Source organism: Nelumbo nucifera, chromosome 4, assembly GCF_055504915.1.
Source record: "Nelumbo nucifera cultivar China Antique chromosome 4, China Antique-T2T, whole genome shotgun sequence".
NCBI classification, from domain to species: domain Eukaryota; kingdom Viridiplantae; phylum Streptophyta; class Magnoliopsida; order Proteales; family Nelumbonaceae; genus Nelumbo; species Nelumbo nucifera.
The window spans coordinates 90,569,753-90,713,931 of record NC_142652.1 but is presented as its reverse complement, the minus strand read 5'-3'; the positions used below and the strand labels follow the sequence as shown (position 1 = coordinate 90,713,931).

General features: G+C 37.3%; 7 protein-coding genes, 1 long non-coding RNA gene and 2 other non-coding genes across 13 annotated transcripts; 4 read left to right on the top strand and 6 right to left on the bottom strand.

Moving 5' to 3' along the window:
* The first annotated feature begins 14,057 nt into the window (after positions 1-14,057).
* FDC1 (2Fe-2S ferredoxin-like superfamily protein) lies at positions 14,058-14,930 on the top strand. Its single transcript, XM_010278942.3, has one exon. The coding sequence runs from the start codon at positions 14,311-14,313 to the stop codon at positions 14,749-14,751; it is 441 nt and encodes a 146-aa protein (XP_010277244.1). The 5' UTR covers positions 14,058-14,310; the 3' UTR covers positions 14,752-14,930.
* Positions 14,931-17,561: 2,631 nt separating this feature from the next.
* On the bottom strand, positions 17,562-19,895 carry LOC104611746 (Ribosomal L18p/L5e family protein). The gene has a single exon (XM_010278948.3). The coding sequence runs from the start codon at positions 18,940-18,942 to the stop codon at positions 17,866-17,868; it is 1,077 nt and encodes a 358-aa protein (XP_010277250.1). The 5' UTR covers positions 18,943-19,895; the 3' UTR covers positions 17,562-17,865.
* LOC148800833 (U5 spliceosomal RNA) lies at positions 19,673-19,791 on the bottom strand. The gene has a single exon (XR_016070983.1). It is a non-coding gene; the product is annotated as a U5 spliceosomal RNA (small nuclear RNA).
* Positions 19,896-33,461: 13,566 nt separating the features above from the next.
* Positions 33,462-40,906, bottom strand: LOC104611756 (FRIGIDA-like protein 4a). Its single transcript, XM_010278958.3, has 3 exons — positions 39,906-40,906; positions 38,114-38,289; positions 33,462-34,305 (listed from the first exon to the last, which is right to left on the bottom strand). The coding sequence occupies exons 1-3, from the start codon at positions 40,786-40,788 to the stop codon at positions 33,760-33,762; spliced, it is 1,605 nt and encodes a 534-aa protein (XP_010277260.1). The 5' UTR covers positions 40,789-40,906; the 3' UTR covers positions 33,462-33,759.
* LOC148800832 (uncharacterized) lies at positions 36,413-38,107 on the bottom strand. The gene is made up of 2 exons (XR_016068720.1): positions 36,651-38,107; positions 36,413-36,608 (listed from the first exon to the last, which is right to left on the bottom strand). It is a non-coding gene; the product is annotated as an uncharacterized LOC148800832 (long non-coding RNA).
* Positions 40,907-48,454: 7,548 nt separating the features above from the next.
* LOC104611767 (RNA recognition motif XS domain protein) lies at positions 48,455-74,727 on the bottom strand. Of its 2 annotated transcripts, none has more exons than XM_010278968.3 (3): positions 73,435-74,727; positions 57,596-57,903; positions 48,455-49,559 (listed from the first exon to the last, which is right to left on the bottom strand). In XM_010278968.3, exons 1-3 carry the CDS (start codon positions 74,472-74,474, stop codon positions 49,207-49,209), a joined length of 1,701 nt encoding a protein of 566 aa, XP_010277270.1. In that variant the 5' UTR covers positions 74,475-74,727; the 3' UTR covers positions 48,455-49,206. The 2 variants fall into 2 exon arrangements, with proteins under 2 accessions (XP_010277270.1, XP_010277269.1); XM_010278967.3 differs by having other exon boundaries at positions 48,921-49,559; positions 73,420-74,706.
* LOC148800831 (small nucleolar RNA snoR60) lies at positions 66,153-66,224 on the top strand. Its single transcript, XR_016071123.1, has one exon. It is a non-coding gene; the product is annotated as a small nucleolar RNA snoR60 (small nucleolar RNA).
* A 19,016-nt stretch (positions 74,728-93,743) lies between the features above and the next one.
* On the bottom strand, positions 93,744-97,072 carry LOC104611775 (small ribosomal subunit protein uS13z/uS13y/uS13x). The gene is made up of 4 exons (XM_010278978.2): positions 96,933-97,072; positions 96,657-96,817; positions 95,219-95,407; positions 93,744-94,205 (listed from the first exon to the last, which is right to left on the bottom strand). Exons 1-4 carry the CDS (start codon positions 96,933-96,935, stop codon positions 94,100-94,102), a joined length of 459 nt encoding a protein of 152 aa, XP_010277280.1. The 5' UTR covers positions 96,936-97,072; the 3' UTR covers positions 93,744-94,099.
* A 294-nt stretch (positions 97,073-97,366) lies between these two features.
* On the top strand, positions 97,367-100,563 carry LPA19 (photosystem II 11 kDa protein-like protein). 3 transcript variants are annotated; one of them, XM_019195905.2, is made up of 4 exons: positions 97,367-97,428; positions 98,040-98,209; positions 98,847-99,262; positions 100,348-100,563. In XM_019195905.2, exons 2-4 carry the CDS (start codon positions 98,125-98,127, stop codon positions 100,483-100,485), a joined length of 639 nt encoding a protein of 212 aa, XP_019051450.1. In that variant the 5' UTR covers positions 97,367-97,428; positions 98,040-98,124; the 3' UTR covers positions 100,486-100,563. The 3 variants fall into 3 exon arrangements, with proteins under 3 accessions (XP_019051450.1, XP_010277295.1, XP_088759092.1); XM_010278993.3 differs by having other exon boundaries at positions 98,844-99,262; XM_088902966.1 differs by lacking the exon at positions 97,367-97,428 and having other exon boundaries at positions 98,059-98,209; positions 98,840-99,262.
* Positions 100,564-115,820: 15,257 nt separating this feature from the next.
* XRN4 (exoribonuclease 4) lies at positions 115,821-137,963 on the top strand. Its single transcript, XM_010279005.3, has 22 exons — positions 115,821-116,342; positions 117,552-117,654; positions 117,751-117,827; positions 118,097-118,288; positions 118,463-118,582; positions 118,704-118,766; positions 118,856-119,008; positions 119,160-119,324; positions 119,556-119,633; positions 125,171-125,257; positions 125,573-125,653; positions 126,545-126,640; positions 132,632-132,702; positions 133,718-133,846; positions 133,976-134,052; positions 134,133-134,173; positions 134,266-134,340; positions 136,002-136,156; positions 136,240-136,344; positions 136,428-136,503; positions 136,809-136,879; positions 137,036-137,963. The coding sequence occupies exons 1-22, from the start codon at positions 116,136-116,138 to the stop codon at positions 137,646-137,648; spliced, it is 2,835 nt and encodes a 944-aa protein (XP_010277307.1). The 5' UTR covers positions 115,821-116,135; the 3' UTR covers positions 137,649-137,963.
* Positions 137,964-144,179: the final 6,216 nt, after the last annotated feature.

The following is a 144,179-nucleotide window of genomic DNA, read 5'->3' as shown; positions in this document are numbered from 1 at the left end:
AAGGAATACAAATATAATTTGTAGAGTACAAAACTTTATATTTTATATTATTTTGTATATAGTAAAATTTTTAAAATTGACTTAGAAAATGAACCGAATAGGGGTCCAATCTCAACCGATTTCCAGTTTTTTTGGTCCGACCATCCAATCCGATTGAATTTTGAAAACCATCATTTGCACAGTACACATTTGTATTTATACTCCTACCAAACTGAGCCTCAGCTCCAAAGTATGTGAGTAGGATCCTAAACACATTTTGGATTGTTGAACTATTTAGTGACGTAAGTGCATGCGTGGTTATTGAACGATCGTAAGCTCATTGTTTTAATTATTTGAAACAATGGGCTTATGAATCTGTGTGTTACTGCTCCATAGTGCATGTGATTCAATCTTCTTTAACTCATTTTGGGAAGAGAATCGATACATATTTGTACAGTGTAATATAAAATTTAGAAACATAATGTATATAATTTATTTTACTTTGTATTTGCACTCTGAAAGAAATTTAAAAGCCCAATTAATAAACACTTAAAGTGATGTTTGGCATCGATGATGGTTTGGTGTTTTGGTGGTTTTCAGGAAATCAATAAACAATTAGAGGAATGAGTGCCAAAATTTCTATTTGGTTGGCGATTTTGGTTGTTTTCAGGAAATCGCTCAAAAATTGATTCTCTAAATCAGCTCTTTTTAGGTATCACTTTTTTGATGATTTCCTGATTTTTAGCTGGTTCCAATTTTTTGAGGATGACATGACATCTAATATGGTATTGAATAATAATTTTAATGAAATAGTAATTAGTCCTTGAGAATCAACGCCAAACAGACTCAAAACTGATTTTTAAAAACTTCGTTTATATGGCATAGATATGAAACCAAATAACAAAATTTACCGATTTTTGAAAAAACACTGATTTTAAATCACCAATTTTTAAAAAATCGATAAGAAAGGAAGGATCGAGATTGATATAAACATGGCCTTAAATGTCTCAAACCAAAACTTTCGAATCAAGGAACGGAGAACACGACAAGGCTCACAAAGTTTATTGAGTGTGACCGCCGACCGGGGCATTTCCTTTACAAGTGGTAATTATGACAGCTATTTGTGTGTGTGTCTGTCTGATGAAACGTTCAATCAACTTGGGCTGCGTTTGGATAGCAGGACGAGATTTTATTTTTGAGATTTAATTTTTTTGTTAGGGGTGCTCACGGTTCGGTTGGGCTTTTTTTTTGTAATCGAACCGGTATTATTGGTTTTTGGAAAATCAGTAATCAAAACTGAATTGAAGTCAATCGATTAACCAGTTGACTCGTTTGGTCTATCGATTTTTCGGTTTTTTAATTTTTATAATATATATAATAAAAAATTATAAATATATATATAATGCATATGTATTAATTTATAATATATAATATATACATAAATATATATACATAATATATAAAAATATATATACCGGTTGGTTCGGTTACCGTCAATTTTCTATATTGGTTAAAAAACACCAAATCGGCCAATTCAGTTAATTGATTTTTCAGTTCGGTTTCGATCGATTTTTCTAATCGATTTGATTTTTTGGTTTTTTTGCAAACCCCTACTTTTTGTTGTGAAAAATAAAATTGAGCCAATAGGTAATTTGAGAGTATGGTAAGCGTTGCTTTTCAAAAGTATCGGATCTAAAGCTAAAAGCCTGAAACCTTTTCAAGACCCAAAGCACAAAGCCTAATACTTATGCCTATTTGAGTAGGCTTTCATGCAGCGGCTTGTGGCATTATAAGAGGTGAGAAACCTAAAACGCCATGAAGCCATGTTTGGTAAATCTTAGGTAGTTTCTGTGAAGCGGCTCAGATATGCAAACACAATCAATGCATAGGCAAAGGGCCTAAAGACATATTTGGGTTGAAGCTTTGATCGAGATATTATTATTGCTTTGGAGAAATCACTAAGGCTATGTTTGGTTTGAAGGAAAAGGTAAGGAAAGGAAGAGAAAGATAAGAAAACTTGTACAAGATTTGTAAAGGTTTTCTTACATTTCCCTTCCTTTCCCTACTTTTTTCTTCAAACCAAACATAGCCTAAAAGAAGTTTGGGTAAAAATACATTATTTTTGGTTGTAAGACTCAGTTTGGAAGGAGTATAAATACAAATATGTAGAGTGTAAAACCTTATATTTTGTATGTATTTGCATGTACGTATTTGTATTTGTACAATTTTCCAAACTGAGCTTAAGGAGTTCAAAGTAGCACCTCACATGCACATCTTAGCATGCATTGGGGACATTTTTCATAGTTGCCATGGGGAGATGTTCCCAATACACGGCTGGGATGGGCTGGGGGGTACCCATGCAAATTCAACTATAAGAGAGCTATTTTGGGCTTTTCAAGGTTTTCACCGGTGTTTTCAACCCACCATTGATCTTGCTAGTTGAACCATTCAAATCATTTCCCAGCCATGATTACAGATTCAATTTTAGTAAAGCTCGCTATTTTGTCAAAAACCATTTGCAAGGTCAAAAATCACCTCAACCCAGCTGGCCGAACCATTGACTTGTTCGACCCAATGACCGGGTCAAGGGTTGTACACTAAACATATATTCAAATTTCCAAAGGTAACTTTATGCTCTAATGTTTGATTGAAGTGGTCTTCTGTTTTCTTTTTCTTTTTTTAATTTTGGATAACTTTTCGAGGTCTATGCATACCAAAGTGCCATAGGCACCTTGCCCCGCTATCTTCGCAAAAAATCCTTTATTGGCCTCAAATTACAATTTTTAATATTCTTTTTACAAATAAAAATTTAAAAACTGAATTAAAAATCTAAATTAAACATAAAATAATGCATATATTACATGTAGATTATAATTATATATTATTTATTGATAAAATATATGTTTACACACACACATATAAACATATACATACATACATAAATTTATAAAATGCTGATGTAGCACAGTCTGACCCATTTGACCCAAACGATTGAACGAATGACCCATGACCCAGAGGCAAAAACAGTTCTACCTCCAATTGGTTTTTAAAACATTGGCTTTCACTAACATTGCTTTTAGGCTATTTTAGGTAGAGCCCACCTTGTAAAGCTAGAATCCACTACATTAAAGCATGCCACATGGGCACTAAATTTGTCATTTTGATAAACTTTCCCATTTGTTTTGAGCTGTTTTATACTTTTTAAAAACACAATGTAAAAGTATAAAAAAACCAAAAGCATCAAGTGTAAAAAAATGGATTTTGTGCTTTTGGGCCTCTGAAATATTTTATAATGAACATAAACCACCCGTGTGAAATTAAATCCCTTATCATGTGATGCATATATAAATGCCACATGGCACTTGAATATAATAGTTCTTATAAATGTCTATATATAACATATAAATGCCACATGACACTTAATATAATAGTTCTTATTAATGTCTATATATAGCATATAAATGCCACATGACACTTAATATAATAGTTCTTGATGAGGGCAGATTTGGCCCTCTAGTGAAGTTGCGACACGTGGCACCTCGTGACAACTAGGCAAGCCCCCAGGCAACAACCTACCAAGTTGGTCCCCCCCCGGGCACCGGTCTGGCTGGCCTGGCGCGACCTGGCGCGACCTGCGCGACCTGGCCGGATCAGCCTGCCACATGCGCCGACCTGGCAATCTGGCCCGGACGCAGGCGCCAACCTGGCGATCTGGCCCGGACACAGGCGCCGACCTGACAACCTGACTCGGACATAGGCGCCGACCTGATGACATGACCCGGACACAGGCGCCGACCTGATGACCTGACCCTGACGCAAGCGTCGACCTGGCAACCTGGCCCAGACGCCGACTCGCCGACTGACACAGGCGCCGACCTGGCAACCTGGCCCGGACACCGACCCGCCGACAGACACAGGCGCCGGCCTGGCAACCTGGCCCGGACACCGACCCGTCGACTGACAGGCGCCGACCTGACAACCTCGAGGAGTTCATCACCGTACCCCGGTTCTGACGGGATATGACGCCTTACCATTTGAAGGCTTTTTACCCACCTAACCTGCGAGGGCACCACTATATAAGGACTCCGACCCCCAAAGCCAAGGGGGGAGAAAAAAGAGTATGGTAACCCCCTCTCTCTAGCTCTCTCATTTCTCTCCAAGCCCTCTGTAATCAGAATGCTAACTTAGGCATCGGAGAGTCCCCGCCGGGAAAATACCTCCGGGTCCTCTGATTCAGTTCCCGCAGGTCCCTCAGCTCCCGCCGTCTACAAAGGAGAGAAAATCACCTCACGCAAGGGGTAGTCGGGTAGCGCTGCACCAGGGAGCTCCACCATCCTCTGAGTTGCAGACCGCCTAGGAGCAAGTCAAGTGACGAGTTCGCCATCAGGGAGCACTACCAGGTAGTTCGCCACCAGGCAGTTCGCCACCAGGGAGCACTGCCGGGCAGTTAGCCACCAAGCAGTTCGCCATCAGGTAGTTCGTCACCAGGCAGTTCGCCATCAGGCAGTTCGTCACCAGGCAGTTCGCCATCAGGCAGTTCGTCACCAGGCAGTTCGCCATCAGGCAGCGCCACCAGGCAGTTCGCCATCAGGCAGTTCGCCACCAGGCAGTTCGCCATCAGGCAGTTCGTCACCAGGCAGTTCGCCATCAGGCAGCGCCACCAGGCAGTTTTCCATCAGGCAGTTCGCCACCAGGAAGCATCACCAGGCAGTTCGCCACCAGGCAGTTCTCCCCCGGGAAGTTCGCCACCAAGTAGCTCATCACCAAGGCACGTCACCACCAGGTCAAACACAAGGTACTTAGCCAAAAAATTTTACACATCCCAAAAAATGGTTCGTGACCAAAAACGGTTACATCAGTTCTCATTAATTATTTTCATTCTGAAAAACATGCTTTGAAAGTCTGTTTTGCCAAATTCATTTCACAACAAACAATAAACAAACAGTTTCGTATTTTTAAAAGCAAAAAAGTAAAAGTTCAAACAGTACTTAAGGCTTTGTGATTTTAAAACTTTAGAATCACAAATCCTGGAACATATCCAGTGGCAACCTTATTTTTTTGGACTATCTAGAGTGAGATTTCTTTGCAGAATTTTTCTGTAGCAAAGAGCCTTTACCAAACAAGTTCGTGTTTAGTTTGTTTATGGGTGAAAAAGGAGACATCTCGTGGAGAAGATGATTAAACCTAATAATTGAAGTATTGAATTAATAAGAAGTCTTCACTCTTGGTGATAAACACAAGCATTACCAATTTCTTTTATTCCTGATGTAACCTGTATCTACCATCCCACCCAACACCAAACCCTAACTGCAATAAGTGGATCAAGCTGTTGAGACTTGAGAATGACTTTGTGCAAGAACTCTTTACCAAATTGCTCTTTCTTTTCTCACAGTTGCCATTTAAAACAGTTCAGCGCCAATTAATTTCTCTTGGAGAGTGAGGGGTCAATCGGTTGGAGGTTGGCAGTTCATATATCTCAACCTATTTGAATTGTTTCAGAGAGAGAGATTATTATTATTTCTTCGCTGCATGAGTTGAGATAATTTTGGGTTGGACACGTTAGTCCATTCACGCCCATATCTATTTTTATGGTAAAAAAAATAGAGGCAATTACTATTTTACCCCACTTTCATGGTAACGTAGCATTCCCAAGAATGTTCTCAACAGACGTAGAAACAGTGGGAGTAAACCCACAGATTTTGTAATTCAATCCAAGAAAATAGCTTCAAACTATGGATGGGCCCTAACGGGCTTTACAAAATGAGAAAATAACTTTTCGTTTTTTTTTTCATTTGAGGCTTTTTAAACCATTTTTCAACAACCAAACAGATCCTAAAATTTTCAATTATGTCATAAGCGATTTCAAAATGACTGTCCCCACTAAAGATTTTCACTGATTTGAAATTTATGCCTTTAGAATCCACATGTTTTCAGATTCTTCACGAAATTAAGATTAATTCAGATTATACCAACGCCTCTTCAACAATCATTAGCTCATCAATAAAGTCAGATGGGCCATCCATCCATACCTGAGGAACACAAAAAAGCAAGCAAACTCGATACTCACAACAAGCCATTACAATCGCACATTGGGAACATCTTTCTTATCATCTATGGAGAGATGTTCTTGATGTGCATCTATAGTGTTTTGTTGGGAGAATTGTTGAAAGGCTTATTGGTAATAGACCTGGTTTCATAATTCATAGCGTCTAGAGATAGGGGTGTCAATTGGACTGGATTTGGTCTAATCCAATGTGAGTCCATTATAAGATCAAGTCCAATCCAATCCAATGAATGTTTTGGACCAATTTGAACCAGTCCAATTCAATATTTGAACTGTCTAATCTGTTCAAGTTCATTTTGATTTAGATTGGTTTCAACCCAAACCCAATCCATTGACACATATACTCTTATCTTATATCAATGGACTAGATATTGACTTAATCCAACCCAATCCAATATAAATTTGTTATGGATGGACCAGGTCCAATCCAATATAATAAATATTTTAGACTGGATTGATCTAATCCAAAATGTCTTATTGGTCCATCCAATCCATCCATTCGGACTGAACAGTGTGCAATTCAAAACTGGTATTTGTTCCAACCCTTTGCACAATTCTAAATTTGGCCTTGACGTTTTCAAGCATAACAGTGACATAATTGAAAGTTGTAGTTCATCAATAGCCTAATTTCGTAAAAAAAAAAAAAAAATATTGCTATTGTCTCAGAGGGACTGAGGGGAGCATAAGGGATAATAGGCATTATAATTGGATGAGATTTCGACATTTCCTGCCCACAAAAGAAAACAGTTTTTTAAACTTTGGATATTGGTAAGTTCAGTGCATTATTCTTCCTGTATATTTAGAATATACAATATACTATGTTTAATTATATTTATTTCCATGCCACCTAACTTGATTTTCTATTTCGTCACTATCCTTATTCAAAACTCTTTGAAAACTTTAAAATAAATTTCCCTACATGATATCCACTAATACTAACATGTTGAAAATTTTAATTTGAATGCATCAAAGTTCAAGGAATTTTAAAATTTGTCTACAATAGTGATTTTGATTTTCTTCACTTTAAATGAAATCAAAATTGGTGAGGTTTTGTGAAATTTTTCATTATTCAAGCCTTAATCCAATTATATGGGGTCAATTACATGAATCTTGTTTTATCATTCCATTCTGTCTAATGTTATGTCCATTTGTTATATTATGAACACTTAAATCATTTTTTACCATTTTAATCCATTCCCTTTCTGTTCTACACTCCGGCTCTTCCAGCCCCTTCAACTTGCAATGAATAACTTAGGTTGCATTTGGTATCATTACCACTTCTACTTGTACGGTTTTAGGTTCATCAATAAATATTTTAGGAGAATATATATTTTTTTCTATCACAAAATATTTGAATTATCAATAAAATATTTGGTACAATTGTTGTTTCTTCAAAATATCAAATTTGGTGTTTCTATTATAAATGCCTACCACCCAAAACAATGCCTATATTTTTTGAGTGGAAGTAGCTATTTGATGTGATGTGACGAGATTATTTCTCAAAAATTTATATTGACCAACCTCAAACATTACAAGTAGAAGTGGCAATGGTACCAAATACAACCTTATTCTTATGGGTGTTGTATTGATTGTCATCTATGCATGCGACCAAATCATTTTTTTCTATTTTCTCTCATTTTATTACCCACTGGATTTATTCATAAGTTCCTTTAGATGGTTTCAATTTTTATCTACCCTTTTTAACTTTTTCACTTATCCATCTCAACGTACGTATTTCTATCGCACTTGTTTCATGGGTATTTTGTCTCCATACAATATAATTGACATGCATATTTGAAAATTTTCCAATTATTTATAGTAAAATTCCACAATTATAATCTTCTAAAATCATGCATGACCCTTCTAGTGGTGTGTATTGATTTATAAAAATGGGATTCTTGACAAGTTACAAGGGCCCTACTTCTGTTTAAAAGCCCATATGCAGTATGCCTACACCCAATGTTTGGTTACTACTATATGTTTAAAACCCTAGTTCTGTTTAAAGGATGAACAATAAAGGCATATGCATATTATAAAACTAGTCATATTTTTGTTGTGTATTCACAAGTATTATCACGGTTAAAGAGTTTTAAAGAAATATTACTTACAAAACAAACCATAAGCTCTGAGTACCAATCAAAACCTTTGGGCTCAAGTGTACCACTAGGTTGTGCAAATGGATCTGATCATGATTCAATTCGATCCAAGCTCTAATTCTATTTGGTCGAATTTGGATCATCCTTGCTCAGACCTTTGGATTAAATCAGTTAATAGGATCTGATAAAAAATCGGATCGGATTGGGATCACCCCCTTATCCCATTCGAGAAGATTCGATCTGATATATATTATATACTTATAAATATAAATATATATATGCTATTTATTTATTTCTAAATATATTTTTATATTATATTTTTATATATTTGTTATATTATTTGTTTTTTATAAAAAACATGTATATATATAATGAAAATAATTAAAAATACTTGTATTTTTGTTTTTACTTTATTTAAATTAGTATATTTTATTTTTCTTTTAATAATTTATTAACAAGTCAGATCGAATCATATCCGAAGGTCTGACTTACCTATAGGATTCGAATTCAAATCGAGTCTTATCAGATCTGATCAGATCTTTGGATCAAATCGGATCCGACATGAACAATATCAGACCGGATTCGAATATACCCTGATTCAAATCCAATCCAATCCGTTTGCATCCCTAGGTATGACAAAGCTTTGGGCAGCAAGCCAATTCCACCTTTTTCTTAGTGTTAAAGAATTAGAATGTCAATTCAATGGTTCAATCATATAGATAAAATGGATAAACCTATGATGTCATAAACTAAATAGAGAAAAAATATATAAAATATAAACGAAATTATGAAAAAGACAAAATTAAAAAAAAATATTCATTTCTCATTCTAAGAATGGAAAAGGCACTAAATTAAAGAAATGGTGAAACAGGATTCATGTAATCAACCCCGGCCCATATGGTTTGGACAAGGCTTGGATGATTGACTGATTATTATCTAGCACGGGTTAACTTTTACCAGATGGTTTAACCATGTGTTGAAAATATTTGTTTCTCTTACTACAGGTCAATCTGCTTACTTAATTCATCATCATAACTTTGATCAAATTTCAAATTTTAGAAATGCATATACCAGAGAAGTTTTTAGGAAAACACAGGAAAAAAAACTATGAGAAAGTAAAATGTTATCCTATCATAAATACCAAAGGAAAATATGTTGAATAAGTTAAATTTTTAATTAAAATTAAATAAAATATCTAAGGCTTAAGATTTTGTTCACCCCTCCCACCAAATTAGAAACTTTCAATAACAAAATAGAGAAACAGAACTACAACAGAAAATAAAATTTATATAAGCAGGATATAGAGAAAATAAAAAGAAAGATTTTTGCTATATGATTTTATGGGTTGGACATCTATATATGATTTTTGGGTTTTTAATTATATATATGAAGTCTGTGTAAGTGAACAATAATAATGAAGCAGCAGGGAAACATAAAACAAGATTTAAACCACAATGCATACTTAGTTATAATATGATATTAACACATTTCTTTAGTTATTAATTTAGCCTAGAAAATAAAAGTTGATTCACATGAGGATGAATTATGGAGTAATATGACTCATATTCATGGGAGTAAAATGTTGTTAGACCACAAAATTCATGTGCTATCTATGCTTTAAACATAGAAAATATGATAAAAACTGAATAGGGATGAAGAGAAAGGAAAAGAGAAGCATCAATTATTTCAACATTCCCATGAGTCCTGCTCCACCGACACCCAAAGCCTTCACGGTGTTCAAGCCTTTTGGTTAATTTATGTTTGGTTTGAAGTAAAAAGTAGGGAAAGAAAGAGAAAGACAAGGAAATAAATATAAGGGTTGTAAAAGTTTCTTTACCTTTCCCTACATTTTCCTTCAAACCAAACATAACCTTAGGTAAAATCTATAATGAATTAACGAGTTTGAATAGAAATTTGGTTAAGTGTGGGCTGACAAAATTTGACGGGGCTCATATGCCTGGTCCAATTCTGAGTTGCCACGTATTCTAAATCGGGCTGAAAAACTTATTGATGATCCAAGCCAATCCAATCGTCGAACAAACCAATCGGCCTCACTCGGTCTTACATGGTGTGCCCAAATAAGGATAAGTCATCAAGAACCTCAAGCTTGATAGTCGTCTCCAAGCAAGACTAAGACTCCTCGGTGAGTACAAAACCACTCCTATATATAGATACGACACCCCTGAAAATAAGTATGTGCAATATAGCCCTCTCTTGCCTTCTTACTCTCTTGCTTTCCTCGCCAACCAGCTTCCCTTAACCCATTGCCTACCTACTAATTTGAGCATCGGAGAGCTCACTCTGGGGACATACCTCAAGACTCTCTTCTGTCTTACAGGCCTTTAGAAGCAACTTGATCCGTTCACTCACCTCAATTTTATCCCCTTCCTCCTCCTTTATCTGTTGCCCGAATTTGGACTGCAACAAAAACCTTCACCAAATTTGCTTCATTTGTATTATTTTCATCACTAGTCATGTGAATTTTAGATATTCACAGAGGATTCAATGACTAGCATCGGAACATATAGGATAGGATTGGAGCTGATCCATATTTGATGCAACCATAGTGCAGCATATAGCACGGTCCTGCCCAGCCCATGATCACCCCTATTTTATCTCTCTGTAAGAAATTGAACATTGGATTATGGAAAATAAAAACTAACCAAAAACTATTTTAAGCATTTGATAAGAATTAATTTTAAAAACATAGTAATTTGAAGTCAAAGACATCTTTTAAGGAAATCGGATTCAGTCAGTGCAAGGCCCGTTCGAACAGATTTTATAACCTTGCATTGAGAATATCTCCCCCTGAAATAAAACACACAAGTACGAAGATATTCCCAATGCAAGGCTGTTCGAACCGGTCTTGCACTAACTGAAGCCGATAAAACATGTTTGCTTAGGCAGCTTTCCTATGATGGCTTTTGGCTTATAAGGTGGATTCCACATGAACATCATGAAGCAATGTTTAGTGAAAAACTCCTGCACCCAAGAAAAAGAGCCTACCTGTTGCTTTTTTTTTTTTCCAAAAGACACACTCAGAAAGCTAGCATTCATCAAATAAGCGAGAGCAAATCAGTCCCCCACAACACATTCAAGCCGTGTATTGGGAACATCTCCTGATGATGATACCAGAAGTGATATGTCATCATCGGGAGATGTTCACAATACACAGCGGGGATGTGTTGTGGGACATTGTGGGGGGCAATCTGGTAGGGGGCTGATTTGAACTCCAAATAAGCTCATTACAAAAGACAAAGCAGTTCAATAAAAGCAGTTGAACCAACGCTTCAGCCCTCCCAAATGGGCCTGGGGCCTTGGGCTTTAACTCCCAAAGCCCATTCCCAATTATTACGTCTCAGACTAATCAAAATCATTTTCTTTAACTTAATTGTCTTTTAAGTATATGCTTGGCATCGATGCTGCAGATATAGTGGTGCTGCTGATGTGTGGGTTAGAAGTACCGTTTTCTCAGAAAACGGTGTCATTTTTTGTTTGGAAACGTTGCTGCCATATAGGACGTTTCCTGGAGCAACAACAACATTTTCTGTTTGGTACCAATGCTCCAAGAAATGTTTTCAGCACTGGCACATATTATCCAGTGCCATGCCATGTCCCTGTCACTGCCACCACATGTCCCTATTGGCAGCAATGAGCTGCAACTCCAGGAAATGCCAAATTCAGCGTTGCTCCAAACCACGCCTTCCCGATTTTCAAGGTGTGGCTTGGAGTACCATTTTTTATGAAATAATGGTTTCAAACATACAGGCATTTTCTGGAGCACCGTTTTTTCTGACGTGACACTGATATATCACTGTTTTCTGGAGCAACGACAATGATGCCAAACAGATGCAATAAATAATCGATTCTTAGTCATAAATTTTGCTGCATTTTGCCCGATCAAAGTAAATAACACAATTTCTCTTCCTTACCTACCAAAAAGTCTTAGTCTATTAGGTTTCCATTCAAAATCAGGATCGAAATCGCTTTTTCCCTTCCACCTATTTGGTTCATATGGGAATCAGAATTGGACTCCATAAGATAGGGGTACAAATGAATCATGATTTGATCCGAGATCCAATTCTATTTGGTTGAACTTGGATCAGATTCGGATCCCCCCTATCCGATCCGATATTATATATAATACATACATACATATATATATATATATATGTTATTTATAAATATATTTTTCATTATATTTTTATAAATTTGTTATATTATTAAAAAAACATGTATATATATAATAAAAATAATTAAAAAATATTTATATTTATATTTTATTTAAATTAGTATATTTTATTTTTCTGTTAATAATTTATTAATTTTTAAAGAAAACAAGTCGGATCGGATCAGATCCAACTTACCGATAGGATTCGAATTCAAATCGAATCCTATCTGATCTGATCGGATCTTCAGATTGGATCGACATAAACAGTGTCGGATCAGATTCGAATATACCCTTATTCGAATCCAATCGATCTATTTGCATCCCTACCATAAGATATGTTATAGGGCTGCAATTATGTCAGATCAGATCCAGATTTTGACATTTTCCCATTGAAAGATTGCTGCAGTTCGTGTGACCTAATATTTTCAAGTGCATAGTTATGCCAGCCACTAAGGTTACTGAATCCTAGAGTAGGACGCCTATATACCTATATGCATCTGACTTGAATATAGAGAAGGCGAAATTTTGCTTAATAACAGTGTCTTAGACACAACTTAACCAATAAATTCAAATTTCTCATTTTCTTTTAACTTCTCTAACCTTGTTTCCTATTACTCTATTCTACAATTAAATTATTATCTCCCAAATTTCATTTGATATCTTACAACTAAATTATTCTCTTTTTGAGTTTTACATTTTTATCCTCCATTTATTATTAATAGTATCGATAGACACTTCCTACACGATGTGGCCTAATTTTAGAAACTTAGTCCTTGGAAACGAGATTGAATGGCAGTAAGCTTCCATCCTCAAATGAACTATCAACCACCAATTGCAAACGTCAATAATATGCAAACAATAAGCCAAGGTTTTTAAAATTGAATCGGACAACGAATCAGTCAGGGATCTACTTCCTGGGTCAAACGGTCTGACTGTTTAAATCAAACGGATGGTCCGTTCTAATAAAAAATTAAAAAAAAAAAAAAAACCAGGCAAACCGTTGAACGGTTCAAACAATTTGACCACCTGAATCGACAATATGTTAACCAAATTAACAGTTTTTGGAGAAATAATAATTCTAGGGTAAAACGAAACCAATCACCTGACCGATTCCTGGTTTTTCTGATCTAACCATCTAATGTGATCCAGTTTTGAAAACCATGCAATAAACTGCAGGCGACGATTGGACTTCGTCCTTACTTCTCAAGAACTAGTGTCTAAAATTTCATAGAGCACATAATCTGGAGAAGACAAAATAAAAAGAGAATGGGAAGAGAAGAGATGGCGAAAGGGGTAAAAGGCATGTAAAATGACCCTAAACGCCTAAGGGTGCTCATGGTTCAGTTAACCTAATCGATATCATTGATTTTTAATTTCATTAATTTCGATTTTTCGGTTTTGTTGAACACCCCTACTAAACGTTTCCCCAACCATGAGTTTATGTGTAATGTGGGGTAAGATATATATCTAAGTAATTTTTGTAAACCATATGGTAATTTTAAATATTTTCGTCAATCCACAGAATATATTTAAGTAATTAACCCTTTCCAAAAACCCTGTGTAGAAAACCTTGGCCGATCCCAGAAAACCATCGAACTGAAATCTATCATCAAGATAAAACTCCTCGATCACCAGATTTAAAGGCCCAGTACAAAAACCGTCAGATTGAAATAATTTTATCCAAATTTTAGGCGCTTAAAATCCAGACCATTGAGGCTTTATCCATCCAGTACAAAAGAAGAGCAGCTCTGAATTCTGATTCCAAACTGACTACTACTTCTTTAGTCTCGAAGTCTCAACTCTCTACAACAGCTGTAGCATGTAAGGCAGTAAGGGGCAGTAGCAGAAACAAAAGCATGAATCGATCATTTTTTTAGTTTACGCCCTCAGCTCTAATACAGCTAAAAAAACCTTATCTTCTCCGGACCGCATATCCCCCTGGCCACCTAGAGAGAGAGAGAAAACCTCCGCTTACTAACCCTCCTCCCTTCTCAAAAAACATGGCGACGCTTCATCTCTGCATTTCTCCAGCACTGGCACACAAGTACCGACCCACCAACCGCTCTGCCTTCAGCTTCAAGCCACACCGTCTCGAACCAGTCAGCCACTCCTTGTCTACCGTAATTCGGTCTTACAAGGTGACAATCGAGCACGACAGTCGCGCCACAACCATCGATGTAGACCCAGATGAAACTATCCTCGCCAAGGCACTGGACTCCGGCTTGACCGTCCCACATGACTGTAAGCTTGGTGTGTGCATGACGTGTCCGGCTCGACTGGTGAGCGGCGAGGTTGATCAGAGCGAAGGCATGCTCAGTGACGATGTCGTTGAACGCGGGTACACACTGCTCTGTGCTTCTTACCCTCGATCTGATTGTCACATTCGGACCATCCCTGAAGAAGAATTGCTGTCGCTGCAATTGGCAACTGCAAATGATTAGGTGCAAAGCAGCGAATGTCTGTACCTATTACTTCCCCCCTCCCCCTTTTTTGTAATTTGGACACTTGGAGAGAATAATAGAATGAAGCTTGTTTTTTTTAGTTCCACAACCTCTACTGCAGTTGTTTATGAGTTTTGAGAGAGAAATAGATTGATTGAAGATTATTAGTTTTGTTATTACAGTTGGTTGTTTCTGAATGCGGGTTGAAGTAATGTTACCATTCAAGCAGTGATCATGTCTCTTTCATCGCACTGATTTTGAGTTTCAGGACTCAGGATCAATCACATGGTCTCCAATTATGACCACATTTGTTGCTTCCATCGTCGGAATGTAAGATGCAGAACAAAATCGAAAAATCTGTCCTCTAAAATACGTGTGTTTGAAGTGGATATTTACAACCTCCTACAAAACAGGAGCCTAGTTTTTTTTTTTTTTGTGTCTGTAATTCTGAGAATAGCGAGCATACCAGATATAGGAACTACTGTTGAATCATCTACAAGATCAAACAAATCACCCCTTTAGAGTACTTCATTTCCCCACAGAAGGGGGAAGCCACATTTGTAGGCTTGCCCTTACCCAGAAAGGAGTTAAGGAGGTAAGGGAAGGGTTAAGCCTTAGGTGGGTTTTCCTGTAGAATATATATTACTGAATTTCAACCCAATGTCTTAGCCCCGAGTATGAAAGGAAAAAATAATGCCGAAGAAAGAACCATTCATTTTGATAAGTTTAGTTACTTTATTTCATACCACGGGTGAAGCATCTAGCAAAAGATTCCTGACAACATTCCATTGCACAGACGAAAATTATGCCTCTATTTCCTGTTAAATAAACTTCCCAAGCTTTTCTCTTTTATAATTGTTCAAGCAGCTTCTCAGAAAGGTTCTTGATATACCTTATAACTTCATATGAGATCATCAACCTCATACATTTCTTATTCAACAGAGATGTGAGACAGGAAACTATATACTTCTTGGCTGTATTCTGAGGACTTAAGTAAAGCAACTGGACCAAATATGAAACTCTGTTCTCATACCTTTCCAGTAATCTTGAAGTTGGATATTGATTCTGCAGCAATCCCTTATGCATTATTTATCTTTAGTATTGAGCCATTTCACAACCAGAAGATAAACCCAGTTTCACCTCACTAATCTCTTCATTCCTGTCAAGCTGCAAACCTTACAAACTGCAGAGGGAGCTGCTTGATGTGTAACCAAGAATCTAGCTTTAAGTACATGAACCAAATGTGGAAGAACTGGAACTTCAATTGATACCAAAACCAATAGATTCTGCAGACCCCCTACTGTAGAATGCTAACAGGCTCCTTGCTCCACAAACCAAGTATCAATTGCTTGTAGTAAGATTTCCTAAGCACTAAGCTGTATTACGTTTTAGAATCCAACGATATCCCACAATCAAAGAGATCAATCATGCTCTTTATAATCCCTTCTTTGGCAAAATTCTGCCTCACCTCTGGCACAGCCGACAAATTCTTCCAAGTGCCTACATGCAGCCTGTGAAAACAGATTCTCCTAACTGACAAATTTCAATCACCTCTAAAAATTGAACAGGCAGCCTGACAACATTTACAGTTCTTTGTAACTTATAAGTGTGGGGAGATTGTAGCCTTTTCCTTTACTCTTAGCCACATCAACCGGCCTAATCAAAGAGGTAACCAAGCCTTCAGAAACAAGCATCAGTTGCTCGCAGTAAGATTTTCCAAGTACTAAGCCATATTATTTTTTAGAATCCAACAATATTCCCCAATCAAGGAGATTAATCATTCTCGTTATGATCCAACCCGCCCAATCAAAGAGGTAAGCAAGCCTTCAGAAACAAGCATCAGTTGCTCGCAGTAAAATCCAACAATATTCCCCAATCAAGGAGATTAATCATTCTCTTTATGATCCCTTCTTTGGCAAGATTCTTCCTCTACAAATGCAGCCTGTGAAAACAGATTCTCCTAACCAACAAATTTCAATCACCTCTAGCAATTGAACAGGCAGCCACCCAGCACTTACAGTTCTTTGAAAGTGTGGGGAGATTGTAGCCTCCTCTTCCCCTTTACTCTCAGCACATCAACCTGCCTCATCAAAAAGGCATGCAAACCTTTAGAAGCAAGCAAATTCTACCAATGCCCTGGATCAGCAAGTAAGCAGATAACTGTCTTCTGAATTCTGGGTGAAGTTGAAATGAGCAACTAAAAGTCTAAAACAAAACTGAGATAATAGCTCCAACCCAATGCAACCTTAACAATTTTATTATTATTTCATGACTCTAAAAATGCTATTCAGCGTACTGTGTCTGGCCTCCAAGTGCCAATTTAAATATGGGCCAGCAAATCCTATATAATCCATCAAGTGGCAGCCTCTGGTTCTGCCTACAAAAAATGATGTGGTCCTTCCCCCCTCCCCCACCTTTCCCCGGTGGCTTGCAGACCTCTGCCAATTCAGTTTTCTTAACCCAGTGGCTTCACCAATATCTTCTCCTTCATCTTGCACCAGAATCTCAATGTGGATATTGATCTATGAATGGATTATAAAAACTAGAAAAAATTGCTTTTCTTCTTTAAATGCCCAGTAACTCATTCCATTATATGGGAAACGTCCCAGTAGATCTTCAACCCCCACCTTCCCTCCCTCAGTAAAACAGAGGAACCTCAAAGTGAAAAAAGTTCTGAAATGGAGGAAAGAACGTCTGAGTATACACAAGAAACACCGTATTATCTCATTTACAAAGAAGTTAAATTTGTTCCAGAGATACAAGTATAGTGGTCATTCTGCAAAAGAACCATGCAAACTGGGAATTAAAATGGAGAATCGCATGACCAAATCATGCTATTAAGTAAAATTTCATTAAAGAAAAAGATTATAATGCATAGACAGAGATTTCACCCCACAAAAAACGAACATACATTCAAACAATGAAAGCAACATAACAAATCAATTGCTCCCAGAAACTAATCCTACAGTAGACCAAGTCTGTCCCCAAGATCTTCTCTATTGCCATCTTTAAATTCTGGATAAGGAAGAGATCACTCCACGATCATCGAACAGATAATAGCAATGCCATATAACACAGTTGAAATAGAGAGAAATCCAGAGCAATTGGATCACATCAAAATCGAATGGAACCATTTGAGGATTGGCCTACTTTCTTAGCTCCTTTCTGCTTAATCTTCACCTTCACATTGATGCCATGATCAATAATAGACTTAAGAACAATGTGAAGCTTCCCCTCCAATTTCTCCCCTTTTCTTGGTGTGTAAACAACATCATGGATATCATCAGCTAACGCCCTTTGAGCAAGAATTTTTCCTACAGTAGAACAAGCCGTAGAATCTTTGGTTGACACCAAGTCAAATTTCATGTCCTTGGAAATTGAGTGTGCCACTGCAACAACCTTGCTAGTCACCCGGTGCACAATACAGGCACGAACAGAGCTCTTTGATATGTAAACGTCCAAGCAAAATGGCTCATGGTAAGGGCCAGTGAGTTGATTAAATGTCGGAGTCCTTACCTTCTTAGCAGTACAAGAACCTTCTATTGCCTCGAGAGGAGGAGCACTTGGTTTGTTCTTCACAAGCTCTGGAAGTTTTTCAACACCAGAGGCCGACCTACAATTTGGGTTCTCCTTGTTTTTGCTTGGCTTCTCTTTTCTATTCTTCTCCCCACTCTTCTTTGAGGACTTCTTCCGCCAGCTGATATTGTACTCTTCAAACTCCTTAGAATCCCTATCCAGTTTATAAAAGAGGTTGCCCCTAATTCTCATGTCCTCAATCTCATCAAAATCGGCCTCATGGCCCTCATCCTCAACTACATGGGAGACATGCAGCAGCCCATCTAGATTTTCTGTCGAGGACGATTGTGTTGCTGTTGTTTCATACGTTCCTCTCCATGCTTGAGATAATCCAGAAGAAACCTGCCAACTTTCAATGTCTACAAGGTCGATTTTAACATCCTCCAGTTGAACTCTATCAGAGGAAAGCAAGGAAGAGAGATGATGAACCTGGCTCAAATAAGTTGGAGAACCAACGGCGAGACTATTTCCACGGTTGTCATTTGACATTGATTGCTTATCACCACACTCATTATCTAGAACCCTGGACGCCCACGAGCAGAACGTACACCCCCTCGAAAGAGCAGTAAAATTCCCTGATAATGTACAGCTTCTTCTTAAGAACATTACCGCCATTCAACTGTATTTTCTACGTTGTTGGATTGAATCACAATTCTAGCTGCTGAATTTGGAAAACCAATGAATGGTGCATCAGATATTGAACAAATTGAAATACCCAAGTTCTCAAATGTAAGGCTAAGAAACGAATCATCGAACACTTGGCAGTCAAAAATTCGTAGCTCTAATGATCTTTTTTTCCGTACATCTGCTTCGCCCTTTTAAATTGGAAAGCGAACGAGTAGCCTTTTACCTTCCCAACGCTGGAAGCCTAGAACACAAACAAGACGAAGCTCTTGACCAGACCACCATTTACAAGGCACTAAATTCTCACAGTAGTTAGGTCCTAAAAAGAAGACGATGTACTAACCATCCAAACAGTTCTTACAGTGCCAACTAATTTCCCACGGTTGGTTAGATTTAAGAATTAAGAAGGCAGCGAGTAGAAGAACAAGTGAAAACACAAAAACAGGAATCCGTAGGCCTGTAATTCGTTGATAGTTCTTAGGACTCAGAACAGAAAAGATGTCTTGACAAATACATCGCATGAATTCTTCAGGAATTAAAATTGGTTGGGCATCTCCTGATGACGGAAAAAGCCCTCTAAAAATTGTAGAAGAACAAGTGAAAACACAAAAACAGGAATCCGTAGGCCTGTAATTCGTTGATAGTTCTTAGGACTCAGAACAGAAAAGATGTCTTGACAAATACATCGCATGAATTCTTTAGGAATTAAAATTGGTTGGACATCTCCTGATGACGGAAAAAGCCCTCTAAAAATTGGCGTATGCCGCTTTCAGCGGCGAGCACACGGTATTCTTTAGTAAAAGGCGAAAGAATAGTTAGCTCTGTGCTCACCGCGCGGCTGCGTAACGCACCCACTTGTGCCGGGTCACTTATATAGGCAGTCGTTAGCTGGACTGTCTTGCTTCTCTTCTATGTGGGACGTTATGCGAATTAGATTTCAATTCGAATTCGACGATCTGCACATTCGTTAGAATTGAATCCGATGGGCGATGGATCTGGTATATTTTTATATTTGAATTCAATTCAATCAGATATCCATTTATAATCCGATTCGATTGGATCATTGGATTTGGTTGCGATGAAATAAGCTATATATAATATAGCTTGTATAAGCATATTACAAACTACAGAATAAATTTTGCACAGAAGAATAGAAAATGGAAAGATTACACACTAAAACCAATTCATTGGCAGATATAAATAAATACAAGAGGAATGGATTTGCCACAAGTAAAATTTGTAACTAAAACATATCGGTAGGAATCTTTTAGATAATCCTAACTGACTTGAATAATCACATGGTGTAATATGCCCCCTCGCCTCAAGTTGGTGCATGTGTGGGAGAAAAGCCAAACATGCCCAACTTGGGTAATAGAAGATTGAAGTGATCATGAACCAAAGCTTTCGTGAATACATCAGCCAGTTGTTGAGAAGAAAAGAGATGAAATGTAACAATATGCTTGGCTTGGATGTGCTATCTAATGAAGTGACAGTCCACGTCGACTTGTTTTGTATGCTCATGAAACACCGGATTTATTGCAATGTGTAAAGCCGCTTTGTTATCACAAAAAAGTTGTATGGGTTGTGAATGACGAAGGCCAAGGTCAAAAAACAATTATTGGAGCCATATTAACTCACATGTAACTACAGCCATAACTCAATATTCCGCTTCAATGAATGATCTAGATACTATAGGCTACCTTTTTGGTTTCCATGATAATGGGGCAATACCCAACATGTAGAGCAGCCCAATTGTAGAGCGGAGCGTAAGTGGGCAACTGGCCCAATCTAAGTCACAAAAGCCTCTGATGATCAAATCACTTGATGATGAAAAAAATATGACTTGGTCTAGGGTGCCTCTTAAGTAACAAAAAAGATATAAAGTAGCATCCCATTGAACTTGTTTGGGTGAGCTCATGAACTAACTAAGAAGATGAATTGAATAAGTGATGTTGGGCCTGGTAGTTGTCAAGTAGATGAGGCGTTCAATAAGACAACAATAACGATCTGGAAATTTAAATGAAGGCCCATCATTAACTGCAAGATGTTGTTGTTGAGTCATGGGGAAAGGACTAGGCGTACAACCCAACATGCTTGTTTCTTGTAGTATGTCAAGAGTATATTTTTGTTGACAAACGGTAAATAACTGATGGTGACCGTTCAATTTCAAGCCCCAAGAAGTAGTGTAGTGGGCCCAAGTCTTTGATGTGAAAACATTTGTTTAAGTAGAGTTTGAGGCCACCAATACGAGATGGATTGAGTAAAACCATGCCACAGAAGAGAAGAAGTGAGTTTCTCAAACCAACTCTGAGAAGCTTGGTTGAGCCCATACAGAGATCAAGTAAGACGACAGACCCGAGTATCACCATCTTTGAGAAAACCATGTGGTGGTACCATGTAAATTTCTTCGTGAAGATCACCATGGAGAAACGCATTATGAACATCCATTTGGTGAAGCTCCCAACCACAAACAGAGGCAAGATCTAATAAGCAACGTACAGTCACTAATTTTGCCACGGGAGAGAAAGTTTCATTATAATCAATCCCTTCCGTTTGTATGTAGCCCTATGCAACCAAATGGGCTTTATATCGATCAATGGACCTATCCGGTTTCAGCTTCAATTTATAGACCCACTTGCACCCAATGGGTGTCTTTCCACTTGGTAAAGAAACCAATTCCCATGTATTATTGCGTGCATGTGCAACAAGTTCTTCTAACATATCTTTCCTCCAATTTGGGTCAAGAATGGCTTGTTTGTATGTGGTTGGTTCAAGTGGGTGTAAGACATTTGAACTAGAAAGTTAAATGAGATGGTTGGAAATTGGGTGTGCAGTGGAATGAGAATGTATGGTAGAACAAATGAAGTCCCTTAAGAAAGTGGTGGCCGAGTGTGTCTATGTGAGCAAGGATGTTGTGGACTCGGTTCAGTGGGTGGAGGATCATTGATGGGAGTGGGTTCATCATGAACAGGTTCAATATATGATGGAGGTGTACGATCAAGAATGGTTTCAGCATATGTGGTTTCATTATCATCCATGGTAGGTAGAGGAATGATCCGACATGGTGCCCCCTCACTATCAACTTGACCCCAAAATGGAAAGTTGTATAAAATCGAACATTTCTGGATACAAATATAGAGCCAGTGTCCACACTATAAACCCGATAGCCTTTTTGGCCATGTGGATACCCAAGAAACACACAACATTGGGCACGGGGAGAAAATTTATCAAGTTTCCCAAGATTGTGTGCATACCACAAGCATCCGAATACCCGAAGATGAGTATATGAGGGTTGTTTGTCATACAACATTTTATAAGGAGTCTTGTTGTCCAACAAGGGGGTCAGCAGTCTATTAATGGGATATGTGGTTGTAAAAATACATTCACCCCAAAAACGAATAGGGAGGCCAACTTAAAAACAAAGAGCACGAGCCATCTTAAATAGATGCATATGTTTTTTCTTTCAACAACACCATTTTGTTGTGGTGTATCAACACACGATCTTTGGTGTTCAATGCCATTTTGAAGAAAGAATTCTGTCATGGGTCCTGACAAAAATTCCAACCCATTATCGGATCAAACGATCTTAATGCAAGTATTGAACTGAGTTTTTACCATAGCATGGAAAAGTGAAAGGAATTTAAGTCTTAGACTTAAATCTCATTAAAAACACCCAAGTTGCACGAGAAAAATCATCTACAATACTAAGAAAATAGTGAGCATCGAATAGAGATGGGGTTTTGTATGGGTCCCATATATCAAAACGAATCAGTACTAGGAAAGGAATTCGAGTTAGTTTGGCTCGATTACGGACATCACAGCATGTAGAACATTGACTAGGCAAACACAAATCTAGGACTAGTGACAGTCTATCATAAGAAGTGTGGGCCATTTTGTGATGTCACATTATTGATGAATTGGAAGAACAAACAGAAGAAAAAACTTAGGAGTCAGATTCAGATAATGATGGTGTGGACAGTCCAACAAGATGGTAAAGGTCGTTCTTCATCTTACTCAGTTCAATCATATTCTCTGTGGTCAGGTCCGATACCACACAAAAGGTGGAAAAGAAAATGATAGCACATTGCAACTAGTTGGTTAGTTGACTTATAGAGAGGAGTTTGCAATTGAAATCATGAACAAGGAGAGTGTTTTGAATATATTCATTCGGGAATGGTGAAGTAGTGTCATGACCATGAACCATTAAAGAATTGCCAGCAAGCAATAACATAGGTTTAGAATCCGACTTAACAATTGATTCAAGAGGGCATGGTGGCATGTGGTGTGATGCACCACTAACAATTATCCATAAAGAATCATGTAAGGCAGTAGACTTGGGGATTTTACCTACAAGATTTGCAGAGATTGATCATTGTTCAATGCTGAGAAGGTCTATCAGTTGCTTATATTGCTTTGCAGTTAGGCCTGCAACAGGAGAACTAGAACTTGCCACATCTATAGAACCTTTTCTCTTAGATTTTTGTTGTAGGACTCCATTCTTCGATTGAGGTTGTTTATTCTTGATATTCTGGCTTGGAGGATATCCAACTAATTGGTAGCAACGATCTCTAGTATGCCCAGTCTTATAACAATGGTCACATTTCAGCTTTGGGCAATTAGATTTCTACCTTGGCTTTCTTTGATCAGTTACATGGAGAGCAGCAATATCAATTGAGGGAGTACGAGTTCCAGCCAATAGTTGGTTCTTCTCCTCTTATACTGTCAAAGCATAAATTTTGCTAACATTTGGGAAGGGATCCATAATGAGGATATTTGATCTCAGAATGCTAAAATTCTCTCCTAATCCCATAAGAAACTGATAAATCCGTTCTCGTTCTCTCTCATCCACGACTTCTTTCATTATGTTACATAAGCAATTACCACAAGAACAAATAGGAATTGTTGTATATGTTGCGATCTCATCCCATAGAGCCTTTAGTTTGCTGAAGTAAGTTGAAACAAACAAGTTGTCCTTTCTAAGAAGCACCAATTCTCACTTCAAATGGAAGATCTAGGAAACGAATTAAATATCCAAGAAATGGCCATGGAGTTGTCATAATGATCCTTACCAATTCTCACTGGCAGAATCTACATATTCTATGTTGTCATAAAGATCCTTAGCCAACGAATTGAAAATCCAAGAAATGGCCATGGAGTTGCATTTTCTCCATACTAACTCTTCAAACAAAGAACTCCCTGATTTCTTGATTGAATTGTCTACAAATCCATATTTGTTCTCTTCCCGTAGGGAATTACGCATGGCGCATCTCTAGGTGGGGTAGTTCTCTTCATTGAACATGACACAAGTATCACACCTAGATTATTTGATGGGTGAAGATAGATTGGGGAGGTTGGATTATTTGAGAGATATGTATTTCCAGCTCTGATGACTAAAACATTCATTGGCGCCATTGATGAATCTTGAAGCTTCGGAAATGAATCTTGACGGTTCTTGAAATTTTAGAGAAGATGAATCAAAGCCTAGAGTGCTCTGATACCATATAAACTTTGCACAGCAGAAAAGGAAATGGAAAGATTACACACTAAAATCAATTCACCGAAGATATAAATACAAGAGGAATGGGTTTGCCATGCAACCAAGATTTGTAACTAACACATGTCGGTAGGAATCTTCTAGATAATCCTAACCAACTTGAATAACCACATGGTATAATATATAGAGAATATGGAACAAAATAGTAGTACGTCTGAGGAACAAGATAGAGTCAAAGAAATGAATTATTGAAATAGTAAAAAGAAGATAAATGAATAAACTCCAACTCTAAAGTATATGTAATAATAAAAAGAAAAAATGAGTATACAAATTTAAAACTAAAAACTCGTTGAATCCAATGTTGTTGATTTCAAAAAAATCAGTGCAACAACATAGCCACTTGAACAATTTTAAAATTCTTGATTATTTTGCAGTTTGGTTGACCTATTTCTAACATGAATAAGGGAAATAGTTTTTTAGTTAAAATAGATTTGGATTCCATAAAAAGGCTTGAGATTACAAGGAAATAACTACCGACCCAACCGACAGATGGTGGGCTGCGGCCTGGGCTACTTGGTGAGCCAAAACATTTCTTTGTCTACAAGTGTGAACAAACTCAAAACTCTGAAGACTCTTAGATAGTCCTTTAATATCTTGCCATACCATCTTCCACAGGTACCAAGCTGGAGGGTTGACGAGTCGGTAGAAATTTATCACATCCAAAGCATTTGACTCAAAGATCACCTCATTGAAACCCCATTGAATAATATCTAAGCACCCTTGATGCAATGCCAACAACTCTGCCAAACCTGCAGAATCACACAAAATTTTGGAGCACCTACATTCAACTACACGATTGAGATGGTCCCGGGCTACACAAGCCAAGGAGGCTTCACCTAAAGATCTTTGGAGCATCGCATCACATTTGATTTTAATCCAGTTTTCTGGTATAGGAGCGGAGTGGTATTCCTGATCCAATCTAGGGGGCCTAAGAGCATGTTGCCCCTCGAAACATATGCCAACTCCCTTATCCAATTTGAAATATTATGTACAACTCGGGAAGGGGGAAGAGTCATCATTTTGGAAGACCGTCTTATTTTGAGCTTTCCAGATTTCCCAGCAAACCACGACCAGGTTCTGACACCAGCTTTCTCTTCCTTCTGTTAGACTGGATGATGGGTTGAACCAGCTTTCAAACCATTCTACAATTGAGGAGTAGGGACCATTATTTGGGGTTAAAGCTAGAGGAGAAACCAACCAAACTACTTTAGCAAAGGGGCATTCTATTAAGACATGGTAGATACTCTCCACCATCTCCGAACATCTTGGGCAAGTCTCACACAACGAAATGCCCCTTCTCTTTAGCTCTTCATTGACAACCAAGGCTCCAAACCCTGCCCTCCACAAAAAATAAGAAAATAAAAAAAAATCATATTTTAAGGAATTTTATAGCCCAGATCTTCCTCTATAGTCCAGGGTCGGTATGGAAATTATCTAGCTCCCCATGTAGACACTGCCAAGCCACATGATAACCTGATTTCACTAAGAATTCTCCGTCTCTTGTGTATCTCCAAATCATCCTATCTTCCTTATAGACTTCAAAGCTCAGTGGGATTTTTTGAATTGCAGTATCCTCCTCTGGTGAGAATAAACGCCTCAGCACAACTAGATTCCAACGTCGAGGGTTAGGTAAAATCAGCCAATTTACTATATTGTATTGACAATCTTGAGGTCTGATTGATTGTATCTTCCCCTCCACCAGCATTGGCACCCAATTATCCTCTCTCAGATGTTTATTTTTTGTCCACTCCCGATTCGTCAAATTAAGCATTTTTTAAGTAACTACAAACCATGCATGAGACTCCTCCACCCCCACTCATTTAGTCTTGAGTTCTTGTAATAGATCTGCTTTAGCATCTTACCCCAAGTGGAATTTTCATCATTCAATAACCTCCATGCTCCTTTAGCTAGTAAAGCCCAATTGAAACACTTTAGATATCTAAAACCCAAATATCTTCTATCTTTTGTTGCACACATTTTTTTCCATTTTATCCACTTAATCCTATTCTCCTATGCTTTTTGCCCCCAGGAAAAAAATTGCCAATTTCGCATTCATGTTCCTACATAATTTATCTAGCACTTTGAAAACATTCATCATATGCATCAGAGTGGGAGTTGCAGGCACTTTCAGAAGAATCTCTCTACATGTTTTGTTCAAGGATGTTCTCTTCTAGCCTTTTAATTTAGAAGATATTTTTTCTGAGATGTCATTGAGAGCTTGTCTCTTGTTTCGACCTACTTGGGATAGCAAGCCCAAATACTTTGAGTTTCCTCCGCAACCTTTGATTCCTAATCTTGGGGGGGGGGGGGGTGTTGTTGCTGAAAGTGATTTCAAATTTGTTGTAGTTGATTGGTTGTCCAAAGACGTTTCCATAATCCGTAAGGATTTTTTTTATGTTGTGTGCATTCTTCAAATCTGCCTTGAGGAAGAGTAAACAGTCATCCACGTATAACAAATGCGAGATGGGGTCTATGTACCCTCCTCTAAGGCCTTGGAAAGGGCTGATGATAGAGCTTGGGTGGCTAGTATAAATAGGTATGGAGACAAGGGGTCACCCTGTCTCATGCCCCTCTAAGGAATAAACCAGCCTCTTGAGGTACCATTCATTGATGTCAAAAGTGAGCTATGTTGTACTGACATTGCTGAGAACAGGAATGGGTACCTCTTGTTTTCTTCTTCAGGAAATGGAAAACCTTGTGAGCTATTCGGATATTATCAACAATCAATCGATTTTTGACAAAAAGCACATTGGATTGTTCGACCAGTTGAGGTATCATTTCTTTAAGTCTAAACACCAGGCACTTTGAGAAGATCTTGTATGTTAAGTTTGTAAGGTTGATAGACCGGAATTGGGTCATCTCTTGAGCTCTTGAGCATTTCAGGATCAAAGTAACGCTTGTGAAGTTTGAGATTCTTGGCACCTCCCCGCGACGAAACCACTCTTGCAGCACTTTGGTGACTTCAAGACCGATAACCAGGGAAATAGTTCCCATAAATACAAAAATCACGACTAATAATTACTACCAAACAAACTCATAACCGATTTTTGAGAAACCAAATAACTTGGCAACAATGGTACAAAACAAGCATTTTTTTTTGTTTTTGATAAATCAATAATCTCATAAATCAGTGATTTCTGAAAAATCTCATCAGAGGAATCAGCATGATCCAAACACAAACCACCAAAACATCTCCAAAAAAAATAGCTAAGATGGTGTTTGAAACTAATGTCGTTTCCCGAGAGGCATTTTCTCAGAAAATGGTGCCACATAAGCATATTGTTTTTTTAGAAAACATTTTCTCAAGTTTTCTATTTGGTATCATTGTTGTTGCTACCACATATGCATTTTTCAATGACATGCCAGCATACCATTACTGACAACAGTAGAAAAAAACGAGAAAACACCAAAAAGGATGTTTTCTCATACCACACGTTTCCTGATTTCCAAGGCGTGGTCCGAGAAAATGTTTTTTTCGGAAAAAATGACTAAGCAAATAGTAGACAATTTCCCAAAAATGGATTTCTGATGTGGCGTCATTTTCTGAGTAAAACGACATTGATGCTAAACTAGGGGTGGCCATGAGTTGAGCTCTTCACGAGCTCGACTTATAATGAGATATCCTCTCTACCCTTTGTTCATTTATTTTGCCCTTATTCTTAAAGGGTCCCAAGATCAGAAGAAAATACATGTGAATTACACAGCAAAATATAGTGAGTGAGACATTTGTCAGATATTTAGCAAAATCTTAACTAAATGTTAACCTTTTGGATTTGCTCATGTAGAAAGTAGAGGCAGTTCATGAGCTTTGGCTACTTGTGTCTTTATTGGGGGTCTTTCTTGATATGGCTGGCTGCACTACTTGTTGTACCCTGTGGAATTCACTGGATTTGTTTCATCTCCTTGCTGTGTTTTGTGATTGTGAAGGCCAGTAGTTCTATACAAATAGAAATCCATTTAATTAAATCATGGCTCAGAGTGGAGATTCATCGGGCACTTGGTGCCTAAGACATCGGTTCTTTTTTAACGAATCCTTTGCTTTTGCTTTTGGCTTTTAGATCTTGGCTTTGGAGGTGGAAAATCAAAGTCATTGTATGGTAAAGATGGTCATCTGGGCATTACATTGGTAAAATTTGATGTTGACCAGTCAAGTCTTAAGGAAGTTGTGCGCCTTGCAGAATACTTTGAGAAGGAAGGCCATGGCCATGGCCATAAGGGATGGACCCGTGTTCAAAGCTCGATTCAACTTGTCAAAGCTAGATTTCAATCAAGCTCGAGCCCAATTTATAGGCTCATTTATTAATCGAGCCAAGCTCAACCCTAATAAAGCTCGACTCGTGAGGCTTGCGAGCTGAGTTTAAATAGCTACATACATACATATAATAATAATAATAATATATTATAGAAAATAATATATATAATAAAAATATTATATATAATATTTTTATTTTTATATATAATAATAACTAATTATTATAATTCTTAAAATATTTTTATATATAATTTTTTATTTTTATAAAATATTTTTCTCAAGTCAAGCTCGAGCTTATGAGCTTTTGATTCGAGTTGAGCTTGAACTCAAGGTTCTAGCTCGAACGGAGCTCGATCTTGAGCCTCGTACTACCTTGGCAAGCTGAACCGAATAACTCTCGGCTCAAATCCATCCCCTATGCTAAATACCTACTAAAAAAACTAGAACCTTACATATATTCAGGTGAAACTACCATCATATTAAAAGAGTAAATTAAAAACTAAAAATACATAGACGATAATATTGAAAAAGAATTAAAATGATAAATGAATAAATAGAAAAGAAAAGGAAGCCCTTAAATACCCTATTTATAGCTAACATAAAAGGATTAGATCTTGGATGCCTTGTCATTTGGTGGATGATCCTACAGTATTTAATGTTTTGTCTCTCCTACAACTAGTTAAATGCCGCCATATGATCACATAGATTCATAAAAGAAAACACAACAAATCAAGGCTCCGTTTAGAGGAAAGGAACTCCTCTTACTCTTGCCAACTCATTAAAAGAGAAGCAGCAGCAATGCAAAGTGAGCAACTCGGTAACAATGCAGCAGCTACCATTAGAAGGCTTTTGGATTTTCAAGGTTAGTCTCATATACCCTATAAGCTATGTTTGGTAAAAAATACAAAGAGCCCAAATCGACTATCAATCAGTTATTTTTAGGTTGTTCACTTAGATGGTGTTTGGAAGCGTGGGCATTTATTGGGACCGATTTTCAAGAAAAAATGCCCATACTTGCAAGACCCGTTTTTCACAAAAAAAAACGCTTTAATTTTGTTTGGGAGTGTTTCTGCCACGTAGATAGTGAGCATCACTATGTTGTTTGGTAATATGATTTTCATCACTGTTTTTCATGTATGTGCTGACAGGTAAGCACCACATAGGATACACGTAATTGCCAACCAGTCAACCATTGGGGGAAACGGTTCACCGATGCATGAAACACCAAATTTGACATTTCATGCATCGGTGGTGTCCCAATTTACGAGGCATGCCCGATTTTTCAATAAACGCCTAAACCAAACAATGAAATATATGGGTGTTTGTTGAAACGCCTATGTGGAACCAACGTGGCACCGTTTTTTTTGAAAAAACAACCATGGTTCCAAACATCCCCTTAAGTGCCCATTCAGAAGGGCTTTCATACAACTTCTGGCATTACATGAGCTGTAAATCCCCGAAAGCCATGAAGTTTGGTAAAAAGGCTAGAAAGCTGAAAATAGATCTATATGAGCTAAAAAATCAACTTTATAGTGAAGCTACCCTAAGTAGCTTTTCCAAAAGTAGCTCAACCAACAAAGAAGCCCTCCCAAATGGGCCCTAAGCCCCTTTAATAGCTTATCTAGAGCACTTAAAAACAGTTGAACCAATTTAGTTGAATTCAGCTCAGCCCTCCCAAACTGGCTCTTCATTGCTTAACTCATTAGGGATTTTAGGGTGTTATAATGTTTCGCTTTATTCATGGTAAAAACTATTTAATTTAGCATAGCTTTTTCAAAATTCATTCCAAAGATGCACACTTGTTAAGATTTTTTTTGAAGGGTATGTTTTCCAATATGTCTACATGTATAATTATAGATGCTACTATTTACTAGTTGGGACCCATTCGATACACACACAAGCTTTGTTAAGTAAAATCAAAGCAAAAGGAGCCTTATGACATTCACAATTTTTTTGGTAATATATGACACTCACAATTTTTTTGGTAATATATGACACTCACAATTGGGTCAAGTCAATTTGAGTCCAATAAAATTAATTGATTTTAACATTAACTTTATTTTAAATTAATTAGTTTTCAATATTTTATTAACTAATTTTAAAATGCTATTAATGTAATTATTTTTATATGGATTTTAACTTAAATTAATATTTTTATTACATTTTTACATTTTTAAACGAATCTTAAATGGATTTTAAAAATTAATTTTAAAATTCATTATTATTTATTTATTTACTTATTTTTAGAGTCCTACTAGCTTGTAAAATGAGCAATGATTCATACAACAAGTGATAAACGTCAACCTCTAACTTCATGGGACCCAGTGTCATGGGGAACGCATGCCAATACAAATCATATCAAAGGAATGGTGCTAAATAAATTTGCATTAATTCTTATTAGTTTTATTATTTTAAATATATCTAAAATTTAAAAATAGCTTTAAAATTAATAAATGCACTCGATTTTTAGTAAATAAGTTAAGTTGATTAAGTTAAATTTATTAAGTAAAATTTCAAATTAAGTTTGGCTAAGTTTTTAATTTTAATTAAGTGAATCAAATTAAGTTAATTTAATTAAGGTAAATTTAATTAAGTATTGAATCGCACCTAGATTGGCTATCAAGTTTGTCTTTGCCTCCAGAGATTTTCTCATTTCCTTCTCTAGCCAGAGTCACAAGCAGGAATAGTGTTGCAAATAAGTCAGACCAGATTCAATTCGGATCCAAATTTAATCCAGTAAGAGTCGGATTTGGATACCTCCCTTGATCCTAACAAATCAAATTGAATCAAAAAAGTTGATCCGTTCAGTTAATAAATTGAATTCGAATATATACAGATCTGACCTTTCATTTGAAGAGGCGCTGACATAGGAGATACTCATCCTTCATTTTTAAAACCATAAGAAGGGGTGGGGGAGGATGGAGAGGCACGCTGATGTGGGCATTGTTGTTTTAGTTATATTTCTTAATGCTACTTATTTTCTTAATTATTATTTTTAAATGAAATATAAATTGATTATACCTTTTATAAGGTTTTATTTGCATTCATTAAATGGGTTCTTTTTTTTTATAGAAATTAATTAAATGGGTTCGACTATAATACTAGAAAGACAATATATCAGAAAAACTTATGGCCAATCAACCAATATCATAAAAGAGGTGACCAATCCCATGGTATTCATGGTTCACAGGATGCTTTGATTGGTCAAATCTCTTTCTGGTATCAGAAATTTTTCTAATTAAATTGAAAGCAATGAGAAAGTGGGTTATAATTTTATGGAAGTATATTAAGTTGATTTTAAATTACAAATTTTATGTTTACTAATTAGTATTTATTTTGAAACAAAATTGAAGTGGGTAATAATTATAACTAAATAGAATTTTACATTTCAAATATTAATAATTTTATTGTTTAGTGAAGTAAATTATATTTATTTTTGAAGTTCATAGGCAAAATCAACAATCATGAAGTCTTTCAACAGTAAGGAAATAAGAAAGAGGGTGCAATCGACCAAGTAGCTGGTCGAGATCTCCTACAATTGGCTATGATATATGACGTAAATACCAACGAATCAACAGGATATTTACTATCTGATGCATGTCTCCTTTGAAGCCAAAAGATGTTACTCCCAGTTGTTTTGCAAATAAATGCTAGAGCTTCGCTCTTGCCATAAAGAATCGGCCCAAGTAGTTTCTCATAATGGTGCCAATGCCACAGCCATGAAAGTTGGATGCTCCGAGTTCAGATTGGTGTCCCACTCACAGCATGCATTGGAAATAACTTCTGTAACTGTTATTGAAAAATATTTTCAATACACAGTCGGGATGTGCTGTGAATGTGATGCCCCCCTACTACGTAAATTCGGATGCTCGATCAAGATTAATTTTTAGCATTGACTGCAGTGTATATGGTGCGAACACATAACTTTGATATTTAATAAGATGTGAACCAAAGGTATCATTGGTCCATGTCTTCCTGTATGGTGCGAACGCATGGTATGTCAAATCTTTTACTATGACATATTGCATTTGAATTGTAGAAGATCTTGTTTTTTAATCAAGCAAAGCAAAGGATGTGTAGCATGGGTCCGGATCTGCTCCTCACAGAATGCGCCCCACAGCATATTCTGGCCTTACATCGGGAACATCTCCCCCACTTAATTATATTTATTATTCATTTGGAGATGTGACTGTGAGGTTGGTGTGAGGAGCAGTCCATGCCAGATCCGACAAGCGTGGGGAGATGGAGGGAGATGTTCACACTTTACAATGAATGCACGGCTGGGAGTGGTGTGAGGTTAGTCTGGGGACCACCCAATTTTGTGAGGAGTAAATCGGAACTCAATTACATTTTGAATGTAATTGATTGAAATCTGGATTAGGTTAGGATTAGGATTGCAAATGTCAGTTGGACTCAACATCCAAAGACAAAAGGCACGGTCCCCAGCGGGCAAGGATTTCACCGTCCTGGTCCTGAAGGCTGAAGCCGAGTTCATTTCCGGCTTTTAAAATTTTTATGCCCAGCAGCAGTCTACATTTCAAGATTCAGAAAAAGGTTGAATCATCTTCGGATCATCCATATTTTTCTCGTTTCAAATTTCAACAAAGCAGGGAGCCAGGGACTAGAATGCTGTAACCTTCGAAAGGAGCCCCGTTACTACAAAATTTACATCACCACATCCACAATGTCGTTCTCCCAGTAATGTGAGCTAAAGTGCCTTGTCCTTGTGGAAAATACTTTTTCAACAACCATCTACAGCTACCACTACAACTACAAGTTTTGATCAAAGCCTAGCTAGAAATACAACATCACCTTGAACAATAAGCATAATCAGTCAATTAAACACACAGACTTGGCTACTAATACTATACGCGGTTAGTGAATTACACAAGCCACTGAAAGCAAAAGAGGTTGTTGGATGTTGGGGTCATTGATAATCAGTGTTTACCATCTACTGATTTCTTGCATCGTCAAAGCATGCATGACCTTTTTGTGTTTTGTTTTATCGGTAGTAAGCCTGTTGATACCCCGGAGCCAAACCATTGGCATAGCCACAGCCACCATAAGGAGAGTAATTCACAGGAGCTCCTGGATAAGATCCAGCAAGAGGAGGGGCGGCTTCTACTTCTGGAGGGGGGTAGGCATAGTGATCCCCCCTAACACTAACAGCTGGTGGGCTCCTGCTGCCATAGATGGCAGGTGGTGCAGGCCGGTCATAAGCGTATGGTGGGACACCAGCTCCAGCTGGGTATGGGCCATGGGAGGGAGATCTGACAAATGTGGGAGCTGCTGCTGCTGCTGGAAAAGAAGATACATATGCATTTGCCAGGCGACCAGCTTTTGCAGGAGGCATGGGACCCCCATTGCTAGCTCGTGTTCTCTTGTTGGCAGGGATTACAGCTGGTTTTTTCTTTTCAGCCTTGGCCTTTTCCAGTTGTTCAAGGCGCTTCCGAAGAGGCTCTGGAGGGAACTCCGCTTCCAGTTTGTATTCCTCAATGCACTTGATCACAGCCCGAAGTGCTGACTGCTCCTTGCGTCCAGCTAGGTACTGCAACAGAAATCAATGTGAAAATCTCTTTACCTATTCTGATTCCCTTCCTTGCTGCAACACATATCATTGTGATTGTGAGTATCCCTTCCCTTACCCACACTGGTTGCCTACCCAAGGCAGAATACTGTTCTTAATTTGATTTGGTTTGCCTTTCAAACTAAACACAATGCAGAACTTTTGCCACCCCCACCCCCTCCCCCCCAAAGCCAGCTGCATAAGAGACTAAGGTCCAATATCTGCAAAAAGTCAATTATGTTTACTCTGTCATGACGACATGAACAACTTTACCAGAACCCCAATATTTGGCCTAAAATTCAACTGAACTTAACAGGTACGGGTGCCCAAGTTTGATCTCAATTTTCTAGATCAACATGCACTCATCTCCTACACCCAAATATAAACAAGAATTGGATTTGCCCAGTAAACCCCTTGCCCTCACTCAGTTGTAAAATCCATTAGCCATTTTACATATAGCATAAGCAGTCTCCAATTTAGAAATAGTAGCAATCAGTTCAACAAACTAAGAACTTTGACGTGTTTATGACTGAATTAGCATATGTGGATACATAGGAAATCCTTACTGAACATCAAATAGAATTGAACTGATTTTTTTGCCTACAAATAGCAATAAGTTGTAGTGACAAGTGGAATTTTCCATGGTTCAGAAAATCAAAATAGTTGGTTAAGTTCATCACCGCAAAGCCAAACCTCAGCCTCTCAATTCATGGGGGCAGATGTCACAAGTGGGCAACTTAACGAAATTCACAAGGGATGTGTGGCTCATAGAGGTTGGCTTTACGGTTGAAGCCTAAAACTTAGACTTCACCATAGCATTTGCCTGGTCAGTATTACATGGTGGTGATCATTTGTAGCCTGGCCCACAAATATTTATATATCACATATATACATATTATATATAATATTTTATATTATATAAAGTACAACACAAATTTTATACATTTGTCATATGTCATATAATATAAAATAATAAAATATTTTAATTTAAAGCCATGGGCCTGGAAACCCAACCCAGCTCGGCCCATGATCACCTTAATACTATTATTACATATCAGACCAGCATGACAAAATGCTTCTAATCAAATTGAGACTTGAAAGTGACAAATTATGTGCCAAGGTGAACCTATACTGCCACTTTTTTCAGGTCGTTCACTGCTTATCTGATCAATATTTTCCCTTTAAAGTGCCAGGGCCCAACCATTCTTCTTTTCTCAAGGTGGTTAGGACTTCACTCTTAAGAAATAAGCAAATAAAATGTAGAGCCAATATAAAACACAGTCAGTTCCCAATGGCATGAAACTTAATCACTGCAATCATGTCAAGCCAAAGATTTTTTTTTTTTTTTTTGAAACTTCAAATACTTGGATGATATTCTTTTTCAGATGAATATTTCCTTGTTATTTTAATGTGTTAATTCATTCTTTATTTATTCAACATAATTCAGTATCAAATATTTGGTTGTATTTCTTCCAAATGCATCCTATTACAACTCAAATTCCTTCTTTATTTCATACCTTTCTTCTAAAGGCCTTTAAAACCATAAAACATAAACAAGTACTGCATGGATGGGCCTAGATTTTGTCTTCCATTTGAAAGGCAATAAGGTCTCTCAATCCATGAAGCTATTGAATGATGGCATCAAATGGTTGACATGTCAGTCTGTTTAAGAGATTGTGCATTGCTATAAACAAAATTACCTACCATACATCTTATTTGGGACGAGAAAAATCTTGTTCTCTACCAGTAGGGTAAGGTGGACTTGACAAAAGTGATAAATGCGCTAAATTAGTGACTTACGAGTTATGACAAAGACAGGAACAGAGAGTTGAACCAGTGAACAAGTGATCTTGTGACCTTTCCAGATTTCAGTCAAATGACAGTTTTCACAGTTTGAACGGGCTAGCAACTCAGCAAACCGGTAAATCCATGACCCAGTGAGCACTCTGGTTTTATGTCCAGTCCAAGTCTTAGAAAATTGGTGTTTATGGTTACTCATAAAGCAGTTAGAGAAACTCAAATACCAAATTGTACAAGTGACCTCAGTTAATTGGAAGGAGGGATGGTATGGAAATAATAACACTCCCAATTTAAGTAACTCATGTAATTTTTATAAATGAGGACCATACCTAGAATACTAACAATGCAGCTAAGAACTGGTAATTGTCACCAAAAGTGGATTTTCAATTGCAAGTGAAGAATTTAGCTGCACAACCAACATATTGCACTAGGATGCACAGGTGCTGAATGCACACAGGCATTGAATCCACACAAATGGTTCTTCCCTGAAAATCACTTGCAGCTAAACTGGTGATTGTCCCTAAAACCTGTACAGCCAACAAGAAGTCAAAAACTGGAATTTCAGGGCATTCTGGGGGCACTCAGGGCGACAGACCACTTGAACCGAATTCTATCTTAATGCTCTTATGAACACTGGTGTAGGCTCACATTTTGGAAAATGGAGACCAGTTGGATGGAGTTGCACATAGGAGGCCATTATTTTATTTCACACATATGTTCATATATGTAGATGTTAAAATATATATACCCAGGTTAAAACAAGGATAGCTCATTCTGTAACACATAGAGCAAATTCCTATAAGGCATCTTTATTGATTGCAGTACTCCATTACCATGCACATAGTTTATCTTGAGTGATGAACTTATCTCACAAAAAATACATTCCTATATGATGCCAAACAGCCTTGCAGTTGATCAAATCTCTTATAAATAGAAGAAATATAAAGACTCAAGATAGATAGATAGCTCTTCTCAAAACTCAAGTACAGTGTTGTATCAAACTCAACATGAAGCCTTCAATGGAGTCATGCCAAAGACGAAAAAGCTTTTTGAGCAGCACATACAAAGAAAAGAATCCAAAAGCTTTTTTTTTCAGTTTCAACATTCTACAGCAAATTATGGAACTTATTTCCCTAACCTAAGGACTCCTAAACACTTTCCTATCGTACAAAAAGATGGAAAGATTTCAAAACTAAATAGGAATCCTTAAAAACTTTATAAAATTGTACTTTTTGTCCCATTGCAAGTTTGTCACAAGTTTCTCAAGGAAAAAAAATCCAAAGCTTATACCAACCCAAATGGAAATTAGAAATAATAATAATAATTATTCTAATTCAAAAGCTCGAATAACCCAAAATAGAAAAATCCCATCACAAACTAGTGAGCCGTCTATAAGCTGACCTTAACTAGTGTTGCATAGACCCCCCTAAATGAACGAAGTTCCCTGTAGGAAAGCATTAGAATTTAGACTCTGACATTACATGGATTCTTGGAGGATTCTTATCCCTAACATTTTCCTTTTTCTCCTTGCTTGTTTCACATAAATGAACATCTAACACACATGAATGAATGTCACTTATCCCTCTAGAACGTTACAGGCTGTGTTTTTCTTTCCATGTAAAAAAGGTGGAAAACAAAGTTTTTCACATAAAAATAGCAGAAATATATGACTGAAACTTCTAAGCTTTTTCACCTCTTTCCATTAGCAACAAAAAATAACTAAGAAATAATTTTGAATGCTATCCCCTTTCCGTCCATTGTATTGCCTTTCTATATATAGATTTTTAATTTTTAATTTATTTTCTAATAATTTTTTCATACATGATTGACCAAAATGAGGGAAAATTTGAGCAAATTTTTTAAGCCCAGAAACATTTCAGCCTGAAATATGTGATTTTCATCTTGTTCACTAGTGAAGCCTTAATGCAAAATGTTACTAAAATAAAAGCCATGTGCATGGCAGCTCAGCTTAAGTAGGACAAAGACATACCGTCGCTTTGCCGGGGTTGTTGCGATCCTCCAAAATAGAAGTTGCAGCCTTCTTTGAATCTCTCAAGTAAGCTTTTAACAGTGGAACAGGTGGAAATTTATCAACAAGACCAACCTCATAAGTAAAATGCACTGCATCAACCTGCTGTCCCTTGCTGATTAACTCTTCAATCATATCTGCAAGTAAAACATGGCAAGCATTGACTACTTGATGCAACATCTTCCCTTCTATTCTATTATGGAAAAATTACATCCAATAACTCAAGTACAAGAACAATTGCTTCAAAAAAAGGCACAAATCATACAAATATAGTATTTGGTAATTAATACACCTCATTAATGAGAAACAAAGCATTTAAGGAAAGTATTGACCTTGTATCTACACTTGAAATATGACAAGATGTACCTGATTAAATATATGACAAGATGTATAGTGCAATGCCAGAATATGAATCGGTTATTTTGCATGATTGTATCAGCCTCTGGATAACAAGTCAGCAATATTGCTGGTACAACTAAGGTTCTGCTTACAAAAAGTACCTACCTACAACTAAACCTAATTGTTCATAGCCATATGCTTATTCATCATGCTCAAAACCGAACTCCTAAATGTCAAAGGGAGTTAAATACCCAATTTCCAGGATGATGCTGTTTTTAAGCCCATCTTATACAATCAAATGAAGCAGCTATAGGAAAACTAGAGAGCACTGCCTGTCTTTACTACCAAAGCTGAAATGACCTACTTGGATCATATACTTGCATGATCAACCTAAGGCTATTAATATTTTATCTATTACTGTGCAAGCGTGCAGACCTAAGTGACTCTTTGAGAAGAAAAGAAGCATATGTGTGAGATAGAGATCAGGCCAGGCTGGGCTTATCCCTCGTGTCCGGGCTTCCGGGCCGGGCTCATTCAAATTATAACAAAATCCCATACCCAAGCCCGCCCAAGTTGCACCCCCTAGATGGTGACAGCAAAAGGAACTTCATTTCATATCCAGTTTGTTTTTGGAGTTGAATTGAACTAGAGGATAATATGTTGAACATTAGTTTTTAATATATGGCGTACTCTTGATTTGAGTAGAAGAATAAAGCTAGTTGAATTGTCATTCCATATTTATGTTCCCGAGTAGGAACTCAGTAAAAAATATGGAATGCAAAACCTAAAACTTTGGACTTTGTTGAGAAGGTTATCCTTTGCTTCTGCATGTTTGTTAAGGAGGTCCAAATTCAAATTTCCACTAGATAGACCGTGTTGTTCCCATTAACATGGTTGAATTGGCAGTGTGATGGTTATCTGAATCACAGGTAACAAAGGTTGAAGCTCTATTTAAGTTTCTTTGCCTTGTACTAGATACCAACGTATCTGAAGAGGGATAAGCACCAGTTCAAGGCATTTCTCTCCTTTAAACTCCGATGGTTGCCTTTTATATATCTCTGGCCAATTTGGTCAAACAAGAATAGGCAGGCCTCTATAAAACCCTAAACCCCCCCCCCCCGGCTAAATTATCTGCTTCTGCTTTATACATACAGCCCAGACAGTGATTTTGATAGTTCAATGACTTGGTTAGTTTAATCCTTAATTGGAGAACGAGGAACAACATGAAATTAACACTTTCAAACAAACCCAAAGATGAAGTTGAGGAAAGAAGAAAGCAGTTTCTGGAGTATAAACACAACCAAAGCATTTACGAGACGACAAAAGAAAATTTCCTAAAGGTCTAACAATTCAATTCCTATCTAGAAAAAAAAAAAAAAAGAAAAAAACGAAAGAATGTTGACCAATAACGTACCAGCCATTTTCTCCCCCAGCCCAAGTGAAATCGCAAGCTTAGGCATCTGCTTCCGCCATGCATTAGCAATCACGATCTTCCGGTACAAATCGGCATCCTCCTTGGAGACAATCCCAAAGGTCACCAAGTGCTGTATAAACGTGTGCACATCCGGCGTCTTCACGTTTTCAATCCCTCCACGCTGATCCAAGCTCTCCTTCCAAGTCGCAGCAATCTCCTTTGCCCTTTCCTTCACTTTCGGAGTCACCAAAGGGCGTGAACTCCCAAGAACAGGATCAGCCATGACAGATATGAGCGACTCCAGTATCAATACACAAGCCCAACCCAAATCATTCGTCCGCTCAGTCTTCTCAAACCTCTTGTCGATGGGGAAAACCTCCGAAATCGCCTCCATAACGAACCTCGGTGGATCAATACAACCAGATAAAGCCAATGGGATCTTAACTCGAAGCATGCCTATTTCTTTCTTCTTCGCAGTTACGAACTTCCAAAACCCCGCAGAATCCATCTTAGTACAGAAAGACCTCAGTTTTAACAAGACACCCTCATCACTATCATCAAATTCCTCCTTTCCACCTTTCTGCAAGGCGATCAACGCCGCCTCCTTCCTTTCCTCAACCTTAACAAGCGCTTGCTCCACACTTCCCTCGATCGAAACCTCTCGCTTCTCAAGACCATCCAGGGTCTCCTTGGTCCTGTCATCTAAGGTTTGAAACTTCTCCCTCAAAGCTTCAGACTTCTTCTGGAGATCTTGCTCTAACGAGGAGAAGTGATCTGAGAGCTCCTTCCATAACAGGGTACAGCTCGTCATTAACGTCGCCTGCCTCTGGAAGTCCTCGAAGCTCGTCTGCAGCATCTCGCCCGGTAAGGGGATCGACCCCATTGTTGGTTTCTCCCTTGCAACTCTGCAAGATAGGAAGAGAGTGAATAGAATTTGAAACCCTAGAAAGAGGAAGTATTAAGCTTCTGATGAGTTCTGATAAAGAAGGCTGGAAAAAGGAGCTGTCGTCGTAGTGGTGGGTGATAATAAAGCAAGATGGAGGGAAATGTACGAAATTGATGACGTGGGACCCCGCGGGTACGACACGTGGAGATTGTCTTCAAAAGCGAGTAATATGTTTGAAAAAAGTTGATGGAAGGGCAAACTACTCACGGGCGAAACCGATAAGGAAGTTAACAAGAGGCACATGCGGCCTGCTGTGACTAGAATAAGCAGGGTGTGAAGGGGTGCGTACTGCACTGTGATTGGATGATGACCTTACCTGACTCATCGACTTGGAGCATTTTCGGACCAGAATCCTTTGCTCACTGTTTTCCAAACAAGGTTGATTATCATGAGAGCGACGCTAATAAAATCAAAAAAAGACATACTACTACACGACAAAATTGAATATGCCTCCGTCCTACGAAGTCTAGGCCTGTTCTCACATCCTTACCCACGGAACATAACAGCTAATACGTATATTTCCCTTGGAGAGGTTCTCAATCAATACACAGCGGAGTTCGGTGGGTATAGACGTGGGAACAAGTAGTGGGCACAAGTCTAGGAATCGATAAATCAAAATTAAAATTATCTTCCTCATCCTACATTATCCCAATATACTTTATCGTATCATATCGTATTTTTTGAAAAAGATATGGTCTAAAACATTAATAAAAAATATTTTATAAGCTTTCTAAAAAATTAAACTTTAAAAAAAAAAGTATGTATCAATCGTTTCTAAGTACCGATATAATACGACTGAAACTCGTATCGTATTGATACTTTAAACCTTATTTCTAACCCCTTACCTAACAACATATTATTTCTTTTACTTCGTGTTGTTGATGGTCTTATATGTAACCCAATTGTCTTAACCTACTTTCTCTCATTTTATCATCTGATGAATATATTTTTAGGTTTTAATGGATGATTCCATTTCTATTGTTTCTAGTTATTCTATGCATTCATCTTAATATTTGCATTTCTATCATACTCACTTTCTAGATGTATTTCTTGATTTCCTAACGCTCTGTTTCATACAACATAGTAGGCCTTACAATTATTTTATAGATTTTTTTTTCTTTTAATCTAAGCGGTACTCACTTATCACATAAAAGTCTAAATGCATTCATCCATTTTACTCATCCTATTCTAATTCTTTAGGTGACATCTTTCCCAATCCCTCTCTTAATATGAATTATTGAACAAGATACCAGAAAATGGTCAGATTGAGTTATCACTTGGTCTCCAATCTTAAAAGTATCATGATTTACCCTCCAATTAGTATTAAAAAGTTGAATTAAAATATTATGTTTGAATTTCTACCATGTATGATTGTAGTTGTGTTCTGAATCATGAATAACGACAACCATCATTTTTTCTGTATTTGGTGATATGCACCGCTAATAACCCCTTTCCCCAAAGTTGGTGGTTGCAGGAATCAAATCTACATCTATGCTAGAACGAACAGCTAATAATATTTGTAAATCATTTTTTTTTCGGAATCACCACATTGTCATCAACTTTTCTATGTGGCTCACATGTATAGGTGCAATTATTTTATCATCATTCTACTTTAAATGTAAATATAATATGCTAACAAGTATATATAATAATAAATAATATACTAAAATACAATATACCATGTAAAAATGCATATAATATATTAACAAATATATAATTATATTTTTTACATGTATAAAATATATATTACATTTTATACAACGAGAATATGGGCTTAGAGATGCATAATCACTTGGCAACTTCATCCATTTTTGAACCATGCAGTTGTATTCTTTTTTTTGATAGAAAAATGGAAAATCACCAAAAATGGTGTTTTCTCATATCACACTTTTCCTGATTTCTAAGGCATCATCTAAGAAAACATTCTTCTAAAAACGGCCAACCAAATAGCATGTGTTTTCGCAGAAAACAGATTTCAGACGTGGCGCCGATGTGGTGCCATTTTATGAGGAAACAACATTGATCCCAAACATCTACTATGTTGAGTATGGACAAATCCAGATCTGCTACTTAGAGAGCACTCATCACATCAACATCAAGGTATATTTCAGCTATACATAAGAACATCTCCTATACTTATATGTTGTTATTGGTGGAAAAATATTTTCAATACATGGTCAGATGTGATGTGAGAGCAAATCCCAATTCAGTGTGAATTCATCTAATCCACACCATTCCAGATGAAACCGGATCTGCTCTCACACCTGGCGCCTCACATACACATCTTATCATGCATTGAAAACATCTCCCGTACTTATTAATTATTATTCATGGTAGATGTTCTCAATGCACGGTGGATGTGCATTTGAGGCGCCCATTCGTGAGGAGCAGACCACGTCACATTCCAGATCAACCCCGTGCATCAGTTAGGCGTCAAATGTCAGCTATGATTCTATAAGCATTCACCCATAAGTTATCATTTGCCACGTGGAGAGAATTATCCACAACTAGGAATTTGGAAATTTGGAAATTTGGAAATAGAGATGAGAGAGATGATTTTGATGGACTAGTTTACACGTTAGACTTGGAGTTGGAGGGTTCCCATCCAATTATCCATTTTGTTCCCAAATCAACAAAACTTCCCAATTCTCAATTAATGATTTGATAGAATACTTGTGTTAAATGTTTTTATTTGTTTTGAAAACGCTACCAAGTGTTAAATCATCACTAGCGCTTATCCATCGCCAACTCTATATCTTCTTTAACTAATCGATGATTCGTACCTACAATAATTATTACTTGTTTGAAATAAAAAACAAACAAATCCAAGAAAAATTTTGTCGTTTTTTGAATTAATATAATAATTACTACAACTTCTAAAGTCTGTTGTCGGTGGGAGCACTGTCGAATAGTCATAGAGCTGTCTATGGCTCTGGTCTACCTTATCGTTCAGTTCGGAAGGAGTACAAATATAAATAAATAGAATGAAAAACCTTCTATTTTGTACAAATTTATATGCATTTATATTATATATATTTATGTTTATATTATCTTTATACTGTATTTATAAATCAGGTTGAAAGGAGTATAAATATAAACATAAATAAATAGAGCTTAAAACCTTGTATTTTGTATGTATTTATTTGTATTGTATTAATACTTTTTTTCAAATTGAGTAGGAATACAAATTACAAATGTATAGGGTGCAAATTCTCGTATTTTGTATCTATTTAGTTTGGAAAGAGTATAAATAAAAATATGTACAATATAAATTGACACAAAATAATATAAAATATAAGGTTTTGCACTCTACATATTTATAATTGTACCCTTTTCAAATTAAGTTTATTGCTCAATTTGGAAAGAGTACTAGGGCTGTTCATAAGAATGCCCAACCCGACCAAACCGACCAACCCGGACCGACCCAACCCGAGTCGACCGGGTTTTCATTCGTACTGGTCGGTTTCGGGTTGGGCACATACAAAAACCGATATCTCGAGTCGGTTTCCGTTTTCACATAAGAAAATCGAAACCGACCCGACTCGAACTGAATTAGTCTTTCTTCTACTAGTTTGGTAGTTCCTACTTCCTAGTTTGAGTAGTTTCCTAATTCCTACTAGTCTTCTAGACTTCTACTAGAAATAGAAGGCCCATTAGGCAATTACAATTAGAATTCAATTAATTAGGTGTCATTTTTTTGTTTTTTACCTAGATTAGGCAATTACAATTAGAATTCCTACTAGAACTTGAAGAAGGCCCATTAGGCAATTACAATTAGAATTCCTAGTTTCCTACTAGTCTTCTAATTCCACTTTTGTCTTCTCTTAAAATCTTCTATTCTCTAATTTAACTTGGTTGGTCCGCCCCCCTCAACTCAAGTCCTCAACTAATTCAGAGTTTATTCGGCTTTGTACAGGAGCAAAACCGAAACCGACCCAACCCGACTCAAACCGACTAGGTCGGTTTGGCCTATCAGTGGGTCGGTTTCGGTTCCCACCTCTGGTAACCCGACTAGGTCGGGTCGGTTGGGAAAATCCCATGAAACCAACCCAACCCGACCCGTGAACACTCCTAAAGAGTACAAATGCAAAATAACAAGGTTTTAAAAATCAACCCGAAAATGGAACTGTTCTAGATATCAGTTTTCTAGGTTAGCGGTTCAATCGTCTAGATTGAACGGTTCGGACAATTTGCATTAGGGCAAAATAGCAAATAGTTATATACTTATATATGAGAAAGGAGAACTAGAGAAGAGAGTCAAGAAACTGTTGTTGGTTGAGAAAGAAGAACAGAAGGAAAGAAAGAAAGAAGAAAAGAAAAAAAAGGAAAAGGAAAGAAAGGAAAGGAAGGAAAGAAAGAGGGAATGAGGGAAGAAGAAGGAAGAGGAGGAGAAAGATTCAACGCTCACTGGCGACGAGGACGGCGAGATGGTGGCAACAATAACAACGCAAATGACAGATCCGAGATATGAGAGAAGAGTTCTCGGATCTAAGATCGATTTTTCATTTTTTTTCTCAGATTTCAGATCTGAGATCGATTTTTCTGCAACTTCTTCTCTCTGGATATCAGATCTGAGTTCATATCTCAGACTCAGACTCTCAATTTCTCCCCTCTCTACAATTTCTTAAACCGCAAACCGTTGTCTGGGTCAAACGAATCAACGGTTCGACTGCCTAGGTCAGCGATTTTTTACCCAAGAACGGGTTAGGGGTGAAACAAAACTGGTTGCTTGGATAGTTTTTGGACCGAACAGTCCAGTCGTCCAAGTCAACGATGGTTCAAAAACATTGCAAAATAATACAAAATATAAGGTTTTGCACTTTACATATTTGCATTTGTACTCCTCCCAAACTGAGCCTATAGAACTAAATGACAGATTAATTTTTGTGTCTCAATTAATAATTGCTTTGAACAAATTCATGTTATTTCAAACCAATTAAGGTTTCACTTGGCATTCCTTATTTTAAGGACTTATCTCCTTTTTGCTGTTAAAAATTCAGTATTCATAGGGGCATTTTAACAACAAAAAGGAGATAAATCCATGGTTTTCAAAACTAGACCGAACTGGACAGTTGGACCAAAAAAACTGGGAACCGAATAGGTGACTAGTTCTGTTTTACCCCAGAACCGTTATTTCCCCCAAAACCGTTGATTTGGTCAACAAACTGCTGACCCAGGTGGTCGAACCATTCAATCCGTTCAACGGTTTGGCCTTTTTTATTTTTAAAATTTTTTTATTTGTTTTGCTAGCATGGGCCATCCATTCGGTTCGAACAGTCGAACCGTTCGACTCAGGAACCAGACCCCTGACCGGTTCATTGTCCGAATTGGTTTTAAAAACCTTGAATAAATCCTTAAAATAAGGAATGTCAAATGCAGACTAAGGCCCAAACGGATTATATAGTTAATAATTATTGTTATGTCTTAAGTCTAGAAATGTATATAATACCATTTTGATTAAGGTTGTATTATAAAAAACGAGAAGTTCTATGTTATCGTTACAAGGACATCAGATGTTCCTAAGTTATCCTCTGAGGAATTTAAGATAATAGAAGGTGAGTGTAGCCAAAGAGCATCTAGAGAATTGATACAAGAATAGTGTGAAAGAATGAGCCACAGAATTTGTTGTCATGTGAACATGGAGAATCTCACAACCAGAAAAGCAAGGAAGAAGAGCTTTGCAACTAACTGTTAAAGGTTCCTTAAATCCCCCAGGGAAAACAGGGCCAGTCCACGACAGAGTTCAAATCAGCCCCCCACAAGACTGCACCCCACAACGTCTCACAGTACATCTCTGCCGTGTATTAGAAATATCTCCAAATGATGGCATCACCATTTCTGATACTATCATCAGAAGATGTTTCCAATACACACGGTGGGGATGTGTTGTGTGACGTTGTGGGGCACAGTCTTGTGGGGGGTTGATTTGATCTCACCACAAGGCTTGAATAACCATTCTCGAGTCTCCTTCCATGATGCAGGTTGAGAGATATATTGTGCTAGCTTCACTCCTTCAAAGAAAAGCGTTGGCTTCTGCTTCAACTACCGAGAAAGAGGAGAGTTTTTTTGCCATACTAGCTATAATAGCACCCTTTATTATCTCGTATCACCACCCCAACAGTACTAAGGCTGCATTTGGCATTTCTTATTTTAAGGATTTGTCTCATGCCCCTATAATCATTAAATTTTTAACACAAAAAGGAAATAAATCTTTAAAATAAGAAATGCCAAATGCAACCTAAGAACACCCTCAAAAGCTCCATCTACATTGACTTTGAAGGCATCTGTCCTAGGATTGGTCCAATTAGCATTATTGTGATCATGAGAAACAGTTTAAGATGGAAAACCATGGTGTTCCATGTGATGTTGGGAAAGTGGGTGTGTGATTTCAAAAAATAAACAATGAACGAACAATATGGAGAAAGGAATAAGCAAAACAAGAACCAGAAACATATACATACGATTTTTTAACATGGAAAACTCTTGTGGTCTGTTAATGTGAGATTACAACTTCGGTGGTATAGCCATAGCGTAACAAAAAGATAAACTCTTGTTCTCTGTTACCTAGGATAACCTTAGTTTTCAAGAGGCTAAAACAAATTCACTCAGTGCTCTCTAAACGATCAGGGATACATAAGTAAATAGATAAGCGCAACGGGTAAACCTTTCAAGGCTTCAATCATAAAAGATATTCAGCATGTCAGACAGTAATAAAACACCCCAAGGCCAAATCATGATTTCCAAAACTAGACCGGAAAATTCAGAAACTAACTGGTTCTGTTTCACAGTTGAACTGTCAAACTGTTGATTCAGATAATGATTTTTGGTCATTTATTATTTTTTAAGTTAAAATAGGCCATCCATTCAAACCGAACAGTCAGACCATTCAATCCGGGAACCAATCCCCAGAATGGTTCCCAGTCTGATCCGATTTTAAAAACCTTGGGCCAAACAACTAGCGAGGTCCAAGGAACAAGAAGGCAGAGTTAGTAAGACTGAAAACTGGGGCTAGGCTGAAAAGGTCGTAAATCCTGTGACCCAAGGCAGAGAAGAACCAGGGTTGATTTTACAACACAAGTGGCGAAACCGGAGATTGGTCATTCAAGTTCCTGTAAATTAGTTAATTCCCAAGCGAATATTCGGGCGAGGTGGATCCCTCCAAATGAAAGGTACTTTAGCTCAACCTGGGTCCAGGAAGGCAGTGGCATCATAAAGGACAGAAATGGTGATGCTTTCATGGCTAGATTTTCAAAATTCGCACATCTACATGCTACAATCAAGGCTCCTCTTAGTGATAATTTAAATCTCTGTTTTGAATTCTTTCTAAATAACGTTATCCCTGAAAGTGACAACAAGGTGATGGTGGATATTTTTAATGGTGTTTGACTACAGAAGCCAACCGCCAGGCTGATGCTTTAGCAAGCATGGGAATTGACAGGGGCTACAAGACCCCTTATTCTTCTATTCTGGAGAAGGCCAATAATATGAAATTTTCTAATATTCCATGATTAACACTGGCCTTACAAAAAAACAAGGCAAACGCCCTATAAAGACTAAAAAACTAGAGTACAAAACAGTGGGTTGTGAAGCACTCAACAGTCGATACAAAACCCAATACATAAGATTTCAATACATTGTTTATTGTTCAAGTCCTAAAGCATACAAAAACCCGTCTCCTAATTCCTAAATCAAATTGGAAGCTCAACCCAAATTCATCATAATGATAGTGCTTTCCAAAAAAAAAAGTTGAGGACCCACGTTAAGAGATTATTACTCAGGGTAGGTGCAGCACAATTTACCTCGTTCAATTGTAGGAGCAGCAAACAACCTATTTCACTTACGTTCGTTAACAGGTCTCAAGATAATTTACCTTGGAAGAATAATCTGTTGATATGTAAATGAGAATAACTCATAAGTCGGCAGGAAGCACTGCTGCTGAATATTTAAAAATGCCCAATAGTTGTTTTTTCTTTTTTTTTCTTGGACAGCTGATTGGCCACCATCTATGATTGACCACTTAGGATCATCTGATCTTCAAGCAGCACCACCACATCAGGATGTTCAACAAATTAACTCAACTTAGACAAATGCAACTCGCAGAGTTGCACTAATGCAAATGAGATTTGACTAACCCAAACATGCACATCAAATGGACTTCAATCCTCTAATCTAGCCAGTAAATGTTTTTTTTTTTTTGTAATAATTATCCAGTAAATGGTTTACCTCATAACTTAGCTGCAACGTATTAGCCCAAGGGAAAGAAAATACAATGACAGAAAGTCTACGGTTTACATGACAATACTTAAGTACTACAAAAGTACCCTGCATTGTCGCCAAGAGGCCCAAGATTAAATATTAGAATGGCTTAAATTCCCTTCTGCTCTCTATAACAGCCCTCTTTCTTGTATCGAAGTCAACCTTGTCCAGATCTGACGCAGTTCCTAAATACCCATAAAAGATCCTTTTCTTCTCTCCACTCTTCTCATCCACCTTCACCAGGTTTGGATTGTTCTCATCATCCTTGCCCATCTGTGAGGATTGAACACGGGTCCATCCCTTACGGCCATGGCCTTCCTTCTCAAAGTATTCTGCAAGGCGCACAGCTTCCTTAAGACCTGACTGGTCAGCAGCAAATTTTACCAATGTAATGCCCAGGTGACCATCTTTACCATACAATGACTTTGATTTGCCACCTCCAAAGCCAAGATCTAAAAGCCATAAGAACAAAGCAAAGCAAAGGATTCGTTAAAAAAGAGACGATGTCTCAGGCACCAAGTGCCCCATGAATCTCCACTCCGAGCCATGATTTAATTAGATGAATTTCTATCTGTACAGAACTACCGGCCTTCATAATCATAAAACACAGCAAGGAGATGAAACAAATCCAGGGAATTCCACAGGGTACAGCAAGCAGTGCAGCCAGCCATATCAAGAAAGACTCCCAATAAAGACACAAGTAGCCAAAGCTCATGAACTGTCTCTACTTTCTACATGAGCAAATCCAAAAGGTTAAAATTTAGTTAAGATTTCGCTAAATATCTGACAAATGTCTCACTCACTGTATTCTGCTGTGTAATTCACATGTATTTCCTCTGATCTCGGAACCCTTTAAGAATAAGGGCAAAATAAATGAACAGAGGGTAGAAAGGATATCTCATTACAAGTCTACAGTGCACGCAAGCATCAAACAAGGACATCATTGAACACATATTTGCACTACAATCAGGGAAAGCAAAACCAAGTAAATCAAACAGGGCTAAGAAACTGGACTACCTCTACCAGAATACCACTGAACATCAGGATTCAGAAATGCAATTTCTTTTTCGCTTCTTGGGAAGAGAAGAAAGAGGAGGGGCAAGGGGTGGACAGTGACTACTAAGACTAAAAGGATGTAGAAAAAAGTACATACTTTGCATTTATATACAGCAAATAAAAGACCACCTATTTAATTTTGAGCAGCACAGATAAGAAATACCACATGTCTATTTCCAACTTCCCAGTCTACTACCTTGTGGTGTTTAAATCCCTCGTGTCTATTTTGAAGAGACTTGAACGTGTTATAAGGAACTTAGGAAACCTGGAGAAACATAGAGGGGCAATCTGATCAATTTACCAATGTGGTGCAAAACTAAGGATGTTTCAATGTTGGGACCAAAGGTCAAAAAAGAGCCCATCCCTGGACCCTGCTGAGTAACTTGTTAAGGTGATTTCTGGTGGATCCTAATAACGTTTGCAAGCATCCAACATTCCATTGGATTATTCTTGCTTTCTCCAGTCAACCTTATCAGGTACCCAATTATGGTGTGAAAGGATAAAAGTCTTGGGAAGAATTTTGTTGGAGGAATATACCCATTTTTATGTTGAAACATCTAGCACTTTATACTATTCTAACTTTAGGAAATTGTCATTGCTCATCATATGATATGGTTGTATATCGAAATTTGCATGAAAACATGCCAAATCAAATTGCATGTCACACGGATATTTCCATGCAACCAGGACAGTTGTGAACCACATGAAGAACTTAAAATTTTGTGGGTTGGGGTTAGTAATGTGAGTAGTAGTGGTTGAAATAGTCTTGTTAGTTATTTCCCGAGAATAATGGTTGTTTCCTCATTTTACTTGATCTTGTCTCTTCATTGTGGCTATTTTTAATCAAGATCAACGTTTTCAAGGCACCGAGGCAAGGTTAGGCAACAGGTACGTTCCTTCTTGCCTAGGTGATAGATTTTTTTAGTAGAAAAACATGAAGCCTGCAGTAATTCCCTGGGTTTAAAAGCAACAGCAAACATCTTTTACTAGTAATTTATCTACAATCTTGTAAGAGAGTATAAACTTCATATTAAAAGATAGAAAAACAACATATTCATGAGTAGGAAAAAAGAAAAAATCAGAAAATATTAGGGGATGAGCCACCGTTTTGAACCAAAAAAAAAAAGAAAATAATGGATGGAAGAAGAACAAGTAGATGTTGATTGGATAAAATTTTAAGTTCTTCCTTGTCAAGCAGTGAAGGATTTGAGGTCTTCAAGGATTCAATACAGCATACACCAACATGTGTATAGATTGAACCCTAACAAATAAGAATAAGAAAATAATAAATGAAACTAGTGTATAAAGCCACAAAATGAATAATTTAGTTTAATAATGTCTATTTTATTATTATAATCTCAAAAAATAAATGTAAAAATATTTCGTAGTGCCATGTACAAAATAGCTAGGTGCTTAAGTGTGACAACCTTCCATGGCACTTCGTCGCCTAGATGTTGTCTTGACAATTATGGTCAAGATAGGTATGTTTAAGAAGGCCAAGAAGAAGCATCAGATCCAGTACAATGGCCAGGCATGTAGCTAACTGCACTCTCAAGATGTACCTCACATGTATCACTAGTACAGAGCCAAGGGATTGAGCCAGGTGCTTTAATGGACTAAGTTTTTCCATAAAACCAGCTCACATTCATCAAATAAAACAACTTTTGAAGCAGTGTATGAGAGGCCAAACAAACACTACTCTCTAGTGTGCCAGAAAACAGCAAGGTGGAAGCTCCAGATAAGGAACTCAAATCTCAAGCTGTAATTCCCAAGCAAATATAGGGAAAAAATAGTCAAGGCACAAGAATGTATGGAAAGACTGCAGAAAAAAAAGAATGTATGAAGAAGTTTGCAGATCAACAAGGACTGCTTGGATAAGGCTAAAGATTCTACCTAAGGCTTCAACCCTATTGAAGCAGGATCTCAAGCTCTCTCCACTACTATGGACCATTCAAGATCATTTCTTCAAGATGCTCCCACATCCACCCAGTCTCCCATGTCTTCATAGGATATAACTGACACTATCTCCTGCACACATGGAAGCATCTTGAAGAATGATATAATTGTAAGCTGTGTGGAGATTGCCATGCAACCAGGTTGGTTATAACTTGAGTCATATTGAGACATCTGGAAATAGTAATTCAAGTAGAGGGTTGAGGCTAATAGAAGGTTTGAGCACACATACCAGTAAGTAGTATTAATTCAAGTAAGACTAGTTGGTCTAGGTTAATTGCCTAATCTTTCGGATTACATTGTTAGTGGGTCAATGCCTTGGCAAGTTTCTTATTTTATAGCTTCCAACTGTTATAAGGTGAGATGTAATTGAAGGGTGTAAATGATGATGATAACAATGTTTTCCACATTAAAAACTTACTGGCACCTATTGGAAGATTGGTTAGGCTTCAAGTACATTGACAAATAGCTTTTCATTCATTAGGCTTCAAGTACAAAAGGAGGGAGATAAACTATCTTAACTCCGCCAAGGAAAACTGAAAGCCACCCCAAAAAGAAAGGAAAAATACATTGACAAATTGGCCCAGAATAAAGATTCCCTATTCAGCACTTGTTTAGCTATGACCCATCAGCAAAAGAATCTGTACTTCTCTTTACCCAAATACATTTTACACCAATTTCCTTTGTCAGTCATTTGAACTTCTTTTCATAGCCGTACTTCTGAAGCCCATTCTTGTCTTCCTTTAACCAGCCCACTACCACCTCAAAATCTTCTTCTACGCCAACATACTAATATTCAGCTCTTTAGCTCTTTGTACCCCTTTTAAATAATGGTTATATCTTCACTACATCTCTTCTTTTCTTTGTGGCTATTTTAGTCAAGACAGGAAAGTTTAAGAAGGCTAAGTAGCTTCCAACAGTTGTGAATAACCACAGCATTTCATTAAAGATAAAAACATTTAGAAGTCAATGAGAGAAAGCCCTCTTATCCCTCCCCTCAAGGCAATATCATAATGTGACAACTGTGCCCAAAAGATTTGATCCCCCCCCCCTTGTTTGGCTAGAACATCAGCCATGGAATTTGCAATTCTCTGTTTTTCTTTTCTTGCAAACTAATATCATAATATGTATATTTTATTTTTTCATGCAAGAAGGATTTATTAATAATTAAAAGAAGGAAAGGAGGGGGGCATGAGACCTTACCCTCGAAATAAAACTAAGAACCAAAGCTCGATATAAAGAAAAAGCTAAAAACAAAAGAATAAAAGTAACTTAAGAATAACGGGCGTTGTAGCCTTTGTTTACTCTTAGAGGATCTACGAACATTTCCTGAGTGAGACGTCTCCTAGGTCTTCTTGGGTTTAGAATTCTGTTTCTTGCTTTTGACTATGACCCAATCTTGATTTCAGCCATTTGTCTCCTTGGGCATAGTAGTTTTAGTTACACCCCCCTGTTGGCTTGAAAATCATTTTCATCTTGTTGGGTGGATTGGGTTTTACTTTTTGGAGAGCTGGATTAGAAGGAGCACCAGTATCTACTTCCTTTCTCGCATCCTCCTTGTCATCCTGCTTCTCATCATGCTTTTTCTTCAAGCTACAGGTTTTCTGTGTCACCGATCTTGCTACAAAAGTTACAAACTTACAGTAATCTGGGAGATTTTCATTAATAATCAGTTGCCAAAATCTATCCCGTCCAGTGCCTATCCAAAGCCTTTTAGGGTTCTCCTTCAAAAGGTCAAGTTCTACACAAACCCCTTGCTTCAATTGTTTGGGTAAGATTCAAAGTAGCAAAATGAATATTGAGCACTTGGCCAGCAACTTGTGTTATGGCACGCATTAAGCATTCATTATAAAGATTGACAGGAAGCTTGGGGAATGAAATACAAATTAGCACTATAGAGTAGGGACGCAAACGGATCGGATTCGAATCAAGGTGTATCCAAATCCGATCCAATACTATGAACATCAGATCCAACCCAATCTGAAGATCCGATCGGATCTCACAAACATTGATTTGAATTTGAATCCGACGAGGAAGTCGGATATTCAGATCTAATCCGATCCGGATTAATTTATTAAAAGAATTAATGAATTATTAAAAGAAAAATAAAATATTACAATTTAAATAAAGAAAAACAAAGTACAAGTACCTTTTCGACTATTTGCATCATATATATACATGTTTTATAAAAAAATAATATAACATTATTTACAAAAATGCAATATAAATAACATATATAATCCGAATCCGATCCGTTTTCTGATTGGGTCCAATAATCCGATCCATAGATCCAAAATGGGGATATCTGAATCCAACAAAATCGGATCGGATCAGACCATGATCCAATCCATTTGCACCCCTACTATAGAGGGTTCGATCCCAAGATCGAAAGCTAGAGTCCAATTAAATAGCCGAAAGTGATAACCCTTAATATGAAAGAACTCACTTAACCAGGCTCTTAAAAACTCTTCTTCATTAACAAATCTAATGAGAATTTTGCATGAACCCAAAGTAGTAATAACCAAATTCTTCTTTAGGTGAAAAGTTTAGTAGGAACTCTTTAATCTCAAGGAAGGGTGACCTCCCGTGAACACATTTACCAATAAGGGCAAACTTGAATGGATCCAATGATTTCTGGATCTCTTCTTATGTAAATACGAAAGCAGGTTCACCCCAATGTAGAGTTGGTAGGGCTGTTCACGGGTCGGGTTGGGTCGGTTTACTAGCGTTTTTCCAACCGACCCGACCTGGTCGATCTACCTAGAAATGAAACCGAAACTGACCCAGTACTAAGTAAAACCGACCTGGTCGGTTTGAATCGGTTTGGGTCGGTTTTGTGAATGATTCTCTCAATGTGAACGGTAAAGGATTCAAGTCTAAGAAAGCAAAGGCTGGATGCCGGGAAATTAAAAATGATTTGATGGATTAAAACTGATATTTTATATATCAGAAATATATATTAAAACTGAAATATATATATAGTAAAACTGAAATATATCAGATATATATATATATAAAATCTGAAACATATTAGATATATAATATATATCTAAGTTGGTTCGGCTCAGTTCGGTTTTGGTTTTCACACATGAAAACCGAAACCGACCGGTGCTGAAGAAAAACCAGCCAACTCAGGTTGGACCGGACCAGGTTGGTCGGTTTGGGTCTTGTTATGAACAGTCCTAAGAGTTGGGGCTTTCTCAGCAATCACAATCTTTTCAGGGACAACCAGAATCTAAAGTTTAGTAGATTTGGGCAAGGATGCATAGGTTGGTGGTGACTGTGAATCCCTAGGGGGATCAATGGCGTTCACTAGGGTTCCCATCTACGTGGTCATTGCAGAATCATCTAAACGTTGGTCGAGTTTGGAATTCTCTTCACCCATTGTATCCTCACTTCCATAACCCTTGTAATCCATCTAAACGTTGGTCGAGTTTGAAGCCATGCCACTACCAATCTTGAGTCCCTTCTATAAGAACCTTCCTTATACCCATACTTCCAACCCTTTGAACCCCTTCCAGCCGAACCTGAAAATAAAGCAATTACCTTACCCTTCTCATCCCTAAACACCATGTATTTAAAGGACTGTTAATGATGATAATAACTGTTTTTCACATTTAAAACCTACTGGTACCTATTGGGAGTTGGTTATTCCTTCAAAATAACTGCTTTTTCTTCACTTGATCTCCCAAATTAGGGTGTTTGTCACTTGAAATTTCAGTACTTAGAACATGCTACAAGGAACATCATTGTCACCTTTCTCAAACCAATGTTATCAATGAAGTGAAGCAATGACTAGTTCTTTTGGCCCCTCAAGCAAATAGACACTGACTAATTGACTAGAGGAGAAAATATATGTTGTAAATTTAAGATATTGATGTTATACCATATAATGATACAAATCATCTAACTCAGTCAAATGTTTTGTGTAAATAAAAAAGGTAGGTTGGAAATGTTAGCATATGAATTCCTTGGCCTGTTTCAATAAAACAAATAAAAAGGCAACTTTCGACCAGTAAACCACTGATTGGAGGAATACTTCAAATAACCTAAACTCCACTTTCATCTTTATGCCTTGTTTCTATTTAACAAACCACCAGCCAACCATGTCCTATCACAGAAAGAACCTAAAGTCCACTTTCATCTTTATGCCTTGCTTCTATTTAACAAACCATCAGCCAACTGTGTCCTATCAAAGAAAGGCCATTAACCTATTACCCAATGTTGGTTGCATCTGTTTGGGATCTTGGGAGGGGGGTAGACTGGATAATGGTCCTAACCTCTGGCATTTTTATTGAACAAGGTGGCCATTCTAAGGCTCAAACCCACACTCATGTTTGCCAGCCAGAGATTTTACTATAACAAGTACTGGCCCTTAAATAATAAAAACATATATTATATTATTTTAAATAGTCAGAAATAAACACAAGTGAAAGTTGTGAAATAACATTGCGGTTGACATAATTCAATTGACTAGTCAACTTAAATGGTGCTTAGGCATCCTAGATGATCACATCATGAGTAGCAACTGACTAGTTAGTGATGAAGCCAGTCGGCCCTCAGTTGAGGTGTTCTGATAACACTGTCTCAAACATGTGCATGCTTTGTAACCAAGTTAAGATTCTATTCATCACCCACTGAATACCTATCCTTCTTTCTTTACCCCTGACAAGAAACAAAAACAAAAACATGGGGGAGGGGGGAATAAGACCATGTAAAGATGTGTTATACAGTCAGATTTCTGTCTATTTGGGAAGAAAGGAATACTAGGGTATCCCAGTTAAGAACCAAAAAGTTGATACATTGGTAGATGTAATCACTATAAAGGTTGCAAACAAAGTTTGCACTATGGATGAGTTCACAATTTTCAGTACCAACCTAGTGTGAAAGGTTGCACCATTTAGCTATGTCCCTTGCTAGGAGTGCAACAATCTTCCAGACTTGGCCGGAAGAGTGAACAATTAGGAAAAGGAGTTTTACGTACTAATTTCCTTCTCACTTTTGTGGCACCAAATTACTGATCCTAAAGCACCTAGTTGGACAATTAGCTGCTATCTTAAATGTCATGTCAATTAACTAATCAACAGGGTGCTAACCATCTAGAAGACCCACTATCTGACACTCAAGAACACTTCAATTTAAGATGCAAAAGTAGACAAATAATTTGTTTCACATACTAGAAAAAAGTTTAGTATCAAGTAGGCAACATGCAAGGGGCAAAGATATAATTGAACAATACCCCAAGACAACTGTAATACCAGGGATAAATTATCCTAATATACATGTGAACAGAAAGGTGAAACAGGATTCATGATGCTGACCCCATATAGTTGGAATAAGGCTTGGACGATAATGACGATAATGATGATGATGATATACATGTGGAAATTTAAATGACCACTCCCCACCCATCTTTCAAGGGGACACTGTAATAGCAAGTAGTGACATATAAAACAAAGGATGTAAAAAAACATTATACCTCTAAGTTTATTGTCCATCGATTTGTTTCCCATACCCTCCATGCGACCTTCTTTTCCCTTCCCTGTATTTGTATTGTGAATGATAACCACAGGTGGCCACATAATCAGATCATCCTTATTTGCTGCTGCTTCATCAGCAGATAATGACTGATAAACCTTTGAGTTTTCGGGTGGTTTCTTGTAGTTCCACCCCATCAGAACACACAATGCCTTGTGTAGGCCAAGGTGATCCACACGCAAGTCAGCACTCTGTGAGTTGTACGTGTGCATGATAAGAGCATGCATATCTGGAAAATCTTTAGATATCCTGTAATTTTACACACGAAGAGCATCCAGTAACAAAGAATTCAGCTTTTGCTTTCGAACATCACTACTATAATAATCCAACAGCTAGAATGTACATTATCATGATTCATGCAGATCTGGATATTCTATGGATACCCTGTAATTTTGCAAACCAAATGCATCAAGTAACAGAAAATTTAACTTTCGCACTCCAACACGACTATCATAATCATCCAACAGCTAGAAGCCTAGAATGCAGATATGCAGTATATAAAACTAAATGTTACAATTAAAGGCTAAACCACTCATTTGATTCCACAAGCAATATGTAGGCACACATTAATCACTCAAGACTGCATTCTTATTGTGCTCAGCATGCAAATTGGACTGTTATATCATCCAGAAAATTTGAATCTAGTTCAAGCAACATTACCCAGATGTGGCAAAGACCCAGATAGAATAGATCACAGAAACAAAATCTACACTAAAAAATTGAAGTATTCAACATGATGCAACAGTTATTTATAGATATCCAGGTATCATAGATCTTAGGTGATAGCACGAAGCTCATGATAAAGACACATTAACGGAGTGTTGCCAATCAAAATAAAGGACATATTATGGATATGCGGTCCAAAAGAACCTTTGCGTGCCAACCCCATAAATCTGCGAAAACCTAAAAGGAAAGGGAAGCCTACAAGGTTATCTAACAAAAAACATCAAATTGTAGTTAATAGATAACAAACAGATATATCCATATAATTTGTTGACAAGTACCTGTGCTGGTCTAAGACAACAAACTCACAACTACCTTAACAAATATAAAAATAGCAACTGACTATAGAAACCACTTAGATCCATAGAATCTTAATCAAAATTCGATTATTACAATAAAATTACCATTCCTGCAGTATATACAGCACTAGCAGAACTTTTGTTTAAACCAAAAACACCATAGGTAAGCACTAAAAGCTAGTATAAGTATACCTCAAAGACATTATTTTCAAAGATAAAGAAGACTGTCACTGTATAATTTGGTACCTGCTTTTTCATCACCAACATGGAAATGTATTGATGTGAAAAATAATAAAGCTTCTCAACATCGAAAAGGACAGAGGGAAGGCAGTATAGATTACAGACAGCTCAGCTGCCAAAAGCATTCAATATTTTCAAATACAACTATGTTGAATATACATCAATCCCCAGCCCCGGTGTTTCCAAAAGAAGTTGGTTCCTGGTTACTCCTTTTCTTGCAAGAATATTGACTAAGGTATTAGCTGAGTTGGGCTGGGAAAATGAAAAACAAGCAAGAAAAATCAATCAATTTCACTATAAACTCAAGAGCTAATCCACACATTCAATAAAGGATATTAAATCAGAAAACTTATAATACAATATGTCACATTAATGCTTTAAATGTAAGTCAACTGCTCTGCTCCCTTTATCTACTGCTTCTGAACACTCAAATCTGGATTTGCTAGGCACCAGGAAGTAGAGATCAAACTGTTATCTTTTAGGTTACACAAACTTTACTATTTATGCCCTCTACATATCAAATATATAGAGAACTAGATGTTCTAAGGGAGGTGTAAGATCCAATTGGGGCTTACACTCCTTAATGATTAGGTTTTCCCTAAGAGATACCTTATCACAGAGAAGACCATATTACCAACAAATATCAAAAGCAAAAGCGATTATCACAGGACTGGAGTATCAGGTTAACCAGCATAAGAAGCCAGATTCAAGTATGAGAGTGGTCACTTTGTGGCGAGGAAAAAAAATGCCAAAGTTTAGGACTGAATCCACTTTAACCCTCCCAGATTGCTAGGACCAACAGTGGGTACTGGCCTTTTATTGCCTTGCCATGGCATCAAGTAGTTAGATGATAGTAACTAAGATTTTCATACAGGAGCCCACTTTTAACTTTATCACTGTTTTTCATCACGGACATGCTATGGCTCTACAGTCAGAGCTTCAGTAGCAAGTGGACCAAGACAATTAAAACATACAAAGAAATGCATAAGCTGATATAAGTAATTGTATATGCATATATGTGCATATTAACTGCTACCCAGCCTTACTACGAATGAACGCCATAGAGTCAACATGCATCCACTCTTAGCCATCCAATAAATGTTAGAAACAGTATTTATAAAATATAAGTTTGGAGATGCTGATATTTTACAATATGAAAGATGTTTCTAATCTGCATCTGTTCAATAACTTTTTTTTTATGAATTTCAATAACTATTAATATAATGCCTGCGTCCTAAAGTATATATTCTGTAACATCCGATATTTAAACAGCAAATGCCAAGTTTACAGGATATGAAAATCACAGCAGCCTGGCCAAAAACGTTTTACACAAATATCTGAAACCAGCAGGTGGACTTGCCTAACTGTTCCTGATACCACAAAAAACACAATCTTCAATACTACCCACAGTTGCCAATCGAAAAAAAATAAAAAAAAAAATACTATCAGTGTCCATACAATGGGTAGAGATAATTACCAATGCACCTAAAATCACCCCCCAGTAGGCCAAGCCATCAAAGGAATTGACCCTTAAAATTAGTATAACTATGAAGAACAATCATCCATGTGTCATCATCCCAACTTCACTTGGGGATTAGATTAATAAAGAAATTGCCACACAATGATAATATGTTGCACAAACAGCAACATTTCCCATACATAAAGCAAAAGGTATGAAAGATAAGTACTTCTTTTAATTGGCAACAGAGAGAGAGAGAGAGAGATGAGTATGTCATCCTCACACAAGCAAATAAAAGTGGATACAAAGACTAATTGGATCACTTTACCCATTCTTGACACTTTTTTTGTAGCCACAATCATTCTTAGTGCACTAAGGTTTTTGCACCCACTAGGCGGGGTACACAACTACATTTGGTCAAGAGCCATCAAGTAGTAACCAAAAATGTCCCTTCTCTAGTCAATGCAATACCAGAATGTCATGCGCAAACACGTTCAATAGACTATTTGCATTTGCAAAGGTTGCCTTTCTTCTTAAAGAAGCACAAGCATAACATAGATTCTACAAAAAATAAACTAATTCAGATGTTAGCCACAAAAATAAATCGCTTGAGAAAGGTTCGTCACAATTAAAATCTGAAACAAGGAAACTCAAATGAGAGCAGAGAAGATTAAGAAGAGGTACAATTCCCAAAGACGGTCATAAACGGACCACAGAACTTCATATAAAGTTGTAATAATTTCTAGCATTGAGGCAACCCAATGCAAGTTAAGAAGACAATTGATGTCCCAACAACATGTATAAACTTCAGGACTGTCGATTGATTGTTTACTTAGATGGAAGACAATTGATGAACCGAATGATGTATTGATTTATCTATTAGTGAAAAAGTTACTAAAGAGGTTGTGAACTCATTAATAGCTGAAGCTGTAATTGGGCTGAAGTTATCCACTAAAAGACAAAACACTGTCACTCAATTCAACCACTTCAAGATCCCACACCTGAGTCCCCACTAATGTATCTATTGTAATACCAAAAAATTCCACCATTTCAACCATTATCAAATGGTCCCTTAGTTCTTCTAGAAGAATCAAATACAGATACAAGAGAAAGAGTACTTCATCCTCAAACTAAAATACTAGTAAACAACCAACAAAACCAATATTCAACAAAAGAAACAAAAGCAACTCACTGCACCATCACATGTAGAAATTAAAACCACCTAACTAAAACAATTAACAAAGTAGATATGAATGCTTTTGTTAAACACTTAATTGTAAATTAAGAGACTCGGAACTTGCAGTTAAGAAATATATTATAGAAAACATTTCTACTTATCAACAGAGTCCTAATGCAAAGTATTTCATACAACACCAAATAGCCCATGAGCAACAGGGGCTTGGGCAACTGTGAAGACACACCTGAGTCCCCCCAAGGTGTATTAAAAGGTTTAGCTCATCATGCAACATGCAATTTTGGCATTAGCTCATCAAACAAAATTTTCTATTGTGTCACCTATCAAAAAGAAAATGCCATATTGTACAGTACACCAATTAGAAAAACAAGGTTCTCAAACCTCCCCAAATTTTATTCCAGTATGAAAATTACATGGCCTATGGTAGATTTAAAGCAAAAAAATTAGCATTCAGAATCCTGTTTATGTGTAAACAGGAAGAAGAATGGAGCCTACTGTAAATGGTATTCCAACAAGCCAAAAAAATATGGCTGCTAACCAGTAGAGAAATAATTATAATGAAAACTTCGGGGAAGAATTACTTGTACTCCTATCCATCAATTACCTAAATTAAGTGAAGATGTGAGTCACCAAACATAACTAAAAGTTAACTTTCCTAATTACCTTGACAATCTAGCTGAAGCAAGAAACCTAAAAACAAGGGGACGTAAAACCACAAACTATTAAAGTCTAGCAAGCTGCTGTTCCAGTTCTAATAAAGAGTGTCTACCAGAGACTCCCCACTTAATGAACAAGAACTCCTTAAAATAGTAACAAGAACTTAAGAGTACAGAAACAAAAAGGTTTCAAGAAAAACAGGGCAGGCAATGCAACAGCATAAAAGTTAAGCTTACTGCTCATTTTCCCTTCTACCTCTAGAAGACGGATTCTAACCTCAGCTGATCACCAAGGATGGCATGCATCACTAACATAAATCATTTTCAACCTTTGTCCATAAAATGCACCCAAGGAAATCAGCAAACTAAAGATCATAATTAAATGTGATGCCTTCGGGAACACAATCAGTTATGACCACACTATGATAAACCAATATGTGTCATGCAAGAAATGAAGTATGCTACCATAAACGTCTTAATACATCTAAGATACTTCTTTCACCAACTTAGCATGGAAGATTTAAAATACAAGTACAATATTGACATTCTCTGAACAGGCCCCATGTAATGCACTTGACCATTCATTATGCAGCTAAATATGCCAGCCAATGTTGAGAAAAACATTTCAAAGTCAGTGCCTTTTCATGACAAAAATGACAGTCTAACACTATAACATGTATGACACTTGAAGAATTGGATTAATCACCTTGTTGCCACCCATTAACATTCCCATACTGACCCAAATACAAGCAAGAATAAAGGTCCTTAAAACTGCCAACTGTCAAAACCTTTATTTAGACCATTTTGTGTACTTAATAAAGCAGCTTTCCATTTAAGTGCATCAGGGCCACTACTATGGGTTTCTGCATAAAGCTTCAACATATAACTAGCCTACCATAAGTAGACCACCCATTTGGCACATTATCAGTTGACATAAAAAAGTTAATTTAGGTGCTGGATGCATCATAGAAAGAGTAGAATTCAAGATGGGTTCCTACTGTACTGGAAGTGTTGCCAATATCAAAAATGCTTTAACAACCATGCCTGTGCAAATTCTTAAACCAACAGAAAACACCACATAATGTGATAAAGGCATTCCCCATACCCAATTTAGCATCAAAATAGGCAGCTTGCTAGCTGGCCCAACTTGAGAAACCAAGAAGTGGAGTCAACTCACCTATAGATCAACTTGTGGAGATGCCTACCATGGATTGACATGGCTAAAAAGAGGTAGTCACTCAGATTCTAATGAGCCAAGAGAATTGAGCACAGCAAAAGGAGTTATTGCGGTAATCTCTTTATCAATGTTTAATAAAATTATTTTACCCTTTCTCAAAAAGAAAAAGGAGTTATTGGGGTAAATGACTTTAATTGCAGTTAGAGGATTCAGGAACTTGACTCATCCAATTAATCCATTACCATTAGAAAGTTCCCCAAATGTTAGAGCAGAATCAGTACATATAACTTAAGTAGACATCAAACTATGGTTAGCACAAGTAATCCACAAAAATAACAGCAGGAATCTCATTGAGATTGGTGATACACACAGTCTAAATGCCTGACTATCTATCCACTAGGATATTGTCAAAGAATGCAACCAAACACCTCCCAACAATGGCTTAAGCACTGGATCCCATGATTAACAAGAATTTACTTTCAGCAATAAATAAGCTAAATACCATGATCAGCAATATGTAAACTCTTTTTTTGTCCTGAAGACAGATTTCCATCCATTCTTAGATGTTAATCTTTTAAAACACTATCAGCTACAATACGTCCAAATGATGAAAGGAATGAGAGATGACTATCATTCAATGCAATGCCCAGCTACCTCTTTTTTTACAATTCTTATTTTTTTTATTTGTAACAAGTAATACATTCGTTTAAAATGACAACCATGCAGTTCATGAAGAATCAGCTGTCCAAATTACAAACAGCTAAGAGCTAACTGCTAACCATTGTTATGTTATAAGTGAAGATGATTTTGGCACAAATCCCCCCCCCAGGACCTGAGAGACCCCAATCCAAATCATTTTTGTGCATCCCTTCACTAGCTAGAAAATCACCAAGACTGTTTGCAGACCTAGACATCCACATGAATAAGTCATGTTGGATGGAAGTGAATTAATTTCCCTCGGGATATTTCAAAGATTCTGAGGGCCTTCATTGTCTATAGTGAGCAATCCAATCACTGTTTTGCAGTCACCTTCAATGCTGATATCAGTCCATCCAAGAGTTTCATCTCTCAAGGAGTTACCCATCCCAGTTGGGCCATTGTAGCTTAGTTCAAGCTCCCCCTTCATGGTTTCTTACAGTGCCCCTATTGATGATGGACCTGGATTGCCTGGGCACATACCATCAAAATTGATCTTTAGCTTGCCATGAGCTGGTCTCCCCCCAGTTTGCTAGTGTTGGTTGCCTTTAGGAACATAACTTGCTATTGCTCCAGCTTCCAAGGATGTAGTCCAACTGAATCCCCTAGAATTATTCCCTAGCCATTAGCCAATGCTTTACTGTTATGTGTTCTATGAGCATGTGTACCTATGTCTCCTTTTCATTGAAGATTCTATTGTTGCGCTCATTACAAATGCTCCACGAGATAGCAGCCGCAGCCCTGATTTTCTATTAATTTTAATATAGTTAAAAAATTAGCCAGTCAGGTTAAAAAGAATATTCTATAAAACGGTTGTCATACCAGCAATGCTGCATGGAGAAGAGTGTTGGGCAGTCAAGAAACAACATGTCCAGAAAATGAGTGGCAGAAATGAGTATGCTGAGATGGATGAGTGGAAAAAGCAGAAAGGATAGGGTAAAAAATGAAGTCATACAAAGGAACCTAGGAGTAGCACCAATAGGTGATACAATGAGAAAAAGTAGACTAAGATGGTTTGTTCACATGCACAGAAAACCATCTGCAGCACTTGTAAGAATAATTGATTTGTTGCAAGTTGAAGGGGCTAGAAGGGCTAGGAGCAGATCAAAAAGGACAGGGGTTTTAGTGGTAAGAAATGATTAAGCACTAATAATTTAATAACAGATATGGCATTAAACAGAATGTAATGGTAAAACAGGATTCATGTAGCCAACCCCATATAGCTGGTGGTTGTGGTTAAAAAAACAAAGAGCTTTATTAAAATTTTTATATGGTTAAAAAAATAAGAAAAGAGGCCTTCTAATCTTCCTTTGAGGATGTATTAAGTGAGGGAAAACGCACAAAACAGCATGAACCCAACACAAATCATGAAACAGAAAAAGTATAACATACCAAGCCTCTAGGATGAACCTGAGGACCTGGAATTCCCCATTCAAGAGATGTTTATCCTACCCCTTCCCTTGCAAGAAAACCAGCAAGACCATTGACCAATCTAAGGGCCACATTGAATGAGCTGCTCAATCTAGAAGACAAAGACTTAGCTTCACTGATTTAATGAGAGGTACCCATGGACCAGAAGCCAACATATCGACATACATAAAAATTGATTCCTAAACCACTAAAGAAAGGTAAACATCAACTTGAACAAGGTCCATCCTCCATCATTTAAACTTTCTAGATTGTGTAAATCCAACTTTCATTGTAAACCAACTGAGCATTTTGACTTTACCACATCACCAATCAAGCATGGAGCCTTTTCTGGTAAAAAGTAAATTCCAGAGGTAAATAACAACCTTTATATCAATCCACACCCAAATAAATCAACAATTGAATGTGTATTTCCTGAATTAACAAATCGAACTTGAGATGAAGGCCAGACTCATACAAGTTGGGCATGAAACCTTCTAATTCCAATGCCAAAACTTTATCAAATTTTTTTTGCACAAGATTGACAAGTGTCAATTGTTCGAAAATGATCTACTAAATAAAAATGTAATGACAAGTTCAAAGTTTTCACTCCTGAATGTTCATAACTGAAATGTAAGTAAAAGTATAGCCAATGATGAATTACTTGGGTTCTCCTTCAAGAAATTATGACTGATGCACAACTAACGTTTCTGATGCAAAAGTGTTTAAATCAAAGGTCATCTATCTATCAAGCAAATCTATGTAAAAGTTACATACCATGCATAAAAGGCTAACTATAGAAAGACAATGCACAATAACCACTAAAGTCCATTCTTTGTTGGCCGTGATGGTGAATAGAATAATGCCAAATATTTTTATTTTTCCTTGAAGCTAGAAGAAGAGAATGCATATCAATGGACCTTGAATAGCTTATATTACAATAACAGCCCAAACCACTAACAGAAACACATAAGCATTGAGCTTTCACCATACAAAAAATACCCCATCCACTTCACAATTAATTTGCAATGAGAAAAATGAGAAACAATATTCTCCACAGAAATGAGTTTCCATACCATCTGGAACCCATCTAACTTGTAATGAGAAAAATGTAAGACTTACCCTAGGAAATAAACTATATTCTCCACAGCCCCCGTCCCAATCTTTTCACACAATCTAATAGCACTGGTGGAATTCTCTTCTACAACCAAAGTGGTAAGGGAAAGAAAGCTTGGAAATCCATGCAAGTGAAACAGAAGATAGCACCCATGGTTTGGTTGAGCCTGAATCATGTTTCAGAAGTGCAACAATCACTTTTAGGAAAGTATTTGAGTGTCACAATGTCCAATCTAGGAGGGTGCATGGAACCACTCAAATTGACAGAGAAGGATACAGAGGTGTCGCTTCGATCTAGGAGTGGTTTAAACAGTCCCAACCACCAGAAGGAGTCTTCTAGTAATCAAGAAGAAAAGCAACCAGTCTTAGTAAAGCTGCAAATAAAGGTTGTCCGGATGATGGATCTGCATGAGAACCACTGAACTTCATTAGCAAATTCAGTTGGAGGAACAAATCCAGTCCTGGAACAACCTGGAGCAAACCTGCTGCATCCCCAATTTTTTTATCAGCCTGCTGCATTCCCAATTTGATAGGGCGACTCTACTAGAGTGGGGAACCCTGCGTTGGAAAGGGAAACAAAGGAGCCAAAGTCATTTCCCCTGTCGTGCGAGTCTCTTCACACCCTTCGGGTAACCTCTGTAACTCTGGTGGCTTAGTTTTGAGTACTAATTGTTTTTCCTTTCTCACTGCAGACTTACCAGCTCTCGTCCCTGTTTCTGGCATGCCCACAGCAGTGCCTGAAAGGGAGAGGAGGGTGTAGGGAATAAATCTGTAGGGGGTGAGATCCATGAATCAAAGCTTTTAAAGGAAAAGCAAGGAACTAGTGCGGAAAATAAAGGATGTCCTGAAAACTTTAGGAAAGGGTAGGGAAGAATCAAACCCATTCAAATCACAGCTTCAGGGGGGTGTTGACGTGGAGATGGAATCAAATGGCTCAGATAAAGGAAAAGAACATTGTCCTGAATCAAATAAGACGAGGGAATTTTAGGCTGGAGAGGACCCTGTGATTGATCTGGCAGTTACCAGTTAGAATGGGGCTTAAGGTGGATAATGCCAAGGAACTAGAACCCATACCTAAGAAAGGTAAAGGGAAGGGGGGTTAAGAGAAGGAGCAAGCTGAATGAAGTAGAAATACTCATAAATGAAGTAGAAGGGGATAAGAAATTCAGTGCTAGGGGGGAGAAGGAAGGGAGGCATGTAGGTAGCCAGAGGTTAGGGATAAACATCAATTGAGACCAAGAAGGTTATTAGTTGGAATTTTGGAGACTAGGGAGTACCACAAAGAGGAGCAATCAAGGAAGTGTTGAGGAAAGAACAAACTGACTTAGTGCTTATTCAGGAATCCAAAACCCAGGAGGTTGATAGCAAATGGGTTAGAGGTTTTTGGGGAGAAAGGAACATTAGGTGGGAGTTTTATCCCATCTTGGGGAGCTTCGGGGAGCATTATAACACCTGGAGCGAAGGAACAGTGCAGTGCATTGAAGAGTTGGTGGGTAAATTTTCAATTTCTATACAATTGAGGAATGTATAGGATGGGTTTGAATGGATTCTCACGAATGTGTGCCAAACTCATATATAGAGAGAAACTTATTTTGGGAAGACTTGGCAGACATTAGAGGACTATGCAAAGGACCATGGTGTTTAGGGGGAGATTTCAATATAACCAGGTTTGTGGATGAATCAAATGGGGGTAGGAGAAGGGTCACTACAAGCATGAGAAAATTTAATGAGTTCATAGAGGCTTTCAATTGAAAGATTTCCCTCTAGGGCAATCAGCAATGGAGTTTTACCAGGTTTAATCTTCAGGATAACCTGATTTGTTCTAAGCTTGATAGATTTTTTAGTGTCACTAGATTGGGAAGAGCATTGGACAGGCTTGCTAGGAAGAACTTTGCCTAGAATTACCTCAGATCATTGGTTGATTTTCTTGTTTCAGAGAACTGATGGGGGCCCGACACCTTTCAGATTTGAAAACATGTGGCTTACCCATTTGGAGTTCAAGATAAGGTCAAGGAGTGGTGGGATACTCAGATTCAGCTACAACTTTGGGAGGCCAAAAGTTTTTACAAAAGTTGTGGTTGCTTATAGAGAATAAAAGAGTGGAATAAAGTGAAATTTGGGAGGCTAGAGGAAAAGAAGGCTGAGTTGATTTCTCAAATTGAGGAGATTGAAAGGAAGGAGGTGGATGGTTCCTTATGGACCTTATCACATAGTGATACAGATTTAAGGTGGTCTTTGAAGAAGGATTTAGAGGTTACCACTTATCAAAAAAAAAAGATTTAGAGGTTACCCTTTTAAGAGAGGAAAATTGCTATAAACAGAAATCTAGAGAGAAATGGACCAACGAAGGAGATGGTAATACAAGATTTTTTTGAGGAAGAGTCTAATTATTTCATTATGTTTGAGGGAGACTGAGATCAGATATTAAAATGAGATAGCCATGACCTTTGAAGGCCACTTAATGAAAGATGGTCAATTAAAGGTCTTGGTTGGGAGGTGTTGAGAGATGATCAAGTGAAGCTCCTGGTCTTTTTTTTAACAATAACTTCAGATTTCAGAAAAAGAAAGGTTTGAGGGGGAAATTAAGGAAGGAATTTTCTCAATGGACAGATCTAAGCTCTGGGCCCTGACAGTTTTACAATGGTTTTTTACCAGGACTGTTGGGAGATAATCAAGGTTGATTTCATCAAGTTTTCAGGTAATTGCATAGAAGGGGTATAATTAGCTTAGGAATGAACTCAAATTTCATAGCTTTGGTCCCTAAGAAAATTAGAGCTGCTCATCCTAGGGATTCCCAACCTATCGGTCAAGTAACTAGCATTTACAAGATAATTGCCTAGGTTTTATCCCTTAGGGTGAAGAAGGTACTCCCCTCACTTATTTCTCATTTTCAAGGGGCTTTCATTCAGGATAGGCAAATTTTGGATCAGATTTTAATTGCTAATGAGTGTGTCAAGGCCCAGAAAAGATTAAGGAAGAAAGGAATTGTGGTTAAGTTGGATTTGGAGAAAGCCTATGATCTAGTGGATTGAGAATTTTTAATTAATATCATGAGAAGTTGTGGCTTTAACGAGTTGTGGTGTAAATGGATCAAAGGTTGTTTGCAAAGTCGTTATTCAATAGATATCCAAAAAAAAAATCTAGTCAGTACTCAACACTTGTCAATGGTTCAGTTGTTGACTTTTTTTTAAGGGATTTGAGGTCTTAGACTAGGTGATACATTGTCACCGTTCCTTTTTACCTTAGTAGTTGAGGTTCTTAGCAAGTTGATCTCAAGAGCCAATAGCTTGCAGTTGATTAAAGGCTGGTCAGTTGGGAGGGATAGAATTCTGGTAACTCACCTGTAATTTACATCTTAGTTTTCTGTGATGGGAACTTTAGAGATGGAGTGGGAAACTTGAAGTTGGTAGTGAATCTTTTTGAGAGGGTCTCCAATTTTAATACCAGTTGGCATCAATGTTCAGGAAGATAAGTTGGGGATAATGGCAGGTTCTTTGGGTTGTGAGAAAGGGGATTGGCCACATAAATATTTAGGGTTACCTCTAGAATGACAACCCTAGATCACTTAGCTTTTGGAACCCAGTGGTGGAAAAGGTTTGAGAAGAGGTTAGTTGGGTGGAAGTGAAATTAAATTTCTCTGGAGGGAGAATAACTTTGATCAAATCCACCTTAGCTAACCTTCTTGTCTATTATATGTCGGTTTTCAAGATACCCCAAGTTGTGGTGAGAAAAATTGAAAAGATTATGAGAGACTTTTTATGGGAACCTGGGAAGGGAGGAAAGATCATTTGCTTAGATGGGATAAGGTGATGAAACTGAAGGCAAAAGGGGGGTTGGGGATTGGAAATGTTAGAATGAATATTCTGGCCTTATTGAGTAAATGGTTGTGGAGATTCCCAAAGGAAAGTGAAAGACTTCCGCACAAAGTGGTAACAAGTGTTCATGGGTTGTCAAACAATGGTTGGGATGCTGGCCCTCTTCACAGAGCTGCTTTAGCTACTCCTTGGAAAGCCTTCCACGATCTTCTTCCTGTTTTCCTAAGCCACATCAGGTATGACTTGGTCTCGAGCCAAAAAAAATTAGGTTTTGGGAAGATATTTGGATTGGGGAGTCCCCTTTGATGGAGATTTCCCTCCTTTTATGCTCTATCCAATCTTAAAGGTAGACCAATGTCTAAGTTTATCTATCCCCCTCTTTCCCCTTCTGGGTTGAACTAGAACTTGGGCTTCTCTAGGAATCTTAGAGAATCTGAAATCCCCATTGTGTTTGCTTTGCTTATCTTGTTGAATTCTGTGGTTTTAGGAGATTAGGGTGTGGACCCTTAATCCTATTGGGATATTCACTTGTAAGTCTTCGTTTAACTCCTTGTAGCCTCCTTACCTTCCCTTTCTCCTTCTTTCCTTGTTAAAGAAATCTGGTGTCCCCCATTCCTCCTAGAGTCAGTGCTTTCTGTTGGGAAGTGTTTCAGGGTTGCATTAGCAGTGAAACTGCATTTCATCTCTTAATCTCCTGTCCCTTTGTTGGCTTCATTTAGGATTGATTTGCTTCACCTTTTGGTTATAGTTGGCTCCTTCCAGTTAGCTTGGAGGGGTTGTTTAGCCCTTATAATTGCAGTTGTACGAATAGGAGGGGCAGATTGATGTACCAGGGCAGCAGTGGTTTGGACAGTTTTGGAGTAAAGAAATTCAAGAATATTTGGTGAAAAAGAGAGGAATAAGGAAGCCTTGATAGAGGTTATAACCCTAAGAGTGGCACATTGGGTCGAGACCTTGGATCTTTTCTCAGATTTTAAGGTTGATGATTTTTTCAGATCTTGGGGGGCTATAGTTAACTCAGTCTCTAGAAGACAAATAGCAATAGTGGACTGGTCAACTCCATCTAGTGGCTGGTTGAAACTGAATTTCAATAGGAGTTGTGTGGGCAATCCAGAGCCCTCTAGATTTGGAGGGATAATCAAGGATGAGGATGGAAATATGTGTGCTTTCTTCTCAGGTCCATTTGAGCAAGGTGATGTGGCAACAACAGAATTCTTGACAGCTGTTTTTGAAGTTGAGAGAGCCAAAGAGTTGGGTTTTTAAAAAGATTAATTATAGAAGGTGACTTCAAAATAGTTGTGGACTAGCTAAAGAAGGGGGAAGGAGTATCTCAGCACCTAAGGAATGTTCTCAGGCGATTCAAATAGCTCTCTAGGGACATGTCTATTCAAGTTAATTGGGTATAATATCCACCAAGGCACATGGTCTAGCTAAGCAAGGGGTATAGAGACAGACTGAGTTTTGGTCTCAGTTGCAATACTTTGGGGGCTTTAGACACCTGGCATCTACTTGTATCTATCACAACTTCTTGTTGTTCTGCTTTCTTATAATTTTAGTAAAAAAATTCTGAGTTACTGGTCAAAAAAAATGCCCAATATAAACACTTTACCAATTTATGAGAGTCCATGCAACACTGATACACAGAAGGCCACATGCCACCTACTGCAGTTGTCAAGGTGCTAAGGTGACGCTACATGACAGGAAAGCACTTTTTCACCTACAATATGATTTTTTATATAAAATAGCCTTGCTAACTTAGCTTGCTTCTCTAGTTTTTTATGGGTAGTTCGTCTTCCTTGATGATGTAGCAAATACCAAACACTAAAAGTAGAATACAATACAAGCAACATGAGGAACAAGGCAACTCTCAAAAAAGGAAAATGCCTTATAACCAAGGTGCTGTCATCTAGGGCAGCACCTTTACAACTAACTGCACCAATAATAAAGATTCATATGTTTCAAGTTTACAGTAATGTTGTCTAATTCTGACTGAACTAGACAGTTGGAACAGCACAACAGAAGTGGGAACGACCAGCCAAAACAGTTTTTCAGTTGCTTGGTTCTTAGAAATGTTGACTTGGTCAAACTTCTACCATTTACATGGGATAATAATTGTTACACCCTCTAATGTTTATTATCTTAAGCTTATTTTGATGTAAACCACCTTTTGTCTTCAACATATCAGAGATTTGAAGTGGACAATGGAACCATTCAACCCATGGCCCAGCCACCAAAATGATTCTGACTGGTCTATGCCTGACAACATTGGTTTAGGGTAATAAAAGATGTAGAAAGGGGAAAAAGAAGCATCAATTGATGTATTAATACAAAAAACAAGGGCCCATAACTTATAGAAACAAATCTCTATTTCCAACAATATACTGCCATTTTACTGTTCAGAACTTAATTTTCACCAAGAACTGCGATCCATTGTCACTTAATAACCAGACAACACAAACAAAGTTCTGACTATGTCAAAAACGTTGGACAATTTCAATTAATCAATAACTTGAGCTAGCTTAATTAGCATCTAAGATATAACTCCTAGTGAACAATAGCAGCTAGTTTGACTTCCTTACAATCCTGTCCAGTGCACTCTTTGTAAAACTCAAAATGATGTCTACAATATTTGTGGTGTCTACAGAAGATGAGCATTATGGCCGAAATCCCAAAGAGGTCTCAGGGGCTATTTTGGTAATAGCTGAAATGGCTGAATTGAATTGTTTATCACTATTCCTTCTATCAAACTGTTCCTTAGATCAACCCGGAAATCTAAAACTGGATGACTATCTGTTCTACCAATATCAAAGCCAGGATAACCTAAAAGGCTTTCTGCACTGATCTAAAAATAATCAGAACACCTAAACCTAAAACCCTGAAGTTTGGTCTCTTTAATTAATACAACTAAATGAACTAGAAATTCCCTACCAAAATCATCAAACATATGCCAAAGAAAGAGAGAAACAGATAAACATATCGAACCCTATTTTACCAAACCTGCCACAGGCAAGGCACTGAAGAGGCCCTTGCTTCCCGTCCTCCAAATAATTTTTTCTCTGAGAAGCATTCTCATTTAGAGATTTTGCAAACCGAAGAAATGCCTTCTTCAGAGCATTTTCGTCCACGTCAGGATGATTCAGACCCCCATCGTCAGCCGCAGCACCACGTCGTGAATGTATATCCTCAAAATCTCCTCCAGCTCTCATATGTTTTGATGACCTTAAATCATCCATTCCCCTGCCAGAGTCCAATGGAACCCGACGGAAAGGACTACTTGTTCCAGCCAAGAAGTCGGAATTAGAATTGGGGTTCCCGTACAGGGATAGATGCTGTCGTTGCCGTGCAAAATCACCCCTTTCATCCTCATCTGTGTACTTTCTCTTCAACGAACCTTCCAGTGGTGACGGCCCCCGGTCATCCAATCCTAGGTGATTCCAGTAATCCTGCTGCCCACCACGCCCGTACAACTCATTGCGATCACGACGGAGTCCCTCTGGACTCATCGGCCCGACTGGAGGGAAATGCTTATCAAATCCTAACCCTAAACCGCCAGGCTCAGGGCCATGGCCACCAGGTCCTAACGGTAAAAACCTATCAGGTATATCCAATGGCCGAATAGGAGTAGGAAAGTCTTGATAATCCGGTGGCAAGGCAAAGTAAGACCGAACGCTCCCATCAGCCAAAACTATTGTTCGCCGCTCGAGCATGTGAAACCCATAAGCTGGCGGCGGAGGACCGATGGCAGCGGGGTCCGAAAACGATAATGGAGCTCCGGTGGCAGGCCCCGCCGACGGAAAGGGACCCAGTCCGGACGGAGGGATAGGATCGAGAGTGGACTTAGACGGGCCTGGTATGGCGTCCTCCTTAGTAACTGATGAGGGTTTTGCTGATTTGGTATTGCCGGCGGCACCAGGATTGTGATCAGAGTTAGTAGTATTGCCAGATTCCCACCTGGATTTCCGGTTAGACGAGGATGAAGATGACTTGTGGGAGGAACCCTTGGGGTTATTTCCCGCCATCTTCTGGTTGTCTTTCATGCCGTGAGAACTATGGTACACAGGTACAGGATTATGGAGTACTGAGGGATCAGGAGAAAAAGAAAACAAAAGAAAATCGAAGATGAGTTGAAGCAGCGAGATACGTTCGGCGTGGCTTTGAAGCGGAAGGTTGGTTACATTAGGGCAAGAGTGAAGAAGAACGTTGGAAAAGGCATATCGGGATTTCTCCTCACAGTGTGCGTCTCACACCAACCTTACTTAATGTCATTCCGAGAAGACTCTCCAAATGCACGGCTGTTAGGTTAGTAGGATGTACATTTTGTGAGGACTGACTGACTGAGGAGCAAATTGGATTGTGACGGGATCTGCTCCTCACAAATGGGCACCATGCATTGGGAACATCTCCAGTGAATAATAACGCATAAGTACGGAAGATGTTTCCAATGCATGATAGGATGTGCGTATGAGGAGCAGATCTGGTCTCAATTCGATTGTAATGCAAATGGATCGTGCTGGGCTGATAGTCCGCACAAATGACCGGCCCTCGGGCCGTGCGCTCTCCCCTGGGATAACTTAGGGGGTCGGCCCCTCAGGCCATGAAATGGGGCCAAAGCTATTTATTTAAAAAATTAAAAAAAAAACTTTAAAATTTTAATTTTATATGAATTTTGATGTATACAATAATTAAATAAATTAGTATAATAAAATTGAAAATAATTGTTTATTTTATTAATATATAAGTATATTATATATATAAATAATATATATGGGGCATACTACAGGCCAGGCCGCGAGTTGGACTATGCTGGCATGCAGGCTATGGGTGGCACGGCCTGCTCGGTCGTGCCATGTCGGCCTGGCCCATTGACCTAAAACCCCAGGCTTAGCATGGCCCACATGATCGTGTCGGGCTTGGCATAGCCCACAGACCATTATGTCAGGCCATGCCAGGCCGATCCAAATTTGTGTTGGGTCGCAGGCGGTACAACCCGATTTACACCTCTAGGGGCACTTGAGTTGTGGGGCCGGAAACAACACGACCCTATCACCATATACAGTTCCAGCCCCATGCTCGTATTTAGTATATAGTGTAATTGGGGCCATTTATGCTCAATTTCAAGAATAAAAAAGGGAAAATTCTACTTAGTACCCTAAACTTTGGGGTATTGTCTTTCAAACATGTCACTGCAGCGCTCAAACTTTCAAAGAGTGTAAATTTAATTTCTATAGTAAATGGTATGTCATTTATCTTATCAAATGATCACATGTACAACTTCAAATTTTTCAAAATGACAAAACTATGTACAACTTCAAATTTATCACATGATATTATCAAGACCATATTGAAGGATATTCTTCATTTCAGATAGCAACGGGAAACTACTACTACTACGAGGAAGAAAGATAAGAATACTTTGAATCAAAAAGGGTTTTTGTACAGGGCATTCAGGAGATCAAATCAGCCCCCCCACAAAATTGCCCCCTACAGCGTCCCATAGTACATCCCTGTCATGTATTGGGAACATCTCCCGATGATAATACCAAAAATGATGATATCATCACTGAGAGATATTCTTAATACACGACAAGAATATGTTGTGGGACGTTGTGGAGGGTACTCTTGTGGGGGCTGATTTGAACTTGGCATTCAGTGGGTTTAACCCACTGAAAAGGGTCTTTGAATAAAAAAGGGTCTAATGCTTTTGGTGACGATGATGACCAAGTGATATTGGTGGATGCAGTGCACGGGGAGGGTTCGGATGAGAGCTACAAGACCTCATGGCGTTGGACGATGAGGGTGAATTCGAGCTCATCTTCTTCAGGAGACTTGATGAGCTGTTCAACGAGGTGATTAAGTTTTACAAGGCTAAAGTGGAGGAGGTGATGAAGGAGGTTGAGGAGTTGAATGGACAAATTAATACTTTGATTGTCCTCCGGATCATGGTGGAGAATCCAAGTCCAAGTCTTTCCTATGAATCTATTGATTCAATATTGAACTGGGATATGTCTTTGGAAAATACATGACTCTATCCAGAGGTCCTCCATCTGATGAACGTTTGTTGGCGCTCCATGTGCAGTGGTAGAAACCTAGCTAGAAATAGCTAGGTGGGGCCATCGGGCAAGGTGTAGTGATTGGTACACCGTACATGTTAGATGAATAGGGGAACGCAGCCTGGTGTAGCAAATAATCAAAAGCAAGTTAGATACCATAGGTGAAGGGCATTTTTGTCCTTTTATATAATATTTAACTCAGTTTTGGACCGACTTGACACCTTTTGAAATTTGAGTATTACAATGACGCATTTGAAAGTTCAGGTATTAACTTGACACTACCCCGAAGTTCAAGGTACTAAAGTATAATTTTCCCAATAAAAATGGGTTCCCACTCCTCAATCCCCACAAAGGTTGTGTTTGGTTTCACTATTGTTTCTACCTGAAACGTCTTGAGCCGTTCAATATAAGTTGACATATAATTGTTACTTGAGGCTATTTATGGTTAGGGTTCTAATCTGATCCGAATTTTGATCCAATTATTGAAAAATTGTACCTGAATCCGATTTAAAAGCCAGGGACTCAAATAACGGATGGCTTTGACAAACCTCTAATCCATTACCACCATGTTTTCAACTATAAAAGAAGGTTATGCACATTAACCAACCACCAAAAGAACAATAGTGTATTAGAGCCAAAGGGACACATTACATAGTCGAAGTAACTACTAACATTCAAAGTAACAAGATTCCTCTTTGGCTATGAATTAGGAAGAGAGAAAGCAAAAGCTCATGCTTCAAAATGGTATTAAGACAATTCAGAACAATTTGAAGTAAATGGGCATCACTTAATCAAAAAGGTAAAAGTTTGAAAACTATAAAGCTTGAAGCAATAGATCAAATGTTGAGAAATTAGCTTTTATTCTCTTCAAAAGGTAAAAGAGGTCCATAAAAGGGAAAATAAATGAGGGTATGTTTAAGTACGGGGTCAGCTCATAACGTATATTTAAGTCTATTTGAAAAATTGAGGGTATGTTTAAGTCAATTAATAAAAACTTGGGGTATGTTTAAATCTTTAACTTTATAATAAATTAATATAAGTATAACATGTCGAACTTATTATATATAAATGTATATAATATATTTTTATAACTTTAAATATAATTTTAGAAAATTTGTATATTAGAATCAATAAAATATTGTAATATAATTGGATTTGGATTTTAATTGGATTGAATGGAGTCAAATCCAAATTTGATATGATTATGAATCAAATACAAATTGCAAAATCCAAATATGATCCATTTACATAAACACATAATTTGAATCTAAAATAATCAAATCAAATGTTCGATCGGGCCTTACGGGCATCATTAGCATACCTAGTTATGGTTGAAATGGTCATATCTTAAAAATGCACTGTGTGAGGATGTTCGGAGAAATACAAAATTGAAGTTTCTTACTCCAAGGGCAAAGCCTAATTATTCTAACTAAAGTAACTCTCAAATGTGGTATGATAACACATATCTCACACCAATTTGTATTGATTAACCCAAAACATTTCAGGTAAAAACAGCAATGGTACCAAACGCATCATAAAATTAATGGTGAAACCCAAGTCAATTTAATCCATGGCTTTTAACCAGCTTATCCTCTTCATTGAGTTCAACTATGGTGCATTAATTAATATTGGTTGCATGTTAAATTATATATCTCAACTAATCACGTTAAAGTTTGTTTATTTTTCATTGGTTCAATTTTTATTAAGGTGTACATTCTCATTTAATGAACTGTATTTGCCATTATATTCAATCAACCACATCTTTTATTGCACAATGCGCCCTATGTATCATATATTTTTCCATGAACATATGATCATTATTTAGCTTCATTATGCATGATAGATTTTTTCATGAACATATGATCATTATTAAGCCTTGTTCGTTGTCAAATAAGATATCCATTTAAGTGCATTTACTTGTATTATTTTTTACTCGGTTAAGTTTTCTCTAATATACCCTTTTATATCATTGTACCTTTTGTTTTAAAACATGTTTAATGGGCATTTTGTCTCATTGATTTTAACATTTTCAAACCACCGACTTTGGTGGGGGACATTCCAAATTAGTATCCTATGCTTTAGGGGTTATCTCAGTTTAGTACCCGAACTTCAATGCCACTATAGTACCTAAACTCTCAAAAACTATCAATTTAGTCCCTGTCGTTAGCAATGGATCAATTATATGTATCATGTGATGATATGTGCAACTTAATACTTTTAAAGATGTCAAAACTATCATTTAAAAGAAGACACTATACATTGGCTTCTACCTTATGACTAAACCATAATAGACACTGATTCATTGGCTACCTCCTCTTCCACAATCTTTGCCCTTGTCTCTACCCTTGTCTCTGCCACATGATCCCCAACTCACTAAACATGAGTCTAGAAAAGCCAAACGAACTCATAAACATTTAAAAAAAAAACTGAATCTAGTGCTATGAAGCCACCACTTATGTATCCGTCTTGATAGGAATTCTTGTGTGAACAATTCTTCTTGCAAAGCAAGCTAACTACACACATCCTTCAACTTTGTAGGCAATGAAACAAAGTTCCTTATGAAACTCTTTTTCTTCTTGTTGAGATCCCTCAATAGAGGATCCAAGTCTCAGGTAGACACTAAGGGCTTCTTGGAAATCTTCATCATCACATCATCCACAAGAACTGAAATAAGATGCTTCGGATCAACTGGTCCAGAGTTTCTTCTAGCGCAACTCTATTATCAACTTCCAGGACCAACCAAATACACGAGGTATGTTAATGCTCTAAGCATAAGCCCACTTTGTTTCAAACTTAAGAATCAGTCACCTTAGTGCATTGAAGGCTTTCCTTATCTGTACGTTGAAATGATCAATTTTGTTTAAGTTGGGTTATGGGGGAGTGGTAAATAAATAAAATTAGATGAGACATTGAGGGTATTTTTGTCATTTCACATGCCACTTAATGTCGGTTGACGATTTGGTATGTGTTTGGTTTTGTTTACGTTTATTGAGTAAACGCTACCACATAGGCGCCCCATCAGCAAAGCCCTCATTATGTGCATCTATATGTTTCTGTGCGCCTCTCTTGTTTCAGGAAGCTTCAATTTGGAGCTTCATGAAACGGGTAGGTGTTTATTGACACTTTGCTGATGTGGTGCCTAATGGCGCCTATGTGTCATAAGCACCCCGATTAATTGCTTTTCTCGATTTTGCAACCACACAAGTATAAAACGTTTACTCAATAAACGTAAACGGAACCAAACACCCTCTTGGACTAAACTGACAGTTTTTAGGAGGTCAAGTACTGTAGTGGCATGTTTTGAAGTTCATGTACTAAAATGAAAACACCACTAAGGTACAAGGTACTAATTTGGAATTCCCCCCCCCCCCCCCCCAAAAAAAAAAAAAAAAAAAAAGAAACAAAAAAAAAACCTCAATCATTTGGATTGGCTACACTAACATTAAGAGATATAATTTTTCAAAGCAAATCATAAGTTGTAATTGAGTCATATTTACTAACAAATTCTAAGAGGATGTTTGATAACCACTAAAGTTTCTAAGCTGAAAAACTCATTGCTTTGTCGTGTAGACTACATTTGTTTAGATGCAAATACAAAAGTGCATGGTGGTACAAATGCAAAATTCACCAGTTCAAGCAAACAAAAATTTTAACAGTTTTGTAGGTTGAATGTATTCATCTTGTTCAGTTATGGTCGATGCAAACGCAAATATACAATCGGTGACTATGAGAAGAGGCGGATTTGGTTTAAATCTTTTGCAAGACCAACATCATCAATCAGAGTTGTAGAATACAACATACATCATTGAGGCAAACTTACATGAGCAAATCACTGAAAAATGTACTTCAAGACAACCAAAAGAAGATGGAAGATTAACATGAGCAAATCGCCAAAAGAAGACAATCATGGTTATTTTGGTTTGTAGAATACCAAAGAAAACCAAACGACTATCACAGTTGCCTTAATTTGGAGACAACCATTGAGTGACCATTTGGGAGAGCTTTCAGGACACGGTTGTTCACATTCCAAGCTCAATCCTACATAGATTTGATATAAGTTGTGTTTGGCGAAAACGCACAAAGCTAGTATTGGAGTTCCAAACACAATAAACACAACTATAAAGTGAAGTTACTACTAATAGCTTGCACAAAACACAAGTTATTCGTGACCATAGCTCAATCACCGTAACTCAACTCAACAAACAAGCCTAGGGATGGCAATTTCATAGGAATTTTCAGGTATCTGACCCGTCCCGACCCTAATAGGACCTGTTTATCAAAACCCTAAAGAGTTGGGGATGGGTTTGAGATTTTAGATTAAAACCCTATAGGGTTTGGGACGGGTTTAGGTTTTGACTTTAGGGTATCCGATACCCGATACCTAGGATGCATAAATATGAACCTATTATATTATATATCATGCACAAATTTATAAATTTTAAGTACTAAGATAATTATTCTATTATTAATATTTTATTTGTATAAATTTATTGAGATTAAAAATATCATTTTATGTAAATTTGGACTTGATAGATTGTTTATTTCATTTAGTTATAAAATGCTAGTTTTAAAAATAATTTCTTTTAATTTTTAGTTGGAATTGGTAATCATATACATGTATTGATTGTTTTGATGAACACGAAAGTTAATAAAATCTATTTTATTTCATTAAATAACATAAAAGGCGAGATGGTTTAGTGGCTTAATGTAGTGTTAAGAGATTTGGTGCTATCATTAATTAATTTGGGTTCAAGTCACACTATAAGCATTAAGAAACTATTTTTAGTAGAAAACATTTAGTCAAGGGGTTTAACGGATGGGATGGGTCGGGATGGGTTTGGGAAATTGAGAGGAAAAGTTAGACGGGTTTAGAATCAGGGATACATAGGCGAGTTTGGGAGTGGATAGGGCAATTTGCACGGGCACCTACCCATTGCCATTCCTACAAAGCCCTCCCAAACGGGCTCTAAAGCGTAGAGTGGACATTTAAGATAGTGAAATACCAAAAAACGATAACTATGTATATCTTGATGGTCAATGAGAGCAAAGTTTACTTCGAATTTTTTCAAGTAAACTTTGTACTTGTTATCAGTTCAAACATCAATTTGAAATATAGTTTTACATTGATTCTTGATGTATTTTCTTCCTTATTAAACAAACGATAGCAACCCAAGATACATATTTATGTTGATTCAATGTTTGCATCATATCTAAACACAGTCTTAAGGGATGTTCACCAATATGTTTGGTGAGGTTTGATGTGGCCAATGTTTTCAAAAACAAATCCCCACAGGAATTTGTCATAAAATTGATACTACTGCACGAGATATCTAGTTGGGATTCTCTTCTAGAAGCAAACATATCTATCTAAAATCTTGGTCTTCAATGCAAAAGCCGAAGAGTGTAGGGGGCTCGGTTTTAAGGCTATGGAATTCAAAAATAAATCTTTGGTAATGAAATTAGCATGGTCCTTCATTTTGAATCCTTCAAATCTATGGTGTGCACTTTTGAGCAAGCTAGATTTCCTGCTCACCTCTTCCTCCTCTCCTCTCTACTAACCCTTTTAAATCAGGCCACTTGTTCCTGTCCATCTCTTAATACATTTAACTTGTCCAACCTCCCAATAAAGGTCCAATAGAGGTTAACCCTCCGTTAATTATTAGTTTTTAAAATTAAATTATTTATATGCTTTAATCTTTTGGGAAAATAGATCCCTACTTTTTTAGTTACCCATGACACAAGACATTCTTCTTCCCTATTGGAAACCGGTATACCAAATCTGACAAATAAGGCTTAACAGGGGCCCCATTACACGACGAGTAACCTTTCGTTAATTACACGATGAAGCCACCTAGTGGGATGGACCACACGTTTAATTCCATAAATAAATTCTCTCTCATCTCTGCTGATTACATGACAGAGCATCCAACAAAAAAAATAACAACAAAGTTTCTGATTCTCACATTTGATTTCTTCTATCAATAATCGATACTATTATATATGAAAAAGAGTGAAACCGTTGATTCTTCCCGCATTGTAGTTTGCCAGTTTCCACTGAAAAAGGATTAATAAGAATAATTCATAGAAGAAAACTTTGATTTACTCATTTACAAGACATTGCATTTTGCATGAGAGAACTAGAGTTTGCATTGCTTCCTCATGGCTGCTAGCTTCAAAAGAAAAGACTTTTCTTTTTCTCTGCTTTCCATGATACTCATGGCTGGCTATTATGATCTACAATTAATTAACCCCAAGTCAGTTCCGTAGATATAAGATGTAGAAATGACATTCATTCCATTGTGAAAACAATAACCGTGTATAGAGCTGTTGACTCTGTTATTGTGAATACAGTTGTTGTGTATAGAGTTGTTGGCTCTGTTGCTGTGAAAGTTGTTGTTGTGGATCTGCAACTCTGCATACAGTGATTGTTTTAACAGTGGCCATTTTCACGTCAATAGAGCTCTATACACAGAGGCTATTTTCACAATGGGGCAGAGCCCCTATTATCATGATGGATGCTTTCAAGGCCATATAGTCAATAACTCTGTACATGGTGATTGTTTTCAAGATGGGGCATAGACTTTGTTTTCACGACAACAGAGTCAACATCTATGGATACATCGACTATTTTCATGATGGGGTGGAGTCCTGTTTCCACAATGACAATTTTCACGGCAACAGAGTCAACAACTCTATACATAGCAACTATATTCACGACAACAAAATCAACAGCTCTATACATGGTGATTGTTTTCACAATGGGGCCCCTGTTAAGCTTTATTTGCCGGATTTGGTATACCGATTTCCAACAGGGAAGAAGAATGTCTTGTGTCGTGGGTAACTAAAAAGTAGAGATCTATTTTCCCAAAAGATTAAAGCATAAAAAATAATTTAATTTTAAAAAACTAAGAATTAACGAAGGATTAACCTCTGTTGGACCTTTATTGGGAGGTTGGATAGGTTAAATGTATTGAGAGATGGATAGGGACAAGTGGCCTGATTTAAATGGGTTAGTAGTGAAGAGAGGAGGAAGAGGTGAGCATGAATTCTGACTTGCTTTTGAGAGGGAAGTATCTTAAGAGAAATATTAATTATTGGAATTCGCATGCCTTTTTTTCGTCAAAAAGATGAAACCTTCTTCATTTAATCATTGAAAATATTACATGAGAAGATCATCTAGATTTATTGTGTATACATAGCTGCCCCATGCAAGACATATAAGAAAAAAGGTGGGCAGTTTGGTTATGTTGTCTATTAATATGTACAAAACGTATAGACGAAAAGACGAAAAGACTGTAATGAGGTGCCTTAGCCTGCCGCGATGTAGTTGTTCAACCCATTGCTTAGCTTGTCGATCTGCACTTACAAGATCCACCAAGTTGGAGCTATCAGAAAATACAAAAAGTTGCCTGATGCCACTGGATACTGCTGCTTGGAGGCCCATTAAGAGCGCTGATATTTCGACATCGTAACTTTTGATGGCCCAGCATGGACCTCCCTTTGCAATATGTAACTTGGCATTGAGGTGTTTGCTGATGATTCCTTGTCCTGCATTCCCTGTAACTGGATTAAATGATCCATCAATATGCAAAGTGGGAGTAAGTGAGTGCAATGGGATTGGGGGATGAAGTTGAGATCTTGTGAAGGGCATTGATTCTTGAAAGCAGTGTTGGGAAGCTATATGCATGACTGGTAATGGATCTGAGATGATATTTTCAAAAAGTATCTTGTTGCATGCTTTCCATATGAAATAACTGAGTAAGCAGAATTTGCTTTGGGCTTGATCTTTGCCAAAATGGGTTTGCACTGTCTTGTACCAATTTGATAGGATGATATGTATTGGTTGGGGTGTAAATGATGCTGGATTTAAACCAATTTGCGAACCACACCAAACAGCTCTTGTGAATGGGCATTGAAAGAATAAATGAAAAGTTGTTTCTTTTTACTCCTTGTAGAAGCTACATAGCTGATATGAAAGGTTAAGCCATTTGTGGCATTTATCTTTCGTGAGTAACCCATCCCATATTAGTTTCAAAAGAAATAGTTGAAACCAATAGGGCACTCTAAGTTTCCATAGCAGACTCCAATTGAAGTGTGTACTTGAACTTGAGCATTCTGCACGACTAAAGAAGTGATAAGCTGACTTTACTAAATAAATTTCACAAGTGTTATGTTTCGAAATGAGTAGATTTTCTGGTTAGTTGGGCTGAGGTGTGATGGATTGGATATGAGCAATGATAAATTCATCAAAAATTTCATGGAGCTTTGTAAGGTTCTAACTACAGTCAAAATTTAATAATTCTTCTACTTTGATGTCCAAGTTGTTGTTTCTACTCGGTGGGGTAGCTGTATGTGGGATATAACCAGGTATGGATGGGATCCAAGGATCAACCAACTATTGCTGAAATATTTGAGCCATCCTTTATTGGCCATAGCCGATTAGACTTCAAGATTTTAGACAGACGGTGAGCTTGCTGCCACCAACATGAACTCTTGTGTCCTTTCTTCATTGTAAATAGTGATGTAGTAGGGAAGTATCTCTCCTTTATCAATTTGCTCCATAATCCTTATTGAGTAGACGCCCTATTTGTTTACCAAACATGGCTCTGTTCATATTGTCACTTGTTCTAAATTCCAACCCTCCCAGAGTTTTTGGACGACAGAGCTTCTTCCAGGAAATGGTATGTTGAGTGGGGTGACTTGGGTTGGTCCACCCGAATGTTCGAGCTGCTTTGTCCAATTTTGAGCTAACTGAACTTGGGAAGATAGTGGTTGACATTGCATATGTTGGGATTAACTGCAAAACCGATTTGATAAGGGTTGTTTTACCCGCTTGTGATAGAAGTTTAGAGCTCCATGTATTCACCTTAGAAGATACCCAGTTAATGACATCTTTATGGGAAGCCTGAAGGCAAGTGTCCACTTCTACTAGAGAGCCCAAATATTTTGTTCCTGTGAGAGGCTTGTTAACTTTGAGAAAATGAGAGAGAAATTTCCTATGTTGGCAAGGGACATTTTTACTAAAGAATTTGCTTGATTTCGCATAATTGACTTGCTGGCCAGACAAGGATTCAAACAATTGACTTGCTGGCCAGACAAGGATTTCGCATAATTGACTTGTGACATGTCGGCTTGGCAGAAGAGAATGCAATTATTAGCAAATAGTAGATGAGTGATGGGAGCTCCATTTGTATAGAGTTTGACACCTTCAATTTGACCTGATTCAGAAGCTTGAAGCAGGAGTTGTGAGAATAATTCCACACCAATGATAAAAAGGTATGGGGAGATCGGCTCACCTTGTTGTAACTCGCAGTTTAAGTGAAAATGATCATAGGTTTCACCTCAAATTTTGATTGAGAACATGGTTGTGGAGATGCATTGATGAATCATGTTGTACCACTTCGATGGAAAGTCCATTTTACTTAGCACATGTTATAGGTAGAACCATCCCATCCTATCAAATGCCTTTGACATATCCAGTTTAAGAGCGATATAGCCTTTTCCTCTTTTTTGGGTTCTTAGTTTGTGAAGGATCTCTTTGACTATAAGGAAACCCAATTGGAAAGGGGATATCAACTATTGCAGAATGGGTTGGAGTTGGTGCACCACCCATTTTGATATGATCTTGTAGAGAACATTGCACAAGATGATTGGACGATAGTTGGAGGTGTCCACTGGTTTATTATTTTTGGGGATAAAAACTAGATTTGTGTTGTTAATTTCTTTGGGTAGGTGTTCGGAGTTGAAGAAATTTTGAAGCATGGAGAGGATATCATGACTGAACACTTCACAGAAATGTTGATAAAAAAAGGTTGTGAAACCATCCAGACCCGATGCTTTGTGAGGGTCCATCCCCTTTAATACCATGGGCAGATCGTCTAAAGTTGGGAGAAGGAGCAATGCTTCTTTTTGTGAGGCGGATAACATGAGTAATGGGGCATCACTTAACATGTTGAGCTTAAAGGTTTCTGGCTGTCCCTCTGTGTTTAATACTGCATTCTTGAAGTTGAGAGTTATGGTTTCCCGGCTAGATATCCAAGATCCATCAGAGGTTTTAAGCCACTCAATATTGTTCTTTGTGTTCTTGAAATTTGCCATGTGGTGGAAAAATTTAGTGTTTTTATCACCTTCATGGAGCCATAGCTCGCAGAATTTGAGCCTCCATAGTTGTTCTTCTTTTAGCAGCCAATAATGGTACTGTTGTTTTAGAGACTTGAGTAAGTGATGTTGTTCCTCATCCATATGGGACATTTACAAACTGGAAAGTTAGCTTGATAGTGTTTGAATGTGGTATTGGATTTGACCAAATTGGGATTTGTTCCAAGCCTGAAGAAATGCTTTGCATTGTTTCAGTTTTTTTATTATTTGATAGGCTGATGAACTGTAATATTTTGGTCCCAGATTTGAGTGATGATTTCTTTACATCGTCAGAAATCAGCCCAAAAGGGTAGGAAGTGAAAGTAGGGTCTTCGTGATGGAGGGGATGGCTTAGTATCTAAAGAGATGGGACAATGATCCGAGGTGGTGATGGGAAGGTTACATAGTAAAGTGTGGGGGAAAAGTTGACACCATGAAGGGGTTGCTAGAGCTCTATCAAGTTTTTCCAGAACTTTAGCATTACCGTGTTGACCACTAGTCCATGTAAATGGTGAACCAATAAAATCCAAGTCAATCAAATTGTAGGTATTGATGAAGCTTTGTAGGGCCTTAGAAAGTGTGGGACTGGTGTTCCTAAAAGCTTTATGGTCCTCCAACCGGTAGATGTCATTTAAATCTCCTAGAAGTACCCAAAGCAAATTGGTGTTTGCTTGTAGTTGAGTTAGGTAACTCCACAATGGTTTACGCATGTGCCGAACAGGGTGGCCATAGAAGAGGAATAACTGCTAAGAGTAATTTGGGGGGAGGTTGTGTATTTGTAAGTGGATCAAATGAGATTGTGTTAAGAGGACTTGAATGTCTAAGGAGCATGAGCAGCAACAGAGTAGACCTCCGGATTGTCCAGAAGATTCCTAGAATGCATGATTTGTGAAGCCTAATTTCTTCACTAGTGATGAACTTTTGGAGGATGAGAGTTTGGTCTCAGAAAGAAATAAAATATCGGGTTTTTCTATTTTACATAATTTGGATAACTCTCTTATTTTCTTGTTGTCATTGGCTCCCCTTATGTTCCAGGCTAGCATTTTCATGATGAGTAGTATGAAAAAAACCGATGCAGAAAAAATAAATATGGATAACTCTGTTAAAACAAGAAAATAATATATAACAAGAACAGTAGAATGTACCTGAAGTTGTTGTGGGTCTGAGATGGGGTGAAACAAATTGTTGTAATCCACAGTTTGGTAGCAGTCCTCCAAGCGGTGATCGACTGGGACAGTAGTTGCCTCATATTCAAGGTTAGAAAAAGGCTTGTGAATGTGAAGGTGACTTGGAATATCAATGGTTGGAATGGGTGAGCTTGCTGGGTTAGGTAAGAGCGCGAATATGGAGGGAATAAGCAATGTGGTTTTTGTTAGAAGATATTCTGGGGAGACCACTTGTCCAGTGAAAAATTCTGCCACCTGCCCATTTCGCACTGCCAAGAGGGTATTGGAAGGAATATCCATGTAATAGCTCCTTGGCCAGCCACGTTTTCTCTTTCCACTGAGGAGGTTTATTGTGCCTAAGCCCCCAATTTTAGTGAAGTAGTGGGCTGTTAACTCTGGTTTCAGATCTCATTGCCATTTGGTTTGGCTTGAATTTGCATGTAAGTTCCCTAAAGTTGCATGGAGGCCACGTGTTTGTGTAGGGGCAGTTTGGGGAGAAGGGTACTCGGCAGGATCAGCATGCATGGAAGTGGGCAAGTTGTCGGAGGCGACTGCTAGCAGATTGTAGGAAGTATTGATGCATCTCCTTTTCCGAACACTTGAACCATCCTCCGAGTCTTCATCAGACTCATGTTCACTATGACGAACCTTGCAAGAATTTGGCTTTGTTTTGGTGGGATTGGAAATTGGAATGTTGAAGGATTTTTCAGGATGAAACTCTGCTCTCAACCATTCTCCGGGATTATTGATGGTTCTCTCTTCGAGCATTTGTCTATAGTCGGCAACGGAAGGGATCAATCTCTTGTAGTTTGACCAAATGTGTCCTATGAGACAGCAGTTGGCACAAACTCTAGGAAGGTGCCCGTAGCAAAATCAAAGCCAAATCGGCTTTCCTTGATAAAAGATGAAGCGACCAGTACAGAGAGGTTTGCAAAGATCAATAATATTTTTTTTTTCCGAACAAACAAACATCAAGTTAAACGACTTGTTGGAATTTTCTCCTGGTTGGGAACAATGGAGCCTGCTGCTTGCACCAAAGAACAAACTCTATTGTCTTCTACTATACCTCTGGGTATCATATGTGTTTGCATCCATACCCTTTGAGTCCAGACCTTTTCTATCGTACCTATGCGTGAATCTCTCCACTCTTCGAGAAGAATCCAGATAGAACAATAAAACCATGGACCCTCTTCTAGTGCTGTTCTTCTATTATTTTAATCAGAAAAAGAAAACCCGAGACATCCTCCTTCAATAAAGTGAATAGTTACAGGAGTTATAACTTTCCATTGAACACTAACATGATTGGCGAGGGCATCTTCACTAATTTGTTGACGTGGGAAAATGCGTCCTTTTAAGGTAAGTGCTATTACATTAATAGCTTGCTCGATTGGTTCAAAGTTGGGCGATTGATCTTCTCTACCCACATTAACTGCATGTGAGAAGAGTCTCGAAATCCTCCGTTGCATGCATGGAATCAACGATGGAGATGATTTCTTTACCTTTTGAAGTCATCCTGGCCGAGTGAATATTCGATATTCACGAGAGAAGATAAGAGGTAGCTACTTCCCAATAGATACACTATGGGGACCTTGGAAGGAGAAGTGGTATGGGGAAGATAAAGCTGGACGGTGCAAAGGAATCTAACTGGAAAAAGAAATAGGGGAATCTAGTTAAGAAAGGAACAGGGACTAACCGACTGAAGAAAGGAACAAGAAGCTATTTTGTAACGGGGAGGAAGAAGTTACAGAGTACTTTAATATTATGGGGGCAGTCACACAAGCCTGTAGATATTATAGGCTAAAAGCATTGTTGCAAGCTTGGAAGGAGTTAGGAGGTAAACAGACTCTGAGGTAAGTAGGCACTGGAGTTAAGAGGTAAATAGATGTTGAGGTCCAAAGTGAAAGAGGGGGCACGTGCCTGGAGTTCTCATTTTTTGATTTGGTGTAACATGGCTAGTTGCAAAGGTTTGCTATGCTTAAGAATCCATTTTCTAATTGGGGATGGAAGTGAGGTGAGAATCCTCCATGAACCTTGGCTACCTCATCTCGTAGAACTTCAACAAGTGGTGGAGTTAGACTCTCAAACCATGGTGGACTCCCTCATTAATGTTAGTTCAGGTAGTTGGAAAACTGATGAACTAAACCGCCTCTTTGACCCTCACACCATATACATGATTCCATTAGAGTCTCAGATTGTCGGAGCCAGGGATTGACTTGTGTGGACCCTAAACTCATCAGATTTGTTCACATGTGCCTCTGCTTACAGAACTATAGTGTTTCCTTTGGTAGTGCCTTACACGAGCCATTCCCTTATTAGCGGAGCTCTCCAAGCGAAGTGTGAAGTTTGATAATGCTTGGTGTGTAAGTGTAACGAACGGGCTGAAGACATGGAACATTGTTTTTTCAATTGTCCATGCAGTGAGGAATGTTTGGTTTGGATCGGCTCTATCATTAGGGGTGGATCTTTTTGAAGGGAGAAACTTTATTAGAATACATGTTTAGCTCTCCATCTTAGCTCTAATAAGTTCCATGTTTATCTACAAAACTGCTTCAACTCCTCCCAAATCAATTCCTCATATAAGAATACATGCATCCACTCCTTTTATTCCCTTGTTTTTCTTGGCAAGTGTGTAATGAACTACATATTTCGACATGCCCTTTTACAATTAAAGAGGCTGTGGGTTTTGTCTCTCTTTCAAAGAAAGATGGAGCAGTTAAAAGTTGTGTTGGCTTTTATTTTTCTTTCTTTTAGAGTACCATCCTTGTTTCTTAACAATTCAAGTTTTGCTTCTAACATTAAGGGGGTGTTCTTTTTTCAGAATTTGAGAGGGGGGAAAGTTGGTCAATGGGGATTTTGGTTCCCATTGACCAAGAATCCCATGTTTCTTTTTTTAAGATTTATGTGGGGACCAGGGAAAGTTTATTTTCCTGGGTGATACCTCCTAGGTGGGTAAATAACTTTCCCACCTAGGGGGAAAGTAGCCAACACTTGAATGGGACAAAAATGCCCTTTTTAATAATGGATTTTTATGGCTAAAATGGTCATTGCCTTATTTATATGAGAAATAAAAGAACATGGATAAATGCACTTACCCGGGTAAGTGTTTCCCAGGAAAAACTTACCCAGGTAGCTGCATTTACCTGGGTAAGTAACTTACCGAAAAGCGAACGGGGCCTAAAGGTAAGTTGTAAATCCATTGAATGTTTGGTCTTGAATAGTTCTACCCACTCTTTTTGAACCGCCGTTGACTCGGACAGTCGGACCATCTGGCTCGAGAACTGTCCAAGCAACCAATTCCATTTTCCCCAAATCCGGCCCTTGACCAAAAATCATTGAATTGGTTAATGACCCATTAACCTAGGTGGTCGAACCGTCGACCCATTCGACCCGTTCATTGGGTTTTGGATGTTTTTTTATTTTAATTATTTTTTGTTAGAACGGGCCATCCATTCAAATTGGACGATTGAACTGTCAACCTGAAACCAATGGTCTGAACAATTCCGGTTCTGGGTTGTTTTTAAAACATTAGTTCTACCTCCATCATCCCTTAGAGTTGGCTTGCCAATTGAATGATTCCATCATGTGATGTTTTTGAGAAAGATTAATGGTGTTATTTGCATCTTGTTCAAGGGTTTACGAAGATACAGTTTTGTTGGGTTGTTCTTCCTCCTTTTATCTTTGATATGCATTTTTTTATTGGGTAAAAATTGAGAAGGCTCCAATGGTATGATTTTTATTTTGACTAGGTAAAAAAATGAATCTGCAATTCAAATTATCATCCCTATCCAACATAACAACACCTTTAGACTTTGGTCATAATCAACAAACCAAGAATTTGTGGATTCACTTGGAAACAAATCAGAGTTTATTAGTCATAAATTTCAATACAACCGATAAGCACCTATAATTTTTTTTTTTTTTAAATCAAGGTTCAAAGTTTCACAATGTATTCGCCTCAGCCTGTATTGGTTGATATGTATTGTATCATTAAGGGGTCAGCATGGGAAACACTACAAAATCATTTGTATCGTGTCTTTTCGTCGTGTCGTCCCCGTATCATAACAGTGTCAAGTCGTATTGGGGGTGTATTAGACCTATATCGGGGAGTATTAGGATTGTATCGTAGCCGTATCGAGCCGATACAGTACAATTTCATGTAGGCAAAAAATGAATTAATATTTTTTTTGGAGAAAAAAAGGCTTTTAACTCTCTCCAAAAGCTTTCTTTCTCTCCCTAACTCATCAAATCATCCTTACACATTCTTGGATTGTAAAATCGTTTTTAAAAAAAACCAAAAAATAACCTCATAAACTCAAGATTTTTTAGGTTTTTCAACTTTTAACAAAAATTGTAAAAATAAATACTTTTTTTTTCATTTTATTCGGTAGTATGTTCCAATATTTTGTGCTTATATATATATATATACTCTCTCCTTGTGCTGAAAATTCTATATTTTTTTGTACTTTAAATAGATCTATTTAATTTTTAAAGAAAATTTAGAAAAAAAAATTAACAAAAAACAATAAAATTTTAGATTTTTGGTTTAATCTTCCCATGAAGAATACTTATGTCATAGGTTTGTGGGTGATTTACCATATCCATAAATCTATTGAAATTTCTAAAATATTCATTTTTTATTTATTTTTGTATATTTTTGAATAAAAATATTTATTTTTTAATCTTTTTGTCTTTTTAAAATAAATTTTCCAACTTTTAATTCATAGATGTATTAAAATTTATTGTAAAACATTTATTTTTATTTTTTGTAATATTTATTTATTTCTTATAGTTTTGGGTTTGATCTAAATCTATGGATGATCTACCACACCCATAAAATTATTTTTCTGTTACATTTGATTTTATAATTTTTGTAATAAAAAATAAAATAATTTTTTGAATAAGAAATAAATAATTGTTTAAAAAATTATAGAAAACGTTTCATTGAATAATTATTAAGCTTATATTTTGTAGTTATAACCTTTTTAGAGTATACCTTTATGTTTTCATATGTTGATTATGACATTTTTTTTTATAAAAACCACTAGAAGGTGTGATTTTTATGTATATATAACTCATTTAGTATATCTTTAATGTTATTGATGTACATTTATAATTTATTGGAGTATCTATAATATTTTCATGAGTTTCCATGTGTTTCATATCCATACATATCCTGATACGCTTCTTAAATTTGTCTTATTAACTTAAAATTTCCGATACTTTAAACTCTATTTTAAATTACCTTATTTTGATTTATTCTTGCCCAAAAGGGAATGTTGAATTTGATTTAAAAAATTTAAGGAATAATCGAAATCAAATTATTGTTAAAGTGTAAGCAAGCTTCAAAGTATCGATATGATATGCTCACGCATATCGTATCGTATCTTTTAGGGTCCAAAATGCCTGTTCACAGGAGTTGCGGGACCCCTCTTTTTTAATAAAAAATATATTAGAATATCTTCCCAAAAATTTTGAAAAAAAAAACTAAAAGAAAAGCTGTTTCCACTTGTATCTAAGTACCGTTATGACGCAAAGGCGTATCGATAATTACTTTTAGGGGGCATTATTTTTCTTGATTTTGAGAGGGGGGAAAGTTGGTCAATGGGATTTTGATTCCCATTGACCAAAAACCCATGTGGGGACAGAAAAGGTTTATTTTCTTTTCCATCTTGGGGGAAAATTGCCAACACTTTAAAGGGACAAAAACGCCTCTTGTAATAATGAATTTTTATAAACAAAATGGTCATTACCTTATTTACATGAAAAATAAGTGCATTTACCCAGATAAATAACTTACCAAAAGGCTAGAGATTTGCCCTTTTTTTGAGGTGTTAAGTGGAGTAAAACCGCGACCAAAAGCAAAAAGGAGTTATATACATTTCGGCTTTGTACTTCGATGCAAATATCCTAGTGATAATGAAATTGCACTGTAAAAAGACGGAGGGCCTAAAGGGGCACATTCAAGAGTTCTTTGAATTCAATTAGAAATAAGAAATTATCCGTGCAAGTAGTGCAGGATAATTCTACAGTATCAATTAGAAATAAGAAATTAAACTAGAAATAATTGATCCTACATTCAAGAGTTCTTTGAATTCAATTAGAAACAAGAAATTATCCGTGCAAGAAGTGCAGGATAATTGATCCTACAGCATAAAAAATTGTATAAAAAGCATAGCTAAAAACATCCACGAATTTATCAAACTACACGGATTAAAGCCATTCATGCAACCATCTTAGACTTGGACAACTCAAAAGGCAAGCAAAATTTCCAGCAAAGGGAAAGAAACCCCCCCAAAAAAAGATTCGCATTCATCGCTTCTTTGAGACACCAACAGTCTTCCCCCTGCGCCCAGTGGTCTTGGTGTGCTGCCCACGGACACGAAGACCCCAGTAGTGTCGGAGACCACGGTGGTTTCTGCACCATTTAAAACAATAATCACGTCAGTCTCTTTAGCTACTTGAGATTGTGTGTAAAAAGGAACAACAATACCGAAAAATAAGATTCATGGTTCACAGGGTGCAAAATCCTTCATCCATCACAGCTATTAATTGCAAATTTCATCAACATTGACCCTTTCCCTTCCATTCCTTCCTTTATGCACACAGGCAAGTAGATGCTCCCTTCATTGGTATAGAATAATGCACGCTTCTCAAACAACACTACACGACTGAGTGCAAGGCAAGATAGTTTATTTAAGCATTCTACTAAAGCAATCAACATAATTAGGTTGACCGAGATTGCCTGGGCACATGGATTAGAACGCAATGATATTGAAAGAACAAACAACGATATAGTTACAAGTAGGGTTGTTAATTGGAACAGATTTGGTCCAATCCAACCGAGTCCAATAAGAGTCCCTTACAGGTGGACCAGGTCTAATCCAAACCAATGAATACTTTACCATTTTGGATCAGTCCAATTGAATGTCAGGACCATCAAATATGTTCAAATTGCCTTTACTTTAGTCTAGTTCCAACCCTAACGTCGTCCATTGACACCTGTATTCTTATCTAGTATCGATGGACTGCATATTGCTCCAATCCACTAAATTATTTGGACCAGTAAGTCTGGACTGGTCCAATTCAGCACGTCTTATTGGTCTATCCAATCCATCCAAATTGATTTTGATTTGGACAGGGTCCAACCCAAAACTGGCCCTTTGACACCCCTAGTTTTAAGTTCCAAAGATGACTTGCAAATATAGAATAGAGTAAAAAGGTGAGTTGTGCAGTCCCCCCTGTATTAATATTTATATTACATCTGGTATGCATGTAAAATTCTAACATTGCAACTTCTTGTCTGAAAATACAAAATTGTACACCACAAAATGATTAATAAATATTTATGAATACTGAACAGGACAGTGAAATAACAATCAAGACGATCTTGAATTGAAATCATTTCAGCGGAATTGACTAAGAACAAACCTGATCTTCTTCAGCCGCTCAAGATCATCCCTCAACTTCATGTCCAAGGCATTGGAAACAACCTGAGAATACCTACCATCCTTATAGTCCTTCTTCCTGTTCAAAAACCAATCAGGGATCTTGAATTGCCGTGGATTTGCAACAATCACCATGAGGTTTTCAAGCTCAGCGGCTGATAGTTCACCAGCTCTGCAACAGCAAAGGCCGGAACTTAGAAAATCAATCAGAGAAACACAATATTCAGAATGGAGCAACTGAGTAAATATCATACAAGCATTTTTTTGGTAATAAAATGAAATTTTATTACAATAAAAAGAGAAATTACAAAGGAAGGTGATCAGTAATAACCCAAGAGAAGAGAAAAGACAGCGTACAATTCCAAAGGACCAAGACCGATTCCAACGCTAATAAATGACTACCAATAATCACATGAAAGAAACTCCAAAAAAACACAGCCAAAACAATACCTTACTATAATAAACAAAATGAAAACACCACCCTACAACAACAGAACATTAATCCCCTACTTTCCCCCAACTGTTCAAGCAGTTCTCTGATTTTTTAATCTTTTCACAGCGAAAGGCTTCTTCTTTGGCACCTTGTAGTCCCTCGACCTTCATTAATTCTTTCCAATTCCAGTACCACATTTCTCTCAAAAAACTTATCTGACATCATCTCACCCTATCTTCTACAATCCACCACAAATCCTTTAAACAGACTAAGTTTATTTTGATCAGACTCAACCCTCGAATTGAATTCAATATCTTCAGCACCCAAACTACAGTTTTCCTAGATCAATTGAAACCCCCTTACAACAAAATCAATGAAAAATGAAATTTTGATTTTGCAAGATAAAAACACCAGATTTACGAGTCCAACAAAAAATCGTTAAGGTGTGCATTTCATCGATCAGAGATAGTTGTGCAATACAGTAATCAATCAAATCACTTAAACGATACTAATTTGTGTATAGACCAAAAGGGACCCACAATACGCAAACTGGCCAACATACTATAAAGCAATAGAATCCCTTTCAACATCTCGTGCATACTCCAACAATACTAAAAATCCAACCCACAATTGAGCTACCTCTTGGTTTTACTTGTAAGGAGAGCGGTTTAGTAAATGACTATACCGCCATAGTATATATATTCTTTCTCCTCCAATACAACTCGGCTCACATATCAAAAGAAACCATAAGAACAAACAGAAGTTCAAATACCAGAAACAAGCAATATGAACACCTAATAAACCAGAACTAACTTCAAATTTCTTATTTAAAAATCATTAACACTAAAATCGACCATCATATTTCGCCCGAAAAGTTACCATATCCCTATCTACAACCCAGATACATGTCTATTACTAGAATATGATCAGAACTGAAACATTAACAGAACACAATGAGATCAAACAAAAAAGATAAAAACAGAAGTACCTTTTGTTCATATCGACGTCGGCTTTCTTGCAGACAATGTTGGCGAAACGGCGACCAATACCTTTGATCGAAGTCAAGGCGAACATGATCTTCTGTTTCCCATCGACGTTCGTGTTCAGAACACGAAGAATGTGTTGGAAATCCTCATTTGCAACAAGAGACTGCAAATAACAGTCAACAGAAAACAAATATAAGTTACATACATACTTCACAGAGAAGCCACAATTGGTTGATTCGTCGATCGAACTGGATCGAAAGAGGGAGAGATTCACTAACCATGGCTGGGGCTTCCTCAACGCTCCCTTTCTCTTCTCTGATAACGAGCAGCAAATCTGAGGGAGGAGAGCACAGAAGAGCAGTTCCGCCCTGTCATGACGGCTTTAAAGGGTAGAGAAAGTCTGGAAAATGAAAAACCCTAGAAGGATAATGTATAGTTTTGCGTATCATACTATTATGCATTAAGGTCTTTCGTCCTTTAGAAATTAGACCGTAAGAAACCTTGACCTACATGAGTGATGGCTCGATCTAGACTTTTATTCTCGTACAAAGAAGCCAATCAAACGGCCTCAGATGAGTCATCCTTTTGGTTTTCTATGTCTTCTTGTGCCTCGTGTGATCGGCTGGCCCGACTTAGAAGTTTACCCTTTAATTTTATCGGATTGACTACAATACCCTTAATCTTTTTATAAATTTCTTTTCTGCGCTCTCATCCGGATAAAACTCGAAAAGCTCGGTGACTTGGCTATCGGAGAATTCGTAATCAAGCAGAGAGGTATGAACTATCCCAAATATTTAAGGAAGAAATTTTTTTTCCCATTTTCTGAAATTATGCTGCAAATTCTCTTCATCTTGGTTCAGTGTACTTATTCATGAAGAATTACATTAATGGGCAATGTGGTTTATCTTGAAATTTAGAAACACATCACTTGCAGTTGCAGAACCACAGAATCCCCCCCCTCTCTATCCACCATACTTGACATGCATTTGGTATGCAGACATGTTACTGTTACTGTTATTGTAATACCTGATAAATTTCCCATTTCATTATATTGATATATGTCAAAGTTGGAGCTTGGAATATCTGCTCTCTGGTGCAATGCAGGAACCCTTACTTTATCAATCAGAGTGAGAAAGAGGAAAAATTGTATTGCTTGATTGCAGTATCTAAACTTAGACTTGATAGTTTTGCCTGAAGTTACAGTTATGCTATTTATGATTGTATTTGTCAAATGGTCATCATATATTGTAGCAATTACATACTGTTGATTGATAATTTTGAGTTTCAGATAGATATGTTCGGTTTATTTCCCCTCAATTGTCTGATAGCAAAAGGAAAAAAAGGAAAAATGATTAGAATGTGTGACTTATTTATACTTTGTGAAGGTGATCTTGATCATGGGATAACAGACGTCAAGAAGTCATTGCTGGGTTGAGATTAGACACTGGATTTGATCGAATTCTACCAAGGATGATGTCTGTGTCTCTTGTGGTTGATAAATGCCCCACATTGTTCTCAATGTCAATTGAGAGAATCCACAAACCCTTCATCAAATGTAAGTAACTAATTTCCCTTATGTACCTTTTCCATGAATGTTAATAGTTGTGTCCAGGAGGGACCAAACACCTCATCTCACTAGAAAGAAAGGAAAGGGAAAAAAAAGAGAAAAAAAAAAAGACAAGAAAACCCCACCCACCCACGATCTATACCCTTGGGATACATGCAACATGGTTGGATGAATGTTGCCTTCATTCATTGATTGTATTTATCAATTACAGATCTTTGTCCCCACTGACCACAAATTTCATTTTGGCTGCTCACCTATCGAGTCAAAACAGTTGTAGTTGCAAATATTATAATGAATGTCGTATTGTAAAATCTTTGTCCCCACTGACCACAAATTTCGTTTTGGCTGCTCACCTATTGAATATTGACTCAAACCAGTTATAGTTGCAAATGTTATCATTGAGTGTTGTATTATTTCATACACTGGTTTCTTTGCAAGATAACCATGTCCTTTCCCTGGTTCTTTACTTTCACCTTGTATCCTGTTCACTATTCTTTTTTCCTCTGACCAGTGACTACCCAAAAGAATATATGATAATCATATAGTTGTTACCATTGCATGCTATTCTGTTGTCATTTTAAGTTGTTCATGCCTTATGTTTCTTGTCAATGTTCCTAGACAGCAGGTAAACTATCAAAGGGTCATTCAGTATCATCTTCTCAAGAATCTCTGTCCAGTAGAAGGGTTATTCTTTTACACAGTGGAGCTTCTTCGGTTGCCTTTTTGACCCTTAATCATGGCTTGACACCAATGCTAGTTAGGGCAGAGGAGCAAGGCCCTAAAAACCAAGAAGAAGAAGGAGATGAAGGCATTATTGGAGCCATTAAGTCTTTGTTTGATCCCAATGAGAAAACAAAATCTGGAAAGGTATTGCCAAAGTCCTACCTGAAATCTGCTAGAGAGGTTGTGAAAACACTGCGTGAGTCTTTAAAAGAAGATCCCAAAGATATTGTCAAATTTAGGAGGACAGCAGATGCTGCAAAGGAGTCAATCAGAGAGTATTTGAATAACTGGAAGGGACAGCAGGCCGTGGTTGCTGAGGTATGTCTCCTTTTTGCTTGGATACCATATGCTTGAAAAAGACATAAGCATCATATTAATTGAAGTTAGCTGGCTGGTTTGATTTTTGATCCAAGAATATCAAAAAGTAGATAGGGAAAATTTCAGCGTTGAGATCAGTGCTGATCACCAACGTCAAGTAAATTAACCTTTTCTCCAGTGGTAGCCATTCTCCAAGTCTAAAGTACAATTATCCACAGGGCTACAAATCGTTTGAAATTGAATTGGTCTTCTGGAATAGGAGATCTCTTATGTAAAAGCAACATCATGAACTATACTATGCTTGGATTATGTGCACAAGCAAATAATAGTAAAATAAATCTGATATTTGCATGTATTGATGAGTTGCTTAATGTTTAAAAAGTTGGTTGCTGCACTGAATTCAACCAAATTGACTGCTGCCAATGGCAAAATTTCAATCAAAGTAATTATCTTTCTCTTGTCAAATCCATAATAGTCTAGTATGGAATTGCAAGACATTCTGTCTGAAGAATTATGCCATTCAGCTTGTTGCCTTCATGTTTGAACTTTGAACTTTGCACTTACATGTCTAAGCATTTGTTTGGTCTCATCCCCCTCCCCCCCCCCCCCCCCGAAAAAAAAAAAGCAACTATATTGTATGGTTGAGTTTTTAAAGAAGGATGTTTATTTACTGCAGGATTTTGTTCTTTATTGCATTGGAAATCCCAATCTTAATAGTAAAGACTGGGATGCAATTTCATAGGCACTAACAACCTGATATACATTTTTTATCAATCAACCTGATATGCAATCTGAACCTCAATTATTTCCAGCAGTTTGTGTAGATTATAACTTCTCCCTAAGGAGTGCATCCTAATTTTATTGCTCCCTGTAATGATCACAAATCTCTCATGAATATTTCTAATGGAAATACATGGTAATTGTCCATCATTGTGTATATTATCCTTGTATGCTAAAGTATAAGTTGAATTCATATATCAATTATGCTCATATGGGATTCTTATGGAAGCTTTTTGAGCAACTGTTTTGCTTTATTTGTTGTGAGTTCACTTCATATCTTTAACAATGTGAATGGACTCTTTCAGGAATCATATGTTGCCCTTGAGAAGGCAATTAGATCACTGGCCAGCTTCTACTCAAACGCAGGTCCATCTGCTCCATTACCTGAAGAGGTGAAGTCAGAAATTTTGGATGATTTAAACACTGCAGAGGCAGTTTTGTAATAGAAGTCATCTCCTCTGGTTTTTTTGATGTATATCACATATGTGCTATGGGAAAAAAAGGAAAAAATTTGTCTTTCATTCTTAGCATAAGGGAAATTAATCATGAATTTCCTATCATTCCCTTTACTCAAGTAAAACTAAGCATGCCCCTGCATTTAAACTCATAAATCTGATATCTGAACATTAGGTAATGGTGCACCCCTGGACATCACATCTGCATGAAACTGATCTTAGTTGATGTGCTGCCTCCATACAAGGTAAATGATTGTCAGATGCAGTTACAAACAAGAAACTAAATAGATTTTCACTGGAGCAAAGAAGCTGCACCCGCATGTTCCCATTTTCATGGACCACCAGCTATACCTGTAAGATGGTAAACTAAAAATTAGTTCAAATTCTAAACGAAATCTATAATATAATAATATGTCAGAGCTATACCTGTATATTTTTCATGGTTTTCTTTTATTCTTTTTTTATTAAAAACATCACATTATGCAAGAAAGTTGCAGGTAAGTGAAAGTGACCTTCTAACGCAAAATTCTATGGTTTTGACCAAATCTTAGCATCATCTGAAATGCTTAGAGATTGAGAACATATGTCTTAGATCAGTATAACACTAAGGTCTCTTGGTTGTTGATCTAGTCCATCTGGAATCAAAGGCTTTATAAATGTAAGGGCAGATAAGGTTTCAGTTCAATCAAGGGCTAAGAAACAGGGTATTTTGATTTAGGGGGTTTAGTCATTTAATCATCTTCTTGGTGAGAAGCTGGTCTCCATTGGTAAAGTAAAATGGATTAAGAGGGAAAAGGAGCATGAAAAATGTAAAGAGAAGGCTAATAAATACTTGGGCCCATGAGTGATCCCTTTTTTCAGAGATAATGTTCTAGGGTAAATTGATTGCAAAGCCTGTGGAGAAGGTCTTGGGATGAATAAAAACCCAACCCAAGGGGGATGTTGCTGGATAAGGCAGGTACTTGACATTGGAATTCCATGCTCAGCAGTAAGAGTTCTAGCTCTGTTTCTGTACTTACAATCTTTGCTTATAATAAAACAATTAAAAAAAAAAAAACATTGGATTCATAGATTGCTAGCTTATATAGACTATTAGAATTGAAAGGTCTACCTTGAAAGATGTTTTGCCTTTGAATTCTTTGGGAGCAAGGTCAAAGAAGGATCTAGGGATATGCTGGTATATTCTAGATGTAAGAAGAAAATGAATGTGGGTTTTGGAGATGTCAGGAAAAAATGCAATGATCCCAAAGATTTTGAGGCCCTAACTTATCAGGATATTTCTGTGTATCAGGGTCAAAGCAATGGTTCATAGCCACAAAATTTAGGACAATACTCAGACAGAGTGATAAGGATCGATCTTGAGGATGATAATTTTGCCACACTAAATGAGTCAGTGGAGCTAAGTAAAATGTTTTGACTTTGTTCCTTAGTAGGAGACACAGTAGCTAAGGAATATTTAAAAAATGTTAAAAGATAGGGGAAAACTGGGCCAAGCAAACCAAGAGTACATCCGGCCTCTCTTGAAATTGGAGAATCAAATTGTTGAAGCTCAAAATAATGGAGAATATGAAGAAGTCAATGCAAGCAAGGTAGAATGATATTAGTTGAATTTTGCTGTCTATGGAACCATGGTAGAATTGGAAGGTTCAGTCAGCCTGGAGAAAAGGAGAAAGGGGAGAGGTAGATTAAAAGTTAAAGCTAGAGGAAGGGATAGAGAATTCAGAGACAGAAATCTTGCTGTCAGTGATTGTTGAAGTTACAAGTCTTGGGTTAGGAGATTTTGGGTGGTCAAAATGTGGTAGAGAGCTTGGTATGCTGCTGGCTGGTGTTGAGAGAGATTTTGCATGGTTCTCACTTCTCAGTATGCTGCTGACTGGTCGTTAGAGGGTTTGGGATCCCGGGTTTGTGGTTCTGGATTTTAGATTTTAAGCTCATGCTCTTAACTGATTGTTATTGAACTTTATGGGTATTTGCGCATGGACTTTTTTATATGTCTGAGGCGTTTCAGGTCTTCTTTAGGGATTGAGAGTTGGAGGTTTTTTTCATACTTTTTTCCTTGCTCTCTTAGTTTTTGTGGATACAGTAATACACCTTGCATGTATATTTTTATACATAATACAGTATGCATTAAAATAATTTGATTTGATTTTACTTTTATTTGATTTGTTTTCCTTCTCATGATATCTTCCCAACCAAACATGGTCCCACATGCAAGGAAAATTGAATATCTAATCAAAATATTCACTAATTCATTATGGTCAATTGCATTGCATATTTGTGTCATATCAGCCTTTAGTGTTTTCACCTAGAAATTTTACTCCTTGTTAGATACCTTTATTGGAGTCTTAAAGAAGAATAAAGAAAACATCATGCAGTGTATTGCAGTAGGATGGACTAGTCAACATTTTTTCTATCACTGCAATACCATAATAAGCTAATGTATTGCAGTGTGGAAGGTAAAACAATGGTCTTCCAGGTAATGGTTTAGTTCTTGAACTCAATAAACAGTTCATGGGGATTCTTGCATTTCTTGAATAAATTTGTGTTTACTTTTTAATTTCTCTTGGCTTAGGTCCTCTTTGGTCTTTGCCTTTGGACCTCAGCATCCTCTCATATTGGACTTCATTCTTTTTATCGAATTCTCCTTTATCAACTGAAAGGGGGGGGAGGGGGTACAATAGATGGTTATTCTATTTTGGGAATTTTGTAAAAAAAGGCCTCACCCAATGTTGGGTCCCAGCTATCCATGGTCTTGGGAGGGGTGGGTTGGACATGAACCTAATATCTAGTATTTTAGCATGGAATGATCACTCAGACTCAAACTGACATTCTCACATTTAACAGCCGATAACTTACCAACTTACCAAGCAATGGCCCCTTATTTTTGGGAAATTCGTCTTAATAGATGGTCCTAAACAAGGCCTATCATTGGTGATTGTCCTTTGTTTATAAAGTTATAGGTAGTGGTCATGACTTGTTTTACATTTTCCCTTTTATGATGATTAATTCATTCTAAAATCATGTAGGGAAATGCTTAATCTGCTATAACCTCCAATTTATCCATTGTAGCTTTTTTTTCTATATTTTCTTCTTTGTGTGCATGTATTTATTTGTTTACTGAACAAGGTCATTTGTGCATCAGTCAGATGATTGTCTTCATAAATTTCCATCTAAGGATCAATCATCCATGAGAGGGAAAAAAAAGTAAAGATGTTGTTAATAGTATTAGAGTTCGGTTATGAAGTGAAGAGATGCATCTTATGTGCTATGTGATTGGCACATGGTTTTAAAAAAACGACTTGGAAACAAAATCATTCTGGCCACCGATTTTCGGGTCGACGGTTCGACCATTTGGTTCAAACAGGTAGCTTGTTCTGACAAAAAATAATTAAAAATAAAAAATGGCCAAAACCGTTGAATGGGTCGATGGTTTGACCACTCGAGTCAATGGGTCATTGATTGATTCGACAGTTTTTGGCCAGAGACCAGATTTGGGGTAAAACGGAACCGGTTGCCTAGACAGTTCTCGGGCCAAACAGTCCAACTGTCCAAGTCAATAGCAGTTCGAAAACCATGGGTTGGCATATATCAATGAGACTAATAAGAAATTCTATAAGACCAACATCACGACACAGGATAGAGCGGTGGGCAATCAATAAACAATGTGTTCAAAAATGGGTGTAGTCAAAATGTGGATGTTGAGATAAATGAATGGCAATGATCAATATGGTGATGATACTATGTAATGAATTGAGATATGCTCTTCACAAAGCGAACCTCACAGCCACATCTTATCATGTATTGGTAACTTCTCCCCATGAATAACAAATAGAAATATGGGAGATGTTCCCAATGTGCGACCAGGATATGCTGTGAGGTCGGTGTAAGGTACGCTGTGTGAGAAGCACATCTGGATTCATGGGCTCAGTTACCCTTTTTCGAAAAAAAAGGAGTTTGGTGAAAGTAATAAAAAGTGATTTAAGTGCAATAAGATTTATATAAGTGACACCATTTAGTTGGGACAAAGACTTAAGGCTATGTTCGGTTTGAAAGAAAAATTAGAGAAAGGAAGGGAAAGATATGAAAACCTGTACAAGGTTTATAAAGGTTTCTCTGCCTTTTCTTTTCTTTCCCTACAATTTCCTTCAAACCAAACACAGCCTAAATGATTAGGATGGTGATGGTATGTATATTTTATTCATATAATCATGTGCCCTTTATTGACTATCAAGCCTCTCTAAATTAAAGATCTCTACCATCTAGTAGGATTGTAAGTGGATTAGTTTAAATCTGATTAAAACTCAAATATGATTCATTAATTTAATTCGCATTGGAATATCCATTTAGCTATTGATTGAATGGATTTAATAATGTGATTTGTATATTAATAAGATTGAATTCATGCATTGCTTGATCCAATCTGCTAGTATCGAGCTTCAAACTCAATTATATTTGAATTTAATATCTAAATATGTAAAATAATTTAAATCTTAGTTCTATTATCAAATCATTTTCAGTTCATGTTCTTGGCAATTTATATTCGAATGTGCCCCTATCTAAATATGATATATATCTAAATATATAAATAATGGGATTTGAATATATATTTATGATATCCCCAACGCAGCGAGGGCCGAGACCCAAGGATGATTACAATATGCAATATTAAAGGTCAACATGAAGAAACCACTTGAGTGGGCAATGTTCAAAGTATCGATATAATACACCTGTTTATAGATGTTTTCGGGAATTCTTTTTTTAAGGAATATCTATCTATCTACATACACATAAACACGCACACACTAGTCAGGACCTATGCAATGCACGGGCTTTATTTATAATCAAAATTGAAGACGGAGCCCTATGATATTTACAATTAAATGCTATGCATCTACATTCAATTCAAGTATTATTTTTTGGGGTTATAGTTTATCAAATCACAATTTAAGTTGCACTTTAGCGAGAGTGGCCAATTTTTATATTATTTTTAGGTAAAATTATTTATAAACAAAATTGAAGATGGAGCTCTATGATATTTACAATTAAATGGTGTCCATCTAAATTCAATTAAATTATTAATTTTTGGCGTTATGTATGGTTTATCAAATCACAATTTAAGTTGCACTTGAGCGAGAGTGGCCAATTTTTATATTATTTTTAGGTAAAATTATTAAAAAAAAATCCTCTTATAACAATTCTATAAATCACTTTTGTGTTTTGACCTAACAAAGGCGTCCCCTATAGTTTTGAACAAAAAAAAAGTGCAAATACCTCCTTTCCCTTGGCTTTTCGGTAACAAAGACATTGAAGCTACCAAAATACCCTTATCATTAAAACATTATCATACATAATTTAAAGTTTTAACTTTTCCCTCCACTAATTTATTTGCTAAACAACTTTCAACGAATAATTCTCCTTACTCTTCTTGGACAAAGTAAGGTAAAAAGGTTGAAGTAAAGTAAAATTAATACATTACACCAACATTTTTTTTATTTGGAATGCTAATGAAAATGAAGGTGGTTTTAAAGAATAATTATCTCTTCCTTTGTGATTTTGCTTGCCACTAGGTTCACCATTTGATCCAAGTCATTCAGATAAGCATCAATAAAAACCTTATGGATCTCATTTTGGCATTCAATCCAATTATCATATTCACTTTTGAGCTCTCTTCTTGATGGGTTGGAGGTGGAAAATTTTTGTATTCCTATCTCCATAGGTTATACAATTGGTTATGGCCTTATGGGCCCACAAAATTTCTTCTCATTTTAAAGTAAGGCCTAATTCATTCTCTAAATCCTCAACTTTTTTTTTTATCGAAGACTTTTTTTGACCCATATTTTTTCATGCTTAGAGTTGATTAGAGCTTTGTTATGTCCTCTTGAACATTTCAAAAAACCTCCTTGTTCAACTTTCCTAAATTTGATTGATGCTTTTTTCCACACCTTATTATTTTCCTCTTAGGCCTTGTTCGCTTTTTGGTAAGTTATTTGCCCGGGTAGGTCTTTCCTAGGAAACACTTTATCCGAGTAAGTGCATTTACCCATGTCTTTTATTTCCCATGTAAACAAGACAGTGACCATTTTAGCCATAATAATCCATTATTACAAGGGGCATTTTTGTCCCATTCAAGTGTTGGCAACTTTCCCCCAAGGTGGGAAAGTTATTTACCCGCCTAAGAGATGGGTATCACTTACCCGGGTATCAAAAAAATAAACATTCCATGGTCCCCACATAAAATCTGAAAAAAGAACATGAGATTTTTTGTCAATGGGAATCAAAATCCCATTGACCAACTTTCCCCCCTCTCAAAATCCATAAAAAAGAGTGCCCCCTCAGAGTTTCCTATATGATGATCTTCCTATGATTCATTAACTATGTTCTAACAATCCTCATGTGTGAGCCACATTTCTTCGAAGCGAAATAGGTTCCTACTTTTTTGTAAGAGGGGGGGGGTTCCAGGTAAGTTTGAGTATGATCTGACCCCAAGACTACTATGTTGAGGACTAACGCATTTTGGTGAATTAGCTCCCATTCCATGTTACTAAAAACTCGATCAAGCTTCTCCTTCACATTGTTTAAGCCCTCTCTTCCACTGGTCCACATGAAATGAGAACCATTGATTTCAATTTCCCACATACCACAAGTTTCTAAGCATCTCTTACTTTTTGCATATATCACTCCTTATAGGCCTAACCCGAGCTCAACCTGACCCACCTGTAAAATACGTAGTTTCCAAACCCAACACCAACCCAACCTAACACGTAGCAATTCAATTGCATTTTTTAACACATTTTGAAGACCTAAAATCCATTAATTTAAGTTGGGAAATTGTTTTTTATAGAATCTAAGATGTCACTTTTGAGATATATATATATATATATATCTCAAAACTAACAAGTAAATAAATCTTAAACTTTAAAGTTATAGAGTTAGAAGTCAAAAAGTTACAAGAATACTTTGTATATATGCAGAGTATCATGACCCAGCGAGGTGAGCAATCAAATCTCAAATCCAACTCGGGTTGAAGAATCAAAACCCTAACCCGACCCTAAAACCAAATATATTGACCCTAACCGACCCTATAGGGTCGGGTCAAGTTGGGTTTACCATTTAACCCGACCCATTGACATCCCTAATTGTAAAATTAAAATCTTCAATACACACCCAAGGATTATTAACCCTCACAGCTAGCGATTCTAAAACATTAAAGAAAGTGTCTCTCTTTCTTCTCTCAGGTCCACTCCCCAACAATTATAATTCCATAAGAACGCCAACTTTTTTCTACAAGTTATGAGATAACATTTTGTTTCTCAATTTTCGGATTTTTCATGGTCTTTTTATTTGGCTGTTTAAACTGTCAAGACAGACTTAATACCTTGACGATTCTAGCTAAGGAGCTTTATTAGGGACTAAGTGGTTGTTGCGGGACAACCACTTGAACCCGTTTATTATGAAGAAAGACTTAATTGCTTTTTTTATATTTAAAAATTTTTTCCATTGGGATTTTGACCTGAACGAACATTAGGGAGAAGAGGTTTTGGCACCATGATTCAATTTTGAATGTTGACATCAAGGTATGAGTTTGCAATTTTAGTGTCTTTTCTTATCTCTTTGCACATTTATCAAGGGTTTTCCTCTTTTCAACATTGATTCTTCTATAAGGTATATAGAGCATAGGACATTCTTTTATGATGCTTTTTTCCAACAAAGTATTTGTTTATTCCAAACAAAATCTTTGCAGTTATAAGTTTGAGTAAAACCATTTGAAACTAAGCCATTTTTTATTAGCAAACTAAGAATATCAAGTATTGTTCGACTGGCATCAATGCAAAATAAATCACTAGCCCTATCTTCACTTGGATCCTTTACCATGTTCTGATTTGGCTCAATTTCATTTTGGAGTAGATTGGTTCAATTGGTTTAATGTCGTCTCCTTGCATGGACCACCTGTTTTCAAATCACATTACAAGCATTCGCCATAGGTTGCACCACACACATGTAGTGTTATTGTTTTAGCGAGCATAGATTGACCACCTTATTCTTCTTTGTTTGACCCAATAGATTTTGCTTTTTCATCACATTTAGCTTTTTTAGTGGTTTCACCTGTCATCTCTTCATTACCAAAATCAATTAAACCATCAATATCCATTCTATGGGTTATTCATTCTCTTTTTTCTCCAAATGTATTTTTCAGCCCCAATTTTTTTGTCCCTTTACAAGTTAGTTGGCTCCACACATATGCTTGTTTATCCTAAGATTTCAACCTCTTTTTGGTATTTATCCTATTCCCCAAAAGAAAACCTCTTACAAGCTTTTCCATTTGAAGATTGACCTGATATAACCTGGCAGTCCACCTCTTTTAATGTCGACTCAAAGGAGGTTTGCAGTTTGATTTTATTTTGGCATTTTCCCCTTTGACTACAAGTGGTAAGACACTAATTCAATTTTTTTTTTTTTTTTGCATGTTATGAGTTTTTCGCCCAATAGGAAAGATTTACATGAGAGGTAACAATCGTCTACTTTTTAAATTGATTTCCAAAAGCACCATGGTTTTCCAACCACCACCCTACCTTTATTGGCAAATTTAGAAACTCCAAGGTTGCTCTAAGGTTGGAGCTTTGATCCTGTGGCCTCTAACCATATCTGTTCTGCTTGTTTTCTAACTACCTGATTTGCTAACTACCATGGAGGAATAGTTCCACTCATCTCACATGGTGAAGGTGAATCACTATGATTCTAATTTTGCTTTCTTCTCATTGCTGAGTCACATTTACCTTCTTTGTTCATGTCCATTCACTGGAGAATTTGGCATATTACATTTCATATAGAAGCCTCAACCATGGCCCGTATTGTTACACGATGTATGCCCTTAGCTTTAATCAGATCAATGTATATACACATTTATTTGTAAATGAATAAAGTACATTGTTGTTTCATGTTAATATTGTTATGTTTTTGTGTACTACTCCTTTAAATTGGACACTTAAAAGACTTGTGTTAGTTGTTAGAGTTAGACCTCAAGCACAACCAATGGGTGTTTATTACAAGCACTGAACACGGACCAATTTTTAGTTATGTCCTATACCTTGGAGATAAATGGACAAAACTAGAAAGTTACACATAATCCTTGACTTGATTATAGTACTACACTATGTGTTGGACTGGACTGTCTTTAATATGCCAATCACTGAGATCCATTAAGGGTCAAATACCTCGGTATGTTAGGGCAGTCTAAGAACTAATATGAGTGTAGAGGTGTCAACGGTATTCGAAAATCCGATTTGGAATTCGGATAATTCGAATATCTAATCGATCGAATTTGGATATGACCTGATTCGATTCGATAAATATCCGAAATTGACCGATTATTTAATTCTTATATATAATATATAAAATATTTTATATAATATATATAATAACTAAGTTATATAAATAATTTATACATTTATATACTTTATATCAATAATAAAAATATGTATTTTATATATTTATTAATTATCTAAAATAATTAATTAATTGAATTCGAATCGAATTGAATATTCGAATATTTAATCGAATTCAAATTCGAATATTAATTTTTAATATCCGACGGATATCGAATCGAATTCAGATATTGCCTCGAATTCGATCCGTTTACACCCCTACATGAGTGGGTGATCATAGTGATAAGATTGGTTCATTTGTCAGACAAAGTGAATATCAAGGGTTTCCTCCAAATTGAAAAAAAAAAGAGGTAGAGAGGCGAGGGTCTTAGGAAAACCAATACCTAAGACCCGATAACATCATGTCAAATCAATTCCGGGTGAAGTTGAGAACGTTTTTGCCAGATTTCAAGAGCTTTAAACAATCCCATTAATTCGTGTTTCGCTGGAACTTGAGCCTGAATTGCTCCCGTAGTGGGCTGCTATAGCAACTTGGATAGAGAGGAGTGCCTAACACCTTCCCTCTTCCAGTCTTTGGAGTCCAATACCTTTTGGTTCAATGCCTTTCCCATAGAGGATAGAGTCGCTATCAACAAGTTAAAATTAAACTTTCAAGTTTGAAAATGATGGCCCATTTCCTCTAAAAAATGGGTGGCGATTCCATCTCTTTGAGCCGGCCATGAGTTTCCCGGAGCTCACAAGGAGGTTGGAACTCCATTGAAGAAAATAGGATAGTTCAATAAGCTAGAGGAACAAGTGGTGATTTTCGCTTCACCTGGAGCAAAAACCGCTAAGAAAAGAGAAAAACCGCTTACTAGGTGCTTTGCTTGAACCCAGAGGCACCTCCAAGGGTTTGGTTGCCTGAGAGCTGGTGAGAATTTCCGTGTTTGCTAGCTAGAGGATAGCTAGTCTAGATTGAGGGTCCGTTTGGTTTGAACTTTCCAGTCAGATTTGGAATTGGAATGAAAATCCCTTGAAATTGAAATTAGAATTGGAATGGCCTATTCCCATAGTCTATTTAGTTCAAACATGAATCGAAATGGAATTTGAAATAAGTTGGAATGGGATTCCATTCCCAAGGGAGGGGGATGGCAATCATTCCCTTAAATGGGGACTGCCATTCCACCGGGAATGGGATTTCGATTCCATCTAGCCAAATGGTTGGAATCATAATGGCTCGTTTTGATTTCGATTCCAGACCCCTATTCATGTGAACCAAACAGAACCTGAGTACTTTCCACCCAAGTTGCCAATCCATATTAATTTATCCTTATGTGGCACTCAACCCAATGAGATAGAAGTAATAGCTAATGAAACTTAGCTAAGTCCCATCTACGAGGATTTGACAAAAGCATATTAGCCATATAGTACATCTCACACCTAATAGGCTTAGAGGATTGAACACAATAGTTTGAAAGAGTGTGAACCCATATATCCTCCCAAATAGGTACACGCCTTCCATCACCAATACGCCACATAAGGCCCGGTTTTAGAAGCTCCAAACCATGCGTGATAGATCTCCGGCCCTAGTAAACATGCTAGTTAGACCTCAACTTGTTTGAAGAAGAGAGGAGTTACAAAAAATACACTCTTTATACTCAAATTAGAAAGTGTACAAATACAATTATGCACAATGCAAAGTCTTGTATATTGTATTTCTAAACTACGTATTTGCACTGCACACATTTGTATTTGTACCCTTTCCAAACCGAGCCTTAGTCCCACTCCACAGTTTGCTCTTATCAATGAGGAGTATTTGCTCTCCATTCTGGTTTTAGGAATGGCAACGGGGTGGGGCACCCCCTCCTCGTCCCCACTCCGTCACTGGTGGCGGGGCAGGTGGGGCATCCACTCCCCGGCGGGGACAAAGAATTCTCGAATTTTCCCTTCTCCATGGCAGTTACTTAAAAATTATCCATTTTATGGACAATTTACACATAAGATATAGAAATTTGGGGGTATTTTATGAATTGAATTATAATACCTTAGGAGTAATTCAAAAATAGAATTATGGGATCCTAGGATTTTAAGAATTTAGGGAAACTTAGAAATATTTTAAATATCAATATCAAATCTAGAGATATTTTACTAATTTGCCTTCAAGTTCAGGGCGAGTTTGGGGAATTATATACAAAACCTGTCCCCACCCTGTTTTTCCCTATCCCTGTTTAGGATTGGGGAAAACCCGCCCCCGATTTTACTGGGGAAATTGCCATCCCTAATTTGGCAAACAATGCTTGGTTGAACAAAGTCAACTCCAAAAACCCCAAATCCTTTATGACTTCAACTTACACAATCTTTGCTAATAGTATATTTACATACCTAATTCCCTATCCATTTCTTTTTCAACCTCTCAACTAAATAATCCCTTCCTCCATTCGAGAAATGTTAGTAGGTTGGGTTAACCCAACCTTAATGGGTTAGGGTTGTAATCAACCTTAATTGGGCCTAGAGCTAGGTTCAATTTAAAATCACCCCAAAATTTTTGAAAATTTTGGCAGACGAAAAACCAATAAAGTAACAAAATTGCCCCGGATGGCATCATTAAAATATTTCAAAATACCGAAATCGCCCCTGCTTATCCAATAGGATCCTTTTGTGTGCTTAAGTTTGTATGCGACACCATTATCGTTCATGAACTTCAACCCTCTTGCAATATCAATGGTGATTTTTTTAACAGTATCAATGGAAAAAAAAAGTTTTTCTTGGATATCACATAGTTGTTATGGAGGAAAAAAAACTTTATAGAAATTTTGTAGTATTGTCTATCAAACAAAACAGAGATTTCGAGCTGCAATTTACAGGAAAACCAAACTTACCTAACCATTTAGAAGGAAAGAAGTGAAACAAAGGAAAAGCAAAGTTCCCACTTGTGACAAAACAAAAACTAGCTCCAATCCAGATTGTTCATCATCAATGAAGAAATGTTAAATAACCCACAAACAATATCACAATCAAATAGATAAACACAAACCCAGAGAGCTTAAACAATCAAATAAGAATCACATACTTCTATTACAAACTCAAATTTCCTGAGGAAAATGCTCAAAAGAAAAAAAAAAAAAAAAGAAAGAGAAAGAGAGAAAAATCATGTCTCTAGACGCCTTTAAAAACAACCAACAACACAAATCAACCAATGGAAGAGAAAGTAGTAAAAGAAATTGCAAAGAATATTCTATCTTTTTCTCACCTCAATATCCGTCATCCATCATACAAGCTCGACCTTAGTTAAATCACAGGAAATCATTGATTCCCAACACCGCGACTGCTCCAATTCTTTTACTTTGAGAGAAAGAATTATAGCAAAAAATTCAAGCATATGTAAAGAGAGAAAGGAGGAAACACGTAATAATAGACTGCCAAAACTCTCTTTTAGAAAGACGTTAAAGAGAATTATAATCAAATACACACAAAATAGTGAAAGAGGATTAAATAGATTGAGGAAACTAACTGAAAGAAAGTGCTTTGTCCGCATAATAGCGATGAAATAAGTTCGTAAGCCAAGTTTGTGCAACTTTTTAGCTCATCTCTCTGTTTCCCACTTCTTTTGCTCAAAGAAATAAGCGAAAGAGATGAGGAAAAACATAAATGAAGAGACTCGGAATGCTAGTATGGTGAGACCCTCTTACTTCTCGTTTTCTTGTAAGAACCCCAAAAAACTTCAAACGATTTGATTCAACAAAGAAGGAAGGCCTGGTTCACTAGTTTGGGGTAGATTAGACTACAGTGGCAGGCCATGTTCTCTTATTCCCCATCTTCCATTTATTCATCTTCTTTTCATTTTCCCTTCCTATGTTTCTTTTGATTGCCGTTGCAATTCTCAACAGTGGTGGTCTGCTTTCTCCTCGTCGCTTCTTTCATTCTCTCTCATTTTCCCGTTCTCTCTTTTTCTTCCCTCCTTTTTCTCCTCCTCTCTCTCTCTCTCTCTCTCTCGACGATATATTGAGTCTCCTACCCACTTGCAGCAGTAGTTGAGGTGGCAACTGAGCCTTTCCCCTAATAACACCCCATTCTCATCACTACTTGGCAACTTCCTCTTACTCATATTTCATCTTCACCTCTCATAATACCCAACCGATAACAAACCTTCTACTATTTGATTTCATCATTGGTCGAATTGAGTTATAGTAACAGCGACAACTCAGTCACACCCAGAACATTGCCTACCCTCACCAACCTCTCAGTTGCAAATCTCTAACCATCACGACTGTTAGAGAGCGAATGGTCAAGACGCCCTGGTTCTCCCTACAGCATCTATCGAATTGGGCAAACCTGAAAATCTTTACAATTTCAATATTTTTTGGGCAAATTTTTTAAACTACCATTATGGTTTAGTTAATTGACCAAGTATACCCCTACTGCTTGAATGTTGTCTAATGTTACCCCTACTGTTTCGAAAAATTACCATTATTAACAGTAGGGCTGAAATGCCTGTTTAGCCCTTACGTGAAAGCTCCTTTCTTCTTATTTGTCTTCCTCGATGCATAACTCCCTCTCGCCCTTGTTTCATCACTGTTCGCTATAGCAGCGATGGACCCCCCTCCACACAACCCTCTCTCTCTCTCTCTCTCTCCTTGTCTGTCCCTTCTCCCCCTCGCCCTTGTTTCATCATCGCCACCATTACAACTTGTAGCAACGACAAACCCACCACACAATCTCCCTCTCTCTCTCTCTCACTCTCTCTTTCCTTGTCTGTCCTTCTCTCCCTCGACCCTATTTCATCATCGCCATCGTTACAACTTGTAGCAGCGACAAACCCACCACACGGTCTCCCCCCCTCTCTCTCTCTCTCTATCTATCTATCTATCTATCTATATATTATATATATCATCCCTTTCGTTTTCTCTCACCGATTCAGAGGAGAAATAATGTGGAGTAGGAAGCTCCACACGACTATGATCTACAACTTTGGCAGGTTGTGCGACTTTTGTTCTCAATCCTGCCAGGGTAGCAGAGGAAGAACTTCAAGACCAGCAACTCTTGTGGAATGCAAATCCTGGAGGAGTTCCATTGCTTGAGTGGTCGAAAGTCCGAAAAGAGTAGTGAAAGAATTCCTTGGAACCATTGCTTATTGAAGAATGTAAAAATCTACAACTCCCAAATCTTCTTATTCCTCCGCCCCTTCCCCGCTTTGTTCTCCCTCTCCATCTCCCTACAAGCTGGTAGATCAGTTAACCTAACTTGCGTTTGAATCTAAGAATGAGCAAAACAAGGATCTCTTCTCTGAAAAGCATCCGAAAGAACTTAAAGATTCTTATAACCAAAGGTGAATAAATGGTTTTGAAATTTATCCTGATGGAGATGACCCTTTTGCATTTTCTTAACAAAATTGGCAGAGGTAAACATATTTTTCTTTATGTTATTAAAGAGGGTTAATCATCATTTTTCTCTTCACCACAGAGTGGAGCTTTTGGGTTTTCATCGACAGATTAGCAGGAGGTGTTGGTGGGTCTCTTGAAGAAGATGGTGAAGAAAGAGGAGAAGAAGAAGAAGGGAAAAAGAGAAGGATGAAGGATAAAATTGGATTTTTCAAAGAATAATATATCACATGTGATGAAATATTAATGGATCCTAGGGTAGAATTAATCAATTGTCACTAGCATTAAACAATAATCAAACAATAAGAATATACTTAATCAATTGTAAGTAACATTAGACAATAATCAAAGGTAATTTAAAAAATTTACCATTTGAAATATTATAATGACAGTTGACAATTAATAAGGCAAATTTTGTAACTTTAACGGTATCTATGCGAATCAGTGACGGAAGAGAGGTTTTTATCGAGTTTTATTATTAAAGTAAAACTAGAGAGGAGGTTTTTATGATTGTTTCTAACTTGATGGGAGGTTTTTGTATTTTACCCTTACAATAATACCCTGCACGTACAAACATCAAATTATCGCATATCGCATCTCCGTAATATTCCCCAATTTCATCTTCCATCTTTCTGCCAAAAGAAAATATTTTTTCATCTTCAACGAGTCCATCTAAATCGCACCGATTAGAAGCCTTTTAATCCGTTTTTTTACATTCTTTGTCGATCTTCCATGAATTTATCGTTTCGATCCACATCTATTCTCTGAAAACTATCTCCCGTAGTTCTCGCAGTAGGAGGAGAGGGAGCTAGCTGTTTCTCTGACGCTGCAAAGCCCTAATCCATCTTTTTTTCGTTATTTTTTTGCAAACGCATCTGCAAGATTTTAAAGAGGAATTATGGGAGTTCCGGCCTTCTACCGATGGCTTGCGGATCGGTACCCTCTCTCGATCTCCGACGTAATTGAAGAAGAGCCGTCGGAGGACGCAAACGGTGTGCTTCTACCAATCGACGTCTCCAAACCAAATCCCAACGACATTGAATTCGACAACCTTTACTTGGACATGAACGGCATCATTCATCCTTGCTTTCACCCTGAAGGAAAGGTAGGGTCTTGTCCATAATTTCGTTCTTAGTTGCCGGCGATAAGTAATAGAGATCAACTTGGAATTACATGTAATGGTCGATGTTACTTTGCGGAATTTAGTTTGAAGGACAGATCAAAATGATATAATCATTCAAGAATTCAGCACTTAATTGCGATTGGTAAGGACATAATGTGGTCAATTAATTAATGTAAAGAAAAAACATGGGTTTGACACAGGCATCCGAGAAATATAATGAGATTATTAATTTGCCTAGTTCTTTAGGGTTTTTGTATCTATCTATGAAAAACTTTCAACTAGTTTGCGTACATATTAGCAAAAGGATGAATGGATCTCTAAACGAGCTCCTGGAAGTTTCATCCGAGGGGAAAATTATGGAGCTATGAATTTAAGATATTTGGCAGATTATACGGTTGACAGTAAAATAATGAACATGATTTATTCCTTGTCAACAAACAATTCATAGGTTTTTCTTGATTTTTCCCTTGTCAACAAACAATTTGAAATACCTAAACGTTTTTTAGAACAGGTCTAAAGTAAAAAAAAGCAATGATTTGAAGCACCTTTTTTTAGACTATTTTTTTTTTGAGAAAATTTAACCAGAATTTATTAATAAAAAGGGGGGGGGTGATCAAGAGGAGATATACAAAGCAGGGGGGAACCCCTACAAGAGGAGATATTTTTTTTAGACTATTTTGGAAGATACAGGTTTTTGACAGAATACTGTGGAACTGGGACATTTATTTATTTAGTTGGAAAGACTAGATCAATTGGAAGCAGGTTGGTGGTTAATATGGTGAATGCAGGAGTTAATCTAAAGGTTGGGGTTCAGCTTCCCATGGGTTTATCAAGGTATTTGGCACCAGGGAGAATCTCTCTCTATCTTTGTGGTCATGCCACCAGATCAAATGCTGCTAGGTATAGTACTATAACTTGAAAACAAATGGGAAATTAGGTGTAGATGCAATTTTCCCCTCTAAGGCTCTAACATTTGTTGCAACTGTAGACATGTTTTCTACAACTAGTTATTGAGATTGTACAAGTATTTATAAAATGTGAAAAACTAATCAACTCTGTATCCATTCTACCCTTTTCAAGACCATGGATAGCTGGGGCCATCATTGGGTGATGGCCCTTTTTTCAATTAAACAAATTTCTATTTCACTTCTCACTTGATTCCTGAGGACATTGTATTCTCATAACATGCAGCCTGCACCTGCCACATATGATGATGTATTTAAATCAATATTTGATTACATTGATCATCTCTTCTCGTTGGTTCGCCCAAGAAAGCTTCTTTATATGGCAATAGGTAGGCTTCACATCAGAATTGAGGGCTAGGTTTTCAAGCGTGCTTTCTCTTTGGTCAAATCTTGCACCATTCTTATTTTTGGCTTACTCTTGGCAGATGGGGTCGCACCAAGGGCTAAAATGAATCAACAGCGTTCAAGGCGCTTCAGAGCTGCAAAAGATGCTGCTGAGGCAGTAAGTATTCTGGGTATCTTGTTTTATTTTTGGGTGTGTATGATTTGGGTATATCCCATTTTTGATAAAGGGGACGACCCTAATTATCAAAAAAAGACTACATCTTTTATTAAGAGATCAGGGAAACTCTCATTATTAACTTTTGTATTTTCATTTCACTGTGATGTGCCCATTTTATCAAAATGGGATGCTCACAAATCACTGTCCTTTATTTAAATCTTAACTGGTGGATAAAAAGGTAAACTTCTGCTTATGTATTTGTATGGTAGGAGGCTGAAGAGGAAAGATTGAGGAAGGAGTTTGAGGCAGAGGGGAGAAATCTGTGTGCTAAGGAGAAGCCTGAAACATCTGATTTGAATGTTATTACTCCTGGAACTCAATTTATGGTTGTCTTGTCTGTAGCGCTTCAATATTACATACAGTCTAGGCTGAACCACAACCGAGGGTGGTGGGGTACCAAGGTTTGAACTTGCATTCCTTGAATGGATATTTTATCTCCATAGTCTCTCAGGATGGATGGTTCCTGCACATGGAGTAATCCTTTATGGTTTTCTTTTTTCCGAATACTTTGGTTTTCAGGATACTTCTCTCTCTCTAAATTTATTCATGGGGCTGCATTGGGTGATTATTTGAAGGTTATTCTTTCTGATTCCAATGTTCCTGGCGAGGGTGAGCACAAAATCATGTCCTACATCCGGTTGCAACGCAATCTTCCTGGTTTTGATCCAAACACACGACATTGTCTGTATGGCTTGGTAAGTGTGTCATTGTGAACATTAACACTGCCCCACAAAAAAAAAAGAAAAAAAGAAGACAAAAATGATTATTCTTTTAATCACTAAAGGCAGAAATTATTTTTTGCTTGTTTGTTCTCAGGATGCAGACTTGATTATGCTGTCTCTTGCTACTCATGAGGTTCACTTCTCAATATTAAGGGAGGTTAGTGGATATTGTTCTTTGCATAACTCCCACTATCTATAATTTATTGACTTATTAATGTCAGACTGAGGAACTACCTGACTCTACAGGTGATCTCCTTTCCAGGGCAACAAGAGAAATGCTTCCTTTGTGGTCAAGTTGGTCATCTGGCAGCTGAGTGTCGTGGCAAGCTTGGTGAAGAAGATGGAAATTCAAATGAGAAGGTCATAGATCCCACACCAATTCACAAAAAGAAATATCAGGTTAGCATTTTCTCTTTAATTTCTATCTGTAAAAGAGAGAAACATTGGTACATTTGCTCTGCTTTTATGGTTGTTTTTAAGCTTATTTCTCTAGAACAAAGAACAACTATTGGGCACTTTCTAAGCTTCTACTTATTCATTGTGTGGACAGTTCCTCAACATCTGGGTGTTGCGAGAATATTTACAGTATGATTTGGAGATTCCAGACGCTCCTTTTTCAATAAACTTTGAACGACTAGTGGATGATTTTGTTTTTATTTGTTTCTTTGTTGGGAATGACTTTCTTCCACATATGCCCACATTGGAAATCCGTGAGGTATGTAGTAGTTTTACAGTCTCCAGATCTAATAATGAAATCAATGCATCTGGATATTCGTTGTTTACTTATCTTAGGAATTAAAAATATTAACTTGTTTTTTTTTTAATTTTTTCATTTAACTGTATTACTAAATGAGCCAGATATGCTTCTAGTTTTAGGCTTTGTTTATTTCTAATGAACTTATTATCTTGCTTTCTTATGATAAAGAGTTCTCTGTTGCAACTTCAGGGTGCTATAAATCTACTGATGTATGTCTACAAAAGGGAGTTTACTGCCATGGGTGGCTATCTGACAGATGCGGGTGAGGTAATCCCTCAGATTTATCTTGTGGTACTGTTGCAGCTTATATTTCCATCTCTTAAATGGCATAAACTGTGATTAAGATTTAATTTGCAGTTATTTACTGTAAACAATGTTTTGCTTATTTATTATTCTTTATCTCCTTTCTCTTAATTTTTCCAGAAGGGAATTGAATTGTAAAAACTAATACCTGCCCTAACTAGACAATCACAACCAAATCATCATTTCTTGTAGCTCCTTGATTTAGATCAGGATGGGCACTAAAATAAATGTTATTAAATAAAGAAATTATTGAAACTCTCTTACAATAAACTATATTACCAGGGTACATTTTGCTTAAGCATATCCCATGCCCATGGTTTGCAATGTCCTTTAAATTTTCTTTGGTTGTTTTGTAAAATTTTCAGTTTTTGTTATACTTCTGCACTATTTCAAAATTTTCCACTTCTTGAAGTTTTCTTTGAACTAGGGTGTCAGATAAATTAGGGTTGATATTCATCTTCAAAGAAGAATTAGCCAATTAGGGTGTTGCAGTGATTTAAAAGGCACACCTAGGCATACAGGCAAGGCGCATTTTAGGGTAGTTGCCTCGCCCAGGTCCTAGGTGCAGCCCTTTCAAAAGGCGCATGCCTGGTGTGCCTAGGTATGCGCCTTTTGAAAATTTGGCTCTTTTTTGCTTTCTTTGAGTCTAGTGGCTTTTGAGAACCCCTTATTTGGTAATGTTGTTCATTCATTCATCCTAAAAAAATATCTTCTTAAAAAGCAATTAAAACTATACAACCATTATTTTTTTTTGTGTGAGAACTAATTTAAGACTTTAACATGGACTTTTTGGGCTTGCTTCGAGGGGTGTGGCACAAGGCGGCTCGTAGAATCTAGAATGTAATATTTTTTACATCACATTAGCAACTTGAAGTAATGCAATTGAGAAAAAAAAGAGATTGTGGGTTTTACATGCTTGAAGATGTTTTATATGTTGATTTTTTTTTAAAATTCTCATTTGAATATGCTGTACATGTTATGTTTATGTATTTTAATTTTAGATAATAGGTTTTTTAAAACATTTATTTTAAAATTTAAGTTTATATTTTTATTAATATTATGTTTAATATTTTTTTTTTGCATTTTTTGTTTTTTTTTTTTTTTTTTTTTTTCTGACATTTTTGATTTTTTAGATTTTTTTTTTAATTTTTGTGCCTTGCTTAAAAAGGCGCACGCCTCACCTTGCGCCTTAGGCGCAAATTGACCCCTGCGCCTTTTTTGCGCCTTGCGCTTTTAAAACACTGGAGTGTTGGATGAAGAAAAGACGCAAGGTGTTTTAACGAGGAGGGAAGGAGCAGAATTTTTGGGTGGGGTCACGAAAATCCTCTCTAGTACGGATGATCCAGATGAGACAACCTCTGCCATTTCTAGGTCAGTGGTGTCAGATAATCAAGAAGAAGGGGAACCTGGCTTGATTCGGAGGTGGATTGAAGCAGAAGAATGCTCGTATTAAGGAGGATGATGCTGTCTCATTTTCTAAGTCTAGATTTACTGAGCTTGCAAAAGTTGGTTATACTCATGTTGAGGAAAAGGAAGAAGGGGTGAGTCAGGATGAACCTAATATTCTGGAAGGAGAGTTAGAGATTTGTAACTGAGGAAATACTACAGGTGTTTGTGGGCAAATTAGGGGTCAACTTGGGACGAAAAGGGTCAAGGAAGTGGCAGAAGGGGCATCTAATGACAATATCCCACTGGAGAACCTGAAAAAAATCTAAAGGAACAAATAACAGACACTTAATTCATGCCACCAAAGTTTTTCATCGTTTGAAGGATGGTCTCTTGGGGGCAGGTCATTGTAATAGGTTTAAGAGGGCCTATAAGAAGAGGGGAGTGAAGACCAAAAATAAAATTCAGAGAGGTGATGAGAACAGTTGTGTTATTAAAGATCACAGTAAGACTGAGAAGAGCAAGGGGAAAACGATTCCTGATTCTCATGGAGAAGGAAATGATTTACTTCAAAAAGAGTCAGAAGAAGGGAGTGAAGATGATGAAAAGGGTGATACAAACCAAGGGCAAGTTGATGAGGTGGTCATAGACCAAGTGAGGGTGGTGGGGAAAGGAGGGCTGTGATTCTTGGGAGGGGAGGAATTTTGCATGAAAAACATTCTTCGAATTGGAAAAGAATTTTTCTATTTCTACTTTGTAAGTGTTTTAAGATTTTTGGGGATGATAGAGACTTACTAGGGGAAGGTTTTTAGGTGGGAAGAGTTAGGAGGGAGATTTAACTTTATGTAAAATCCTGGGTGGAGGCCCAAAATTGTATTTTTAAGTGTAGTATCAAGGGTGGTGAGCTTTTCTTTTTTCATTTTGGGTGATGACTTATCACCTCTGGTTGTATTCCCTTATCATTTATTTTTGATAAGTAACAATAAAAATTTATTAAAAAAAACTGAGTACAACCTAAAGGCAGGTGTTAAGATTTTTTTTTTTTGATGAATAAAGGCAGGTGTTAAGATTACACCCCCAGACCCAACAACGACTCCTACTACCCGCCTACAACAGCAAAGCAGGAGAAAAAATAGAATGAGAAGCCACTTTTGCACATCAATCACAGCATCAACCATGCAAGATTACTAAACACAGGTCAATCTTCCACCTCACCAAACTAGGCCTCCATCCTCATCCCAAATTTCTCCCCCTAACGCTTGGAAGCCTTTCTCAAAATTTCTTCCCTCCTCTTCCTTTCAAATGCCTCAAAAGCTCTTCTAGTGAAGTCCTCTCCTCCTAGGAAAAACAAACCCAAAGACTTACCAAGCCCATGCTTCCTTTCTTAATAACCCTTTCCTCCAACCTCACCTCAACAGAAGCCTTTCCTACAGAAGATCCATCCCTACTTGCTTTCCCTCACAAGTCAAGACCTTTTTGACTCTTACATTTGAGAAACCACAGGAGGAATAAACTTTCTAGCCCCATCAGGTGAAAGTGAAGATTCCAAACGATGACTCTCAAGACTCTGGGTTCTGGGTTTTACTCCTCTTCTTTTATAGATCCTTTTATACTTGTTGGTCGGCCCAGCTTCCACCAGACCATCTTTCAGCCTTGGGAAAACCTTCGTAACATGAATCACATTTGAGCTTAATTGAAGCTCTGGATTCTGATGATGTTGGGTAAACATTTCCAGTTAAGGAAGTTTGGGGTAAACCGATTCCTCCTAGAATTAGGGCTTTCTGTTGGGAAGCCTATTTGGGAAGGATTAACACTGGCGATCTCCTTCAAAGAAAGAAGCCTTTTTGGTGCTTATCTCCTATTTGGTGTGTTCTTTGTAAAGCTGATGGCGAGTCCTGCTATCATTTATTAGTTTCCTGTTCTTTTGTGTCTTCTATTTGGGAATGGTTTTTCTCTTTGTATGGTTGCAGATGGACTCCCCCACTAGATGTTCAAGGTCTCTTTGGCTCTGCTGTTGGCAGTTGGACAAAGAAGAAGGGAAAGGTGGTATGGAGAAGTACATGGGCAGCAGTCTGTTGGACAGTTTGGGAGGAAAGGAATAACATAATTTTTAACAAGGAAAGGTCTAAAGGGGCACTAATTGAACTAATCACCACAAGGGTGCTGCTATGGGTAAAATCTTAGAAGCTATTTGAAGATGTATCCACAACAGCTTGCTGAATAATTGGAAGGAAGTGACTTGGTCAGCTCCCAAGAAGAATGTTCATTCATTATGGACTGTTCCAACTCCTGGGTTCTTAAAGCTAAGCTTTGATGGTAGCAGCAAAGGAAATCCTGGCCCTTCAGGCATTGGAGGGGTCTTTAGGAATGAGGAGGGTGAGATTATTGCTATGTTCTCAGGTCCAATTGGGGAAGAAGACTCTCTCTGAGCTGAAGTTCTAGCTGTTTTAGAAGGTGTCAAAAAGGCGAAGGAGCTCAACTTAAGGAGGTTAATTATTGAGGGAGACTCGAAACTGGTGATAGATTGGTTGCAGAAAGAGGAAAGCAGAATGTGGAATTGCCTAAACGAGAAGAGAATCTTCAAATGGTGGACCCGAGAGATGACAGTGAGGCTTCAATGGGTAAAGAGGAGTGCTAATTCATTTGCAGATGCACTAGCTAAACAAGGGGTGGGATGAAATCAATTGTTCTTCGCTTACATGTAAGCTTTATATTTTAATTTTGGAGGAGCTAAGAGAGTTTATCTCCCCTGCCTTGTACCTATCCTTTTATCATTAATGAACTGATTCTGTTACTGATAAAAATAAATTCCTGCTTCTATAATTTGGTCTATCTGGACTGAAAGGAATTACATAATATTTGAAAATAATGATATTAGGAAGGATGAGATGTTGAGTGGTGGGCAGAATAGGCTCATTGGCTGTGGTGAACAAATAACTATAAGAATACATCCATTTGGGAATACGACTTTTGTAGTGTCCGTGGGGATTAATACAGTCCCTTACTGGATGGGGGTTCCCATCTTTCCCTTTGGTGGTGTTATCTTTATCTCTTTTCACAAAACCTTACTTTTCCTAGGTAAAAATTATTAGCTTCAAGATGGTTTGCTAACGTGCAAAGAACCAGTAAGAAGAAGTGATCTGTTACAACTTACAAGTTGAGGGGTCTACAAGTGCTAGGGGCAGATAAAAAAAGGACACTGGTTAAAGTAGTGAGAGGTGATTTAAGGGTCCATAAGGCCATAATAGTGCATAAAGCACTGAACAGAGTGAATGGCGGATACAGTCAACCAACATAATCCCATATAGTTGTGGCAAAAAGATTAGTTGAGTTGATGATAGCTTCAAGATTTGAACATCACCTCTCTCCTACTCTCTATTGGGTGTTACTGTTTTTCTAATGATTTCAGATCTAGGGTTTGTAACCTAATTGGAATTAGGTCATGCTTTGATCTGTGATTTGTTTGGTTTTGCAACAAATATTGATTGAGTTTTTGTTATAGGTACCTCTCATTTGATCTGATAGGCTTGAAGACATTTCCTTTCTTCTCGAATGGTAAACAGAATGGAATGGCAATCCTTGTTTTAAATACATTATTTTTTTGGAGAAGTACGAACAGGCCCAATGCAGTTTTCTGATTTCCACTGCAGAGCTATTAACATTCAAAATGTCAAAAACTCCCACTCCACACACCAATGCCCGCCCGTGAATTGGCATCAATTCCGAGCTGGCACCCACCCCAACTGTACTTTGGGCCTAAAAATTCTGACCCTGGGCTGAACCGTCATTCCCCCTTATTTTTTTTTAAACAAAACACTTAAAGTTACCATTTTGTTTTCTTATTATTTACTTTTCTGTTGTTGAAGTAGTAAGAAATGATTTAAGTGCTCATAGTTTAACAATGGATATGGCATTAAACAGAATGGAATGGAAAAACACGATTTATATAGCTTATCCCTTATAGTTGGGATAAGGCTTAGATTATTATTATTATTATTGTTGTTGTTGTTATTATTATTTACTTTTTGGTTGTTTGTAGTGATATATTTATTGGATCAAAAGCGCTGCTGCTTTAGATGTTTGTATGTCCTAATGTTAATAATTTCACGTATTAGGTATTACTGGAGAGGGTAGAACATTTTATTCAGTCTGTTGCAGTGTATGAAGATCAGATCTTTCAGAAGCGGGCTCGAATTCAACAGGTTATTTGCTTGCTCCACATTGTCTGTGTGTAAAAAATGTTCTTGTGCATTCTACTTTATAATTGTTTCCGTTGGAATCAATGGAATATTCTAAAGATTCTTAGGCATGATATTGGTTCTAAGTTTGCATCTTTTGGTATGTCTTCATCAAATCCTTTCAAGAGATTTGAAGTCATTGATTGACCAGTGATTGTACACTTCTGTTACACAGTGGATAGTCATCCCTAGTTCATTTTTCCTTGTTCAATTTCATTTTCTTATTTTCAGTCAGAAATAGAATGTCTTCGATGCACTTATTGCTTAATTCTATTTCAGGCACTAGAGAATAGTGAAGAGATGAAGCTTAAAATGAAGAGAGAGAATTCTGAGGAGCCACCAAGTTTGACTGTGGACAAGGTTAGCCATATCCTTTATTGTTATTCAAAGGGTGTAGATTGGATGGACACTCGTTTGGTCAGCATGCTTAATCTCGTGAATATCTTATGTGCCAATACATTTCAACAGAGTGCAAGAAAATTTACATTGTATTTTATTTTATTTGGTGGTGCAACAAAATATATGGTTTTATGAACTTAGTTATGTTTATAGGAGAAGTCATAGTACATATATAAGGCTTGTATTTTAGTCTTTTATTGACCTTTGTGTAGAAAATGGTTACTCAATTTAGCTGTTGGGGGTGATAAAGTCCTACTTTGTAGCTAACTTTACCCAAATTTATTCTCTGGTTCTTTCGCACACTTTGCTTGAATCACCAAATCTTAGTTCTTCCATGTATGTGATATTGATAATGTAGCTTGGGATTTTAAAGGATCCTTTTATTGTGTAGAATTGCTTTCTGAATTACATGTATCTTGTTTATTTGATTGGTAAAAGAGCATAGAGATATTATTAAATTATATACATTTTGGCTGTCCATGGAAACTGCAACATAAATGTCTGCTTCCAAGAACTTGACAAACTACTTCCGAATCACTTTGTAAATTTTTAAAAAGTTCCACCATGTTCTCAGATTCCATTTGTGGGCTTATGGATGTCACATGTACTTATGGTATGGGATGTGCTTTTATCAGTAATGCTTTCTCCATCAACTGTTATTGCTTGGATTTTTCTTGAATTATATTCTTTTTGATACTTGCACAGTTGCACTTCATATAGCACCACAATGCATATGCTCCAATGTTTTTCAGCCTGCTGGAACATCTGCTCAAATGTAAACAACATACTGGACTAATGGATAAGTTTTGCCCATGATGGATGCTTAAAGGGGTTATGATGTTTCTTTCTCAGGTGAAATTAGGGGAGCCTGGATATAAAGAGAGGTATTACATTGAGAAGTTCGATTTATCAGACCCAGAGAAGATTGATGAAACTAGAAAAGATGTTGTAAGTATTCTAAATTATTGTTAGTAAATAGTAACTTGATCAATGTTGGTAATTGCTTTTTCTTGCTTTATTATTGTTATGCACCTACTTCACATGATCTTGGCATGTTAAAGAAACTACATGCACATCTATCTGTATGTTCATTTAGAAGTATTCTGTAACTTCAGATCCATCATCTTGAGCATCTTGCTGTTTAATATGTTGGAGACATAATTGGCTAGGTAGGTTGCACTTGCACATCTATTTTACATAGAAGTTCAATGCTAGTGCACCTTGCTGAAAGTGTGGTATATATTTGAAAGTTAGGCATATAATTACTTTGCAGACAGTGTTATAAGATGTGAAAGAGCAGCAAGGTAGCTTATTTCCTAGTGGTGAACCAAAGGTGGGGTTTGAGACATGGATGTTTGAATTCCACTCTTCCTTTTGTGGTTTAAAGAATTTACAAGGTTTAAAAGATTATATCCAGTGTGGCATGGTGGTTCCCAGTTGTTTTGCCATTCTATTTCTACAAATTGGTCTCCCTTTCTCAAGGAGTTATAGAATTGAACTTTGACAGTTGCTTCCCTTGGGAATCCAGACAGATCATGAGTTCTTTGTTTTTCTTTATATTTTTGAGGAGGGGTTATTATGCTTTCAGAGGGCATGATGGGATAATATCCTATTGGTTTATTGAGGTCCCATTGGTAATGGGACTTCTATCAGAGCCGACCTTTTTCTCTCTTTGCTCCAGGGTTTGCATCTGATGTTCTCCTTGGGTAATTTACAAATTGTGTTAAACCAAGTCAGCAGGCTATGGAGTAGAGTGGAGAGAACTTCTCTAGGGTCCTGTTCTACTTTGCTATTTTCTTTGTACAGTTATGGTTTTCCTTTCTTTCTTTCTTTTGGGTAGGGTCCTCCCATTAGGAGTGCCTTGCCATATATATACGTATCTTGTCTTGGATTAAAAACTTGTCTAGGCCATGCATTTTAGGCCCAGACAGATTTTATCATCCCTACTCAAAACTTTGAAGAATTTAAATTTAAGAATTATTGTCATGGAGAGATATTTAAGTATCATTTTACTTTTGAAAAAAGGAGAGGCCTTAGGAAATAGGCCTCCTTTCTCATGGAGTAATATGATAAACCTCCATGTTCATGGGATGTTTTTTATGGTGTATGCACAATATTGGTATTGTTCTCTCTTTTAACTATAATTCATTTTGATCCTCCTTTAAGAAGCTTAATCCTCAGTTCCTCACTGCTGCATTCATTGTTATTGATTTATCTGTGGTCAAATCATGTCAATCTACTTGCCTTCTAACAAATTTTTACTAACTCTTAATTTCCTTGTAATTGCTTATTTTTATTGTATCTCTGCTAGTCTCACCACTCATCCATTTTAATGTCATCCCTGGGACTCCTTAAAAAGTTAGTGATTTTACATAACAAAGACAAATGGAAAAACAAACATGAAATAAACATGTGATGTTAAATACATAGTGCTGATCAATGTTACATTCTTCTCAAGGTAAAGGAAAGGTGGAGGGGAATTCTTCTTGACTAGATATCTTTGTGTGAATTGGGACATGCTAGGTTGTTATTAATGCTGGATCTGCAACTATGCTTTTCAGTTTTAGCCTGTCACTCATTTGGATAAACCAGCCTGTCTGTGTGTTTCCTATGCAAAAGTTTCGTTTTTTTGCTCTGCTTTCTTGGATTTAAAGGGTTGAGGTAGTAGGAGAATCACAAGTTACTGGAAGGATGTTTTTTTTATCAGTAAGGCGTGAGCTGCAGCCCCTCCTAGAATCGTACAATTAAACTAGGAAAAAAGATAGGAATCACAGCTGAGCCCAAAACAATTCTTCCCTATTTACCCCTTGCTTGGCTAACACATCGGACAAGGTATTTTCTGATCTCCCCACCCACTGTAGAGAGACCAACATATTCCTTGTCAACCAACTGAATTTCTTCATTCCGTTCTTGTAGCACCATATAGCATCTTCAGGATTTTTCAACCAGCCCACCACCACCTTGGAATCCCCTTCAATTATCAGATTCTGTACCCCCAACTGGTTTGCAAATTGCACCCCTTGTACAGCAGCTAATAGCTCTGCCCTGATAGAGTCTCTAACTCCTAAAGGACCCGATAAAGCAAGACAATCTCTCCATTCTCATTTCTTAGAACACCCCCTCATTCCGGATAATCCTGGATTACCCATGCTACCTCCATCAAAGTTCAACTCCAGTGAACCTTCAGATGGAGGAGACCGGCTTGTAATTAACTTGTCCTTTAAGGGTGAACACCTCACTACTGCTGACCAATTTCTCCAAAGGTCATTAAAAGAGAATTGATGAAAGATTTCCAGTCTTCAGCCAAAGGATTGCCCTATGCAACACACAACCTTTCAATTCTTGATTGCTCCTTTCCTTTTCTTGAAAAATTCTAGCATTCCTTTCTTCCCAAAGAGTCCAGATCAGGGCGGCGCGAGCGAATCTCCACATTCCCTCTTTTTGTAGGCCAAGAGAAAGTAGAATGGTCAAAGATCATGCAAACTTCTGCTGGTACTAATGCTATGTTGGATTAGATTTTGGGAAGATATTTGGGTTGCGAGCTTTTATTGAAAGATGTGTTTCCTTCTTTGTTTGTTCTCTCAAGTTTTAAAGAAAGACCTATGTTGGATTTCAATTCGGGTGCTAATGCTACATTTATAACTTTGATTCCTAAAAAGGTGGATGGAAGTCACCCAAAGGATTTTAGGCCCATAAGCCTAATTGGTAGTATGTATAAGGTAATCTCTAAGGTTTTAGCCATGAAAACCAAAACAGTACTACCATCCCTGATTTCTCCGAATGAAGGAGCTTTTGTTTCAGGAAGACAAATTATTGATAAGATACTTATTGCCAATGAGTGTGTTGATTACAGAAAAAGACGAGGAGAAAAGGGGCTGATTTGCAAATTTGATTTGGAAAGGGCCTATGATTTGGTGGACTGGGGATTTTTGCTTGAAGTTTTGAGAAATAGAGGGTTTGGAGAGAGACGGTGTAATTGGGTCAAGGGTTGTGTCTATTTGCTGTTACTCCATTCTGGTTAATGGGGTAGCCAAGGACTTTTTCCTTGCAAAGAGAGGATTGAAACAAAGGGACCCTCTTTCCCCCTTCTTGTTCACTCTAATAGTAGATGTTTTGAGTGTCCAGATTTTTAGAGCTGATTACAAAAACTTAAGTTAGAGGGTGGAGAGTAGGGTGGGAAGTAGTTGTTACCCACCTACAATTTGCAAACGATTTTGAAAGGGTCTCCAACTTCGGTGTAAATTGGAATAAAAGTTGTGTAGCTGGGGTCAATAGGCAAGAAGCTGTAGCTTCTTTGGCTAGAACTCTAGGTTGTGAGATAAGTGATTGGCCTTTAAAGTATCTAGGCCTACCATTAGGAGGAAATCCATGGTTAGAAAGCTTATTGTACCCATTGTTGGAGAGATTCTCTGAGAGATTAGCAGGGAGGAAAAGGAACTACATCTCTTTAGGGGGTAGAATCACTTTAATCAAGTCAACACTAGCAAATTTGCTGGTATACTTCTTTTCTACTTTCAAATTGCTTGTTAAGATTGTGGATTGGATTGAAAAGGTAATGAGAGACTTTCTTTGGGAACCTAGGGATTCTAAAGAGGATCATTCGGTGAAATGGAAAGTGGTTTCTAGAAAAAAAAGATAAAGGGGGCTTAGGGATCAGAAATATTAGACTATGAAACATAGTGTTATTAGGTAAATGGCTGTGGAGATTTCCTAAGGAGCAAGAAAATTTATGGCATAGGGTGATAGAAAGTGTCCATGGATTGGCAGCTAATGGATGGGATGCTAGTATCAATCCTAGGGCTTGTTGTTCTTCCCTGTGGAAAAGACATTGTTGGTGTCCTGTCTGTTTTCTCCCCTTTCATTAGGTATGATGCTTGCTTGGGTAATAAGGTTCTTTTTTGGGAGGACACTTGGATTGGGGACTCTCCTCTCAAGGATAGATTCCCAATCATCTGTTCCCTCTCTTTGAACAAATTTAAGGTTATATCTTCTTTTCGTGTTTTTTGGGATTCATAGGATCTGGGATTAAGGATTTGAAGGACTCAAAAGTGGGATCAACAGATGAATTGTTTTCTCTTCTAAACTCATTGTATTTGGACCATTCTTGTCTTGATAGTAGAATTTGAATCGAATCATCTTTAGGCAGCTTTTCTTGTTCTCTTTTTTTCAATGCTTTGGTGCTATGAATGGCAATAGGGTGGGGATCCTATTCCTTGTCCCTAACTCTAATCCCCACTGGAGACTCGAATTCCCGAAATTTTTAATTAACAGTATTTTTTGAAAAATAAATATACTTAAAAATAAAGTAAAACTTTAAAATATAAATGATATTTTAAATATATTTTGGTATATGTATATATAATATAAATAAGATCATATATATAATAATATATGTTTAATATGAATAGTATTTAATATATGTAATTGGGGTCGAGGCGGGTGGGAACTTAATTCCCCATCTCCGACCCCATCATGTCGGGTACCTGGCGGGGATAGAGAAAATTGCCATCCCTATTTGGTGCTACCTACTAACTTGGTTACTTCCTTTCCTGTTAAAGAAGTCTGGCGTGTTCCAGTGCCTCCAAAGGTAAGGGCTTTTTGTTGGGAAGTGGTTCTCCAAAAAATTAATACCTTGGATGTGCTTCAAAGAAAAAGACCAAATTAATACCTTCGAAGTCTGTGGCCTTTGCTTGAAGAGTGCTAACACCTATTAATATCCTGTCTTTCTGTTACTAATATTTGGGATTGGTTATCCTCTTTCTTTGATTCCAGGTGGAATCCTCCCTCACGTGTAGCAGATCTTTTTGACCCTAGCTTCTTCCGACAACCAAAGAAGGGAAGGGTGATGTGGAGAACATCGAGGGTAGCTATCTTGTGAGCAGTTTGGGAAGAGAGAAATAATAGGGTTTTCCAAGGGAAAGAAAAAACAGTTCCTGAACTTATAGAAGGGATCACCATCAAGGTCATACATGGCTGAAATCTCTGGACTTATTCAAGGATGTCTCTGAAGGTGACTTGACTAGAGGTTGGAACATAGTAGCAGTGTCTTCTGTGTCATCTTCTACCATTCAAGAGGATTGTTCTCCTCTTGTGCAGTGTAATGTGAAACTGAACTTTGATAGAAGCTCTGTTGGTAACCCTGATCTCACTGGAAGTGGAGGGAGACTCAAAATTAGTAATAGGCTGGATGCAAACAAATAGTTTGGGAACGTGGTCCCTTAGACAACCTGTAAGGGAATTATTGAACCTCACAAGGGAGCTGGGAGCACATTTTAAATGGACTAGGAAGTCAGCAAATGCTTTAGCTGGCACTTTAGCAAAGCAAGGGGTTAATCGGGAGTCTTTGTTTTGGGCTATTTTGTAATCTGATTATATGATGAAGGGTCACCTTATGTCTCTCTGTAGGTGACAGTTGTATTTCTTCTCATATTAAGTTAACGAAAGTTACCGTTTCCTATCAAAAAAATACTTATTACTTTGTATTTTGCATTGTCTTTGTATTTGGGTTCCCCACCTGTTCTTTGTTTAGTAGTTTGAGGCTGCTCTCTCTCTCTCTCTCTCTCTCTCTTTCTTTCTCTCACACACACACATTCTTATCAAGTAACATAACTATACTCGTATATAAGATGATTCCATGGTTTGAAAAAAGCTGCTTTACCTATCCAGCCATTAAATTAGTCTGCATGATCCATTGAGACATTGTGATCTTATTCAGGATTTGATCATTTAGTTTAGGTTTTTCTTTGTTAATACATGTGATAGTGTACTAGCTACTATTGGAAAGAAGATTAACGTGGACTTTTGAACATACTGTTGGGCATTTTCAACTTGTTCGATCTTTTTTCTTAATTTCATGTCAACTGAGAATATTTATCAAATGTTACTTTTATTTTACTTAAATGTTTGGGGAATTACCACTTAGAAATTGTTTGTTGGCAGGTATTGAAGTATGTGGAAGGCCTATGCTGGGTCATGCGATATTACTACCAAGGTGTCTGCTCTTGGTTATGGTCAGATTCTAACAGATGATAGAAAATTACCCCTCCTTGCCTTCTTTCATTCATCTTTTTCCTATCCTCTTTAAAACTTTATACTATTGGGTTTAAATATCTGACATAGTATTAGTAGTGGATAGTAACATTTGACAGGCATCTGTTTATGTCAATATGGATTACACAAGGACTTAATGCTAGGACAAGGGCATCTCTCCTGAGGGTGCTGCAAACATGAGGTTCCCCCATGCTGCCACTTTGGATGGGGTGTGGTGGTGGGTTCAATGGACTCTTGCAAGGAGGTACTTGTAGCCAAAAGGGTTGGATTATCCTTTCAATCTTGTGGGTTGGATTATCCTTTCCTCAGTGCCATAAATCTCCTATATCGTGGAATGGATTGCTGCCCCTGCTCTAGAACTACAATCAATGGTTTTTGAGTACATCAATCTTTCCTCCCATAGGATTGAAAGGACTGTCCAATCTTGAAGTTTGCGCTCCCACAGTGCAAATTGAAGTCCCTTGTCAATCAAGAAATTGCTTGAGATATCCCATGGTTGTAAATGAAAATAAATTACAAAATGATATTTTCAATTGTAGTTTCTAGTTCTAGATATAGCCTAATAAATACAAGGTTCAAAATTTCATCACGTATTGACCTGTATTGGCCGATACATATTTGTATTGGTGGCTTACCTCTGTTTCACGGGTAACCAGGCCTTTTACTGGCCCACCTGAATGTGTTTAGAAAAAAAAAACTTCAAAAAAATAAGAGCATGTTATTTTAAAGTCTTATACTCCCAATTCGGCGTATCAGACTATTGATACTTTGATCCTTGAATAAATATGAAGTAAAACAAAGCAACAAGTCATTTAGTTCAGCCACTTCATTATTTAATGGCCCCTAACCAGGGATCCTTAGGTTTCCAAATCAATAGTGGATCTCCCTCATTCTGCATGCATGTGATCGTACAATTGATTGACAAGAAGGGACGATGACTTACAGAGATTACTATTTGATCCTGCATCTTGTCAGGTATTATCCATATCACTATGCTCCCTTCGCTTCCGACATCAAAGATTTGGCGGATCTAGAAATTACATTCTTTTTGGGAAAGCCATTTAAGCCTTTTGATCAGCTAATGGGAACCTTACCAGCTGCCAGGTTTTTTTCTCCTCCTTGCCCTCCAGTTATCTTAGAATGTTAAACTTCTTCAATTTGGTTAGTGGAATCTCTTTTCTTTATTTTGTGTGAGGTTTTGATGAAGCTTATCTTTCTCTTTGTATGTTGCAGTTCCAATGCTCTGCCTGAACATTACAGAGCCTTAATGACTGATCCATCTTCGCCAATAAGTTCTTTTTATCCTTCAGGTACATTGGGTTGGCTCTTAATATCTATGCTTATAATGTATTTTCTTTTTCGAGACATTTGAATTTCTTTATGTATGCAGATTTTCAGATTGACATGAATGGCAAACGCTTTGCGTGGCAGGTATAGTCTGGGCTATTATCTCAAATAGATAATTCGTCTTTTTAGATGCATAAACTAATGAGAAATATTTGAATCTCTTTGCCAAAACACAGGGTGTTGCAAAGTTACCATTCATTGATGAGCAGAAATTGCTTGCTGAAACAGAGAAACTTGAGAGTACTTTAACGGTGTGAATGATGAGGATTCTTTCTTCTCCTTTCTCATTCTTTTTTCCCCTTCAATTATTTCTTCAATACTTACACCTATCTTTATTAAATGAAAATAAATTATCTTAAGAAATTGGATCTCTTGCAGAAAAATAACTTTCTTTTCCCCAAAAGTAATATGAAATATCATGACACTTGCAATTTCACCTTTTAATGATACTTTGTAAATCAGTGAATAAAATTCTAGTTTATCAACTCTTGGCAAAATTTCTTTTTTTAGCTACACTGATATTCTGGTAGCTTAATGATGAAAATGTTTACTCAATAAAATGAAAATATCAATGATGGTATGTTTAGCTTCTATCCATTAATGCACTTTTTTCTCATATTATTTTGTTAAAATTGTGTAATATTCTTGTGTTTAGATGAACAAAGTATTCTCAATCTTCATGAAGCAGTTAAAAATCAGTGAAAATTTAGAAAAGAAAGTAAATAAGGAGAAGAAAAGGGCTCATAGGTGTAATGGCACAATGGGAAGAGTTTTTTTTTCTCTTTTTTACTCTGACAACTTTATTGATTAAAAGAGAGAGAATGATATATGAGAAAAAAGGAAGTTCCTACCCCGGGGGATTAATTCCCCAATAAAGATTGTATTGGATCGGGTGGTTGCTCACTCAGTCCAAGTTAGTGTTGTCAATAGGCAGGGCCTGGTCCAGGTCTTCGACGTGACCTGAAAAGTAAATGTGCAGAACCAGTTCCAAACCAGACCTTATAGGATCTGTAATTTGGACTATTGGGTCTGACTTGATTGCAATTGATAGCTATATTTTAACCTGTAATTTGACACTAAACCTACTTATTTGTTAAATTTGGCACATTTGGACATAATAATATGATAATACAAGTACATCATGAGAAAACTAGGTATTACACTGAGGGTGTCTTAGTAATAAACAACAAAATATATGCTTGCTTTTTTCCTTTTAATTTAATAAATTTCTTTCTTGGTGCTGGTAATAAATAAATAAATAAATAAACAACCAAAGTTGACTCTGACGCAATTATTATCAAGACATATCATTCAGATCCAAACCCTATATTAATTATTGGGCCAGTTCAGTTTGGGTCTATTGAATATATATATATATATATATATGGTGGCATGGTTTAATATGTCTGCATGTTCCCAATTCTTCAATGACATATTTCTATTTCCATGGGTTCTGAGATAAACTGGAATATCTCAACATATTCCCCGGTGTGTGTTAAAAATCATCTAGGAGTGGGGAGGGAAATTTTCATCGAAAATGAAGAAGGCCGAGGATGGCCTACGGTGTGTGTTACTGTTATCTGAAGGAAACACGCTTTTTTGGACCGTAGTGGTATGATTGCCAGGCCCTCTCCTCGTTCCGCCCGCTGGCCTATTGGGATAGCAGCCTTTGGGCTTTTCCTGTCCTTCCTAATAAAAAATTCCAGCTCAGACCGGGAAAGCGCTGGCAACAACAGAAAGGAAGGGGATATGTTGAGATAAACCGGAATATCTCAACAATGAAGGGGTTCTTTTTTCAATTTTGGTAGAAAGGATTCACAATGAAGTAGAGTAGCAAACTTGAAACTTATTAGCATTTACATTTAGAGCATGGTCTCAATACTAAAGCATATCTATCCTGTGGTCCATACAGGAAGAAGAAAAGTTTCGAAATCAGATGATGTATGATCTGCTCTATGTCAATTCAAGTCATTCTTTGGCAGGACAAATTAAGTACTACCTCGACTACTGCTACCTATGCTGCAATCATATGCCCCTGCCACGTTGCCCAATTGACATAAATGCCAGGTAAGTTAGTATTGATTTAGGACGGGGTATGAATAATTTGGAAAAAAAGGGCGGTTTCTAATTACTTTATCCCTTTATTGCAGTGGGGGTATGAATGGCTTCCTATGGTTATGTGAGAGGAATGGACTGAGGGAAACCATTCCTTACCCAATTAAGGGTTTGCAGAACATCGAGAATAACAGTGTCTTGTAAGTCTTCTGTCAACTTGCCTGCATTGTTTTCTTGTACTTAAGGTATGCATGTTTTCAAGTTCCGCTTTTCTGCTATGCAGAGATGTTACTTATATTAATCCTGAGCGGCATCGCCACATTCCAGAACCTCCCGATGGTGTAATCATGCCTGAAAAGGTATGCAGGCATCAACTCTGGCTCTACTGGAAAAGTCTGTAGTTAATAGGATTTTAAGATTTTAGCCATCATCTGCATGAATACATCTTGGGCATATTCATCTATTTTCCTCACTGTATTACATTAGATATTTCATGAAATTGGGTTTGTTTTCAGCATGGCAAATGTCCTCAATAGTGCTATAAAGCCGGAGAACGAAGTTTTTGTTCTCTTTTGAACATTTTGTTATTGTATGTTGCGATCTAGAATAGCATTACTAATTCTGTTCTTGAAAACGTGTCTTTGATTTTTTCCTCAATGGACAGTTTCTAAAGCCTTATGACATAAAACCCTTTCCTGTGTTATGGCATGAAGATAATGGCAGGCGTCAGCAAAGGTGCGCTTTTTATTATTTAATTTTAGTAGTGTAATGGTGGAGTAGTTGCTTCTTTGTTCCCAGAACACCAGAAATATCGTTCAACTATCATTTCATAATTCATACTAATTAGTTAATGTAATGAATCCTTATCAACTTAATGTTTTTTCTCCTCAGGCCTCAAGTTCCACGTGCAATATCTGGCCCTCATTTAGGAGAAGCAGCCCATCGATTGGTCAAGAATACACTTAATGTCAGAGGCAGCAATTACACTTCCTCAGGATGGTCAGAACAAACAAATCACCGAAATATTTCAGGTAATCACATGGTCAACAGACCAAGGCCAGCTGGACCTTCAGGGTATGAAAACGGATTCATCCAGGACCCCAATTACCACGGGAATTACCACCATCCTCGGGCTGTCATTAGTAGCTCCAGATCAGCACCCTCCTTCAACGACATACAGGGCAACAGACAAAATTTCAGGATGCAGGACAGGTCGCAATATCAAGATTATAGCTTAAGGGGTGCAATATCTGCCTTGACAATTGAAGAAGGTTCAAGGGCTCGACACCATTCTGGTGTGCCACCAAGGATGCCAAATTCTGGGTACTCACAAAGTCCACACCAGGCATATGTTCAGAATGCTACTCTGCTTCCTTGGCCACCCACTAATTGGATTGATAAACCAATGATGAGAAATGCTGGAGGTTATGAGAAACAGCAGGTGAAGAAGATTTATCAAGTGAGAGCACAACAGCGACAAGAAACACCAGATGCTGGGTGCTAGCAGTAATTCTTGATGTTGTCTCGGTTCATTTCTTTTTTAGGTGATGGATGTAACTGTGGGCAGGTGTAGTAGTACATATGTAATTGGAAAAATGTTACTGGGGAAACCATCAGATGACCATTTTTAAATTTTCATCTGATCAAAAGGTTCCTTTCTGAACTGAATGTATCTATTAGGTGTTCAAGTGGGGACATGGTCTGTTTTCGGTGTCCATGGATGTTAAGTTCAAACCAACGGAAATGTTGTTTTCTCAATTAACCGTGTAATTGTACTTTCGGCAAGATTTAATCAAGGATGTTCAGATGCTTTATCTCAGAGTGTTTTTCCCTTGCATTTGCTTGAATTGTAATTGAGATGTAGAAGAGTCGGATCCGCCACGGTGCTACCCACCAACAGCTTCCAACTCGGCACTCCTCGAATATGTTTTGTACTTTTGAGACGGCAATCATGCTTAGAGATGTGATGTGCCATGTGCGGCTGTATGATCATCTTGTTGGAAGCTCGGTGTATAGCGCCTTGTGGGTTGTAGATCTCCCAAGTTTACATGAAATTGATATTTGATTGGCACCATTAAGTCAGGTGCTATGCTTTTTATTATTATTATTATTATTATTATTATTATTATTGAAATGGAAATTATACAGTGAAAAATAATATTTTCTTTCTTTTTCCATTCGTTTTATTTTATCTTTTTATTTATTTTTGGCATAAAACTCATCATTGTTTAATATTTTGAAGCTTATGCAACATTTTTTCTTGGAAAAAATATTATACAACACTATCGGAGTGCAGATTATATGGTGAAAAATAAAAACCTTGGTCTTACATTCCTGCAGGCTGCAGCTTGAATTCAAAAACTGCATAAAATCCACCAACGTGACAATGGGTTAATTAATTAGCACTGACACTGATTTCTATGATATCGGTTGATTTGATTAACACCTCAATGATAATGGTGAATTTTCATCAATCAGAACCATCCCCCCCTCCCCAACTGTCGGTGTCCTGATGAACATCGGTCGGTTGATTACCACTTCTAAGATACCGATTGATTTGGTTGTCAGTTTTCCACATGTCCAATTTTCAGAGGTGAGCTGAGGCATGTGGAATAAGTATAGATTTCCTCGTAATTTTATGGGGGAGATGTACAGACATGGATGATGTTGGGACAGCTTAACTTAGGAGATCCTCCAATTCATGTGGAATCTGCCAGAACCGTGGGTTGGGACCAGATCCGGACTCTGATTATAAAGCCTCCTCAACTCTTCAATGCAAATGATCCAGATCCCAAGGGGTCATTTTGTTGAGAGGTCATATCCAGTCTACCTTAGTCTGGATCATCTGCCAATAAAATATATTCAAACCCTCTACCAACGTAATATCACACCGCACAATCTCATACATGACAGATTCCAATTTATAGTGTGCCCTACTCTCATAGTGAGAGGTGACCCCTTCTGGGAGGTTCTTGTCAGAAAAGTGAACTTACATGTTCTACAGGCATTAGATATGAAAGTTTGTCTGTTTTGTCACGTAGGCTAGTGTTGATGAATTGATTGATCACCTCTTTTATTCTTGCATGCATGTGCACTACTAAGAACCATGGTTTTCAAAACCGGATCAGACCAGACGGTCGGACCAGAAAAACCAGTAACCGGTCAGGTGACCAATTCCATTATACCTCAAAACGGTTATTACGCCAAAAACCGCTGATTTGATCAGCAAACTGCTGACCTGAGCAGTCAAACCGTTCAAACTGTCCAACAGTTTTAACCATTTATTTATTTTTTTTGTCAGAATAGGCCGTCTATTTGATTTGAACAGTCAGTCCGTTTGGCCCGAGAACCGATCCCCTGACCAGTTCGGTTTTAAAAACCTTGCTAAGAATAGATCTTAAGCCTCTTTTCGGCAGTTTATGGCAGCCCTCAGCAGATATGTTAGACTTTGAACAGTTTACTTTCTGAGTTCAGATCTGCTGACCACCGACCATGCATTGGCCATGGTCATCCAGTCGTACATTAGAAATATCTCTTGTATTTTATATTGCCGATATTCCCAATATACGGCTGGGTAAATGCGACTAGCAACGTGTTGTGGTTAGCAGATCCGGACAATTTACTTCTCACCTCTGCCTGAGTAAGAAGATTGTGTGGAGTGTGGAGCAACAATTATTTGGAGTATATGAAAGTATATGAAAGGGGTGGGATTTCTAGGATTTTTCTCTTAAAGGAAAGCACATTAGACAAAGTAGAAGGTGTGGTTACAATGAGGACAAGGGGATGACTCATTACAGCTTGATGAGGGATGTGTTCAGAGGCATATCACTGGACTTGGGGATCAGAGACCGAAAAATTGCACCCAGCTCTTCCATTGGATGATAAATAGTTGTTTAAGAATGGTTCCTATCATTAGTTGGATCTATGAGGTGCAATTTTAATGGTTGCTCCCTTATGCACATTTGTTTTGCAGGCAAATCTGGGAAAAGATTTTGAATGATTTAGGGGTTCTTCCAATACTTAGCTTGAAAACTTGATAGAAAAATAGGAATACCTAGAAATTAATGGTTGGAAATATTTTTTTATTTGGAAATTGATGAGAGGGTTTTAATAATTTCAGGGAGGACAAGTTTTGGTGTTATCCATGAAACAGAATTATAACCCATGGAGGCAAGCATCAACCACTAAAATCATTGTTCCCTAAATGGATGGCATGTCCATTTTAGATACATGTCGAGTCAGATTTTTGGACACCCATTGAATTCCTACTCCTCTGTCAGTGTACACGAAAAACTGACTAAAATACATGTTCATATAAGAAGGAAGAACCCAATTGGGAGAGTCATGGTGTTAGGTGACCTCTGCATCTATCTGAACAAGATGTTGATAGAGGTCAAGCCACCCTGATATAATTACAAAAGGCCCATGGACCCTCAACATCATCTCTGGACCTACCTATCACCCATTTGAGATTGTTATGATATCTTTAATCTTGCTGGTTCTAACATAGCCAGAAAATGAAAGCCTTGAAGCAGTGATATCATTTATGCTGTTGAGTTCCCTGACCAAATAGTCCCTGAATAAGCTAATATGGCCTCTCCTCTCTCATCCCTGAATACTCTTATTACACCCAAAGGCCTGTGTCATCCACCCATCAGAAGCCACTGCCAGATGCAAAATACAAGCTCCCTTGGCCTAAAGAAGGGTTTGACCTCCAAATCATGATCATGCAGCATAACATTGACAGGTAACTTAAACAATTTTATCAGCTAATATTCAGTCATAGCAAATCACACACACAATAAAAGAGATCCTTGTAGGAAGCAGGACATTCCAGACAAAGTTTTACCCCTAAAAAGAACATCTCTCTGGACTGGCCAGGAATTACAACAAATGTGAACTAGGATCAACATCTAATGTTGATGGTTCTGCCCTGTATTAGGCTATTGAGCCTCTAATCTCAAAAAGGCAGGATATTATGCTTTTAAAACGCTGGTTTCAGGATGATCCCAAAGACCATAACTAGCATTGAAAACACAAGGACAGGTGATACCATCTTCTGATATCTTTTCACTAAGTAACCAAAGCAGTGTTTTAACTTTTAAAAGCGCAAGGCACTAAAAACGGGGGTCATGCGTGAGGCACAAGGTGCAAGGTAAGGCACACACCTTTTTGAAGCAAGGCACAATTTTTTTTTTTAAAATGAAAAAAGTAAAAAAATTCAAAATAAACCAAAAAAATATTAAAATAGTATTAATTTAGAAAATAAATGAAAACTTAAATTTTAAACTAAATGTTTTAAAAATCCTATTGACTCAAATTGAAATACACAAACATAACATATGAAACATATTCAAAGTGAAAATGTAAAAATAAAAACAAACATGACAGACAAACATATTCAGACATGTGAAACTTTCAATCTCTTTATTTCTTTTCCAGTCACATCACTTTAAATGGCTAATGTATTTCTAATTCTACAAGCCACCTTACTACCAAGCCCCTTGAGGAAATTCCGGATAAGTCCATGTTAGGATCTTAAATTCTTAACCCGTACATAAAATATTGATTTTGTAAATGTTATTATGGTTCCTTATCTTTTGAAAAATATATTGTGTAAAAAGATGAATGAATAGTATTAGCAAAAAATGATGGTTATGGGAAACCTAGGCATACCAGGTGCATGCCTCAAAATGCACCTCACCTGGGCGCCTAAGTGCACCTTTTAAATCACTGAACCAAAGCAAGTGCCTACTTAGAATCCATCCTAATTTTTTTCAGGATTCTGCAAACAAGATAATGGTAGTGAAATTAGCAAAATTCAAAATTCGGTGATTTGTTTAGGAATAACATCTATAGATATGCAGTAATAGGCTAATAACATCTATACAGATTGCATGAAAAAAGGGGGAAGGAGTAATATGGAAGCTAAGGAATGAGCTCAGGCACTTCAAGCAGATATCTAAAGACATGTTGATTCAAATAAGATGGATTAGGAGATCAGCTAACAGCATGGCTGGTGGTCTAGCTAAACAAGATTGCATGAATAAATTCTTGTTGTATTTGCTCTTTTAATCTAATGAATACATTCTGTATTGCTGATCCAAAAAAAAAAGAAAAAAAGAAAAAAAAGATTGCATGAATCTAGGAATACAAAAACATTTGTAATTTCTCAGCTACACAGACCCTACACTTGCATTCAAAATAAAATACATATATGCAACAAACCTAAGTTTATCATCCTCAAGAAGATAAAACTAATACAGTTCTAAATAAAATGTACAAACTCTCTTTTTTCTTAGTAATTTACTTGCTCTTTGGATGGATAGGAAATCAACATCACATTATCATTCTGATTTCCAAAGAAGGAACAACCAAGAAAGGGACCCATTTATTGAATGATTTGGACCAATGCTGTAAATGTGTAGAATATGTAGTGTTGTCTCCATTGAGGTCGATAAAACAAGTCCAACATATATCACTAGCAACAAATCAGCTTAATGAAAAAGTAATGTATAGGACAGAAGAAGCATATAGAAACAAGATACATAACATATTACATACCTTCGAAAGAAGGTTTTTCCTTGACTTGGATATCAATTTTTCAAATCTCTAACTAATGAAATAATGTGGCAACTTAAATTGGGTGCATTTTGGGAAACTCATTTATACACCTATACATTATTCCATGTATTCCTCCAAAAATTGTATTAGGAATGTATACTATATACATTTCAGCTTACATTATCCATCAAAGTGATGCTACATCCTATGAGTGTACCACACATCTGCCAGTCCTCCCTGTAATGTAACAGAACAGAAAAGCAGATAAAGAAGGAGAAAAGAACAAGGAAAGAAAAGATGAGAAGAAAATAAACAGACCTGTTCAGTGATGATTTCTAACTAATCTCTCACATACTAGGAGGCTGGGTATATATATTTTAAAGTATAAGACAACGTGTTTCATTAATATCGAAGGGCCAAAATACAAAGAAGTCTCTGTGCATTGAGAAGCTGTACAGAGAAAATCATCTTATCAATATACCCACCCCTCAAAAACAAAAAACTAAAAATTCCTTACAAAAAGGAAGTCTGAATAAAAAAAAAGGAAGAAATATGTCTATTTTTAAATAAAGGATGTATTGCCAACCAAGAGTGAACCATCCCCATACTCCTGTTAAGAACTTCTTTCCTTTGTAGACTGCTTTGCTTCAAATATTCTGTTATTTCTTTCACACCATACTGCCCCGAAAACAGCTGCAGGTAGGATGCTCCAAGCTACCTTAACAGCTCTGTATGAACCTCCGAGTGGCGAGTGCTCATGCCCCTAGGATTCCAAATAAACTCTGCATATTCCTCCACACCCAGTACGAAAAATCACAGTGAATCAACAAATGACCCGATGATTCCACATTCCCATCGCACATAGGACAAACAGTATCCTCCACCTCTATTCCTCTTCTGACCACATTTTCCTTCGTTAAGATCTTATCCAGCACTGCTGACCAGACAAAGAAAGTCAAGTTTAGAAGGAACAGATCTATTCCAAATTCTGTTACTTGGGAAAGAAGAAAGCTCCTCCCTTTGACAGGCTATGAAAGAAAGACTTCACAGTGAAAATGCCTGATTTCTCAAAGGCCCAATTCCTCTTGTCCTCCCCCTATGCTATTTATCTTTTAGGCCCGTTCACTTTTCAGTAAGTTCTTATCCAGGTAAATGCAATTACTTGGGTAAGTTTTTCCCGAGAAACACTTATCCAGATAAGTACATTTACCCATGTTCTTTTATTTCCTAGATAAATAAGAAAATGGACATTTTTGTCCCATTCAAGTGTTGGCAACTTTCCCCCTAGGTGGGAAAAGATGGATAAGTGGTACGCAGGAAAATAAACTTTCCCTGGTCCCCACATAAATCTGAAAAATGAACATGAGATTCTTGGTCAATGAAAACCAAAATCTCATTGACCAACTTTCCCCCCTCTCAAAATAAAAAAAAAGAACACCCCCTTAGTCATACAATACCTGAAACAACCTGA

Coding starts and splice junctions, on each gene's coding strand:
- LOC104611756 (XM_010278958.3), bottom strand. CDS start 40,788: ATGGGGTCGATCCCCTTACCGGGCGAGATGCTGCAGACGAGCTTCGAG. Junction 38,290..39,905: donor GCTGGGGGAGAAAATGGCTG/GTACGTTATTGG, acceptor TTTTACTTGCAG/ATATGATTGAAGAGTTAATC. Junction 34,306..38,113: donor ACAACCCCGGCAAAGCGACG/GTATGTCTTTGT, acceptor TTTCTGTTGCAG/TACCTAGCTGGACGCAAGGA.
- LPA19 (XM_010278993.3), top strand. CDS start 98,125: ATGATGTCTGTGTCTCTTGTGGTTGATAAATGCCCCACATTGTTCTCA. Junction 98,210..98,843: donor CCACAAACCCTTCATCAAAT/GTAAGTAACTAA, acceptor GTTCCTAGACAG/CAGGTAAACTATCAAAGGGT. Junction 99,263..100,347: donor AGCAGGCCGTGGTTGCTGAG/GTATGTCTCCTT, acceptor GGACTCTTTCAG/GAATCATATGTTGCCCTTGA.
- XRN4 (XM_010279005.3), top strand. CDS start 116,136: ATGGGAGTTCCGGCCTTCTACCGATGGCTTGCGGATCGGTACCCTCTC. Junction 117,655..117,750: donor GCTTCTTTATATGGCAATAG/GTAGGCTTCACA, acceptor TACTCTTGGCAG/ATGGGGTCGCACCAAGGGCT. Junction 136,504..136,808: donor GTGTAATCATGCCTGAAAAG/GTATGCAGGCAT, acceptor CTCAATGGACAG/TTTCTAAAGCCTTATGACAT.
- FDC1 (XM_010278942.3), top strand. CDS start 14,311: ATGGCGACGCTTCATCTCTGCATTTCTCCAGCACTGGCACACAAGTAC.
- LOC104611775 (XM_010278978.2), bottom strand. Junction 95,408..96,656: donor GACGTCGATATGAACAAAAG/GTACTTCTGTTT, acceptor TTGCTGTTGCAG/AGCTGGTGAACTATCAGCCG. Junction 94,206..95,218: donor GAGCGGCTGAAGAAGATCAG/GTTTGTTCTTAG, acceptor TAAATGGTGCAG/AAACCACCGTGGTCTCCGAC.
- LOC104611767 (XM_010278967.3), bottom strand. CDS start 74,474: ATGAAAGACAACCAGAAGATGGCGGGAAATAACCCCAAGGGTTCCTCC. Junction 57,904..73,419: donor GGCAGGTTTGGTAAAATAGG/GTTCGATATGTT, acceptor GTAAAATTACAG/GATATCTAAAGATTTTCCAG. Junction 49,560..57,595: donor GATGGACAATAAACTTAGAG/GTATAATGTTTT, acceptor TATGGCTTTTAG/ATCTTGGCTTTGGAGGTGGC.
- LOC104611746 (XM_010278948.3), bottom strand. CDS start 18,942: ATGGCGGTAATGTTCTTAAGAAGAAGCTGTACATTATCAGGGAATTTT.